Source organism: Crocodylus siamensis, chromosome 9 (genome assembly GCF_052110815.1).
Source record: "Crocodylus siamensis isolate JL-2025a chromosome 9, ASM5211081v1, whole genome shotgun sequence".
NCBI lineage: Eukaryota > Metazoa > Chordata > Crocodylia > Crocodylidae > Crocodylus > Crocodylus siamensis.
Window position 1 is genome coordinate 49,244,137 of NC_143403.1, and position 102,554 is coordinate 49,346,690.

Consider the following 102,554-nt stretch of genomic DNA (forward strand, 5'->3'; position numbering starts at 1 on the left):
GATAATTGTGCCTTGAGTAGGGACCAGTATAGCTTGTATAGTATATACAAGCCCTTAGACATAGAGGACAGATGATAACTTCTGGCTGTATCCCTCTGGCATGGACTTCTAGTGTGAACTTGAGCAAGTCCTACCACTACATTTATTTTGTCTGCAGATTGGGAATACTTACATTTTCCCACTCTTACCTGTGATCGGGAAGTTAACTCATTCATGTCTGCAAAGCATTTTGAAATCCTTAAATGAAAAACACTATACATAAACAAATTGTTGTTGTTGCTGCTAACATCATGGAACAGACTCCTAAAGGATAAATTCTGGACTGCATAATCTTCTTCCAGAGAACAAGTATCTTGAAAAAAGTCCCTTCTTTTAATATGCAACATCTTCCTGATCTCCTTTGCAACTAGCACTCTGTTCCTGCATCTCTGCTGCCAAAACTTTCCACCAATGTTTTAACATAGCACTGAAATCACAAGAGTGTCATGAAGCACTTAGTATACTAGAGCAGTTCTGGTCATATGCTTTGCTCATGTGCCAGGCATAGTAAATAGCAGTGAAGCAGTTCAGCTAGGCAGACCATTTCTACTGGTAGCAACCAGTACTGGAAACTGTTATTCTATTCAAAAGGGTGTCACAGCAACATGAAAACAGATGCACACTGCTGCACAAATTGGGGGGGGGGGAGGGGAAAAACTACTTAAGATTTAATCCAAAGTTGACTGAAGGTAATGGAAAGACTCCTATTCATTTACTTAGAAGATTAATCAAAGTCCATAATGATTTCCTGGATCTTGGAATTCCCTCTAATCATACCATACTGGAGAAATATATGCTATTTGTTTAAATTTAATTGATAACCGAGGTCAAGTTAACCAAAACTAATTCCAAATCCAAGAGTCCAGAGCCGTAAGCGGTCCTAATACCGGCAAACATCGTCTACCCACACCTGCGGCTTCAGATGTTTCCAAAACCTTTGGCAGGCATCCTACTTGCAGGCCCAAGCCCAGAAGTTCAGGGTTTGGATGCCCCCAAGTTTTGCTTGCCATCAGCCACAAGGCCCTTGGAGCAAGCTAGTGGGGAGACTCCCATTTCCATAAACTGGGCTTCAAGCCACTGCACCTCGGCGGGTCCTGAACCATGCCACAGGAGCAGTTCTGCAAGGCAGTTCAGGAAAACTGGAGACAGATACATGGTATTTCCCCTGCCAGGTTAAGAAGCCATTATGAGCCTTCAAGAGGCGGAGAAGCAAAATATCTGCTATCAACATCCGTAAGCTGACATCTCGGGCCAAGTTGTGTCAAGGCTCAGGAAATAGTCGGTGATGACCCTGCTTTGAGTCGAGCCACAAAGTCGGTGACTGCGTTTCTCAGGGGCAGTGAAGTACCTGGCAAGTGCCCGAGATTTGCGGGGCCAAAGCCGCGCGGACCGTTTGCCAAGGACCCACCAAAAGGCTGTATCTAACGCGCATAAGAAGAGCAGCCACCCTAGGCCACGCGTCCAAATGCCATATCCTGCCGACCCCATGGCTGCAGACCTAACTCCTCGCCCACAGACACGGGCAACGCCCCAGCCCAAACCACCCTCGCTCTTCCGGGCAGCGCCGGAAGCGCCCTTTGACCCCGGAAGCGGCGGCCGGGGAAGGGGAGCGTTGCGCTGTCAGCGCTGAGGTTGAGGGGGTGAGTGGCGCTTGGGTCAGGGTTGGCCGGTGCTGGCAGGTTGCATCGCCGTTCACCGGCTGCCCGTGCGGGGCGGGGGCGGTTCAGTCCCGCGAGGCCCCGGCTGCACCTGAGAGCCCGGGCGGCTTCTCCCGCGGGGCGGGACGCTTGCTGGGGTCCGCTCCCCGCTTGGTAGGAGCTGCTTGGAGCGGGATTCGTGTCCTCGTGCCCTGGCAAAGCCCCTCGCAGCGGGCACGAGCGGCCCCCGGGTGCGTGACTCGGGGCTCCCTGTCTGGTGGGCCTGGGGGCGCTGCAGGGGCTGAGCACCCGCCGCTCCACTTAACTTCCGCTGAGGCACTCAGCACCTCTGCAAACAAGATCTTGAGTTTGCTTCCTGTGATAAGCGTGAAATGCTTTTTGCAAGTGTCAGGCCTAGAACTGATTATGTAGCAAAGGATAACAAGATCACTTGTTTCACAGAAAAAAATGTGCTTTTCTGGAGGCTTTTTGGCTGCGTTAAGTTGAAAAACACATAGATACATATTTTTAATTAATTCCTGTGAATCTCTTTATTTTTTAATTGCTTATAGAATTTGCACTTTTTAATGCGGTCTTTTTCCAAGTTGTGCAGTGATTATATGCTGGCCTTGCCATGGCAGAGTATTTATTTTTTTCATGATAAGTGGGTTTATCATCTAAAATGCTAGATGTCTCCCATTGCCAAACCTTGACACCATGTATTTGGATATAAGCAGATTAACTCTGGTAACCATGCAGAAGTTCCATTCACTCGACTCGGGAGCTTCCTGGGGACAAGGGTCCATCAATGCGCACATAATTGCAGGATTAAAATCTTAACTTTTAATTTGAACATCACTTTTTAATTGCATATGAAATAAATCATCATTATTTGGTTTCCAACAGTTTTATAATAAACAAAAGATATATTACATATTACTTAATATTTCTCTGTGTGTGTTTAAGGAGGTGCTTAATAATATGTCATCATCTTCATCAAATGCCATTTAACTTTAACTTAAAGGCTTTTAAATTTATTTGTACTAACTGTAATAACAGCTTCTCTGAGATGATGGGCCTATGCAGAGTAAAACATTCCTCAATGAAATTTCTTTGGGAGTACCAGTCAACCAGAGGGCTTGGCAGAGAAGATGCTGGACGAGAAGGAATCTTAAGAGGAATGTCAGCAATCATGTAAAAAGATCAGGCATCTACATCAAAGCATGTATATCAACAGTAGTCATCTTTGGTACTCTTAAGGCCTCCTAATCAGATGTTTCTTGAAAGGAAAGATGACAGTACTCTGCAAGGCAAAGGAAACTTAGCTTTTTTTGTAGCTTATGCTGCTACGCCTTGGGTGTCTCTTAAAAATACAGGATTTGGGTGGTGCCAGGGTTTCCTTTGCACAATGTGAATTCTAGCTTATAGATGTGTATCTTACATAATGCTGTCTCTTGGTTTGTTTTGGTTTTGATTCATTTACTTTTTTCAGCACAATCTTACACTACTTTTATTTCTGCATTTGCTAAAAACAGGGTTAATTCATCACAATGCCAGCATTGCCGTTGGATGAACTCCAGCTTACTGAAAAGGATTCAAAGACAGGGAAACTCAGGACTTTTCCAGCACTGGTGAGCTATGCTGCTTTTTGAAATTAAAATGAAAGTTCAACAAATTCCTCTCCCATTTCAAGAAATGGTTTGAACAAAACTGGCTCTGGAGCCAAGAAATGTAAACAATATTCCATGTAATTATAGGTTTTATTAAAATAGAAACTGTAGTCTTCATGTAGCAATGCATTGGTTCAGTTTGGAGGTTTTGTTCTATTGCTGCATAGAATGTTCTCTTCATGCCATTACACCAGGGGCAGGCAAAATATGGCCTGCAGGCCAGCTGCAACCCGCTAGGCCATTCTATCCAGCCTGTGGGGCCCCTAAAAAAATTAGAAAATTAATACTTATCCGCCCTGGCTGCCTGTTAAGATGACAGGAGTCAGGGGCAATAAGACCTAGCGTGAGCCAATGGCAGAACTAAGTCCTGGCAGCAAGTCTAGCCCGGCTTCTCCCCCTCCTCCCCAACCGCAGCCAGAAGCCTCTGCCTGTTCCTGCCTACGTGCACCGGGAGAAATACAGATAAGGAGGAGTGGGGGAGGGAGGCAGGGGAGGACCACGGGTGATCCCCTCAGTCCTCAGGGCTAGGCCAGGTCGGCTCCTGCAATCTCAACGATGCAGCCAGGAACCATGTGGTGCCCGAGCCGCTGGCTGGCAGGCAGGTGAGTGAACAGGGGAGGAACGGGGAAATGGATGCAACAGGTGTGGGGAAGGGGTAGCAAGTGGGTGTGGAGTGCAGCAACAGCTGGGCAGGAGCACGGCGCATGCGCTGGTGCATCAGGGCCAGCGCCGGCAGGGCGGAGTGGGTCAGCAGGAGTGTGGGCTGGTAGGGGTCTGTGGAGTTGGTCTGGGCTGCGGCAGCAGGGAGAGGAGGGTGCTGGCCCAGCTCAATAGAGCCCCTGGCAGCCTGGCTCCATGCTTCTCCTGCCCTGCCAGCGCTTGGCCCTGGGACACCAGTGTGGGCTCCGTGCTCCCACCCAGCTGTGACTGGCTCCTGCGCACCCACTCGCTCCCAGTTCCCCTGCTCTAGCCCCGTGGTACAGGTGGGAACCAGTGTGCACAGCCCTGACCCTGTGTGCCTCATGCTTGCCTGTCTGGGTTGAGTAACAGTGGTGCAGGACAAACTGCTGCTCAGCGTGGAGGGAATGAGGCCTCTCCCTTTCCCTGTGGCCAGCGCTTCTTGCTGCAGCTGCCCAGAGCCCACGTGGGGCTGCCTGTGTCTCTGCCACGTCACCACTGCCGCTGGGCTACCCCACAGAGTAGCGGTGGCAGTGGAGAGCAGGCATAGGCAGCCCTATGTGGGCTCTGAGTGGCTGAATCAGGGAGTGCTGGGAGGGGGAGGGAATGCTCTCTTCCCCGCCCCCCGCCTCGCCACTGAGCAGCAGTTTGTTCCACACCACCGCTGCTCAGTCTGGACCCTGTGCTGGCTCTGGGCTCGCCTGTCGTTGCTGAGCTACTGCAGCAGCAGTGGCAGCAGCAGCTGGACAGAAACTGCTGCTCGGCATGGGAAAAGTGCCGCCACCCCCCCCCCCACACACACACACACACGGCAGCGCAAGGCAGGTTTTGGCACAGCAGGCTGAAGCCCATGCCATGGTAGGTTGCGGTGCTTCTCCTTCACCGTCGCTTGTGAACTGCCCTGCAGCTGCTCCACACAGTCACTCCTGCTGTGCTGGGCAGCCCAGAGGCAGTGGTGAAGGAGCTGTGGCGTGGGCTCCCGCAGGACACAGCTAAAACTGCCTGGCAGCAGCAAGGATAAGGCACTTTCCCCTGTGCCAAGCAGCAGTTTTTTCCCAGGAGTGTGGGGTCTGGGCTGGCAGGAGCTGTATGGAGCCAGGCTGTGCTGCTTAAGCAGGGAGAGGAGGAGCCAGCCCAGCTCCATAGAGCCCCTGATGGCCCAGACCCCATGCTCCTGCCACCCTGCTCTGGGCCCTGCCAGAGCTGGCCCTGGTGCAGCAGTGCAGGCTCTATGCTCCCACCCAGCTGTTGCTGCGCTCCATGTGCCTGCTTGCTGCCCCTTCCCCCAACCTGCTGCAGCCATTTCCTCACTCTCCCCCACCCCCTGTTCGCCGGCTGGTGGCTCCTTGTTCCCAGCTGCATTTTTGGGACTGCAGGAGCAGCTGGGACATGGTGCCTGAGTGGGGGCGGGGATGGGATATGGGACGGATAGTGGCAGGAGAAGGACAGAGTGGCAGACAGCGGGGGGAGGGGGACGTGGCAGTGAGTGGGAGCACGGGGCCTGTGCTGGTGCCCCGGGGCTGGGAGCAACAGGAGTCCGGAGCTTGGGCTTGTAGGAGCGCTGGTGGGGGCTCTGCCTGCCAGGCAGGGGTGGGCTGTGGGCAAATCCTCCTCCTCCACACAAGACACAACCAGCCACCCTCCCCCCATGTGCTCACAGTCCCCTACAAAATCCACACAGACCCATATCCCATACAATCATAACCCCCACTCCTGACCACTCCCCACAAATCCCACACAGGCATCCACATCCTCCTTCACACCCCACATACCCACAAACCTATACCCACAAAACTTCCCACAATATACAAGAGTAAGACTTCATTTTAAGCTATTATACTATCACCTCTATGTATGTTACACAAACACATGGAAATCAGGACAAAAATATTTTTTGAAATGAAATTAATGAATGTTGTAGTATGGTTTTTTTGGTGGGTTTTTTTTAGAATATAATTCGGTATTTTTCTGATTCTGAGATGGCAAACTCCCTTGCTGAAAGGAGTACTTGTGGGGGGCAAGGGGAGGGACTTCTGGTGGTGGCCGGGGGTGGGTTACCTGTCAAGGGGCAGGGCTACCCATGTGGCCCTCTGACTTGCCAAAACTCAGTAAGCGGCCCTACACTCAAAATAATTGTCCACCCCTGCATTACACTTTGGAACCTCTCCATGTGGACTCAACATGGAATTGCAAGCTGAAATCATAACTCAGTGCAGTGCAAACTGATGTGTATAGGACAATAGAATGTTTGATTTTTTTGTTTTGTTTTTTGGTTTGTTTGTTTGTTTTGGGGGGGTAGAGATGGGGAGGGGGGGATTGAAGAACCCAGTTCTTTTGACTTTGTGAAAGCCTGTTCAAGGGTCAGTACTGAAAGAGAATGACATTTCAGAGGGATGACTTTGTTTTTGCAGTATGTTTTGGAGGTGTGGGAGGCTTTCTTTGCAAGGCTTGAATATTGTTTATCTTGATGGGACACAAAGAGCAACCTGTACTGAAGCATACAAGATTCTGAAAATATCATTGAGAATTAAAGATGATGAGAGTGCACTGATTTGCAGTGTTTTAAAGAGGAGAGAATGAAGAACTGCCAGAGAACAAGAGGAACAAACATAAGTTGGATTTCTAGCACACACCAGGTTCTCAATAATTGGAGGTCCTGCCAGCTCTGCAAATGCTTACATGACTTCTTGTTTCTCAATTCCTAGCTTAATGCACTGTTTTGCTTTCTACAGCATCCCAAAATGAAAGCAGACCTTTTTTTTGTGTTATACAAACCACCACCTAATATCAGAAACCATGCCCTTGTGGAGGAATTCTTAGAACGAGCAAAATTCATTGCTGATGATCTGGACTGGCTTCTGGCTTTGCCTCATGATAAATTTTGGTGCCAGGTAAATATTACCGTATAAACATTAAAGGAAAACAATCTGATTTGTAAAGATGTTTATAAATAACAATGAGATCTTGATATTTCTGATAGTCTCATTCATGCCTCTGTGTGTTAGCTTCCTGAGTAGACTGAATAGAGAGAATCAGTTGGCTTCCTAACATCTTAATTTGCACTATTGCATCTTTTATAACATGAACATTGTAATATTTTTGATAATGAAGTTTAAAACTGCTTGCTTGAAACTGGTGGTTATGTGACTTCTGAGTCCCTTTGATCATGCTGGCTCACTGCTGAATTCAGTTGGGCTACCTACATGTCATGTGATATTTTGCCTCATTTGCCATTGGTCTTTGTTCTACTGTACTAGGTAATATTTGACGAGACACTTCAGAAATGCCTGGATTCATACCTGTGCTATGTTCCTCGCAAGTTTGATGCACTACTGGATTTCCATCCGGAAGTGAATGACATGCAGAAGAGACTTCATCGGTGTGTCTTTCTCACCTTCCTCAGAATGTCCACTCACAAGGAGTCCAAAGTAAATACTTCTTCTCCTTACAGGGACTTAACACTGCAGCTAAGGAAAATAGAGAGACATTCCAGGAAACTTTTTTTTCTGTTCATCTCTCCCAAATGCCTTCCTTTATTTAGCTCCTATTTCTGTAGTCTTAACAGAGACTTGTGTTAGAACAATGACTGCATGAATCTGCTTTGTAATGGGAAATGCTAGTATATTATGAACAGGTTAGCAACGTGGCATTATAAAACAGAGAACCTAAAAACTGTTAATCTTTGCCACCACATAAAAATTTGGAGAGACTATTTGGAGCTCCTCTAGTCTCTTGTTAATTATCACACTCATGTTAGCTGGTTGCCCTGTCCCCATACATCTTGTCATGTAGTCCATGTTAATATTTGTCACACTGAACTTTCTCCAAGTTTCTGCCTTATTATAAAGCTGCAGTAAATTATAATTTTCTTTGGATCATAATTACAGGGTGTCTTCTACTTTAAATATGCAAGTGGAGTTCACTTTAACATATATGGAATTTTAACAAGGGCCTTGAGGGCAGGATAGAGTTTTTGCAATTACTGGCTTAAAAGCCTCTTTGTTTTAGTTTGCATTATGTAGCTATTGAGCTATTGCATTTATTATATCCACTATGTTGGTCACTTTCAATCTGTTTTGGGAAAGAATGTGTGTGGCAGTTGGATGGGCTGGGAGAGAACAGGTTAAATGAATTATGTAGCCTGCTGTGGGCATCACTTCTGCACTTCTATGTAGTTTTTCATCCCAGGATTGGAGTTGGAATACTCTGCATTGGTTGATAAAAGCCTCACAACTCCAGTGACATACACATATAGTTGGAGCTGGGCTAGCTGCTAGCCCATTATTACACAGTAGCTCCATGGGAATTCTAGAGATGGAACCCAGCAATTCTGCCTTCCCGTCCTCTCTGTTTCAAGTGGGAGAGGACGTGCAGCAAACTTCTACCCTTCACTGTGGCTGGATGAAGTTGTTATCATAAGCAGTTTTTTCTTCCATTAGTCATTCCCTCCAGAATTATTCTTTATTTTTCTCCATTTTAGAAGCAATTAAATAATTTTAGTTGTAATATCTTTGTCATTTAGAATTTTAAAAACCACCTCTAGACTAATGTGTTATGATTTGTGGGCACAGAATATGTGTTGTAAATCAAGACTCTTGAGTTCTCTTCCTAGCTCTGTCTCTGAAGCAAGTGATCTTTGGTAAAACAGTTACCTCCATGTACTACCAGATGTTTAAAATGCTGATAATGCTTGCCTTCTCTCACATGGGACTGATACTATTTTTGCAGCTCAGTTGACATGCTAGAGAAAAGAATAGTGCTATTTTTTTAAATACTGCAGTTCTTGAGGAGTGAAATAAATTATATTAACCTTTAAAATTATACATCTAATTTTACATCTTAAATATATTTTTAACAGGACCATTTCATCACACCATCTGTTTTTGGAGAAATTCTTTACAACAACTTCCTGTTTGACATCCCTAAAATACTGGATCTGTGCGTGCTATTTGGGAAAGGAAATGGTCCCCTACTCCAGAAGATGATTGGTTAGTCCAAGTCAGGAAACAGCTTGTTGCTTAAGGCTTCTGGTGTGTGTCTCTGTCAGGCATTGGAAGGGGGGTTGCATTTGGAGATACCAACCTCAAAATAAACTCTTCATAATAAAACAGAATCTTTATTTCTAGCTAATATATGGTTTACTTTCTTGTAAACCTCCTTTATTTCTTTGAAAGGAGGTGGGAGAGGTTGTTTTTCAAATGATTCTGTTTTTATGGAGTAAAGGAAGATCTTCCTGAAGAAATACCAAAAAGCCTTTCTTGGGGAGAAGTAAGGGGCAAATGAGAATGATTTGACATCAATATGGGTTGTCTTGTTCCTTTAGTTAGGAGCTAGACAACACAATCATGTTAAATCTGTGAATTCAGAAACTTGAAATTGGCAAAAAAGAAATTGATTTGTATATAGTGCCTCCAAAATACTTTACACACACTGTTCGTTATAGGATTTATTGTATCTGCATAAGCAAATACTGCAGCATTTGCAATACCTCAGCCGTAAACACGTGACCCTATATAACAATAAGAGGAAAGGGCACAATGGTCTGGACCTTGTAGTTTTTTTCCTGTTGTTTTCAAAACACCTGATTATCTTTAAGAGTCACCTGTGCAAGGTTGGGGGAAAGGATAGAATACATGGTCTTGAAATTAAATAAGATATAGAACTCTTCATCCAAAATTCTAACACAGCCCACCCAACATTTGAATAATACATCTTTTTTCCTTTCTTTGTGAGAACTATTCTTATCAAATTTCCAACTTAGCTAGAACAGGAAGTACCAGAAACCTTGTGACACCGCCTGTTCATGCAACAGCAGTATTTCCAGACCAAAGAAACTTAGATACATTCTTAACTTTTGGATGCTGATTTCTTTGTCATCTCTTTCAAGATCCTTCAGTATAAGTTTGCTCATCAGAGTCCCAAGTATGAGATGAAAACATTTGCCATTCAGATAAAAGATTAAACTATGTATGTGGATGTTAAAAAAGTTGCCTAAGACCTAGATAGGGATAACCTTGTCTAAATTGCACATTCACTTGCTGTGATCACATGTTCAGAAGCACTAACTGTTCATGCATGTGTCCAGTGACTTATTTACCTGGCTACTTGGGTATGCAGTAGTGTAACTACATGCACAATTTTGATAGTAAATATACAACAAACGTTGTGCATTTTTTTTATTGTGGGGAATAAAATCCTTCTCTGAAACCTGTCTCATGACTTCCACCCTTCTTCATAAACTCTTCCAAATCTTCTCATGAAAGAGCCTTGTTAATTCACAAGGCCCAAATAGTAAGTCACAGAAAAATAATATAGTCTTTCAACTGCTTGGTCAAAACGTATAGCATTCTGTTGTTCCATTGAGTGTGTGGTAAAGATAATGATTTCTGAGTAATATAAAACTAAAAATTATTAAGGGCTAATTGCATTTAAAAAATGTTTGAAAGACTGTTCATCAGTGTACACTGAAATATTTGTTGTCTGCAATTAAAAATCAACTATCGCTGTCAAAAAAAAAAAAAAGCCCTAGAAGTATTTAGTAATATGATTGATTCAGCTAGCAGGGCTTGAATCATCTAGCATTTCAGCATTGTGAAGTAATGCACATATTCTTGTTATTCATATTCTCCAGTTATGCTAATATTTTAAAAGGTGGTACTGGAACAGGTACTGTGCATGTGTTACAGATGAATGTTTCCACCCCTAAGTGGTTTGAGGTTTTATTTTATGGTGAGGTACTGTAGGGAGCAAAAGTGTTTTGCTTCATATGAAGCTGTTTGATGGGCTGGAGGTTTGAATTGATTTGAAATGGATTTTTTTTCTTTTTTTCATTTCAGAAAATATCTTCACTCAGCAACCGAGTTACTACAGTGACTTGAATGAAACAGTGCCCACAATCCTCCAGGTACTGCTTTACACTTGAGAACCCTAGGAGATGCTGTGAATCAGCCCTAGGTGCAGACAAGATGTTTGTGTTGCTAGTTACTTTCTTCCGTGAATTAAAACAGTGGGCTAGATGGCTTTTGAACCCTTATCTGCAACTTTACTTACTACCAGGAGCAGATCCAGAGGGGAAACAGTGGTATGACTACACCCCCTTTTTGGACTGGACCACACTGTGGGAGGAGTACCTGCAGATATTAAGTCCCCAAAGCAGGTAAGAATCCCATCCCCTTCACCTTCATGTCAGAGGCATGTTCCCTCCTCCCTCAACCCCCCACTATTCCCTTGTCTGCTGCTGCTTTCCTTGCTATCCCTGCTTTCCTTGCTGTCCCAGGGATGAGGGAAGCTCCAAAGTTATTCCTGCCCAGTCCAGCTGGGCTACATGGAAGGTGGGTTTAGCTGGGAACAACAGGAGGATGGGTTCCCCTCTCTGCCTGGTTCCCCTGGGGAGCAGGTGTGGGGAGAGGGAACCCCCCCTGCTTATTGCTGCTGTTGCTATCCCCAGCTAAGCATGCCCCCTCTCCCTTCCCCCATGCAGCCTTGCTGAAAGGAGGAGAAATGGCTTTGGAGCTTCCCCTGCCCTCCACCCCCTGGGACAGTGGGAAAAGAAGCAGCAGCAGGTGGGGAGAGGAGATATGCCTCTGAGTGCAGGGGGGAAGGGGAGTTGGATTTTTACTGCCTTGGGGACTTAAAGTCCCTAGAAGTTTTGGTAGTGCAGTCTGCCCATGCTGATGTGGGGGGTGGGGAGGGGTGCAGTCACTCCTGCAGTGCTGATTGCTGCTCCTGCACCCCACTTTGTGAAATCCTGTGTCTGCCCCTGTTCACAACTAACCTCCAGTTACATCCCACCTTCCTGAAATTTGTTCTTGCTTTCAAGTTTTGGGACCCTTTTTGCTAGATGGATGCTTGTGACTTCAATTATTTCATGCTCCTCTCCAAAATATTGAGACAAAGACAGATAACACAGTAATTACACAGAGTAGGTTCTCAGAAGAAAATGAAAATACCGAGACAGTATTTAAACTGCTGCTATTCAGATGCTAATAGGTAAGTCTAGCATTCTAAATTTCCATTTCCCTGAGCATGTAGCATATACCCAAGTGCACTGACTGAGCAGTTCTCACATTTGAGCTGATCATGAATCAAGATGCCTTGGCATCATTGTGACTAAACTCATGTTTTAGTCCTCAGGCAAAAAAATTCAAGTCATTTGCCCCCAAGCATCTGAGTTCATCTCTCTTCTTTTTGATAGTACTTGTTTTTTTTCCATCTCCATCATATTTTGGGGTGTGTAAAACTCAGCTGAGCAGTCTCATGAGGGATGGCATCATGTTTACAAGTGTTTTAAAAAGTAAGATTATCCCTTCAAAACAGTTACTGGGGAGGAAGTGAAGAATTCACTCACTTTAAATAGTGTACGTCCTGAAACAGTTGGTTATTCTCTACTTCAGAACTCTCTTTTATATACTGAGTCTTAGATATTAAGTGTTCCAGAGAAAGCATCGCTATTTTGCAAGTATGTATGCAAGTTCAAGGAAAAACATGATGATTATAAAGAATAGCAGTACAAATCTGAGTATTCAACTTCAAAAATGCCTTTTGCTGCTCACTCAGAGTTCAGAGTGGATGGAGGAAGGGATTTGGCAAATCTCCAAAGATGCAAATGTAATAAAGTTGTTTCTTAAGTTCTAGTGTGAAAGAAAGATTTATGTAAATTTGTCCTTTGTCTAGTGTTACACAGCTATCCCTTGGGTGTGGAGATAGTCACATCTCTTGTCAGTTGAGCTGAATAATCAAAAAAAGTGCACACTGACAAGATAAAGCAATCCACGTGAATTCCCTTGTCTGATATAATAATGTTCTGGGGGGTTTTTGAACCTAGGTGTTCAACAACATTCTGCAAAAATGTGGCTTGCAATGTGAAGGTACTTCAGCTGAACCCCAGAAACTAGAAGAAAGAGTCAAAGTGACTCCTGCTGACTTGCCTCTCCAGGTAGGAAAATTGCTATATACTTGAATCAGCTTCAAAGTATTAAGCTTGTGGAGAGTCTTATTTTTGTAGATACTTAGATCCCATACAGTGTGCTGTTCCCAGTAATTGTTTAATTGCCCTGACGTGACTTGATGTGGCTTTTCTGCTTTGTGAGCATGTATTGTTTGTTCATAGATATCCAAGCTATATCTATTTTCTGTTTCTTTTCGGAGAGGTAGGGAAAAGAAGAAAGAGGTTCCTCCATTCCACTCCCATATAAGCTGTACAAAAGCACTTTACAAAATAAAATACTGTTTGTATAACAGCAGTGCACTTAAGTACCAAGCAGGAAAGGACCATGTTCTTTTAGGTGCTGTACAATGTACACTGATTTCTACAATAAAATAGCAATGCCAAGGTACCTTGACTATATGCAAATCATATGTAGCAGAGGTGTCTGACATATGGCCCATGGGGCTTTCAGAGGGACTGGGAATTGCAAGTGACAGTAGCAATAATCCTCATAGTTCCCAGACACTGCTTAACCTGCTGCTGCCACTGCCAGATATGGATCCAGTGCCTGAGGAGCCTCATAGTCTGGATCTGACCCAGAGGGCTGGGTGTATTTGACATTCCTGATGTATAGTAGTTTTACCCACTGCTGAAGTGGACTGTTTAGCTATTGAACTTCATGCTCTAATGTTATGCAATGGTTCAGGTTAGGAAGGGAAGAATACTATATCTAGTTGTAGAGGGAAGCTTGAGGAGTTCCCAAAATGGAGCTAGGGTTGGACTGCCCTAACTTAATAGACATTCCTTGCAAGCATATATGCAAGCATAATTCATCAGAACTGTGTTGGTGTCTTTTGAAGAACCAGTCCTCTTATACTGATGCTGTCTTCAATCATGTAAGACACCTCATGAAAATGTTATAGGCCTGCTGGAACTTGAGACCTGAGCCCAGACCTTCTTCCCATCCTGTCTAGGGGTGGATATATCACAATGTTTTCAGAATACCATATATCCCTAAATGCAAGATAACCCCAAATTTAAGACAGCCTCCCAATAATTAGATTCTGTATGTAGAAAATTAAATTTGTTAAAATTTTCCATGTATAGAATCTAATTATTGGAGAATCATCTTGAATTCATCTCTGCCACCACTGCAGCAGCGAAAGCAGTGGTAGGTGGCAGGTGATAGGGGGTAGATGGTGTTGGCGGGGAGAGGGGAGGCAACTTGCCCCCTACCTCCCTGCAGCCTTGGCCTCATTCTCCACACACATACCCACACACATACTTGCTATTGCTCTTGTGCCAGTAGGCTCCATCCATGCTGCTACAGGGCTAGGCTGGGGCCATATTCTGTGCCCCAGGCTGGGCTGGGGACAGAGCTTGCTGGAGCAAGATAACCCAGAGGGAGGCATGGGGGAGGGACCAGCCAGAGGGTTGGGGGCAGAGGCAGGAGGGTTGGGGTGGAGGGTAGGCAGCAGCTCTGGTCTAGAGCCCAACCCCAGGTTGGGGCCAGAACTACCTGTCTCCCTGTCGCCTCATAATTGATTCCAAGATGAGGGGTCCACATCCCCATTTTAAATTGGTTGGGGGGGGAGGGAACAGGCCAGGGACCTCATCTTGGAATTGAGTAAATAAAGGACATAAGGCTCTCTGGACAACTACGTGTGACTTTTTTTTTCCCTATGGGTAATTGTTCTTTCTCCTCTAGGAGTTGAAGGATATTGTGCTGTTCTTGTGTGACACCTGCATCTCCCTCTGGGCATTTCTTGATGTTTTTCCACTTGCTTGCCAAACCTTTCAAAAACATGACTTCTGTTACAGGTATATCTGTAGTTTCTGATAGAGCTTGATTTAGTGATCCATAAATGCTTGGGTGCTGCTTGGGTCTTTCCCTCTACTTTTATCATTAAAAGACTAGACAGTTACTATTTGAATAAAAGCTGCTTGGTTTAGTCTGGTGGATGTAGTGCTGGATAAGAGGGAACTCTGGAGGAGGGTGGGGGATGACAGTTTGCCTGTAAAGGGATGACAGTTTGCCTGTAAAAGGATAGCCCTTAAATGTCAAGGACAGAAACCAGCCAGCTGTATAATGCATACCCAGCTGGGATGTGGTCAGATGTAACTAAAAAGGGCTGAGAGAGTAGCAATAGGGAGCTGCATGATATAGACAGGTTCTGGCAATAGTCCCTGAAGCAGGGGCGGGCAATTATTTCGGGTGGAGGGCCGCTTACTGAGTTTTGGCAAGCCATTGAAGGCCACATGCCAGGCAGCCAGGGACAGATAAATATTAATTTTCTAAATTTTTTAGGGGCCCTGTGGGCCAGATAGAATGGCCTGGCAGGCCGCATTTTGCCCTTCCCTGCCCTGAGGCAAGGGTGTTGGAGAGCCTCTTGGAAAATAATCTGTCGGGGTTGGGAGGAACTGTTTTGTTTGCTTGCTTGTTTATATCTTGTCCTATTGAAAAGACTCAGAGCACTACCCAAGTTTTCTTTTGGGGCACAACTGTATTTTTTATCATAAACTTTTGGGAATGGCAGAGAGCTGTTCAGGTGCTGGGAGCCTTGTACACGGACAGGCATCTATTGAAGAGTGCTTTGGCATTATGCCGGGTGCAGCTCAGTTTCCAAAACATAGCCCAGATTGCAGGTGCTTCAACATTGCAACAATGATCTGTAGAGACCTGAGGTCTTAGCATGGATGGATGTATCTTGATCTGGGTGTTCTGGACAGTGTAGATAGTTGTAGCCAACACCCTTAGGGAGGCATCTTTCCACATCCCCTTTCCCCCAAAGCCATTAGCCTTCAGGGAGAGAAACCCAGCAAAATTCCTGAGGCTTGCCGATGCTTTCCACACTACACAAGCTACCTTTTATACTCCAACTTGGGGAAAATGGACATCTGACTCCATATCACTGGATTGGTTGTTGAGCCAGAACTCCCTGCCCAATGATACTGTTTGTGAAAGAAATTCAGGTTCTTTGTCCCATTTCCTCCCACACCTTCAGTTTGTTTGGCAGAGCATTCAAAAGCTCACTTCTCTGATAGAAATCTCTTAATATCCTATCTAAATATATCTGTAGCCATTTTCAACTGTGTGCCAGTATTCTTTTTCAAGCTGAGAAGCTCTTCCCCACTAACTAATGTTTACCACATGCAGGTACTTGTAAAGAATGATCACGTTCCCTCTCAATCTTCCTTTTCTTAACTAAAGCCAAGCTCCTTTAATCTTCTTTCATAAGAAAAGGTCTCCACTCGATAGTGTTAGTAGCCCTTCTTTGAACTTGTTCCAGTTTAAGTTAATATTTTTTGAATATTGGTGACCAAAACAGCACACAGCTTTCTAAATGGAATCTTCCCATTGCCTTTATAGTGGGGATGGTCAGCCTGCAGTACAAATGGCATGGACAGGCTCTTTGTGTGGCTTGCAGCAAATGTGGGACAGGGAGGGGGAGAAGACAGGTGGTACAGTGTCAGAACGGGCAGGGAGTAGGAACCAGAGTGGCAGATCTAGCAGGGAGTACAGGGCATGAATCAGAAAGCAGAGCTGCAGATCAGGGAGGGGAAGGGGATAGGAATGGCATCTTGCAAAAAGGTTGGCCCCTGCCACCTTGTATAATGTTATTAATACCTGCTTGTCTCTTTAGCACAGGCTCCACCAACCCACTGTAGGATTACATTGGCCTTTTAAAAAACAGTCAAACTGGCAGCTCGTGATCATTGTATGATCAGCTCATAGTCCCAGGTGCCTTTGTTCTTCAGATGTTTCTAGTCTACGTGCCTCTGCATATTGGTCCCTAAGTGCATGACTTTGCACTTAACATTGTTAAACTGAATTCCAGTTCTACCGGAATTGTCTGTGAAGACAAGTGTAGCTACATCTGCAGGTGTTTTGGCTTTAAGGTATGACAGTTATATACAGGCTATTTGGAACTTGTGATGTAGTACTAGAACAAACCAACTTGCATTATTCCCTCTCCCAGATGAAACTGAGCCTCTCTTGCTGGAAATCTGACACCACCAGCTATATATTTACCTTTAGCACATCTGAATAGCAGAAATAGTAATTGTCTTATGTAAATAAATTCTCTTTCTCTACCTCCTCTGATTACTTGGAGTATAGGGAAGAGGAGATTTTTACAGAAACAAGCCTGCATTCAACTCAATAACTCAGTGTGATCATGGTCTGCAGATTTGTGTTTGGGATGCTCTGTAGTGGTGCAGATTGATTGCTGCCTCAGTACCAGGTTGCTCTGAAGGCATCTCATTTGGCTGCAGCATAAGTGCTAACTCTGATCCTTAGGGAGGTGCTCTCTCCCTTCCGCTCATCTATTTATTACATTTCTGGAAATGAGCTATAATGAAACAGGGGCATTCGGAACTGATAGGGATGAGAGATTACAGAATCAGACCGGAGGAATTAAAATTGAGATTTCTGTTTGCCCCGTGATTTATCTTCAACAAAGTGTTTTATGACCTGTTTTTTGCAGATTGGCGTCATTTTATGAACTGATAATTCCTGAGCTGGAATCTGCAATTAGGAAGAGGAGATGTGAAGATAACAGGTAAATGGTGACGGAGAAGACTTCCCTGTCATTTTCAATGAAAACTCCCCTAGGTGGATTAGAAACACACTCCACCCTTCCCTACCTACTTCAGTCTCTCTCTACCTTTCTTGTCATCTTCAAAGAGCCTTTTTTCTAGTTTCTGTAGAAACCGTTATCACTGTGAGGGATTTTTAATGAAATCTTTCACTACTTTCTAAGGAGAAAGTCTGTGTAGTATAGTGTCCAAAGAGAGATGCAGTGATACAGCACAGGTATTTTAAAAAAAAACCAAACCAAACCCAAAAAACCATTAACTTCCATTTCTAGGTTCGCCACATTACATTTGAAAGCAAGGTTCATGTCTGCACTATTTGTCCAGCTTGTGTGGGGGGCAGGGCACAGCATTTCAGAAGTGTTCTAGAATAATCTTCCTTAGAATATGTATTAATAAATAAATGGGAAATGGTTTTATCTGTTCCTTACAGCAGAGATGAACCATAAAAATGGGTCACCTAACAGCTTCTCATCTAGAATAGGCAAGGTCAGCATCTTGAAAATAGGATGGTTTGTATTGATAATATTTTCTCGCTTGCTCTAGTTTACTGACTGACTTGTGGAGACGACTGTCTCATTCCAGGAAGAAGGTGGTGGAGGTTTTCCATATCCTCACTAACCAAATATGTCTCCAGCCCATCTTAGAAAGCAGGTACTGACTCTTTATTTATATAGTAAGACTGAGACCTACTGGTGTGGTCGTATGTACAGAACAGTATCTTACCTGCTCACTTTAGGGAAAATACTGATAAAATATTATGTCTTGTCACTTGCATTTGTCCAAAGACCTGAATTGGGACCAAAACCCAATTGTGCTGGGTTCTGGAGAAGCATGAAATCTTCTCTGATCCAAAATGCTTACGAAGTCCTGCTTATAAGAGCAGGACAAAGTCATGGCACAGTTGATGTGATAATGTTGGTTATGGAATACATTGCAACTTCAGACCCAACATTTGGACACCATGGCAAGGAGCAGCTTAGCACCATCTAAATACATGAAAAGCCATGTAGTGTTTTGACTCATTGAAAAGGAGGTTTCTAAATATAGATATGGAAGCTTTAAGCTCAGTTTCAGTTTCTAGTTTCACCAGATTGAAAATGTTAACTGGAATTTTAGGAGTGGTAAGTACAATTACCCCTATTTTATAAGTGGGGAAACTAAAGGACAAAGAAATGATGCAACTGACTTCAAACCCATGCATTTGGGTAATAGTATAGCCAGAACTAGACTCAAAGGCATTTGCCCTATTTACTGAACCATGCTGCTTTTACATTCATTCATTGCATTCATGCAGTAAATGTAGACCATTTGCATCCAGACCAAGTGTGTTACTATGGGCCTACTGGTACCCAAATATTGTCCCCAAGTTGTCATCAGTAAAAGTTGTCGAAGCACAGGAAGAATGGTCTAGGATGGTAGCTTTTACCTGGGTTCAGGTTCCCTGATCCACCACAGACTTTGTTTGTGATTTTGGGCACATCACTTGGTACTAGATCCCTGTTCTACCTCTGAGATGTCTAGGAGGCTTTTAGACATTTAAGTAATTTAGAAGTGATCCTATTCCATCCTGTGCAGCAGCCAAAAATCTCTCATGACATATAGATTCTATACACATCTCTGTCTTGCCATGGAAAGATCCTGTCAAGAGAAAGATTAGGAGGCAGTTTTACGCCATGTCTGCTGAATCACCTGGTGATTAGGTTAGGGCATTTGCATAGCAAGTAGGAAACCCTGGTTTTAAGCCTTCTTCTGCCAGAGAGGGTTTGTACTAGCATCTCCCACTTCCCAGCAAAGTGTCCTGTCCACTAGACTATGGATTAGTTGGGCCTGAGGGCATTTTCCAGAACTCCAGCTGAACCTGGGCCACTAAAATAAGAGTTGTTTGAGGGCAGAACGATAGCATGTAAAATTAAGCCTAACACTCTAGTCCAGTGAAGTGGACACCTTCCTGGGAGAGGAGGGTACTCTTGAGTTCTGGCCTCTGCTCCCAATAGTATTTATGGATTTTACATTAAATAGTCCTCCTCTTCTTCCTTGCTGCTCTTTGTTAGTTACACAGGCTACACAGAGTTGGAATAGATTGGGAGCTTAACCTCTCTGTCTCAATTCTCCATCTGTAAAATAATAGCACTGTTATACTTTGTGTGGGTGTTATAAGTATAAATGTGTTAGGTTGGGAGGCACTTGACTCATACAGTAATAAGGGACATCATTGTAGTTCGTGGACAGCAAGAGCAGCCAAAGGTAGTCTGAAGTAACCCAGAATCTTTTCATTCCCAGGTTGGCAGGAGCTATGGTTATTGTGGTAGTGACATGCTCGACTTCTAGAGAAATAGCTATTTTTGCAGTAATCCACTGGCCAGGAATACTCTGATTTGTGAAGTGGAGGTTCTTGGCCTTTCACATCTGTGTGGTTTCTGTAGCGATGCTCAAGGCAGCAGAGGCAAGGAGAATTTGAGAATCTATAGGAAAGAGGGCTTGTGAGTGAGAACTCATTTGGCATATATACCCACATAAAAGGGGTGAAAGAGACCACCCATCAGCTGAGAAATTCTATGTAGTGTCATATGGAAGATCAGTCTTGCAAAATTTGATTAAAAAAACCACAAAACAGCTGCTTTCACCCCCCCTCCCCCGTTGTGACTTCTCTTTGGGCTTTTTACAGTGTGAATTGTGGTTTCCAAGCCTCTTGGAGCGCTCACTTTCCTAACTATGTCCCAAAGGTGAAACGATTCAGTTTGCTGAAATGTTCAAAAAACTTGAGAAAAGCTTTGAAAAGTTTCACTTTTTGTAGCTTTATAAAATGTGAAATCTCAGTGGTGCCAGTGGAATCAAATGTGTTGGAGAAATGGGATTTTGTCACAGACTTGGCAGGTGGATGTAGAGATTCAGGAGGATGTTCATCTCAGAATTTAAGGTTTTACTATTGTGGCATTGTCTTTTACAGTTGTGAGAATATTCAGCCCTTTATTGAAGACTTTCTACAGATCTTCACCTCAGTGCTTCAAGAGAGGAGGTTGGTCTAAAGGAAGAAGAGACTTTCTGTACGCTTCCATTCCTTGCACCAGAGTTGCTCCGGCATCCCTATACGAGGCATTCCAGTGCACTGGGGAGTGGGAAATCTTTCAGTTTAGCTGAAAAAATTTTTTGTGAGAGAGTCTTCGCCTGTATAACAAGCTTAACTGTGATGCTAAGGAGGTTGCTGGAAATGGTTAGGTCTTGAGTCTCATTAGCATCTCTGCCTCTAGGCTCTCAAAGTTGTACGAGCAAATTTAGTAATTAAGTATGACAGCTCCCTTTCCAGGTTGTCTGCTTGTTGCTAATGGGGAAACTCATCCACAAGGAGGTTAAGCAACACATCCAGAGACATGCAATGAATCTCTCGTAGAGCTGGAAATTGAGTCCATATCTTCTGACTCCACCCTTTCTCTAGCTGTGTGCTTTAAGCACTAAACCATACTTGTTCTCTGGCAGAGTTAGAGGTTTAAATCATCATGCTGGATGTTATAAGTGGCTGCTGTGTTGAAGGGTACTGAGGGATGATGGGATGAAACAACAGGCATGGTGACACATGCTGGAGTTCATTACTGAGTGTGAGAGGAAATGTCTGCATTGGACTGAGGTTCAGAACTCAGTGATAAGGAAGTTACAGCTGTGCCGTAGGGCATAACAGCATGACATTCCAGCAGTTAATTCCCTCCCAAGATTGACTAATGAACTTGTTTTTGGGTTTTCAGGTTTCTCCGTGACTATGACGAGTTATTTCCTGTTGCAGATGACGTGAGTCTGCTTCAGCAGGCATCTTCCACCTTATATCCTTTGTTGTCAGCCAGTGGACACAGCACTGTGGTTTAAAAAGTTAGCAGTAGTCTGCAACTATCTTTAGTGTATTACTTGTGGTTAAGCTGGACCACTATTTTGGCATTGGTTAGAGGTGCACCAATACATTGGTCTGATATCGGATCAGCACTGATGTAAAGAAAATTGTCTTTATTGGAAATTAGCTTGATATTGCTGATAATTTGGCTGATAAAGGGCCCATGCATGCACAGCCACAGAGCAGCATATAGGTGGTGAGGAGTACATCCTGGCAGCTTCAAGAGCAGTGTCCAGATGGTAAGTCTGTTGTGATGAAAGGGGAGGGGGGAAGGGAAGACGCATGGGGGGTGCAGATGAAGGCCCCCGGCAGTGAGGGAGGGAGTGGGGCTGGGACGGGCTGGGGCAAGTGCTGCCCAGCCAGGCAGGGGTGGGCTCAGGACACAGCTGTGGCTTATCTACCACTGCACACTGCTCGTCCAGCAGCTTGTTTGGTGCTCGCCTGGCAGCTCCTGCTGCTGCTCTTGCCGCTTGTCCAGAAGAGCATGGGGGTGAGGGCGTGTGACCCTGGATCAGGGTGGGACTGGGGCTGTGCTCAGGATGGCCGGCGGCAGTGCTGGGAGTAGGGCTATGGAGGGGCTGCAGCCACCCCAAAATTTATTATAGCACCCCATAGCCCCCACTCCCAGTGCTGCTACCACCTGTCCCAGGTGTAGCCCTGGCCCACCCCATGCAGATCTGGGGGCACATACCTGCCCCCTCATGTCCTCCCAGATGAGTGGCAGGAGCAGTGGTGGGAGCTGCTGGATGAGCAGGTGAGTGCCGGACAAGTGGTTCCTGGATGACTGGTGCGCAGCAGCAGAAGCCGTTCCCCCCACCCACACCCCAATGAGCCATGGCTCTGTCCTGCACCTGCCCTGCCCCAGCTGGGCAGCGCTTGTCCCAGCCCCACTCCCATCCTCACTGCCGGGGGCCTTTATCTGCCCCCCTATGCCCCTACCCTTCCACTGCAACAGACTTAATTCCAAGACAGCCAGGTGGGTGAGAAACTGGCTGCAGGATAGATCCCAGAGAGTTGTAGTGAACAGATCTGTGTCACCCTGGCGAGAAGCGGGCAGTGGTGTCCCACAGGGGTCAGTACTCGGTCCAGTACTTTTCAACATCTTTATTAACAGTTTGGATGTGGTGGTGAAGAGCTCACTGGCCAAGTTCACAGACCACAACAAGTTACGGGGGAGCATGGTCACGCTTCAAGATGGGTCCACCTGTATCTGAAGCCTAAAAAGTCTAGCAAGTTAGGTGGATTGGAATCTGATGGCTAAAAACTCCTCAAAGATTGATTCAAGCTCAACATTAGGAAAAGCTTCTTTACAGTCAGGGTGTCCAGACTGTGGAATAAGCTCTCTCCAGACATGGTGTAATCACCTACCCTGGAAATCTTCAACAGGAGACTAGACAGTCACCTTGCTGAGGTCAACTGACCCCCATTTATCTTTCCTGCTTGGTGCAGGGGGTTGGACCCAAATATCTTCCAAGGTCCCTTCTAGCCTTACAATCTATGAATCTAAATCTATGACCTACAAGCTGGACGTGGATGTATCAGAAATCAGATCAGTATCAGCTGATATGCCTCCTTAAAAATCGGCTATCGGTCTCGGCCCCAAAAATCTCCATCAGTGCACCCCTAGCATTGGTAGAAAAACTTTGGGTAAAAAGACCATCGTAGACAAAAACACAAGCAAAGAGCACATAACTAATTGGAAGTGGTATTCAAATTCGTCAGCTAGGAATAAAGAACAAAAAACCCCTTAACTTAGTCTTCCAGGGATGAGACCCGAACAGCTTATATCCTCCAAGCAGTGGAAAGTGCCTGGGAAGGTGTGAATAGGAGAAAAACCTGTGTTACTAAAGACCCAGCACTACCATTGGCATCCAGTGGAGCCTCAGCAATGACAGAAGATGCTGCTAAGGACTCAGAGCTTGATGATGCATATAGATTGGAAGATGAAGTGAGTATGGAACTGCATAGATAGAACTGGGTTTTCTCAGTCTCTGCTTCACTCATTTCTCTATGGAGTGGGTTCATTTTCTTGACTCTGCTATTGAATCCCAGTTTGGAGTTCTAGTCTAGGCAGCTGGATGAACCAAAAACTGAATAGTTGCCATATGTTTAATGCAACATGTGCTTGTTAAATAACTAGGGGGGTAAGAAACTAACTCCTAATCCTGACCTTACACTGGGTATAACCCCCTTTAACTGCTTTTTTCCTGGGTTTTCTATTGAAGAGCACCTGGGTGGGTTACACTGGGTGCTACACTACATCAGTTGCATTCCTTCTTAGTATCTTTGCATCTTATCTTCTATATGCTTTATAAACAGCTGTAATGTTTTCCGAGGGGCTGAGTTCTATTTGGGAAGTAATCCTTAGAAATACACCAGTTTTCGCATTCAGGAACAAACAAAAGTGCTATGACTGCATTGTACAAACAACTCTCCTGATCAGTTTGCAATGTTAGCTTCCATTTGCATTAAATCCTCATGGCCCTAATTACTCTCCTTCACTGTATATACCTACACACACCCAATCAATATCACAATTCCTTTTCAGTAATGCTGCCCATTATGTTTTACACCTGTAGTATGCTGGAGCAGCTGCAGCACCCATTGCCAAGGTCTCAGGGGTGGAGCTAGATTCTCTGATCTCTCAAGTGAAAGATCTGCTGCCTGATCTCGGGGAGGGCTTCATCTTGGCCTGCCTGGAAGGGTATGATTACAATGTGGAGCGGGTGATCAACAACATCCTGGAGGACAAGCTAATGCCATCCCTGGACAAACTGGACCAAACAATGCCAAGGTGGGAGTTGAGGTTTCAGTGCTGCTCTGATGTCTCTATTTCTGTGACTTTTCTTTTAAATGAACATTCTCTGTGTAGATTAGAAACCCCTCTATAGAAGAGAAGCTGAAGGCTTGTGTTTCCCTGTGGCAGGGTGCTGCAAGGGGAGCTTCCCAGTGCCTTGTGTTATTGCAGAACCTGGAGACTTTCCATTCAGAGTTCCAGTGCAGTAGTAACTTGTCATGAGAAATGATTGTCCATTGGACACTAAAACAAGACCCATTAAAATTGTGTATTGGAGGGCATCATCTTAGCCTAGGATTGAGCAATACAGTGCCACCACTTTTGTACAGTGCAGACATCATTATCTGCAAGCTTTGAATTTGGTACAGAAGGCTGTGGTCCTGGATGACTAAATCCCACTTGTCCTACAGGAAGAAAAGTATCTTCAAAGGAATTCATTGAACTGAAATTCATCCTACAGGGTAGAGAAGTAAAATTGTCAAGTACTAGCACTGTCAAATACGCATTAGTTGAAGTTAACCCAAGGAAAATTGGAAACAGTTCAAATCCACATTTGTCACAATTCACGGAGTTGTGAGTGGCTTTTGCTCCTTTCCATACATTGCACATGGGACTTCAGAATCATAGCAGGCAGTAAAATTAACTAAATTCTAGCTGTCTTTGCAGCTGTTGGATTATGTATGCACTATAGCAGCAGTGTAATTTCAGGTAAAAATGTGACTGGTATGCCCAGCTGTAATGCACAAAGGCATTGGCCATGTCTGGGCTGTAATAGTGATATTACACACTTAAAAAATGTAATCCTTACCAGAAAGGTGAGGATATTAAAAATGCAGATGTTATATTCAGCAGTGTGTTGCTGTTTGATATTTGAGTCGAATCTATTGAATTTGCTGGCACAAACTCTTTGTGTTTGTGTGCATTGGGGGGGGCAGGAGGAAGAGTGTTCAGCTCTTCTCCCCCGCCTCCCCTTATTTATCTTGCCGCTGCAGAGACAATACAGCTATCAAGGCAGTGGGGCTGGATCCTCTTCTGCCTTGTACATCCTCAACAAGCTGTCAGCAAAGTGGCAAATGCAGAAATGTGATTATTGGTGTTTGTAGAGGCAAAGCACAGCTGAATATTCAGATTCTGGGCTGAGTTTACTGCACCAGCAAAAACAAATCTAAAAATATTCATAGTTAGACTTATAAATTGAACAGATGTAGCCAGGAGGCTTGAAACCAGAATTGATACGTAACCATAGGGAAACAAACATCCTGAAACCAACAGTAACAAATTGTTGGGATTTCCTCTGGAGGGTAGTCATCAAACTTCAGTTTGGCTTTACTGAGTCATTTTGAGTACAAGTATTCCTCAGTATTGAATATTTGCTGTTTATATTTTCTTTTGTGTGTTCTTAATTGAAAAGAATTTTCTTTTTGCTTTTGCTAAGTTTGTGCTCCCTCAAATACTGTTTAGTTTTAGCACCTTGAACACATGGGTATGGTGAGGGATTAGCAGAATAACAGAGATCTGAGCAAGTGTGTACTTCTATTGGAGAATATGGCCTGTTTTGCTTTTATCTTAGAGATTTCTGTTCTATCTTCTTTTCCACAGGCAGGTGAAGCCAGATCCAACCCCTTTGGTGACTTCTCGATGTAATGTCTTCCAGGATGATGAGTTTGATGTTTTCAGCAGAGACTCAATAGACCTGTCCCGGGTACAGAAAGGTAGGAGGTGAGTATATTCATTTTAATAAGCCCTTTTGGACAATTTCAAGTAACAAAATCTTATGCAAGTTTGACAAAAAGGGGAGACTATTTTGTTTCTGATCACTTGTATATAGGTGGTTATGACTGTGTTTGATTGTTTCAGTCTTCAAGCTCTCTTATTTGGGAAATAAAATGAAATGATAAAATGAAATGATTATATAACTTTGGTTCTTAATGACCTTTCTTGACGATGTACTTCTGTTTGCCTTTTATGTTTGTTTTGTCAGTATAAAATTATAATTGTCACTGTTGCCAGCAGCCTAAGATTGAGTTAGACCTGAGACTATATAGCAATCTGTTTCAAGTTCAAGGGAAATATCGATACCCATCTGGTTTGAAATCCAGTTCTGATAATGCAGAAGAATATTGGTCTAGTCTCTTCTCTGGTAGTTCATGCCTTTGTTGCTGAGTGCTTGCAGTGAAATTGCATTGACTCTGCTTTTCACCTATTCTAGCATGCTGCTCTGTATCTTTTATGTTTACTGAGCCTAAGCTGTTTGGCATTACCCTTTCATTCAGGCTGACACAGGTTTTATCCCTAAATGAGTGGTTTTTCTGTGTTTCATATGCTTTTCAAAAGCTTATTTTAAATCAACCAAGTGTGAGCACAGTTTTATTTTTCCATGAATTGTGTATAGATGAAAAATTGGTTTGCAAATTAAACCAGTTGAACCTGGCAGCATTAGCTAAGCTTGAAATTAAAGACTATAACAACTTATTAAGGAAAAATCACTTCCCTCCTAAAGTCCAATCAAATTGCGTTTTGCAGCAGTGGGTTCTCAAATTATTGTTTCTTTTACTGTGAAGTTTACATTGACTTGATTACTGAACTTGATTGTTGCTTGCCTTTCTGATCAGAAAAAACTGCCTTTGTACTATTGAGGAGAGGTAAGGATTTTTGTAGGCAATATCTTTTTGTTGGATCTCTCACGTTTTCCTGGATCATCATGGCTACAACTTCACCCTAACATTAGCACTTTGTACTATTAGACATTTAAGATACAGTCTGAGATGGTCTATCCCCACTTTTCTCTTTCAAAACTAGTACATTCTTTCCTGGTAAAAGCACTAACAGACAACCCATTCACCATAAGGTTCAGTCACACATGTGTCCAGCAATGTACTGTGCCATCTCCCCAAGTTGTTATCGGGTTGTCGGATAGCTGACCCTGTCCCTTCACAGATGACTGGCAGCACAGATTGTTGCTTCAACTCCCTAAGAAAGATGTATTGTCATTTGGCCCCTTAAGTTACTGTCCTGTTGGTACTGCTGTCTGTCGGTCTGCTCTCCCTAAAGGTGTCTCTTCACTGTAAAACACACCTGTTTTGCACAGAGGCATCACTTTTAATGCTAAATCCCAGTGGAAACAAGACACTATGTAGTTTTTGCTTTGACGTAGCTGCTTGAGGTCAGCCCTCTGAGGCATTGGGGTATGTTGTGGATTGCAGCTACCATGTATCTTGTGTCTGCTAGGATTTTACTTTGAGAGCTATCTTGATGTAAAGAACACCTTTTTTTGCAGCAGCAAAGGCATAGGTTCTGTCTCTTGTTCTTGCTTTTCAGGTAGGAAAATTAGACCTTGCCCAGACTTCTGGGCAACAGTGTTTTTTCCGGTCTGGTCTGAGGTCTAATATAGGTTGTAATGATAAACTATTCTTGCATTCCTTAAAACCAGAAAAGCACTGTTTTGGTGTTTGCCCATTTTGGGCAGGGACCAGCAGCCTAAAAGATGAGATGTAACATGGATAAAAAAAAAAACATTTTTCAGGGATGTTTGAAGTTAACTGCAGCTACTTTCAGTGTTGGAAACCAATGCAATGATTCATGAAGGAGGGGGAAAGCAGACACTGCCTGTGTCATCTTATCTTATATGGGGATTCCAAATGTGAATGAAGCCCAAGATCAGGCTTAGAATAATTTTCCCTTGTGGGAAAAATACCATGGGAATCTGGCCATTCTGGATACACCTCTTTCTCAGGCAGGTTCCTCTACTAGAAATATGAAGAGAATTCAGCTATTCCAAGTGAAACTTCAATTGGGAATTCCCTTTAAACTTTGGAGTGTTTTGGAATATGCTCAGGAAAGGCTTTCCCTATTCATCTAAACTCCATGCATGGTTTACAGCTTAAGTGTCACAAGACCTTGCTTCCTGCACAGGATTAGTAGGCACTGAGCCCATCTGACAATCAAGGTAGAAAGTTTCAGGTTAGGCACACATACAGTTGTGTGTCAGATTTGAGTATGTTGGCCAAACTTAGTTTCTTACCTATAAAATGAGTCCAATGTTACTTGCTCGGCAGGTTTAACTGAGGGTTGTTCATACAGTGCTTTGAGGTGTTTAGATCAGAAATGCTACAGTTGCAGAAAGTGGTGGTATTCTGTGGGTCTTCCTGATGCAGATGGATTTCTTGGTGTGGTGTTTTGTTCTGCTTTCTCTGCCGCTCCGTGAATCTTCTATCCTTATTCTTCCATGCATATTGTAGTTCTCATTCTTCCCTTCTACCCTCCTTGCTTCTGTCTGCTTTCTCTCATCACAAACTTAAATTGTAAACCCTCTGACTACTGGGGGGGAGCAGTAGGGGTGCGCGAAACGGGCAGTATTCTATTCGGATTCAGCCCGAATCGGGGACAATGATTCAGTTCATTGATTCAGATCACTGTCTCAATTAGATTCGGCCAAATCTGAATCTGAAGATCCGATGCCAATTCGGCCATAGACACAGCTTTAAATGTTTTTTCTGCATATCTCAAGGTAACAGGCGTGGCTCATGAATGCTGCTATGGTGAGGCAGATAGAGCATCCCACAGGAGCTCAGGGGGGCCCCTCTGCATGCTTGGTGGCAAACCCAGAAGTAGATTGGAACTACTTCTGGTCCACTTCTGGGTCTGCTGTCAAGCAAGTGGGGGACCCCTCTAGCACCGGCTTGGTGATTGGTCATGGGGGGTCCCCGAATGCCCCTCCAGACTCAGGAGGCACCAGTTGCTGGGGGGGAGGTCCCCCTGCGTGCTTCCTGGCAGACCTGGAAGTGGACCGGAAGTACTTCTGGTCCACTTCCGGGTCCGCTGCTGAGCACACTGGATACCCGCCACGTTCCCATGGGATGCTCCATTTGCCCCAGCATCTCAGCATTCACAAGCCGCCTGGTACCTAGAGGTACATAGAAAAAACATTTAAAGCTGTGTCTATGTCCGAATCTATGAATCTTTCCAGATCGATTTGGAGGGTTCTGATTCAGTTTGGAGAGATTAAAGGGTCTCCTGATTCAGTTCGGATTTGGAGTTGGGCCGAATCTCTGCTGAATTGAATCAACAACCAAAGCTTCACGCAGCTGTAGTGAGCACCCCACTCACTGTTGCCGTGATCTTTAACTTGTGCTTCCTGGCACTACGGCCCAGATATTTAACCTCTGAACTAGCATGGCAGCATGGTGTTAGCTGGCACTGTGTACTTGGAGGTTCTGTCTTCTGTTGAGACCAAATCTGGGTTCTGATTATTGTTGTCATTAAAGATCCACAGTACATGTTGTGGGAGTTGGGTTGTGACCGCATTCCAGCTTGAGTATAATTGTATTTGGTTGCCAAAAAAATCTTCCCTTCCATTTGAAATGGAAATGGTACAGTCCAATTCCTGGCCTAATCTGTTGGGCATTCTTGCTGACTGCTTTCAAAATGATCCCTTTTGCATCTCCATTGGTTAATTACCCCTCCCGAGGTACTCAATGATTGGGAAGTGTTTTTGAGGTGAAGAGTTTTACTGCAGGATGAAGTGTTTAGTCACTGGGGAGGAATGAGTTTCCATTTATTTAAAAATTCTAGCTATAAAGAATGACTCTGAAGTGCCTCTGTTCTGTTTTTGTTTTGTGGGGGGTTTTTTCTGTCCCTCCATCTCCATGCTGTGGGCTGCAGGAAGGACAAGGACACAACAGAGAGTTTGTTGAATGACAAGCGTCTAATTGCTGAGCAGAAGGAACGCTACAGCCAGTACAGTATGATTGTAGAGGAGGTTCCTGAGCAGGCTGGAGAAGCCCAGTTCTCTAGGGATGACTACGAGGATGAATACGATGACACCTATGATGGGAACCAGGTTGGGGCTAATGATGCAGACTCAGATGATGAGTTGATCAGCAGGAGGTATGTACAATGGCTTCAGCCTGTAGGAAGTTGATAGTTCATGTTCCTACTATGTAAATGCTGGTACAGAGGAAATAGGAGAACATATCTGAGCACTTGGCCACGTCCGCAGGACTCCATTCTCTATGCTGCTGGTCTAGTGCCAGGAAGAGAAACTCCAAAGATTTCTTTCCTTCTCCCAGTATTCTTTCTACTCCTGACCTGAGAGGATGGACAGGCTGTGGGTCTTCTTTTTTCCCCCTTGACAAGAGCTTTTTGAAGTTCTGGGTGCAGGAAGCTCTAGGACTCCTTTTACCTCCCTGTTTCCTCCCTTTCTCTCTCATTTCAGAACCAAACAAATACCTTGGCTTTGTTTACAAACCTCCGTAGCAGGCTGAATAGGGTTTAAGCTTTCACTCTGTACACAAACAGCATGATGACCTCATGCTTGTTTCTTCCTCCCTTCATCCCAGATCCAGAAAAACAGCTGGGATTGCTTCCTCCTGGCCTTGCTTGCTTGGTGAATTTCCCTGTTTCTGTGGCTCTTATGGGATCTAGCTATTTGAGCAGGGGACTGAAAGTGCTGGGCCTATTCCACTGACTAGGCAAGTGACCTTCATGCTTCTGCTTTGGGGTATGGACATGAAAACAATTTACTGCAAAGGAAAAGGACCAGGGTTTTACTTCATGCCATCTACTCTGCAGTAAATGCCCATGTGCCTGTTCCAAATCCAGATGAAGAAAGTAAATTGTGATGGTACTTCTCTGCCCATATTTAGCTTCTGTTTATCACAGGGTAAGACCATACACACAGGCAGTTGCTGCAGAGCAGTTCATGTGCAATAAAGGCCTGCCCACATGGTAAGTTGTATATTCGTAAGCCAGGGATCCTGGTTTTCTCTGTTTAAAAATTGCAAATTCTCAGACTAAAACCCCCCCAAATTGTTTTTCCATTATTTATAATGAAACGCCACTAGATATAGATCTAGATCTGTATATCTATATCCTTTTATATATCAGTTGAACACAATGTTTTATTGGTATATTTACAATTGCCCCACTCCCTCCCTCACCGCAGGGGGCCTTGATTTGCTCCCCGACACTCCTTCCCTCCCCCGTCCCCTTCCACCACACCAGACTTACCAGCTGGACACAGCTGTATAGGAAATCGGATTGGTATTGGCCAGTATGCCGCCTTAAAAATTAGCTATCGGTATCAGCCCCAAAAATCTCTATCGATTCACCCCTGGTTGGAAAAGCATAGCATTTTTATTATAAAATCATGACTGAGGGACATTTTCAGAAAAAAAAAAAGAGTAAGATTTAGCAGGAAACCAAGCATACTTTATTTCTTCATCTCCTAGAAGCTGGAGGCTTAATATTTCTCTTGCAATTAACATAATCACTTTCCAACCATAACAGTGCTTTCAGGAAGCTGGAGCTGTAACATGTTATTAACGCAGTGCTAATGCCAGTTTTTAAAAATGCAACTCTGCTTTTTTTTTTTTTTTTTTTATTCCTTTGAAGTCTTTCTGAAGTATTGTTGGAGATCAGAAATAAAAGGCTCCTGCAGATTTGCCCATAAAACACTGGAGGTTGATTTCCCACCCCCCCAAGGGTCTGAGATGCCCGTGTATCTCTCAGTAAAAATATTATGAAGGGCATGTGCATGTTGTAGCTTCTGAATACCAGGCCTGTGGCTTCAATACAAACGGACACTTCTGGTTTTACATTTTGATTTCTTCTGTGGTGGAATACCAGGCTTAAATCCTTGCACTAAAATAGAACTAAAATCAGTTTCTTTCTCCTGCAGGCCCTTTGCATTATTCTAGATGTGCAAATTGGCTATAGAGCTGATGGGTTTTCTCAATCAAGTATTTGTGTGTGAAAAAATCCTCAACTAGTGCAAAGCTGACTTAAGTACAGCTGAGAATCCATGGGATGACCTCTTCCCAATTGCTGTGGGTTAGAGTTCAGCTGCCTTGAGTATAAAGTCATTTTTGTTATAGTGGGTACATAAAGATTGGCTCACCTGTATGAAACCAGACTCCCCAGTCTATGTGTTGAGGTCTAGAGAGGGCTGACAGTCAAACTTCACCGCTCTCGTGATGATGCATTGTGGGAGTCTCTGGCTTGGCTTCTGAAGGTAGGCATGGATTCTTGGTTCCTTGTGGTGTCTCGAAGTGCCTATCTGTCCCCTTGCAACTCTCCCACTTCATGAAATGTCATACCATCCCTCCCTTGGGGAGGTGCTGGGTGATAATTGTTATTGATTGTTTCCCCACCATGTTTATGTACACACCTTGAACTTCCCTAGGAAACATATTTTCCATGTCTATCAAAACTGGACTCAGAAGGAACAACTGTGTTTCCAAAATCTTCCTGGAGTGGGGATGGATAGAGACCTCTCCATTGATCTCAGTAGAATTATGACAGAGCTGTATTTTGTCCATCATGTGCATGATCCTATCAAAAGTGCAGGGGGTGAAGTAGTAAATATGAAATGAAGAACATGGTGCTTAGCTGAAACTTTCCAATTTGGAAATATTTGGTAATTGCAGTCTCTGCAAATGTTTGTGGAACATAGCAAATTCATCATTTGTTGTCACATCTTTCCCTACAAAGTTAGTAATTCATTCCACCCACTTTATTAAGTTATAGGTCCCTAAAAGTTTTGGTTATGCTCTTTAAATGCCTGTCACTTCTGCAGTTCAGAAATGTTTTTTAAATGGCCTTGGACAGGCCATAGCAAGGCTGTCCGACTTCTGAGTGGCCGCAGACCACAAACTTATGATGTGAGGGCTGCCTATTGTGTGGGATCCCCATGGTCCTGCCATGTGGGCAGTGAGAACCCCCCGCCCTCCTCCTGCCACTGCTGCTGCCAGATGGCATAGTCAATGTGACTTGTGCCACTGTGCAGCCAGTACAAGCCCATCTCCCCTCTGCCCTCCCACTATCATGTAGGCAGTGCAAGGTCCCCACCCTTTCTACCACTGCATACTGTCCCACTCCAGAGGCTGCTGCAGTAGCAGGAGCAAGGGAAAAGTGGCAGCCAGGAAGGTGCCTGGGGACTGCATGTTAACCCCTTGTAGGCCAGATGTAGCCTCTGGATAGCCAGTTGAATGATGCTGGGCTATAGTAATAGCATTGCCCAAGTAAAATAGTTGTGGTTGAGGTCCCTTAGTTTTTCTTCTTTTGTGCCTCAAACTCCCAGGCCATTTACCACGCCTCAGATCCTGAAACCGAAAGGACGAGAGGAAGACGAAGAGGAAGAGGAGCTGGAAGAGGAGGAAGCTGAAAAAGAAACAGCAAAGGTGACTTGCTTGTTTTGCAGGTTGATGGAAATTGGAGCTATGAAAAGTTCCATTGTAAGTCCCATCTACTTTGCCTGCTATTGCTGGCAGGGGCTTTAGCATGGTAAGTTACCTATTTCAAAACCCGAATCTTCCAACTTTAGCATTGATAGGCATAGCTCTTCAGTGTGGAAGGGTGCCCCTTTGGTCAGAAGCAGCAAGCAGTTGGACAGTAAAAAGTCCCCTGAGTATAGCACTCCACAGCTTGCCCTGTCTCTCCCAAATTTTTGCTTGCTCCATGTAGCCTCAGGCATCTGTCACTTGCCTACCTATCTGTCTCCCCCCCACTGATACTCTTCTTCTCTCCGCCTTATCCTTCCTCCCACATCACGGACTGGCACCAGCCTGGCCCCACACTACTGGTGTCGGCTACATGCCACTATGAGGCTGAGCTGGAGCTATGCTCTGTGTGCCAGGCTGGAAGGGGGAAGAGCCTGCTGGCACCAGAGCAACCTGCACTGCCACCCTTGTACTTGATTCCTCTGTTCAATGGGGGGAACAAAATATTGTCTTGGAATTGAGTAAATACAGTATTATTAATGGTGAAATTGACTGATAAGCAGGGGTGGGCAAAGCCTGGCCTGTGGGCTGGGTCTGGCCAGCAGTGGACTCCATTTCCCAGCAGCCCTTGCCTGCGCAGCTGGGGCCAGTTTCTGTGGAGACCCCAGCTGTGGCCATGCTGTGATAGCGCAGTGCTGGTGTTTCTGTGGAGAGTGGCCTGAGCAGGACTGGCAGGCAGCAATCGTGTCAGCCTCTTCCTGGTAGCGGGGCTGGAGGGGGTTTGTTGTGGACAGGCTCAGGTGCCACCACCTGTGTGGGGCACGTGGTGGTGGCAGAGGGGCTACAGGGAATTTTGAGGTGACTATAGCCCCCCCAAATTCCCCTCAACACTATCCCTGCTGACAGGGTGTGTGGCACAGCACAGAGCTGCTCCAGAGCTAAACTAGGATCTTGTGGCAGTGACAGCGTGGTCCAGAGCCAGGGCAGAGCTGCAATCTGCAGCCTGAGTGCCCCAATCTGGCCAGTGGCTGGATCTGCCATTTTGCCCACCCCTGATGATAAGGGAGGAACAGCATCTCAGTAACAAACTTGCAGTCTAGATCAGGGATATGAAACCCCTACTATGTGTGTCAGTTAGTGGCATGTGGAGACATATATTTTCCTTGGCATGCCAGGATGTGTGTGAGGATATTGTTTAAAAATATATATTTTAAAGTTGCTGCTCTGGGGTCTCTGGAGCAGCCACAAGTCCTAGCACCACACCAGGCACCGTGGACAGTCAGGAGAGCACAGGCAGGGATGTTGTCTGCATTCTGCTGACCTCGCCCCCTGGCCTGGCCCCTGGAGGGGGAGCTGCAGGTGGGTAAGGCTGTGGAGGGCCACAGTGCTGGAGGTTCGTGGCTGGCTTGGTACCGAGCGCTGCCTGCAGTAGCTGTTTCTGAGGCCTGGGGGCCTCCTGCAGCTGGGCCCCACAGCCAGGCCCATGCACCAGGAGTGGCTCTGCCCCGGTTGCACTGTCCAGCATGCAGGGAGGTTGAGCCTGGAGCCCCCTGAGCCTGGTGTTCTGCCCTGACCAGGTGGCATCTTCAAGCAGGCAGGGTGGCTGCAGCCCATCCCCACAAAGCTGTGTGGGCTGGGCCAAGCCCCACCTCAGGTGCTGCTGGGTGCTCCCAGCCACCTGCCCACTGTGGCCCAAGTCTGTGGAACCCCGAGGCAGCCCATGCCTCCCACCCAGCCCTCACTCTCCTCCGTCTGCTGCCTTCCCACGCGCCCGGCTAGGTTGGCCTATCTATGGAGCTTCCCCCTGCACCCAGGATTCACCACACCATCCAGACTCTGCCCCAAGTGCCCAACACCAGCGCTAAGTACCCTGGTGCTGCCCCTGCCCAGGTGGGACAAAGTGTCTGTCTGCCCAAGCCCCAACTAGGTCTTTCCTCCTAGCCCTGGGCCCAGGCTCCCTCTGCTCTGGGACTGTTGGGGAAGCCTGATCACCCTGGCCTTGGCAACTGCTGCTGCGGTGTCACTGCTTTCCTCCACTGGACACTGCCCTGGACTAGTGGGTCCGAGCTGCAGCTGGTAGTGGTGGGACATGTGGGCATTGAGGGACACACTTCTTTCTCTTTCTTTTTTTTTTTATCTCCCCTCTTTCTCTTTCCTCTCCCCTTTTTCTCTCCTTTTTTCTCTTTCTTTTTCTTTTCTCCTTTTTCTCTTCTTCTTGTCTTTCCTCTTTTCTGTTTTTCTCTCCCTTTTTCTTTTGTCCCTTTCTCTCTCTCGCCCTCTTTCTCTCTCCCCCCATCCCTCTTTCTCCCTCTCTCCCTCTTTCATCACAACATGCTTAACAAAATGAGAATTCACAAGAACAATGGTAGTATATAAAGTTTTATTTATTGACACCAGGTTTAGAATTTTTAGAAAACCTGGAATTTACTGTAAAAAAAACCCAAAAAAACCCAACAACAACATTATGATTAACTATATTAATATATGCAGTGTTTCCTGCCATGTACCTCCTACCCCAGTTTTGGTTTTTTGGGCTTACTGGCACCTTACAAGGTAGACATTGCGTTTTTTTCAGCACTAGCCAAAAATGTTGCCTACCCACAGTCTAGATGTTCTGCCAGCATTTCAGTTAGAGTAGCTTGTATCATCTTGCATCAAGGGCTTCCCTAGCACTAATCTGCTGAATCGTCTAGTCATAACTGGTAACCTCAGCTGTAGGTTGGGGATAGGGAAGGACTCAACCGTACCACAAAAAGCCAAGCTTCTGTATCTCCTCAGATATTGCTAATGAGTATGTAATACTACAGTAACTTCTATTCTGCAGCAGGACCATTTTGTCCAGGACCCAGCTGTGCTGAGGGAGAGAGCAGAAGCCCGACGGATGATTTACCTTGCCAGGAAAGGGTAAGACAGAATCCCTTATTTGGAATGAAGTATGGGCTCCACTGAAGTCAGTAGCAAAATGTTCATTGACTTCAGTGGACCAAGATTTCACTTTTGACTAGTACCGTGACACCTGATCGTGAGATCCCTGTCTCCTCAAGGCTACTGCCATAATGGAATGAAGCATCTTGACTTGATGCAGGTCTTAAGTTGGCTTGAATCAACCCAAAATGCTTCCCACCACTCTTAAGTTAACAAATGCATCTTTTGAAACTGACACCATCTCAGTCTTCTTACTCAGCTTAACCTCAGTACATCTACTGTTTCTGTGCCAATGGTATGGGACCCCTGACCAACCTATTCACTTGCCATAGCGGTGCTACTGTTGCAGCTATGTGAATAGGAGAACAAGACCCTGCATATGATTAATAGGTTCTTGGGAGAGCAGGAGCTCCCTACGTCCTGAATAACCTCCACAGGTGAAGACAGGACAGCATTGTATTTGGCTTTCTGTCACCTTACTAAACATAAGAAGATTGTATTTGCATGTAGTTAATAGATAGTTTTCCTGTATTATAGAAGTGCTGTACAGCCCAGTTTTCAGTTAGCCACAGTTAGACTTAATGGCTGGTCAGCTGAACTCTCCTCCCACTCTCTCCTTTGTATTAAAAGGAAATCCAGTTTTATGATCTGGTGTAGGACCAATGATAACTTCCCTCTTTTTATTAACCCATGCTTCAGGCACAAGCATGATGGCTCAGCAGCTGTTGCTGGGAATGTAAAGGGACATGGACAGAACCGGGAAACAGTACAGGAAAGGAGGAAGAAAGAAGCCAACAAAGGGACACGAGCTAACCATAACAGACGTGCAATGGCTGACAGGAAACGGAACAAAGGCATGATCCCTTCCTAAAGAACTCTTGCTTAAGATAGTAAATTATATCTATCTAGGCCTTCATTTCTGAGGCTGTCACCCTCTGTGCCCCTACCATGAAGGTCTGGAAGTTACAGTGCAATACTCAAACTTCAGTATAATGGGGATCACTAATCTCCTGGGAGGTCTTTCCAGTTATGAATACTAGGAATTGCTCAGCAGCCAGGCTTTAGGCTGGCTGTTCCACTTCTTGAAAAAAAGACAGCAGGAACTCCTGAATGTACCAGATAGGCTGTAACAGCCATTTTAAAAAACTATTTATAATAATTTAGGCTTTCTCCATCCCATCTGTATAACTGCCATGGTGCTCTCATCAGCACAACTAGAAACACTTAAGGTAACTGACAGCATATAGTGTACCTGTGTTATCAGCTATAGTTTGCTCCTCCACTGATGTCATGCTTTATCCTGCAGCAAACTTAATAGGTGTTGGGTTTGTTTGTTGTTTTTTTTGGCGGGGGAGGGTTGTTTTGTGGTTTTTTGTTTGATTTTTGTAACAACTCGGGCAATTCCAGTTTTTGACATACCTATAGGAATCCAGGTGTACAAGTGTACCACAGTGTCATCTCCCTTAAAAGAGGAGTATTTTTATAAAGAATGGCATTGCAAATAAAGGACTGATTTTTTTTTCAGTTGGTATTTTATGTTGTATGTCCATGAATCCTGTGAGCAGTGAACTAGTATCTGTCTGCAATGAGACCTCACTTGATTAAATCATCTCAGAACTGCTTTTAAAATTGGTATCAAGGCATCTTAAGCAGGATGACTGCAATATGCAAATTAGATAAAGATATGCAGGAATTTGCCTCTACTGTCATAGGCTGTAGTTAGCTGTTTTCTGCAACAATACTTATGATTTGTTAAGCAGAGCAGTCTAAGTCATACCTAAGTCAGAAGGAAAGCTACCACAGGCCTTCCTAACGAACTGTGCCCTGCCCAGCCTTTCCACCTGCAAGGGTGGGAGCAGAGCTATCCCTTGGGAGGGAGGGGGGAGAATCAGGGCGACCACCCCAGGCCCCACACTGGGGGGGGTGGGGCCCTGTGGATAGCACTTCTGGTACAAGCTGAGGGCGCCACCACTGCGTGACTGCTGCACACTGCCAGTTCCACGCTCTGGCCACTCGCCATCCCACAGGCCCTGCACACTGCTAGGGTTGGCTCTGGATGGGAGCAAGGTGCTTACACCCACCCTCAAACATATCCTGAGTGCCTTGCTCCCACTGTCATGGGCAGAAGGGCCAGCCCCTTTAGCACAAGGCAGGGCTGCTGCTGGAGGCTTCCCTGGCATCCCGCTCCGTCTGGGCAGTAGGTAAGGAAGGGGGGAGGGGCTGCAGCTGGGCAGGAGCACAGAGCATGGGTCTGAGGCTGGCTGTAGCGCGGAGCCCATGTCTCTGGGTGGCAGCAGCACGGAGCTCAGGTGGGCAGGGTGAGGGGGGGAGGGGTATGGGGACCCTTCCACACTCTCTTTTCCCCCCCCATGGCATGCACCCCGGCAGGCAGTGGGAGAGGGGTGCTGTGCTCAGCCCTGCTGCCTGGCTCCGGCCAGCGCTGCAAACACAGCCCCCACAGGGCCATTTGTTTCTGTGGTGCTCCCTGCACTCGGGCACAGGAGGGAAGCCCCAGATACTGGAGTGGGCTAGGGTGGGGAAAGCATCTGGCTTAGCTCAGCGGAGACTGCACTTTTTGCTGCAACATGCAGCACTGGCCAGCCATAGGGGGAGTGTGGGGGGGATCCTCATACCCCACAAATCACACACACAGACACAGACACATACACCCCCCAGCAATGTCTGTATTGTCTGCAGGAGAGGACAGTGTTCCAGAGCCACAGACCTACTCCCCACAAACACTACACAAGCCCCCAATGTACCCTATACCCCCCCCCACAGCTACACTCCCCCACCCATACCCCCTGCAATATAAAAGACTAAGAATTTATTTTGAGTTATGCAATCACCTTAATATACAGTACACAAACAAATCATGACAAAAATATTTTTTGTAATAAAATTAAAATATGTTCTAGTAGGTGTTTGAGTTTTAGTGTGTGATCTGTGTTTTTTTCTGGTTCTAAGATGGCAATTCCCCCCTCCCAAAAGCAGTATTTCCAGGGGACAAGGCAAGGGACTTCCAGTGGCAAGGGTCAGGGGTTGGGGGTGGGACCTCTGGCCCCAAGATGATGGCCAGGGGGTGGGACACCTGTCACAGGGCAGGGCTATCCTTGTGGCGCTTGACAGCTCACCAAACCTTGTTAAGTGGCCCGTGGCCCAAAATAATTGCCCATCCCTAATCTACAACAGCAATTTATACCTGTTGAGAGAGGTTTTTTCTTAGGGCTCTGTCAGCAATTCCCTATAGAACAATATACAGGCCTTTAATTCACTTTAGTCTGTTTGTAAAGTGTTCAAATATCATGACAAAGACTACTGTACCCAGTTGCCATAGCTAGACTATGAAGCGTATTTTTAGAGTGCTCTTCTCATTAGTATGAACACTAATGATTTATTTGCACTTTTTAGGATGAACAGAACTCATCAAACAAGCTGTTATTAGTTAGCCTGTTCCAAGAAAAGTCAAGAGTAGTTTCTATTCAGTGTATTTTGTACTGTTGTTGTTCCTGCTGTCACTCAGCCTTGTGCTGAATTAGGTAGCTATAAGGTTGGGAGCACTGTTTGCAAAGTGCTAGTTTTATTTCTCCAGATTCTAGAGCAAGATGACTTTTGCATTAAGTTCTATAAGCACATACCTCACTGCCTAGATATAAGGGAAGAGACTCTACAGTTAATTAGTACTACTGCCAAGTGCTATAACACAGGACTTTTCTGAAACCATTATATATAACCGACACCATTTTTCATAGAATCATTGAAAATTAGGGATGGAAGGGACTTCAGGAGGTCACCTAGTCCAACACCCAAATAAGATGAAGTGCTGAATGTTCTGAGAAAAAGATTTTTTAACTTACTACTTGTTCTGTATGCATGACAGCATGGGGGAAAGGAATTGAGCAGTTGGATTTCTCTGAAATGTATTGTCAAGATTTCCTGACAATCTGTTTCCAAAATCCATAGTTACTTGCTACAGTAACTTACCTTCAACTAGCATTGAACAGGAGGGTTAGAGATTTTTCCTCTGGTATCTCTAAATCTACAGTGATGGATGCCAGGGAGATTACTGAATTAGCTGATAGATCATTCTGGACAGATCTGGTTCAGTGTGCTTCAGCATTCACTTCTGACAGTGCTGGAGATGGGATACTGGGATGATGGACCATTGGTCTGACCCAGTATGACACATACAATCTTCACCCTTTATAGTTTATAGCTGCTTTTTGCCAGTAGCTTTATTTGGGGTTTTTTTGGTTTTTGGGGGTTTTTTTGCCAGATTGCCATAGCAGCCAACTTTACTATTTTACTTACATTTATTCATCTTTAGGTCTTACTTTTCAGGAGTAGAAATTCTATTGCTTGATCAGTATTGCATGCAGCTAGCAGCATTGCAGTAGCACTTGAATTAAAAGCTACATTGATACGTTCTGTTGTTAGACCATCCCAAAAAAAATCAAGCCTTTCCTCTAAAATACCTATAAAAACATATTTGAGGTACTAGGTCTAGTCATGCCTGTGAAAAAACAAGCATATTTTTAATCCTCCAAATGTACCAACTAAAAGGTAAATATTTCAAAATTTCTGTGGCTAAAATCTATTTATAATAATATTTTTTTCTCCTACAAGTACTACAGCCATGGACAAACAAGCTGTAATTCACATCACATCTTCCCTCACTTTTGTTCCAGTTAGACATTACTGGTGGAAGCAGAACAGGTAGAACTGAACATACCTTGCATTCAGAGTATGAAGTACTACTGCAAGTCACTCATTTTTGTTCCACTCATATTGTTGTTCAAAGACTGGTTTTTTTACTGCTCCCCTGACACTCAAAGGTTTCCTTTGGACTAATTTTAATGCAATGTTCTATAGAGGTAATATTTAGCTTCCTCAACTTTTGGCTTGTGAGAGGTGGTATTTGGATGAAAGAGCAGGAAAACCAGTACCATGAATTTAAATACAAGTCACTACCATACATATTTCTGTCCCCTATTTTCTTCATGTGGTTAGCTTGTAAACTCTTAAAGCAATTGTATACAGAGTACATAAAGTGCTAAAAACAAGTACCAGAATAAGGAACCTGCATTATTGCTTCAGAGTAACTGTATTTTAGATGGGCAGGGTGACAATTTGTTCAGAAAGGAATCAGATGCTATAAATGGACTTATAGAGAGCAGGGGCACTAAATGGAAAGGAATAAAGTTAACTTATAAACAAAGGATAGGGAAAGGGGGATAGGACGGCAAGGGGGGGCACTGCTAAGGGAGGCAAAGGTGAGTTGAAGAGATTAAAAGTGGAGGTAAAGTATTCTGCCACAGGCTTTTATCTTTCTGGAATGGATAGTTTGGTGTCTCTTCATTTGTTCATGTAGGGATTTGTTCTGCCTGTCCAATTAGGAGGCACGAGAACCAGGTGAATGAACTCCAGATGTCTTAATCAGTTTTGTTTCACCTAAAGATGATAAGGTCTGTGATGAAGGGGCACAGCTGGCATCTGGGAATTGAGCATGGCCTGGTGGTTCATTACCATATCATTCTACATGCTCTTAACTTGCATTAATTGCCCAAAATGTGAACAGGACTTCTGTTGTTAAACCATGAAACTTCAAAAACCAATCTGAATGCAAAATTGCAGAAGCCATCCACAAGCTGGTTTGTATTAAGTGCAGTCTCCATAGAGACTCCTGAATTCTTATCCCATTTACATGGACTAATTTTTTTCAACCCTTATGACCCTTGTTGGGGTAACTGCTTTGTTTATGTCTTTAATCTCTTCAGCTCCCTTTGTCATCCTTTCCTCCTCTTTATCCTTTGCATTTACAATTACTCCAACCGATTTAGCACCCCTGCTCTTTACAGCTGATGAAGTAGGCTGTAGCTTATGAAAGCTTATACCTTTCTGAATAAGTTTGTTCTTAAAAGCTGCTGCCCCATCTTACTTTAACATAGCATGCTCTACTCACATAATAGGGGTTGCAGCAGGCTTTAAAAATACCAATTTTTCTCTTAACAACTGTAGCCCACCCTGCCAGTATCTAGAAGTGTTTCAGCTCCTACAGCATGTTGCAAATGAATAGTCATATTTTTATTACCATATCATTCTACATGCTCTTAACTTGCATTAATTGCCCAAAATGTGAACAGGAAGAGAAGTTAAAGGAAACACCGTTTTCTTTAGCAAGGTTTTTGACATTATTTTCCATGACATTCTCATTAACATGCTTAGGAAACACAGACTAGATCAGGGGTGGGCAACTATATTGGGTGGAGTGCTGCTCACCAAGTTTTGGCAAGCTGTAGAGGGTCGCATGGGTAGCGCTGCCCCTTGACAGGTGCCCTGCACCCTGGTCACCATCTTGGGACCTTAGGTCCCTAATCTCTGATCTTTGCCACCAGAAGTGCCTCCCCTTCTCCCTGGAAGTACTCCTTTGGGGAGGAGGGTTTGCCACAGGGGGAGTAATTTAAAATTACTCCAATGTATTTAGTACCCCTGCTCTCTACATATAATGAGATAATTCATTCCCAATGGACTCAGGAGACACCAGTCACCCATGTATGCAAATACTTTATTTAACACTTTGAACTTTGAAATTGTATAAAATTACAAAATAATGAACTGTATGCACAGATGCACTTTCACTTTTTGCTCTTTTGGCTTCCTTGAGCACTCCGAATCAGATCTGTAAGGGTTAGTCTCAGTTTCAGGGGCTTTAGAAATGCTTGGCTTTGGATTTTTTTGAGGGCTGGCTGCAGGGGTTGAAGCAGGAGTTGTGCGCTTCCTGGAAGAAGGAATCCATTGACAGCTGCACTTTGGGCTGCTTCTTTTCATCGTAAAGCAGCCTGTAACAATTTACTTCACTGTTAACTCCTCTTGCAACTGCAGAACTGTGCTGCATGTCAGGGTCATTCTCATCAAAGTAGGAAAGGAAAGCTTCAAGATGTTTGAAAGCTTCAGCCATGCCTTTGCTAGTTAAGGCCCTTGCTGGTTGAACATCTTCCTCAGCATCTTCCTCCTCTTCATGGCTTCTCTGCTGGTCTATTTGAATGAGGTCTTCATTACTCAATTCCTCCCTGGTGGAATCGATCAACTCCTGAATGTCCTCAGATTCAAATTCAGCAAATCAAATTTTCCTTCCAAGCTCACTGATATTGTCCTGAACTGTCACCACTGGTTCCTCAACCTCTTGAGAATCTTGGACACAGTCTGCCCAAAGCTTTCACCAGACACTATTCATTGTTTTGGAGGCAACTTCATCCCAGGCACTTGAACTGTTATTTATTGCCTTACAGGTATTATAGCCCTTCCAAAATTCTTCTAGGGTCAGAGCACCCTCGTCTTCTGTAGCCCTGACTGCCTGGGTGAATGTTTTCCTTAAGTAACAAGTCTTAAAGGCAGCAATGACACCCTGGTCCATGCGCTGTATGGTGGAGGTGGTATTTGGGGGCAGGAAAACAAGTTTTATATTATCACTGGGGTCATCAAGTGTGGTAGGATGCCCTGGTGCATTGTCTGTGGGGCAGATGGTTCTCAGCACAGTATTTCTCAACTGCAGGACAAAAACAATCCCTGAACCAACTCTGAAAGACTGACATTGTCACCCAGGCCTTCTTGTTAGACTTTCTAATAACTGGCAGACTACTTTTAAGATACCCCTTGAGAGCCCTGGGGTTTTCTGAGTGGTATACAAGCAATGGTTTCAATTTAAAATCCCCTGCAGCATTACCACCAAACAATAAAGTAAGTCACCTTGGACACTTTAAAACCTGGCATCAACTTCTTCTCCCTGGAAATGTAGGTCCTAAAAGGCATCCTCTTCCAGAAGAGGCCTGTCTCATCAACATTGAAGACTTGCGTATTACCCCGCTCCTCAATAATTTCCACAAGCTTATTTCTATAACTAGAAGCTGCTTGGGTGTCAGCACTAATAGCCTCCCCCGAACAGAAACATTATGCAAGTTGCTGTGTCTCTTAAATCTTTCGAACCACCCCTTACTTGCATAGAAAGGCCCAGAAGCAGACACCTCAGGCAAATTTTTCTGTAAATCATCATACAGACACTTAGCCTTCTGAATAAGCAGGATACTCAAGGGCATACAGCATTGAGTTATATCCTCAATCCACACACTTAACAGCCTCTCCATTTCTAACCTAATTGGACCCTTACTCCTACTGAGTTTCAAAGCATTCAAAGGAGTTACAATTCTACCACATTCTTGTATTTTTTCTTTATTTTTCAATATGGTCCTAACAGTTGACCCAGCCAAATCCAATGCTCTACAGACCTCATTCTGGCATTCCTCTGCTTCAACTGGCTTCAGGACATCCAACATTATGCTTTTGTGCTGTTTTTTCTCAGCACTTGCACTCTAAGTCAGTTGCATGTTTCTGACTCATGGTGCAACCCAGAAAAATGAAGCAAGATGGTGACACAAGCACAAAAAAGCATGAAAGAGCACGAGTTTTTACGAAGCAAGATGGCGATGAGGCTGCGCGCCACCAGTGCTCCCTACTCGATACCCATGAGTGTTATAACAAAACCCATGAGTGCTAAGTGAAACCAGGTATCAAAGTGAAATGAGCAGTGTAGCGAAATAGCGCTAAGCGAAACAGTCTTACGCGGTAAGCGGGGGTTGCCTGTGGTAAAAATCAAACACCCATACTAATATATTTTAATTTAATTTAAAAATGTATTTTTGTCCTGGTTTCATTGTTTCTAGTGCTGGAAGGGACCTGAACAGATCAAGTCCGACCCCCTGCCCTGGTCAGGAACAAGTGCTGGGATCATAATAACCCAGCCAGATATCTCTCCAACCTCCTCTTAAAGCCCCCCAAGGTAGGGGAGAGCACCACCTCCCTTGGGAGCCCATTCCACAGCCTAGCAGCCCTGACCCTAAAGGAGGGGCAGGCAATTATTTTGTGCAGAGGGCCGCTTACCCAGTTTTAGCAAGCTGTTGAGGGCCGCACGGGTAGCTAAACCGCTTGACAGGATTTGCGTGCATTTGTGCTGTATATGTAGAAGTGATTGCATAATCACTCAAAATGTAGTCTTACTTGGATACTGTGTGGGGTGTGCAGAGGTGTCAGGGTGGGGGGTATGGGTGGCTGGGTGGGTATGAGGGTTTGTGGGGTTGTGTGTGGGTATGGTATTGTGGGTATGAGAGCCACATGATGCAGAGCGGTTGGCAGGTGGGCAGGAAAGTGGCAGCAAGAGCAGGGGGAGTTGAAGTGAGCAGGCATGTGGGAGTGTGGGCCCTGCACTGATGTCCTGGGGCCAGTGCTGGTGGGGTCCAGAGTGGGGTGGCAGGAACACAGGATGTGGGCTGGCAGTGGTCCATGGAGCTGGGCTGCATCAGCAGGGGGAGCAGGGAGCTGGCCCAGCTTCATAGGGACAAACTGCTGTTCAGTGGGGGGGGAGGGAAAGCAACCCATCCCCTCCCCACTGCTGGTGCCCCCTGGTTCAGCTGCTTGCAGCCCCCATGGGGCTGGCTGTGCCTGCTCTCTGCTGCTACTGCTGCCCCATGGGACAGCCCAGAAGCAGTGGTGATGCAAGAGACAGGTAGCTCCACGTGGGCTCCGAGCAGCTGCACCAGGAAGCGCTGGCCACGGGGAGGGGGAGGTCCTGCTTTGAGCAGCAGTTTGTTTTGTGCTGCTGCTGCTCAGCCCCAGTGGGCAAGCACAGGATCAGGGCTGTGCACTCTCATCCCCACCTGTGCCACAGGGCAGGGGGTTGGCAAGTGGAAGTGAGTAGGTGTGCAGGAGCCAGTAAAGGGTTGGATGGGAGCGCAGGGCCTGCAATGACATCCTGGGGCCAGTACCAGCAGGGCCCAGAATGGGATGGCAGGAGCACGGGGTCCCAGCAGGCTGAGGCTCTATGGAGCTGGGCCAGCTCCCCTTTCTCCTTGCTGGCACAGCCCAAGCCAGCTCCAGACCCCTGCCAGCCCACGCCCTGCGCTCCTGCCATCCTGCTCTGGGCCCCACTGGTACTGGATCCAGGACACTGGCCCAAGCCCCGTGCTCCCACCCACCACTCGCTTCCACTCCCAGGGCTGCCACTTTTCCTAGTTTCCTGGGCATCTGCTGGCTGCTCTGCACCATGTGGCTCCCGGCTGCATGGCCAGACTGTGAGAATCAGCAGGAGCTGGCTGGGCCCTGAAGACTGGGACAATCGCCTATGGTCCCCCCCACTCTTACCTCAATTTTCCACTGCAGCGCAGGGAGGCAAACAACCCCACACTCCCAGACCAGAAGCCCCTGCTAGGCAGGGGCTTTCAGCTGGGTGGGGGGAAGGGGGCTAGGTAGGCCTTGCTGTTGCAGAAGCTTGCCATGGCTTCCCCTTGGTCCTCCTGTCTCTGGCTCCTGTCATTTTTGACAGGCAGCCAGGGGCAGATTTTTAAAAAAAATTTTAGGGGCCCTGCAGGCCAGATAGAATGGCCTGGAAGTACTGTAAGGTGAATGCACAACTGGTTAGATCTTTATAATCAGTGCATAGTCTTCAATGGCTCAATATCTAGTCAGGAAAGAGTATCAAGTGGGGTTCCCCTGGGGTCTGATATTGTTTAATATCTTCAGTCATTTGGATGAGAAGATCAAATGCTACATGCTTCACAAACCTGTGGGTGACAAAAAGCTGGGTAGAATTGTGGGTACTCTGAAGGGCAGGGCTAAGAACCAGAATGACTGGGATAGACTGGAAAAGCGGTTTGCAGTCAGATGGGATTCAATAAGGGCAAGTAGGGGGCAGCAGAAGGGGAGCTCGCACACAGTGGCCACCATCCACTACCCTGCACTGCTACTGCGCACTGCCTTCCCACAGCCGGTCGTACATGTGACTCTACAAACTGCTGATGGGCGATGTGTGATTGGTGGGGTGCAAGGCCCGTTAGCAGCCTGTGGAGCCACATGTGCAATCGGCTGTGGGAAAGTGGGGTGTGGTGGCAGTAAGTGCCAGAGGTTGCATGCAAGCCTCTCCTCCAACTCCATGTCCAGCCACTGCTGCTAGAATGAGTACACTTCTTAAAAAAAGGTTGAAAACCCCTGGTCTAAGAGAAAGTGTCACTTCACTAAACAGGGATAGATAATCCTTTTTAAAAAAATTAAAACTGAGGTCACTGAAGCAACCCTTTTGTTGAATAAGTGGATATAAAATGGATATAATTTGCCAGTGTATAAAGAATGGCTTTGAGATGCAAGAAAAGAGAAAGTTATACTCTCATTCCTGGACTGGGGAAGTCTAAAAGTCACTTTAAGAAATATGTGAAACTAAAGCATCATGTGAACCCCAAGGCAGCAAAATACAGTTGACTAAAAGAGGAATAACTTTTGCAAATAAACAGCCCTTTAATAGTTCAATAAAAACAAGTTTCATAGTTTCTAGGGTCGGAAGGAACCTGAGCAGATCATCTAGTCCGACCCCCTGCCATGGCAGGAAAGAATACTGGGGTCAAATGACCCCTGCAAGATGTTCATCTAACCTCCTCTTAAACACCCCCCGGGTAGGAGCCTGCACCACTTCTCTTGGAAGTTGGTTCCAGACCCTAGCCGCCCTGACCGTGAAGTAGCGCCTCCTGATATCTAACCTAAACCTACCCTCTGCCAGCTTGTGACCGTTATTCCTGGTCACTCCTGGCAGTGCTCGGGGGAACAGGGACTCCCCCAGTGCCTGCTGATCCCCCCTGACTAGTTTATAACAGGCCACGAGATCCCCCCTCAGTCTTCTCTTTTGGAGGCTGAACAGGTTCAGGTCCCGTAGCCTCTCCTCATAGGGCCTGCCCTGCTGTCCCCTGATCATACGAGTGGCCCTCCTCTGGACCCTCTCCATGCTGTCCACATCCCTCCTGAAGTGTGGCGCCCAGAACTGGACGCAGTACTCCAGCTGTGGCCTGACCAGTGCCGCATAGAGGGGGAGGATCACCTCTTTGGACCTGCTTGAGATGCATCTGTGGATGCATGCCAAGGTGAGGTTGGCCTTCCTAACTGCCTTTCCACACTGCCGGCCCACGTTCATCTTGGAGTCAGTGATGACCCCCAGATCCCTTTCTGCCTCCGTGCTGACAAGAGAGGAGTTCCCTAACCTGTAGGTATGGTGCCGGTTGTTCCTCCCAGGGTGCATCACCTTGCACTTCTCTGTGTTGAAACCCATCCTATTCTCGTCCGCCCACCCTTGTAACCTGTCTAGGTCTGATTGTAGCCTGTTGCATCCTTCCAGTGTGCCCACGTCCCCCCACATCTTAGTGTCATCAGCAAATTTGAAAAGGGTGCTTTTTACCCCCTCATCCAAGTCACTGATGAAGATGTTGAACAGTGCGGGCCCGAGGACCGAGCCCTGCGGAACCCCACTGCCCATGTCCTTCCAGGTTGAGAAGAACCCATCCACTACCACCCTCTGGGTGCGGCCCTCCAGCCAGTTGTAGACACCCACACAGTCAAATGGGTCGCCACCACAGCCCCCCAGTATCTTAATGAGAACGGGGTGAGAGACAGTGTCAAAAGCCTTCTGGAAGTCCAGGAAGACTATATCCACTGCTACCCCTGCATCTAATGATCTGGTGATCTGATCGTAAAAGGCCACCAGGTTGGTCTGACAGGACCTGCCACTGATGAACCCGTGTTGGTTGCCCCTAAGCATGCAGTCCCCTGCTGGCCCCTCCTGGATGTGTGCCAGCATAATTTTCTCGAACAGCTTGCCTAGGATCAAGGTAAGACTAACCGGCCTATAGTTTCCCAGGTCCTCCTTCCTCCCTTTTTTGAAGACGGGGACCATGTTGGCCCTCTTCCCGTCCTCCGGTACCTCACCCAGAGCACCACAAGTGCTTATAAAGTTGTGCCAGGGGACTTGCAATGACCTCAGCCAGTTCCTTTAGAACTCTAGGGTGGAGATCATCTGGGCTGGCTGACTTGAATACGTCCAACCCCTCCAGAAGCTCCCTAACTAAATCCTCGCTAACCCGTGGCCCAGGTGTGCCTCCCTTGGGGCCCAAGGGGGGCCCAGCAGGGAGGTGGCTGTTCTGGTCCCTACTTAGGAAGACAGAGGCAAAGAAATCGTTAAACACGTTAGTGTTTAAGGGCAGATTGTTTCTGCTGTGACATACTGGCTAGTTATTATGTCTGCCTATTTAAGGCTTTTGCTGCTGCCTGAACATTCATTTATGAGTCAAAAATGGGAACATTTTCCAAGCAGAGGCAGTAAATATTGACAACAGCCCTTAGCTTTATAAATGCTTCCAAATCTTTCAGGTTACACTAAAAGTAACTTCTTTCCATACTGAAAATACACTTATTGCCAAACTAAATAAGAGCCTGCATTTTCTGAAGAGCAAACCTTTCCTTACCTACAGAGCACCAGGCTAATTCAGATGAACATGCAAGCATGAGGTATAAGTCTATGACTTTATTATTTTACCATGGTAAGTTTCAACACAATTAAGAGGAAATCCTTGAGTCCATTTAGTTCTCTGTCATAGCTGGAAGTAGTGGATGCACCTCTGGCTTCAGTCAGAAATCCTTGTCCATTTTTGATAGCTGGCATCAGGAGATGGAAAGCCTCGCTCAGAACACCACAAATACCTCACCATGGATCCGGTGCTTGGCAATTTACTGTTGCTCATTTTCGTACTTGTCCTTGATATGTTTCCACAGCTTCTGCATTTGGGGAAAAAAACCAAACAAAACCCACAATTTTATGATCTCCCCAGTGGTGCTGGGCTTATTTTACATTAAGGCAGCAGGCAAGATCTACAAGTGAGGACTCACTGCAAGGACCGCAATGACAGGAGACGTTTGGGTGTCTTGATGATAGCACATCAGGCAATAATATTAGTTTGGAGGACCACTTTGGCACATCTGTAAAGCCCTGTAACTGCACCACTGCATTCCGGGAATTACAAGTATCTGTTTCATAATGCTCAGGTACCTATTTGAAACTGATGAGTACTAAGGCAATTGCTAAAGGAGGTATTACACTGTTGCATGGGGCTAGCAACATGAAAAGGTGCCAACTCTTTTGGTGAACTTCCTTCCTGCAGTGGTGGTACAATGAGACCCTGCCCTTCCTCCACTCACTTGCTGTCTTTTGTCCTATCCATTTCTTTTCTGCACTTGCACATTTAGTGCTTCACTTTTTTTATCGATCCCTGTATCCAACCACCAGAAGACTTAATGCAGCTTCTGGTGGGAGTACCACCATAGCTCTGTACCATGCATTTCCCCAGCAGAATGCTGTAATTGCATGGACAGAGCATCATACCCAGTGCAGTCCTATACTTAGCATCTGCCTCAGACATAGAAGTGGGCAGAGAATGCAGATGGCTTTCAAAAAATATTTATAGGAGACCAAGTGTTGTGTTTTGCCTGTCATCTATCACTGCTCCCCCACTCTGAAGTCTAACAGTCAACAGAAAAGTGTTACAGCTACAATGCTTCTGGCTTCCTATTCATGCTGGGAAGGAACCATACAACCATACTAAACTCAGACTGGAAGTGACCTCCAGAGGTCATCTTGTCTAACCCTTGCTGGAGGCAGGATCATCCCTATCCAAACCACTAGCCTCTTAGAGAAACTAAGCTTGGGTGGCCAATTAGTTTGGGCAGAGGGCTGTTTACTGAGTTTTGGCAAGCCATCGAGGGGCACATGACAGGCAGCTGGGGCAGATAAATATTCGTTTTCTAAATTTTTTAGGGGTCCTGTGGGCTGGATAGAATGGCCTGGCAGGCTGCATCTGGCCCCTGGACCGCATTTTGCCCACCCCTGAACTAGGCTGTCAACCCTGCTACAACACAAGACATAACACCTTCATCTACCACAAGTAGAGCAGGGGAACCACAGCAACCAGCATCCTGCTCCTGTCAAGTTTGTTAATATACATTCATGAGATGCCAGGAAGAGGCCATACTTCTTGCTACAGAGGAAGACAGAGGATCTTAGTTCTAAGAACAGCAACCAACTGGTACACTCAGCATTTGTAAAGACCTGTGTGGACACAGGAACTCCAACTGTCTGTCACCATTTGCAAAACAAGGCTTCACATCCTTACAAAAAAGAGCTCCTCAAGAGAGAGTGAACACTCAGTCCCAGGCTGAGGGGACCAAGGGGAGGGCACTTTACAACACTGTGACACAATGCCTCAATTGAGAGGCTTGCAGGAAAGCAAATAGCTCAAGCCGAGAGGTGTAGCCAAATGGCGGGGAAGGAGCCTTGCCACAGGAATGTGCAAACCCTTCACACGCAACACAGCTGGTTAGAAAGATGACTCGGCACGGATATGCAAGGCACTAAACCACTTCCCACCACAGTTCATGGGCAAAGCAAAATGCTTACACAAGAGAACTAGCACCCGCTTGCCAAAATGCATCACCCCGGTGGCAGGGGGAGCACCCAGTCCACGCCCGCCGTGTCCTTCTGGGTGAAGCTGTGGACAAGCCCCGCAGCAGAGGCCTGGCCGCTGCTTCCCTTCACAGCAGCGATCCTCAGCCGGGCCCTCGGCATCCTGCCAGGCGGGCGGACACGAGCCCCGAGCCCAGCCCGCAGCGCCGAGGGGCTCCGCCGCGGGCCCTTTCCCCGTCCCGGCAGCGCACGCGCCAAGGTCACACAGGCCAGGCCGGGCCGGGCCAGGCCCCGCGTCCCCGCGCTTACCCCCTCGTTGAGGTGCTCGAAGAGCGCGTCAACGCCCTGGTCGAAGGCGCGCTCGAACAGCACGACCCCGCCCACCACGGTGAGGGCGAAGACGGACGTGCGGCGCAGGAAGACGCGGTACACCCGGCCCAGCACCGCCATCTTGACTCCTAGCGACTGCGCAGCAACAGCAACGCCGTCTCTTTAGCGGCGCCGCAAGGCCTCATGGGAGCTGTAGTCCTGCCGCGAGGCACAGTGGGACTTACAGTCGTGACGTCACGTCACGCAGGCCGTCGCATGAGCCACAGGCGCTCGGCTTCCCCCAGCATGCACCACACCGCACTGCCTGCCCCTGGGCCTGTGGCGCGGAGCCTTCTGGGAAGTGCAGTCTCTCCCTGCTGGCCCTGGCGGGAGCTTCCGAAAGGACGCGGCGCCGGCGGTCCCGGGGAGGTGAGCGGTCCCTCGGTGCGCGGGCCCGGCCTGAGGCACAGCGTTGCGTGCTGGGACCTGCAGAGTCCCCCGCTCCCCGCCCCTCCCTGCGGCTGTTTCCCACCCGGGGTTCCGTCTTCCTGCCCCGGGCCCCGCTGCTACAGGGCGAGCTCGCCCCGCCCCCGCTGGCCGAAGCCACGTGCTAGCACCTGCCAGCGCAGCCCCTTAGCGGCTTGAGGCTAGGTGGGTATTTCTGCAACCGAAGGACGAGCCCGTTCAGTGGGGCTCGGACCCGCGTAGCTTGCAGCACCCCAAACCCAAAGGGAAGGTGATGTGGATTCAGCCCGGAGCTTCCTCTATGGCAGGGGCAGGCAAAGTGTGCTCGCAGACCCGGCCAGCAGCCCGGCTCCATCTCCTGGCAGCCCCTGCCTGCATGGCTGTGGCTGGCTTCCGCGGGACCCCCAGCAGCGCTGCGCCATGACCGCGCAGGGTCGGGGCTTCCGTGGAGATGGGGCCTGGCAGAGTGGGGAGCTGCTCCAGGGCAGGGATCTTGTGGTGGTGACAGCGTGGTCTGGCAGGGCACAGCTGTAATCTGCTGCCTGTGTGTCCTGCCGCTGCTGGGGCTGCCCAGAAATGGAGTCTGGGCATGGAGCTGCCCCAGCCCTGCTGCGCACCTGCAAGCGGCGAGACACACCGTGGGCCAGACAGTGTCTTGAATAGTTCGGATGGGACCCAGGGACCTGCTGTGGGCCAGACCAAGTCCCTCCTGCAGGCCTTATTTTGCCCATCCCTGAGCTAGGGTCTGGTCCTTGGGTAGCAAGGTCTGGGCCAGGCCAGCTGTTGTCGGTGGGGTTTAAGCAGCTGCTGTTCTTGAGTCCTCTGTAAGTGAATGCTTGGTACTTGTGCTGTCATCACGCACTGCTCATTTTGCTAGGGATCACCTCCAGCTAAAACTGGAAGTCGATTGAAGCTGGAAGTAGATTGGATGTCCAGGCAAAGGTGTCCTGAACTGGCTTTTCTAAAATAGAAGAATCCAAGATCATGATCCAATTGTGAAATGTTTGGCTTATCTTTGTATAGAAAATATTGTAGCTCTCAAAGTATTTATAAAATAATATTTTAAAAAATCGGTTGTCCTATAAATATATTTATGCAATACATTTTCATGCTTATTGACATATTTACAAAGAATAATAGAATCATGGAAAATGAGCGTTGGAAGGGACCTCAGGAGGTTATCTAGTCCAACTCCCTACTTAAAGCAGGATCATCCCCAACTAGATCATCCCAGCCAAGGCTTTGTCTAGCCGGGTCTTGAAAACCTTCAGGGATGGAGATTCCCCCACCTCTCTGGGTAATCTGTTCCAGTGCTTACTACCTTCCTCGTGAGAGAATATTTCTTAATATCTAATTTAAACTTCCTTTGCTGCATCTTGAGATCATTGCTCCTTGTCCTCTCATTTGCCACCACTGAGAACAGTCCAGCTGCATCCTCTTTGGAACCACCACTCAGGTAGTTGAAGGCTACTCGTAAATCTGCCCTTGGTCTTCTCTTCTTCAGACTAAATCATAGACTTTCATAGATTTCACAGATGTTAGGGCTGGAAGGGACCTGGGAAGATCATCGAGTCCAGCCCCCTGCCCAAAGGGCAGGAAGTCAGCTGGGGTCATGGGATAAGCAAGATAAACATCCAATTTACTCTTGAAGGTGTTCAATGTAGGTGCTTGAACCACCTCCGATGGCAGGCTGTTCCAGACCTTGGGGGCTTGGACTGTAAAGAAATTCTTCCTTGTGTCCAGCCTGAAACAGTCTTGCAGTAGTTTATGACCGTTCAACCTCCTCATCCCTTGGGGCGCTCTGGTGAACAAATGTTCCCCCAGATGCTGGTGGTCACCCCGATACATTTATAGGTGGCCATCAGATAACCCCTTAGCCTGTGCTTTTCTAGGCTAAAGAGCCTCGTAGATCTCAGCCTGTCATTGTAAGGTCTGCTTTGCTGACCTCTGATCATGCATGTAGCTCTTCTCTGGACTCTGTCAAGCTTCTCCACATCCTTTTTGAATTGTGGAGCCCAAAACTGGATGCAGTACTCCAGCTGTGGCCTCACCAAGGCCGAGTACAAGGGGAGAAGGACATCCTGGGATTTGCTTGAGAAGCATCTATGGATGCAAGCCAGCGTTTTAGTTGCTTTACTAGCCGGAGCATCACATTGAAGGCTCATGTTCATCTTGTGGTCAATGATGACCCCCAAGTCTCTTTCTTCTGTAGTGCTACCCAGTGTAGCACTGCTGAGCCTATAAGGATGCTGCAGGTTTTTCCTCCCAAGGTGGAGAACCTTGCATTTTTTGGCATTAAACACCATCAGGTTCTTGTCTGCCCATTTTATGAGCCTATCTAGGTCAGCCTGGATCACCCTTCTGTCTTCTGGTGTGGATGCTTTGCCCCAGAGGTTGGTGTCATTGGTGAACTTGGCCAGTCCGCTTCTGACTCCAATGTCCACATCATTAATGAAGATGTTGAACAATATGGGTCCAAGGACAGAGCCTTGAGGGACCCCACTGGTCACAGGCCACCATGATGATTGACTTCCGCCAATTACCACCCTCTGGGTCCGACCACGGAGCCAATTTCCCAGCCAGCGGATCGTGGTGGACCCAAGGCCACAACTGGCCAGTTTTGCCAAGAGGTGATCATGGGATACCAGATCGAAGGCTTTTTTGAAGTCAAGATATATGACATCAATCTCTTCTCCTTTGTCCAGGTGATAGGTCACCTGGTCGTAGAAGGAAATGAGATTGGTCAAGCAAGACCTACCCACAACAAACCAATGCTGGCTATCTCTTAGGATGTTGGTGTCGGCCAGTCCATTAAGTTTGGCCTCTTTAATAAACTTTTCTAAGATCTTCCCCAGGATAGAAATCAGGCTGATGAGCCTATACTTAGCTGGATCTACTTTCCTCCCTTTCTTGAAGATAGGCACCACATTGGCCTTCTTCCAGTCTTTGGGCACTACACCAGAGCACCAAGAGTTCTCAAAGATCCGTGCCAGAGGCTGGGATCAACCCAGTTCCCTCAGTCTTTCCTCATGACTCCTGTGCCCCCAGCCTTCTAACCATTTTCATTGCTCTCTGCTGGACTCCAATTTGCTCACATCCTTTCTGCAGTGGGCCCCACAAAACTGGACACAGTACTCCAGATGTGGTCTCACCAGTGCTGAGTAGAGGGGAAGAATCACTTCCCTTGATCTGCTGGCAATGCTCCTACTATTGCAGCCCAGTATGCTGTTAGCTTTCTTCACAACAAGGGCACACTGTTGGCTCATATTCAGCCTGTTGTCGATTGTAACCCCCAGGTCCTTTTCTGCAGAGCTGCTGCTTAGCTAGTCAGTCTCCAGCCTGTACTGATGCATGGGATTGTTCTGTTGTAAGTGCAAGACTTTTGCACTTGTCCTTACTGAACTCATGAGATTTCTTTTGATCCAGTCCTCCAATTTGTCAGGTTCTCTCTGAGGAATCCTTGGTCTCAAAATTTTAGAATGAACATTAACTACAAATACCATAACAACACCACTGGGTTGTGATGGGTAAAGTGCTAGAGTGACATATTGCTTTGGAACAGTGCTGTGTGAAGGGGCGGGGGGCAGGTTACTTGGTTAGCTTTCTATATTTCTTGCTGTTTTTTCACTCCTTTATGTACGCATGTCCATTTTTAATGATCTGCCATGAGGGTGAAAGCAGATCTCATTAGAGAGCAAGAGCTCCTGGTGGAATCACAAAAAGTGATATTTACAGTCCAGTTTTGCTTCTGTGTTAAGTATAGGTGGAAGTTCTGCCATTCACTTCAAAAGTAGCAGGAAGCAGGTAAGACTGCTTGGTTTGTAATATAGTTAGAGTAGGAGTTCCTACTTGCCTTCTGTTCTTTTATGTCAAACTGGTTATTTTTAACAGGAGAGGCAAACACATAGTAGTGTGAACAATTTAAATGCCAGTGGGACAGATGTACATTTCAACATACAAAAGGTTATGAAAGGGTACGTGAAACCAAAATAAATCTTAAATTTAAACTGTCCCTTCACCAGGATTTCTGTTTTAAAAGTAGCTAATCTTATTAAAGTACATTTTAAACTGACACTCACTTTCTATTTTGCTCATGTTGGCAATCCAGAAATAGAACCAGCATGCTCTGGCTGTATAGACTGTTGTGTGGGGTTTTTTTTCCCCCTTTTGTGTATGGTTATCCTTGAAATCAGTGTGGGCTTTTTGAGTGAACTGAGGACTCAGATACACATTGAGACTGGAAAGTTTCCTAGGTTCTGCAGACACCCATGTTCCATTTAATTATAATGGAAAGTGTCAGAATCTCTTCAGTTGCTTTGAAAAGCTCAGCTATTGTTTTTAAAACATAACTGCCTGATATTTCTTCTAAGGCAAATCTTTCTAATAAGTTGGTAAATTATTCCCATGGAATTTCATTCTGATCCTAATTCTGCTGGTAATGCCAGATAAATCCTGAATTTGGTGGAGTTACTCCTGATTACACTGGTGTAAATGCAGTTGGAATCTGCCCATTTCTCATTATGAAGAGAAGTTGGCAGATTCAGCTGGTTTTGCCTGTTACCATAGAGATCTGATCACATTTAAACAGGCAGCTGGGTATCATAAGCTTGATCCTTGGCTTTAATTAACTTTACATCTGCCTAGATACCCAAGGTGGTTGAAATGGCCCTGAGCCGGGGGTTATGAGGAAGCAGGAAATTGAGAGAGAGGCCACAAAGCAATTTTCAGGGTCCAGTACAAAAAACAGTTACACCCAGACAAAAACAAGTCAGGCATATGCCGTCTTCTGGACCGGTTTCTTTTCTCTCTTTGGATTGCCAGCTGTAAGAAAAATCAACAAATGTCCACTTAGAAAGCCCCAAACCACTGGATTTATGGCATATAAACTGTTGCTCCAAACTTTTTTTTTAAGTGAAAACATGTTGCTTTTTTATAATGGGGTAAAAGGCAAAGGTGATGAAATGAAACCCTGATTTCACAGTTGGACCTGTGCAAAGGAACCTTTATGCTTGTAGAAAAACCTTTGAAATTGGTGTTGGTACCACACAAGCTGAGGATCTGCTGATACGGATTTAGCGGTGAATAACAAACTAAATGTGCAAGAGAGAGAGATTTTAAATCAATATAAAATATTTAGAAATACGTATTAAGCAGATGCATCTACTTGTTTTCTTAACAACCAAGATTATGAAAACTGAGGGAATCTTTAACCCAAAATAATACAATTTATTTTCTGCCCATATTTCACTCAAAAAATGTGTTTGTTAGTGTGACTTGCAAACTGACTAGAAACATTTTTTTATTCCCATCCACTAGCTCAGTTTGGAAGATTACATGCCACAGGCACTGTGGATGTTTGTTTACGCTCAAACAAACAACCCTGGCAATTGACTTAAAATAAGTAAATAGATAATATTGTAGTTCCAATCTTTAGGAAGACAAAACAAGACACCCAGAAATATATGATGTCCATCTAATAGATTTTTATTATGTTCTTTTCCCGTAGCTTGAATTTGGGAATCAGCATCACAAAGAACGTAGAATCTATAGTTAGTTATTGGAAAATAACATTTCCTGAAACATACAGGAGTTCTCGCTTTTTTTTTTCTGTTGTTGTTTATTTTTTTGAATGAGCTTTTGCAGTTACAGAGATCAGAATAATGAAAAAAAGGGGAAAGAAAGGGCTTAAATTCACATTCCAAAGGGTACTGCTGCTCTTTTTTTGCCTACAGAATTTCCATTGAGCCCCATGGAGATCTTATGTTTGGAGCCATTACAGAATCAGGCTCACTATCTGTGATCTGACAGCTGTTTCTGTGGAAATGGGAGTGCAGAGGCCAGTGACTACAAGCCAGATTTTCTATTAATGTCAGGTTCTGGCGTATCCATGGAATCAACCTTCAGTGGAATTTGGAAGTGTAAACTCAACTATCACCACCCTGCAATGGACCTTGACTTTGGAAAAAGCCGTGAGAACTTTCCCATGCAGATTCCAACAGCCAGCTGGTGGCAAAGATGCACAAAATGCTGGTTTCCATAGTTGGCTACAGAAAGTCTAGTTGATCAAGGAGAATGGTGGAAATCTGGAAAATTTCTGATGACATGAGGGTTGGTTGGATCTTTCAGGGCTGCAGGAACAAAACTTCAAGTTTCAGTCCTGCTGAGCTCAGGAACACCCCACAACTGAAACTCAAGTTCCTCCAATACTATTAGTACCTTACTAGCAGGAGCCAGATTTCTCCAGGGCTAATACAGTTTGCATTTCAGTAGCATTTGGAGAGAGGGGGTAAGAATGACTGGCCCTGATCAGGGTATTCTTATCAACCAAGTATTTTACCTCCCATCACACACCCAGAGAACAAAGAAACTTGCTTAAAATAAAGGCATTTTAAATTTAATTTCTCCAAACACATTGCCTTTAAGGTGTGAGTTTCAAAGTATGTGATTCCCACTCCCTTGTATCTGTGTCTTGGCTCATGCAGACTTCCAGGGATCTTGCTGTACACACTGCATTGGAAACAAACAAAACAGTTTCTGTTCTCCTTTCTCATGGTGTTAGAGGTTGGTAGATTTCCAGTCTTGACTCTGAAACTAAGATTCCCCTCCACCAGGCACCAGGATGGCTGGCTAACACAAAAGTCTTGACAGCTTCTTTTCTAGCTCCAACCTTCTCTTGGAGGGATCTCCTGTTGCTGCTGTTATTCCTCTTGACCCTCGAGAACCTCCAGGGAGGCTCTGAGTGATTCTGAGTGTGTTTTATGTATAAGTCAGGGGTGTAGGTTGTAGCCATGTTGGTCTAACGACATAGGCAGACAAGGTTCTTTGGGTAAATCTGATATTTTTTTATTAGACCACCTAAATAGTTGGAAATTTTTTTTTTTTAGCAAACTTTCAGGTTTAAAAAGCCTATATCAGGCTGAGGAAGAACCTGCAGTTAGTGTGTACTCTTCCTGGATGGAATGATTCATTCCATGCAGGCTACACCCTGCACAGAAGGGACCAATAAGGGAAGAAAGGTGGAGATGTAGCTCTCTATGTGAGGGACCAGTACACCTCCTTGGAGGCTGACATTGGCTCCAAAGAAGAATGGCTCAACCCTCTGGGTCAAAATACTGGTTGGAAAGCGGGGGGGGGGGCCATGCTGAGAGAGACCTAACTGTAGGTGTATACAACAGACCACCAAACCAGGGGGAGGAGCTCAATCTGGAGTTCTCTTGAAAACTGGCAGAGGCTGCACACGCACACGACATAGTCATCATGGGTGACTTCAATTACCCAGACATCTCTTGGGAGGAACACTTGGCTAATTTGGATCAGTTGCATTGCTTCCTGAAGAGCTGTACCTGGTTCAAGAAGTGCACGGGCCAACCAGAGGTAATGCACTCTCCTAGATTTGGTCTTGGCCAAAGGAGACAATCTGGTGAGTGACTTGAATATAGTGGGTAGCCTGGGTGACAGCGACCATGAAACCATCATGTTCACTATCCATCACAAGGTGGGCAAATCAGCTAGCAAGGTTAAAGTTTTGGATTTCAAAAAAGCAAATTTCAATAGGCTCAGGGCAATAGAGGAAGCACTACAGGACCAAGGAACAAAGGTGAAAGGAGTACACGAAGAGTGGTTGTTCCTCAAGGACATGATGCTTGAGTCCCAAAAGAAGTCTATTCCTATGCGGAGGAAAGGTAGCAGGAGGGCTGGTAAGCCCTCTTGGCTTAATTGGGATATCACGGTCCTCTTGAAAAAGAAGAAAGAGGCATACAACCAATAGAAGCTTGGGACAGTCCCCAAGAAGGGGACTATACAACAATGGCCTGCACTTGTAGGGAGCAGATTAGAAAAGCTAAGCCAAAGACTGAATTTAAACTAGCAGTGGAAATCAAGGACAATAAGAAGTCCTTTAGAAATGTAGGGAACAGGATGAAAACAAATGGAAGTATGGGGTCACTGCTTAACAACTCGGGGAGGGGGGGCGGGGAACAGCTGCTTACTGACATGCAGAAGAAAACAACTCCTGAATGACTACTTTGCTTCGGTATTTTAAGGGTATATTTAAGGGTATTTTTAAGGGGAAAATCATACTAGATGAGGTTCAGAATGGGCCTTATCAGCTGGCCAACATCATTACGGGACCTCTGGCGAAACTCTTCCAAAACTCGTGGCACTCGGGGAAGGTTCCCTGAAGACTGGAAGAGGGCCAATGTTGTGCCCATTTTCAAGAAGGGGAGGAGAGAGGACCTGGGAAGCTTAGAATTAATCTAACTTCTATCCCAGGGAAAATCCTGGAAAGATTAATCAAGGAGTCTGTGTGGGCAGGTCTTATTTTACCAATTTCATCTATGACCAGGTAACTTGCCACCTGGATAAGAGAGAGGAGGTTGACTTTGTATACCTCGACTTCCAAAAGCTTTTGATCTGGTATCCTACGATGTTCTCATGAGAAAATTGGAGGATTGTGGGCTTAACTGTGAGACGGGTGCGTAGGAAGCTGGCTGTGGGGTAGGACGCAGAGAGTTCTAATGAATAGAACTGTGTCACCCTGGCGAGACGTGGCTAGCGATGTCCCTCAGAGGTCTGTGCTTGGTCCAGTGCTTTTCAGCATCTTTATCAGTGATTTGGATGTGGGGGTGAAGAGCTGACTGACGAAGTTCGCGGACATCACCAAGTTATGGGGGAGCATGGTTATGCTCAAAAATAGGCTGGATGTACAGGCCGACCTAGACAGGCTGGCAAGTTGGGGAGATCAGAACCAGATTATGTTCAATATTGAAAAGTGTAAAGTGCTCCACCTGGGGATGAACACCCCTCACATGCTTACAGGCTCAGTGGTGCCAAACTGACTAGCACCATGACTAAAAGGGACCTTGGGGTAATAATAGATCTCAGTATGAATATGAACCGTCAGTGTGATGCTACAGCCAGCAGGGCGAACAATACTCTGGCATGCATCAATTGATGCATCTCAAGCAAAATCAGGGAAGTGATTCTTCCGCTTTACTTAGCACTAGTGAGACTGCAGCTGGAGTACTGTGTCCAGTTCTGGGTGCTGCACTTCAACAAGGATGTGGAAAAGCTTGAGAGTCCAGAAAAGAGCCACCCATATGATCAGAGACTTGCAAGGCAAGCCATACGAGGAAAGGCTGAGGGACTTGGGCCTCTTCAGCCTAAAAAAAAAAGACTGAGAGGGGACTTGGTAGCAGCTTACTGCTACATCAGGAGCGTACATGAGGGGCTCGGCAAACAACTGTTCACCAGGGCACCCTTGGGGAAAACCAGGAGTAATGGCCACAGACTCCTTGAAGACCATTTTAGGCTTAACACTAGGAAAGCCTTCTTCACAATTAGGGTGTCCAGATTGTGAAATAAACTCCCTCCAGAGGTGGTGCAATCGCCTACCCTGGTAGTCTTCAAGAGGAGACTGGATGGTCACCTTGCTGGGGTCACCTGACCTCAGTTATCTTTCCTGCCTAGTGCAGAGGGGCTGGACCTAATGATCTTGTGAGGTCCCTTCCAGCCCCTTACAATCTATGAATCTAAGAATGTTGTGTATCTTATTTATAAGTCTTGATTGCTTGTGGTGGTTTTCACGCTATTTTTTGCAGACTTCACTGTCAAGTTGTTCAAAACTATATTGTCACTTTCAGAGTTTATGTATCTATCTATATTGTCACTTTCAGAGTTTATGTATCTATCTATATTGTCACTTTCAGAGTTTATGTATCATCTTTAGCCTTTATAAGGCATCCTTTATACTCCAAGAGAGGGAATTTTCTGCAGCCAGGGGCCAAGGTTTTGTAAGCAGCATAAAATACAGCACAGGGGACCTGGAGAGAGGCACATGTGAAACTGCAAGCCACCTTTTCACCCCCACAATTTAGGGCTGCCCCTGGTGCTAATGTGTACCCAGATGTAAAGCAGACACCCAAGGACTGTCCTCATATTTTGATTCTTCTAAGGGCTGGCTGTGGGCTGCTCCTCAGCACAAAATCTCAAGGCTAGGGACATGCCCCTTCCCACAGCAGGCATTTCTTCTGTAGCAGAGTATGTGAAGGGACAGAGCAGGGTGATGCCTGACTGCTTCTGATGGTTTCTTAGAATCCCACCAACAAAGATGCTTTTCTCACTTAACCATGAGCTTGTCCAACTTTATTCACTGTCAGAGCAGTGTCCAGGGGAATGAAGGGGCACATCCTTCCTGTATTTATTTTGAAGTAGGAGGAGAGGAATCCATTGAAGAAGAGTAGGTTGGTGGCATGGAGGGTGGAAGAAAGGGTAAGGACAAAGCAATTCTGTCATTGCAGTTAGCATTTGTAAAGCAATACTAAGCTCTCAATAGATGCATGCAGGATTGAGCAATACCAGCCCTTTGTCATCTAAAACAGTTGTTCTTGGACTGCCTTCCTCCCCCTTGTGCACCTTGGCAGGGATATCTTCATTAGCAAAAACACAGGGTCTCCATTCCCTTCCTGTGCAGGTTGTGGAGTTGTCTGATATCCCTGCTTTGGATGATCTGGACTCCCAGTCAAGAAACAACAGGCAAATTCTGGACTACTCCCGTTTTGTGGAGTAAGAGGCTGGATATAAATTGAAGCCTTTTCTCCCACAGGGCAATGTAGAGCAGGATCCAGCAGACTCAGTGTTGTCAGGCAATAGTATAAATTAGCTGGTCTCACCCCTTCCTCTCTGTCCACCCCCATCCTCCCAACTGAGCTTGAAAGGATTCAAGATACTATCCATTGGCTGCCAGAGCTGTACACCTGTGAATCACTGGAGTGTGCTTGCCTACTGCTGAGAGTGGGCACTGCAGGGAACTCGGGCTTTGTCTGGTGCTGTCTTGCAGGGAACAGTGACGTGGATGCATCTGCTGATGGATAAATGGGTAAAAGGTACTTCTGCGATTACTGTGACCGGTCCTTTCAAGACAACCTGCACAACAGGAAGAAACACCTGAATGGGGTACAGCACCTGCGAGCCAAGAAAGTGTGGTATGATCTGTTCCGAGGTGGGTGCTGCCAGTTGTGCGAAACCTCCACAGGCAGGTGGGTCATGGGTGGGAGAGTAGCAGGGATAAATGAGTCTGGATCAACACTGGTCATCTGTGTAGGGTACCATTTGTACCATTTTGTCACAAGGAGCAATTCTGACTTGATTGTAGGACTGCCAGATTATTCCAGAGGCACAAGCACCATGTGCTTGGGGTGGGAGGAGGGAATCATAGATGTCAGTTTGTGATTTGAAGTGAGCTGGAAAGAACCAGGAGAGCAATTACAGGTGGTAGGAGCTGCAAAGAAAGCATTAGAAAAACCAAGAGAGCAAGTTCTAGGAGGGGATTAAGCAGCTTTTGAAGACCAGGAGGGCTATTTTGAACTATATTTTGACTGGGAAGGCAGGGGATACTGGAGAGAACAGCGTAGAGGAGTGCAGCTGTATGTGTGAGAATGTAAAACACTACCTGCACAGGGCAGGGATTGAGAACTCTAGGGTGTGATTGCCAGGATAGGGTTTCCAGCAGGAGAGCGGTCAAGGCAGAAGTGACCACCAGGAACATTGCAGGGATGGAGCTAGGCCAACCTCAGTCATGGAGGAGGTGGGAAAGGAAGAGAATTCAGGGGCTTATGGAGCTGTGAGCTCAGAGAGTTGGACAGGTGACTTTGCTCTAGTCCAGGAGAAGACCTAGTGTTTTTGAGACATTCAGGATACTTCTCTTGGCCAGGAGTTTGTCTGGCTTGGGTGGGCAAAGAGCTTTTCTGGCTGAAATTGGCACAGGACAGCCCTGAAGGGCCATCAGTGGGAACAAGGTTTGGTCTGTGGAAATGTAGGTGACTCTGCTGCTGACAGACTGATGATTCCTCCCCAGAAGGGGTTAATGGTGGGTAGGGCAAGCTGCATGTTCATTCAGTTTTAGGCTCTCTTTATGCCGTTGTATCCCATGACCTGTACTGATTCACAGCATTCACCTTCCCCTTGGCTAGGAAGAGACTGCAGTTCCTAATGGTACCCAACATTAACTGGTACAACTTCCACTGAAAGCTATGGGAGTTGCCTCCTCCACCCTGAACTTGGTGTCTATTCCCTCCTAGTTTTCTTTAGGAAAAAATCTTGGTAGAAATTAAGGCCCCCATTTTTAGTTTTATGCAGTGGACCCTTGACAAGAGATCCAGGGGGTCTGGCTTTCAGAACTGTTGAACAGCCCCAGATGCCACTGAGCTGAGCTGACTCTCCCATACAGGAACATTGCAGAGACTCGTTGTTTTGGTCCCACACTTGATTTCTGTTGCCTGGCTGGGAAAGAAATGCAAAGCAGAAAGAAAGCAAGCTGATTTTTCCACAGCTAGTGAAGACCAAAAGCAAGGACTGCAAATGAGGAATACATCAGTCACTGGTTTCGATAGTCCACCAAGCTCTCCTTGGCTATGCTCACACCTCTTGTGTGTAATGGCCACTCACAAAGCAGCTGCCCTGTGTACTATCTTGGAGTGACACAGTATCTCTTGTTCAAAATGGCCTTTCACCAGTGGGCTGGCAGGCATGTGGTTTTTGGGGTGAGATGGCACTAATCTTCCCAGTTTCTTATTTTCCCTCAGATGCTGCTGCTATTCTGCAGGAGGAGCAGAGCAAAAAGCCCTGCAGGAAATTTCTACAAACAGGTTAGTCCTTTGTCTGGTGACTTTCCATGCAGTAATAACTAGGATGTTCTAGTTTAGCAAATCCCTTTGCCAGCCAGCTCAGTGCTGCTTTGGGGGAGCCCTGACTTCTGTGCACCTAGCAAATGGTACTGTAGAGCTGGTGGACATACATATATGTCCTCATATGTGTATTTATACATGGAGGATGAAAGTGGGTTTGTGTGCCCCAGTGCATAGGGGAAAACTTGCCCCATGCACAGTGCCTGCTGTTCTGATATAGCTGTGTTTGGCTCTCCTTCCAGGCCAGTGCGATTTTGGATCCAACTGTAGATTCTCCCACATGACCGAGATGGACCTGGAGAGACTGAGTGCACAGGTGCATGGTGAGTGGAGACAGAAACAAGAAAATACTTATTGATGTCTCAGAGAGAATGTGAATGCTGGCTGCAGAGTGTGGTGGGACATAAGGAGGTGCTCAGGATCAATTGTATAGTGGTAATCAATGTACAAGGTTGTCTCCATAGAATGGCTGTGCAGCAAAAGGAGTGTGGATCCTGCCAGCTCGCTCCCTCCCCTTTTTTCCTTTTTACCATCTGAGCTTTAGCAGTAGTGTACATGCAGTAATCTTCTGTGTGGATCCTGCTTTTGATCTCCTTGTACAGGTGAAGACCTAAGGAATACAGTTGCTGTATGTTACTGTTCAGAGCTACAACATGGACTGGGTTATCTGTGTCCCCCGGGTTTTTTAGGTAGCTATATAATGAGTTGTTGCCAGCAGGGGGCACCAATACATCACATCCCCCAAACTCATACTTTCACATGAGTTTTCCCTAACATTGTCTTATACAATTACAGGAGCACCGTTTCTCTGGTCCCTGTGCCAGCTTTGCCTTTGGCCAGCTGGGTCACCCTATGAAGAGTGCACAGGGTCCTGGCTTCAGAAATGATCCAGGGTTTCTCCCTTCTGGGGTAACGGAGTTTGGGATGGGGCTGAGGTTTGCATGCATGTGGGCTGCTCTCCTTGTTTGCCTGTGAGGGAGGCAGTGGTTTTCATCCATACTGTGATCATTTGTGAACAGAAAGTGTAGGACTCTTCCCATCTAGTCAGAAAGGAAAGGGAGGATGGTTAGATCTCTTCCTGGGGTTAAGAGAACCCAGGGGTCCAACATCAGGGACCTCTTCAAAATGGGTCATTTCCCTATGCTTCCAACTGATGCTGAATGTTGCTTGTACAGTTATAAGCATTCAGAAAAGCAGAGGGAGAGAGAGAATGTTAAAATGGGGGTATATGTTTCAGGACCTTGATCTATTGTTGGGATCTGTTTGAGAGAAAGGAAGCTGCTATGGATTCAAAGGAGCAGCACAGAGTGAAACACCACTAAGCTGTCTGAGGCTTTGCTGTTGCTGAGTCAGTCTGCGAGTGCCTGAGGCTTCTCTGCAGATCGATAGCTGAACAAAGCTGGCAGTCAATACAAATCCTTCCAGTTGGGCCACATGGGAGATGGAACACTCCAGCCGTCTCTGCTGCCACCGCCACCCTCCTTGGAAAGGAAATACCTATCTTGCCATCCTGTTGCCTATTTCCTCTGCTCCTGCCTGCCTGATCAGGGCCTATCAGTGTCCTTTTAGGTGCACAGCCCTGGGCGCTGGATTCCCCTGGGGCTGGTAAGGAGGTCATGGTGTTTGGTAGGACTTGTACAACTTCTGCCATTTCAGGTTGTTTATAGTAGGACCAAGCATTCTTCACAGTGGAGTTGAGGCATGGGCAGGAATCTGGCTTGTTGTTCCAGACCCTGGTAAACATGTTTCCTGGTTACTCTTGTTATTGGCAGTGATTTTGTGTCAAATAGGTTGGCTGTTGAGGGGGGGAAATTGGCCTGCAAGAGAGCTAGGTCCTGCAGAACTCCTTTTGCCTTATAAGTATGAAGTCTTCATTAAGATTCTAAGGTTCCTGTTCACAGAGCATCTAGCCTAGATGACTGGGCTCCACTCATACACTGAAGCTGGGCTCTGAGACCTCCACACATGCACTGAAGGGAGCAGTGCAGTCTGAGTGCAGGGCAGAGGAGTTCCATTGTCATCAGCAGGAATCCTTAGGAGAGTACAGGCCACTTGCATAAGCAAGAGTGTGCACCACAGTCAGGGCTCAAAATCCAGGGTCACTGAGCCTCAGCAGGGCTGAAGGGACTTGATGGAGATGTTTTTAAGGTTGTGAAGGGAAGAGAGGCAGGGAAATGGGGGTCAGTAACATGGATAGGATCACTAGGCAGAAGATACCCAGCATGCAGTCATCATGCAGGAGTCAGGACATCAGAGGCATAATCTGTAGCTGGGCTTCAGAATGGGGGGACACAATTTTAGACACACGGGTGAAAATCAGGTTAACCCTACCCCCTCACTCACTGCAGAGCTCTAGAAGGAATAAACAGTGCTTAGCTAGATATACACGGTACCTTCCATGACCCGTGAAACTTGGCCAAGATTTGGGAGTGCCTCTTGTGGTGGCATGAAATGAGACAAGCTGTGTTAGTCACTTGGGGAGTTAGATGGCTCCCTCAGGAACAGTTGGTCCAAGAAGCCTCTGTAAAGAGTTTTAGCTGTCTATTAGAACACAGCCTTGGTACTTCAGCACTGTGAGACACTGCCAGAGATGTGATATGGGATTGGATGGATCAGTGATCCTGACTCAGTATGCTGCTTATGGAGTCATTCCCTGCTTCCAGTGGGGTACAGTCCTAGCTCTGCTTTTTGGCTGGGTCACAGCATGAAGCGGCCTGCCTGTAAGGCACTGAGCAAGGTATGAGAGAAGCAAAAAGCTCCACAGCATTTTCCAGTCTGTGTGACAAATACAGAAACTGCAGTTGTTGCATGTGATTATTCTTTGCCCCCAGTGTGATAAAAACAATCTTGGAGCTGCCTAGCTCTGCTCTCCTTAGCTAGGCTATATATGGGGCATAGCAACATGCCAGGCTGGAATGGACCCATGTTCCATCTTGTCTAGGCTTTTGTCTTCTGTAGTGGCCAGGGCCCTGTGCTTCAAAAAATGTGCAAAACCTGGCAATATGGATAAAGCTGCCCCTAGGGGAAGTTTTCTCCTAAGCCTTGTTAGTGTTTGGCTTATGTATGAGTGATTGTTGAATCCAGTTACCCACTTAGCTTCAATAATCACATGGCAGCAGGTTTCACCAAGTAATGATACATGGTGCTAGAATTAAAGGGGATATTTTAAAAATCTGAATATGTTAATTGTAGTGGGTGTCTTGTGTGTGTGCATTACGTTTTGTAGGCAAGTGGGAAATTTGCCACACCATTCATTATAGTAGCTTTGGAATCAGGACCAGCTGGTTTAAGCCACTTTGCCGCTGCCACTCAAATGTGCATTTACAGTCACAATAGTTTCCTCCATGACTAGGGAGGGGAGTAGTATTCCCAGTTATACAGCACCAAGGCATTAGCTGGCTGGACCTGCTGCATCATTCATCATCAGCAAGACACTTACATTGTCATTTTAAATATGGTCGTGTCAGGAGAAGTCACTGTAAAATTGGCATCTTCTTGCTCAAACTTATTGGTTCCTTGCTGCTCTGAGTCAGTTTGCTTATAGTATCGACACAAACCAGTCCCTCTCATTAAACCCAGACAGCCAATACCACCATGATGAGAGTAAGTCATCATCCATTTCTCTTTAGATAGGAATGCAGCAGGTTCACTGAACACTGCCTGGCTTTGCTTCTAACCTTATGCTTCATCTGCAGTATGTGGGACAAGTTCTGATGGAAAAGTCTTTCTGCTCAGAGAGGGATTCTTAACAGCAGAGTTCAGACCCAGAGCTTGCCTGGTGGTCTGGGATGCTCTGAGAGGTTGGTTCTGGCCCATATTTCTTTGTAACACGTGAAGATACAAGATTCCAAAAGACCTCAGCCTGGCTCTCTCTTTTGGGCATCAGGGTTTGCAAGCCTGGTGCTTGATACATGTAAAACTTTTTTTTTTTTTTTTTTTTTTTTAAAGGACCAAATTTTCTTTGGAAGTCATTTGGGAAGACAGAAGGTAAATCTAGATTCCCACTCCAGTGTCATTAGAGGGGCTCTTTTCTGACTACAGCCAGTCTTTAATTGGCTGTAATTAGGCTTTGAAGCAAACACCCCAGTGAGAAGAATGAGGATGGCACTTGCACTGTCTGGCTGTTTCTGCAGTCTGGCAGTGTGCTCACTTATTGAGAAAGAAGGGCTAGGAAGTTTGCTCTCAGAATAAAAATGGAGATCTGGAAAAAAATCCATCCAAAGTCTCAGGAGTATCTTGAATCCCCTGATATCTTGGATAATTTCTGAGTGGCACAGGTGGGAGTGGGACTTACAAAGGGAAGCTGAGTAAGAGGGACTAGTGGATTGTTAGTGAGTTTATTTAAATTGGTGTAAAATTGATAGTTGTTTCCAGTGCCCCTGGGGTCACAAGGGGGGATTATGGAGAGCAGGGTCTGACCCCCAAGGTTTGTGAGGTTCTGCCCACTGGTTCCTTCCCCCCCCCCCCCAGTCTTAATGGAGCTGCAGTGTGTTATTGAGACAGTTGAGCCTGGTTTGTGCTACCCTCATGGCTAAATATTGAGCAGCCTGAGTGGTAGGGCACTCTCCTGCCCGGCATTGCCCTACTGATGGGGTGGCGTAAAAGGGAAGCCCCAGCCTAATCTGTGTCTAGGTATTTGTGTGGCTGTTCTCACTGTCCTAAGTACCTTGCAGTCACTGGTAGATGACCCTCCAAGTCTCACTACAAGGTCAGAGGACCAATACTTGATCTACAGAGGGGAGAAACTGAGGTAAACTGAGATTAAGCAGCTTGCCCATAGACCTCCTTTGTGACTGTAGCTGAATTGGAAATTGTACCTAGCTCTCCTAAGTCCCACTCCAGTGCCCTTTCTGTTAGTCTAGACACCCTCTGCATGTCCCTTCCAGTTTGGGACCAGTGCTGGGTGGTTTTCAAAACTGAGAATCCAAGGAGGACAGGAGACTTGATGAGCTGCCTTTCATGCAGTGAAGGTCCTTGGCTCTGGATTCCCAAGCAGCACATATGCTTTGGGATCGAACCAGGCCTCTGTGGTAGAGGCAGCAAATACACTGCCAGCTTCTCCCAGCAGCACCAGGTGAAAAGGCCAGAAGACAAATTATCCATCTTCTGCTGCTCATTGTGTAGCACGTTTCTGCTGTCCTCATTAATATTCAACAGGCAGATGAATAATTGGTTGCCACAGTTAGGATGGAGCAATCCTTCATTCTGCCCGAATGATATTAATTTCACACTCTGTCTGGAAATGTATAATATTTTCCCTAAGAGTGTGACGTGTGATGTTTTGGGTGCTGAGCAGGCTCCTCGCAGAAAGTGGCTCAGGGCAGCTGTCCCTGGAAGGGTGATCCCTGGGCGAATGATTTCTGGATGGTGTAGGGTAGGGAAGGGAAGGTTGTTCAGAAGTGACCAGCTCCCAAGGATTTGAATATTCCAGGAGGGTGAGGAGGTTCCTTTGTTAATATCATACAGTTTTTTAAGTAGTTGCATTTCCTTCTAAAGGAAGTGTATTGTGGACTTAACATAGCTCTGAATGTCTTGTTTGCTGATTGTGTCTGATATGCTTCTGGGGAGGCATGTGATTGTGGTATTAGTTAGATCATGGCCTCATCTGGGTACACAGGGACCATAGAGCTACTCTGACTGGGACAACTGAGAATTCTTTGGCTGTCAGAGGTCACAGTTGCTACCTAGGGGACAGGCTGCAAGAAGTGTGTGCGCCTGGATGCCATTGCACTGTGGTGATTTGGGAGGCCTGTTACCTGACTAATTTAGGGCAGACCTGTGGTTGCTGCATTTTTAGTCAGGGGCTGAACTGGCACCTGACAGCTCTGAGATTTAAAGGTGTGCGACAGAGGCGATGCGTAGGGGGTGCACATGGGTGCAGGTGTACCCCCTGTGCATGGCGGTGCAACCACTACAAAAAGGCAGGCAGGCAGTCGCCACCCTGATGCCGGAGTGCCAGTGGCGTCTGCGGGTGGTCTGCAATCCCTGCTGGCCACTTCTGACGCTGCCAGTGGTGGCTGAAGATGGTCGCCGACCCTTGGTTGGCACTCGCCTCCCCACCGGCCACCGACAGGTTGTGGGAGCTCCCCAGCTCCTGCCGCCACGCTCCTGCTGCCACTGTGTCTCCCCCAGCCACCGGGGTCATGAGTCATTCATAGTGTGCAAGAAGGGGACATAGTTACCATCTCCCCCTTGGCTATGCAAAATGGAAGCTCCAGTTTAGTTTTACCACTCCTGGCCCTGCTGGGTTGGCACTGGTATATCCAGATAGGATGTTAGCCTGGACTAATCACTGGTCAAACAAGTCTCTGTCCTGTAAGCAGCTGGGATTGGAAAGCATTGAGCAGCAACCACCCTGAGAACAAACTCTGCTAGTGTTCTCGTTAAGCTTCCTCAAAGCCTAGTCTCTCCCTCTCACACAGGTGCCCTCTGGACCTCTGAAACTCATGCCAGCTCCACACTGACTTGTAGAAACTCCCTCTTCATAACCAGCTAGCTGGAGCAGAGGTGGCTGGTTACTTCCCTGCCAGGCAGAGGAACAGTTCTCTGGAAGCTATTCTAGGCCCTGGGCCAGCAGACAGTAAATGCTGCAGGAGAGGTCAAAGCCAATCTCCCAGAGTGGGGAGGGGGCCAGGTTGTCTCAGTAGGTGCCTGACCCGCTCCTCTGCTTGCTGTGCATGTAATCAGAATTGGCTTGTGCTCCTGGCCCTGGCCCTGGGGAAGTCAAGCGTCCAATGGCAGGTGTGCAGTGGAGGAGGAGGGCCTGCCATGGGCCAAATTCCATTGGAAAAACTATTGACTGCAAGAAAATAGCTGAAGGGTAATGAGCAGTGTGTTAAATGGAGTGAAAGGATTGTAGTGCTGGCTCTGATGGATCCCCTCTTGCCTTCTCTCCCCTCAAACAGAGGAGCGGAGATCAAAGGAGCAGCAGCAGGAAGGAGCAGATGTCCCAGTTGGTACAATCGAGGAGTGGCTAGAGAAGAGAGCAAAGAGGCTGAGCTTGGCTCAGAGTAACAGGTATGTGCAGCTAGAAGCCATTCTTCTGAGGAGAGTGAATAGGGCTCTTTTGCTTTCTTGCCTCCCCCAGTCCTGAAGGACCCTGGGGATGCAGAATCAGGAGGCACAGCTACTGACTTAGAGCCTTTGAAAGTTGCAGGCTTCAGAGTTGTGAATGCACACTTGATGTGTGCATCATACTTGCATGCATACATCAGAAGAGCATAGAAACTTGTCTCTGCATGCCCAACTGAAAATCTGGGCCTTGCTTTCTTTGTGCCTCAGTTTCCCTCTCTGAAGCAGAGAAAGTGAAACTTCTCTCCTTGGTGGAAGGTGCTTGGAGTTGTCTTGGTGGAGAATGCCAAGGAAGTGCTCAGTGTCATTAACACTCAGTCAGGGACTGCCCAGTTACCCCATCTCCAGGACAGCTTCCCCACCCTCTGCCTGTCCTATTTGCACAGCTCTGCCAGTGCCTGCCTTTTGGTGTGCTTGCAAGGAAGGGGGATCAGCTCCTCCCAGCGGCTCTCTGAAAGCCTGATAGTGCCTGCTGTCTTTGCACTCACCTGACTGTGCCGCAGGCTTAATTGGATGACACTTGGTCAGGCGCCAAATCTCCCTTTTGTTCTCATCTCCATGCTTCTGTCCTTCCTGCGTTGGTTTGGGCTCAATCTTCCTTCTGGAGTATCGCTAGGCTTGCTGTTTCCCATTTATTCCACCCATCAGCTCAGCTGCTCTTAGCCCTGCAGCAGTGTACGGTTACAGTCGATAACCTTGATACCCATGGAGAGCATCTACTCCATTACATTCGCCCTGCTCAGGGATCCTTTCAGAGCTTTGCCAGACTCTGTGGAATCATCACTAACTAGCATTCTGCCTCCTCAGTCCTCACAGATGGGAAGAGGGCTGGGAGTGACAGGTGTCTGATTTTTTTTTACCCCACCTCAGTCTCTGGAAGCTCTGCTAGTATATCTGCTTCCCAGGAGCCAAACCCCACCTTTGGCTTAGTTCACCGTTACTAAAACAGCTTCAAAACACCCTGCAGCCCCTGAGATCTGCTGGCTGGGACATCTGTGCTTTCTGCTTTGCCTGGCAAGAAGCTGCTGCTCTACACTGTGTGCTGGGGACTATTCTTTAGAGGTGATCCCAAGTGTGGTAGGGGTCTGTTCAGCTGTGGTTTGTACTCAGAACTGTTTTGTGGTACTGGATGAGCAGTCATTTTCCTCCATCTATCCTTTCACTTGGCTCTGTGATATTCTATGGAAGCATCCAGCAGTGCTTTCATGGGTGTATAAGCTTGAATGATAGCCCTGCCCACATGCTTGCCTCACCTGGCCAGTTGCTTCTGTGAAGCCTTTTAGATGACACAAAGTGGTAGAAGGTACTGTCTACCAGCAGAGATGACATCAGGAGACACAATGGGGCTGCTCCCATCTCTGACTGTTGTGAATGTAGCTAGAGGTAGGAGCAACTCAAGCAGTGATGGAAAAGGTTTTGGAAGCTGAGTACTTTTGCCTCCACTGACACAGGCATGGTACAGGTAGCTCTAGCCTCCACAGATAATGTGCCTCAGGCCATAACCTGAAGTGTCTGTGTCTGCAGCTCTGCCCTTGGCCACCCTGAGTCCTCTCAGCTGAGTTACTTTCACATGGCCTTCCATCCTGTGAGAAATGGATAAAGGTCCACTAGCTTGTCTAATATACACATACACAGCCATCCAGTCCCTTCTAACCTAGATTTAAAGGGAGGGGCTGATTGGAAAAATCTAATCCTCTCTGCCTGGGCCTGGTGGGTTGTGTCTTTCTTTGGATAGAGGCAGTGATAGAAGGAAATCTAAGAATGATCATCAGGCCTGGTATATGCACTTGGGTTGGTAGTGTTGTGTCCCCTGTGTCAGGGGAGCAGGGTAGTTTTTTGAGGGTTTTGGTTTTTTTTTCTTGGGATTGCACCAGTGTTGCTATCAGTTAATGTGGAGCCAGTTATATTGGTACAAAGATATCTTATGCTGCAGTCTCTCTTTCCTCCTCCTAGTACAGGAATCGGGTATATCAGTCAGCATTCTACAACTGTGTCCTTACCCAGCTTCAGCTTTCTAATGTAGGCAAGGCCTGAATATGATGGAAGCAACATTCCCGCACGAGCCAAAACCATCCACATAGCATTTCCCAGCAATGTCATGCAAAGTCCAGAAAAATCACCCAGGGAATGTGAATGTTAGGCCAAATGATCAGTCCACTCTGATAGCATGCATAGCAGACCTCTGAACATTAATAACTGCTCTCAGCACATCATCTGGGCTCTGAAGGAGTGGAGGTAGTGCTGATTTGCTGGATAAATCCCATTACGTAAAACTTGATTGGGTCTGTCCTGGCTTAACAATTAAAGAGATACATGAGGGTCAGACATAGAGGTCTCCAAGAAGCAGCACAAGGCTGCTGTTGGGGCTTGTGTGGGAGAGCAAATATTTCTTGCTCCTAGGATGGGAAATTTAATGGAGAAGGGGCTGGTTGCCCATGAATTTATGACTTAGGTGGCCAAACTTTACTCCTCTGGAGCAAAGCAATACACTGGATCAATCTGGCCCCTGACGTACGAACTGATTGATTATCCTCTCCAGAGTGAGAGGCCACTTCACTTTGAGTTCGGGCTAAGGAGCTGCCCAGTGTTAACTGAGCAAATCTTTGTCCTGTCAGGCAAGTGTTTGGTGCCTCAGTGATAGCTCCTGTCTCCCAGCACCACAAACATGCCTCTCTCACTCCCAAGCACATTTTTGGGAAATGATACACACTTGAACTGGAAGGAGACTCTGTGTTCCAGGGGGCAGCATCATGGTTGTGTGGCATGGTGGCTGAGCTACCAGTGCCAGGTAGATCTCTGGGGGAGAGGAGTAAAGGGTATGTCCTATTAGGAAGCTTTTGCGATTCTTTACTCACATGCACTGAGCTTGAGGACCTTCACTGATCCAGACCACAGAACATGAATAAAAGTTCTGCAGCGTTTAGACAAGGAGGCAGTGCCCCCAAGCAGCTAGAGCTTCTGTCTCTAATAACATGATTAGGTACTTCCACAGGCATCTTGGGAGCTCCTTTATATTCAGCCCTTTTGGCAGTGCCTACCTAGCTCAGAATTACAGCTGGCCCAAAATAAATTTTGGAAACATCAGGTTTTGTCAAAACTCCATCATACTTACTGGTCTCGGCTCACAAACCTTTGTGAGTGGACAGAGATGAACACTGCCTTCTCGCATCATCCGTAGCTGTGAAGTGTTCCAGCATCTACTCTCTCCTCGTTTTTCTGTTCCCCAACAAACTGTTCCCTGTGACACCCCCCCCCCCCCACCTTCTAAGTCGCAGGCTTTGATCTAACAAGACTTGTACCCACTTTCCCAGAAGCCTTTGTACAGGGATGACCTGTGGCCTCTCACTTGGCCAGAGAAATGTTTGGGGTGGGGGAGGTGAACACTGAAAAACTGTGCTGAGAAAGGGGTGGCTATCATGGCCAGCGAATATCGCCATGGCTCTGCACAGCTGAAACTGAATCTAATGCTTGTTTTTATTTCCTTCCCTGCCAGCCCTCTGCCTGAGAAACCATCTGTGTTTCAGTACCCACCTGGCTGGCCTCCAATACAAGACCTTCCCCCATCCCTTCAGGCCCCGCCTCCTGGAGGCTGGCCAATCCCAGCCAACCTTCAGTGGGGGTGAAGGACACAAGGACCAGAGATGCAGGAAGGGTAGCTGAATGTTCTCTGGAGGAAATGTACAATATTTGCAGCTATTTTATAAATAAAACTGTCTACAACCCAAGCGGTTTGTCTGGGTTGTGTTGGGGTAGTTAGTCAGATATGGTGGTGCCCCAACCATCTTCTTTTTCCAACTTTCCATTAGCTCTGCTGACCTACTGCAAACTGCCTTCTTGTTTCTGAACTGACAACCCAAGCACACTTCCTGTCTGCAAGGGTTACAAACTGCATGCACCGTGATTTCCACAGGGTTTTCCTTGGAAAGAGGTGAGGGGAGGTTGGGAGATCCCTGCTAATGGAGATAAGCATTAGCCCCAGCCTTGTGGCCTTTACAACAGAACGCTAAACCTACCTGCCCATGCAAGTTTTTCTCCAGTTGTGATGGTGAAGGGCAAACTCCCCATAAAAGTCAATTCCAGATCAACTTTACTGGTTAAAGTGGTGGTAACCAGAAAGTATATAACCTTTATATGTGATCGTGTTGGGCCTGCATTCGAGACCTCCAGTGCCTGGGTGGGTACAGAGCCATGTGCTGAGGAAAGCAGTTCTGGCTGCAGCCTTCCTCGCTGCTTGAAGAGACAGTGATCCTAGATTAGCTGTGAGGAAAGCTGCAGCCAGCCTGTCAGGTGCAGATTGGTGCCTGATAGTAGTCAGGTCCAGGGCTGCTTCTGCCCTTCTCTGTCTCTGCAGCAGCTGGGGGGAGCTGCAGGCTCTGACTGCAGCTGCCCAGGTGCTAGGGCCACTATTTAAAAGGCTGCCCCATGCCATGTTCCCTGGTCACATGCTTCCCTGGCCTGAAGCAGCCTCCGCTCCAAGTGTGGCTCTGGTCAGCCACCCGGGCATGCCGTGCTGAGCTGTTTTGAATGCACCGGGGGTGCCCCACCCACTATACCATGCTGCTGCTGATCACCATGGTGCCTTGGGCATGGCTGAGAACATGGCACCAGAGCCCTGAGTTTTGACGGCATCACAGGCAAGCCCATGCTTCCCTACAATGTGCACTGCTGCCTGGAGGGGTATCTCTGCCTATGCTATGAATCCTTGACCCCTGTGGCCAAGGAGATCACTGCTGCCATTGACAAGTTTCTCTGCATGTGACAGGTCCCTGGCTGCCTAGTTGGGAGCTTGGGGGCCACTCAGTAAAGTCCTGAACTCCCTCCTGCCTCCCTGCATGTTGCAGGGGGAAACTCCAGTGGGGAGGGAAGGGGAGGGTTCAAGCCTGTGTGTGGGGCCCCTGGCTCCTGGAAGGCAGCCCAGGGGCAAGTGGGTGAGCTGGTGCAGACATGGGTGGCCATGGCAGCCCCTTCTTCCGCTGACCCCCTCCCTATGTGGGGCTTAATGGATGGGCATGGCTGGCACTCCCGGAGGTCAGATTTAGTCCCTGCCTAGAGTGAGCTGGTCTGGCTGCCTGTGGTGTTCTGGGGCACGGAGGCACGGTGCCTAGCCACCCAGGCAATGGCCCACTTTAGGGAGGAGCTGGGGCTGTTCACTGCTGGAGCCACCCCTGGCATGTCCTCCTCACTTGGGGTGCACTGCTGGAGTTGGTGGGACAGGTGCTGGCAGTGCTGGGTGCTAGGCAGCTGAGAGGAGCCCAGGAGGGTCATGCTACCCCTCCCCCTGCTCCTACTTGGCCCAGCCCCCCAGGGAGTCATGCAACTAATCCCCCCAGTGCATGTGAGAGTGAGGGATGGGGGGGCATTTTCCTGCCCCCTTCTCCGGCAGGATGGGGACCCCCAGCTGCAGTGGGGTGGTGCTGGGGGTGAGTCCACAGCATGTGCATGTTTTAAAAGGGTCCACCAATGGCAGAAGCTGTGGTTTTGGCCAGGCTCCAGAGTGAGACATACAGGCAGAAGCCCATTGCACCCCCATGAGCCTAGAAATCTCAGGACCCCCAGCAGACACCTGGCAGACCCCAACCCAGACCCCCAGCGCAGCTGGGAGGTAGGCGGGGCCTGCAGTGGGTGCGTGCTAGGCAGCTACGGGAGGCAGCCGAGAGGAGCCAAGAGGGGTCATGCCCTCCAGCTCCTTGGCCAAGCCCCTCAGGGAGCCACGTGACCGGAGCTGCGTGAACAGGGCACGCAAACAGGTGGACTCTGGGCCCGGTGTGCGAGTTAGTGTGGGAGTTTGCGCAGGAAAGTGAGCAGGAGGGACGTGAGGCTCTAGGCTAGGGGTGTCCAGCCTTTTTAATGTGGAGCTGGATCATGAACTTTTTATCACTCAGTGGGCTGGCAAGTCATATTCAAAGACCTCACAGGAAGTGGTATCACATTAGGAAATGATCTCATGTGACCTTTGACACCAATGAAGTTGCAGGAAGCGACAATGAAATGGGTCTAACCAGTTCAAAACTCTCCCTCTATAGCATCCACCTCTGCCACTGTTCAGGACAGGATACTGAGCTAGATGGACCATGGGCTATATGACCAAGTGTGGCACTTCTGTTCTTTGGCTGAGCTTCCAAACTATGGCTGAGATTTGCAAAAAGGGGTGGATAGGCATGTTACAAAGTTGTCATAAAAGCTTTGGAGCCCTTTAAATCCCATTCATTTTAATAGAAGTTGGCCTTTTGACTCAGCTTTGAAAATCTCAGCCCAAGATGCCAACCAATAAGTCAAAATATATTTTGCATTTCTATGCAGTGCATCTATGTGGGGCTCTCCAAGCATTTTACAAACATTAAATGAACCTCAGGATATCCCTGCTTTTCAGAAGTATTGTGATGAGGACAGTCTGGGAACATCTCTCACTCTCTGTGTGTGATCTGATTCTACTGTCCTTGGACCACCCTAGAAAGGCCCTCACTGCCTCATTTCCAGTTCAGAGCAGGTAAAGTGTAAGTGGGTAGGAAGGACTTATTTTTTGGCAGCAGGTTTGAGTGGCTTGAAGCTAGTGAAGATGTACCCACAATTAGTCACTGACCAGAGTGGGAACACAGTTGTCCTCACTTATTAACATGGCTCCAAGGCCCCACAGTCTCTGCCTACGTGTTGCTCTAATGTCCTCTTGCTTTCCTAAATCTCATGAGGGTAGAGGATTCCCATCATGCCTACTAGACTGCCATCACCGGATAGCTGTCCTGGTTCTACGGTTGTGCTTCTGACTCTTTCATGGTCTTTTTTAGGGTGCACACTTAAAACTCTGGCTTTTCCTTGCTGCCCATTTTGCTGAATTGTGATTATTCCCACGGGGCATGAATGTAGTTCAGTGGGAGTCCGGCTTCAGCTACGTGCTGCTCGGGATGGGAACGACCCTCCCGAGTTGGCACCAGCCAGCAGAGGTGGCGGAGGAGCCGTGTGCCGCTCAGGACCCACCAGCACAGGTAGGGGGGAAATGCCGCTGAGCCCCTGCTGCTTCGGCTGGGCTCATCCTGTCCCAAGCAGCACACGGCTACTCCTCTTCCCACACACCGCGTCGGCAATGTTAAGCTGATGCAGTGCATGTGGGAACCTTGTCCCTTCCCCAGCCCTTCAGCAGCCACTAGGAAGCTCCTGAAGGGCTGGGGGAGGGACAAGGGGCGGGAATGAAAGTAAACAGTGTTTACTTTCATTTCCCATCACAGCACCGCGGGCCTCAGAAAACAGCTTGGTGGGTTGCGGCCTGCGGGCTGTATGTTGGACAAGCCTGCTGTAGGCGGTGAGCCTGGAGAAGGGTCTGCAGAGCAGTAGCTTGGACTACTACCTGTGCGATGGTGGTGACGCCCTGCACCCCAGAGATTCCCCCCTGCAGCTGGAGCCCCCGCTGTGGTACCATGGAGGCCTCGACCCAGACGGAGCCCCTGGCTCTTGGCTGTGGGGGCTGCCTGGCATGAATGCAGGCATCTGGGATCAGGAGCAAGGATTTTTCCCTTTGTGGGGTGTGCTCCACATTAAAGTCCCTGGAGCGCCAGACAGGGGAGCTCCAGGCTGCGGTGCAGAGGCTGCATGCCATCAGGGATAGCAAGGAGGAGATCAAGGCCTACTGCCAGGCTCTCTGCCTGAAGAACGAGGAGGGAAGAGCAAGGAAGACTAGCAGGATGAGGGCATGCAAAAGGAGCCCCTGTGAAATCCAGCCGGAGGTTGCTTGGACAAAGGTTGTCTCTGGCCCCAAGGCATCCTATGCCAGGGTCACCTCCCCCCTGGAGCTTTACAACAGATACAAACCCCTCGTAACATCAGCAGAGTCGCCAGCTCCAGCACTTGAGGAAGGAAGGTGACTATCAACCACATGTAAGAAGAGACATAGAGTGGTCATTGTGGGAGTCTTCCTCTTGGGGGGGACAGAGGGACTCATCTGCCGCCCTGACCCTTTAGCCCATGAGGTTTACCGGGGATCCAGGATGTAGCTGAGAGGATCCTTAAACTTGTCTGACCCTGCAAACAGTACCCCATGTTCCTCATCAATGTGGGCACAAATGACCTTCTCAGAGCAATCCCAGCTGGGTCATGAATGACTACAGGTCTCTGGGGGCTGGGCTCAGAGGGTTGGGGGCACAGGTGGTTTTCTCCTTGATCCTCCTGGTTATGGGTCATGGACACAGGAGGGACAGATGTATTGATGAAGTAAACAGAAGACTGAGGCATTGGTTGCACCACGAAGGCTTTGGCTTCTTCAATCACAGTCCGCACCTCAGAGACAGAGGCAGTGGTCTGTTGGGAAGAGATGGCCAGCACCTCATCCCAATGGGAAAGAAACTTTTTTCGACTGGATTGGCTGACCTGCTTGATACAGTTTTAAATAAGCTCTCCGGGGGACAGGCAGACAACCATTGGAGCAAGCCCAGGAAGTAACGAACACATAACCAGCAGGTCAGAAAATACATCGAACTTACTTTGACCCCAGCCCAAGGACAGGACTCTCCTAAATGCACAAAGAACCCTAGGGCTTCTGGTGACAGGCTTAGCTGCCTGTACACAAATACCAGGAGTATGGGGAATAAACAGGAGGAACTGACCCTTCTGCTAAGCAATAACAAATATGATCTCATAGGGACAACAGAGACCTGGTGGGACTCCACCTATGACTGGACCACAGGTATAGATGGTTATACCTTGTGCAGGAGGGACCATGATGGGAGGAGGGGCGGGGGTGTAGCTTTCTATGTCAAGGAGCAGTACACTTCCCTGTTGGCTACAGTGTTGCATTGACAGCTCATATTCATACTGTGGTCTATTATTACCCTTAGGTCCCTTTCATTCATGGCGCTGGTCAGTTTGGCTCTGCCAAGCTTGTAGGTGTGTGGGGGTTTGTTTGTCCCCAGGTGGAGCACTTTACACTGTTTAGTATTGAACTTCATTTGGTTCCCATCCACCCAACTTGCCAACTTCGAACGGTCATAAACTCCTGCAAGACTGTTTCAGGCTGGACATAAGGAAGAATTTCTTTACTGTCTGAGCCCCCAAGGTCTGGAACAGCCTGCCATCGGAGGTGGTTCAAGCACCTACATTGAACACCTTCAAGAGTAAATTGGATGCTTATCTTGCTGGGATCCTATGACCCCAGCTGACTTCCTGCCCTTTGGGCAGGGGGCTGGACTTGATGATCTCCCAAGGTCCCTTCCAGCCCTGATGTCTATGAAAACCTGTCTAAGCCCATCTGTATCTGCAGCCTATCTCAAGCGTAATTATGCTTCCCCATAACTTGGTGTTGTCCATGAACTTCGCCAGTCAGCTCTTCACCCCCACATCCAAATCATTGATAAAGATGTTGAAAAGCACTGGACCAAGCACAGACCCCTGAGGGACACCACTGGCCACTTGTTGCCAGGATGACGCAGATCCATTCATTAGAACTCTTTGGGTCCCACCCTGCAGCCAGCTTCCTACCCACCTACCTGTCATGCAGTTAAGCCTCCAATTTTCTTCTGATGATTATTTTGCTGGGGTCATCTGACCCCAGCTTACTTCCTGGGCTGGACCCAGTTATCTCATGAGGTCCCTTCCAGCCCTAACATCTATGAAATCTATGATGCCAATGGTGGGGAGCATGCCAGGACCTGGGGCTAGTGCCCTACGGGTCCCTCTTCCACTGAGTCCTCCTCATTGCTGGGCTGTGATGCAGGCTCTGGCAGCCCACCCATGCTTGAAAACACATAGCAGGCCTCACCAGGGTGCCTCAGGCTCAGGATGCAATCCAGCTGCTGCATGAAATGCATGGACCTTTGGGCTTCCCTGGACCAATGGTTGTGATTCGTGATGTGGATCCACTGTGCCCATGGGGCCTTGACCTTGATGCAGCACTGCCGGCTGCACTTCTGCAAGCTCTCCACCATGGCTGCATATATGTGTACATTGGCCTGGCCAAACTGCTGCTGGGCCTCTGCATCTCCCCAGGTTGCAGTAAGGTCTGTGGTCTCTTGTGCGGTCCAGTTTGGTCCCCAGGCCACTGTTTCCATCATCTGGGAAGCTGACATGGCAACCACTGCCAGGGGCCTTGGGTGGGGGAGTCAGGTCAGTGCTCCGGGTGCCAGTGTCAACTGGTACATGCATGCTGGCATGGTGCATGGTGCCTGGGAAGCAGACTGTGCTCACAGTGGGTCCTGGAGGGCAGAGCCAAGGTCTGTGGGGATTCAGGGCCCAACACGTTCCTGAAGTGATGGGGCACAGAGCCCATGGGGCAGGCAGCTGCTGGCATGGATCCTGGGAGGCAGGGCTAGGGTCTGCAGGGCTGCAGCACCTGATATGTGTGTGTACTGATAAGGCACAGTGCCCAGGGGGCAGGTAGAAGCTGGCATGGGCCCTGGAGGTCAGGTCAGGGGTCTGTAGCCAGCTTGGGACAACCAATGAGCTGTCCCTGCCATGTGGCTGCAAAAATGGCCAGCCATGTGGCTCTGCACCAAGCAGGAGGCTGACCTGCTTCTGGTGTGGTTAACCGGGTGCAGTTTGTGCCTGACGTCAGCATCTATATGTGCACTACTGTGCATTAGTTAAAGCGCCATTTTTCTGGTACCTGTATGTGTTGGTATTAGCAAACAGCACATTAGACTACTGTGCAGTTATTGCCATGCATATGTAGATGGTAATGCTTTACCATGCATTAGCTTAGTCTAATATGCAGTAAAGCGTCTTGGGTAGATGTACCCAATATCTGCAAGGGAAGGAGGAGATTTGAACTTATTTGACTCTCAGGCAGGGAGAGCGGGGCAGATTGGCTGGAAAGCCTGGTTTAGTTTGGCCTTTTTCTCCCTTCCCTGAAAAATCCTTTATTTTACAGGGTGGGGGTAGGGTAGTGCTTTTATTAAATGCAAAATGTTAATTGTGACAACAGTTAAGCAGCTGCTATGCTGAGTGCACTGCTTTTCTGCTCAGTATTGTCCCATTGTTTCCCTGTGCCTCTTGACCTGTATGTGGGCTGGAAGCTCAGGGGCAGTAGTGTAACTAAGGGGGTGGCTGGTTGTGGGTGACTGGGGCACTGGCCCTAGCCACTGACTTGTGTGGGGTGCAAAAACAGCTGCTGCTGCTGTCGCTCCTTGTGCACCACTGCCATTGAAAGCACAGGACTGCCCAATTACAATCTTGCTTTGGTTTTTGTTCAATGTCTGTACAGCATCTTGCACAGTGGGATCTAGTCCACCACCAGAATAACAAGTGTGACTGTGAAGGGAAGAGTGTTTCAGTCTGACTGCTTAAATGTCTGGCTTTTAACTTCAGTGACAAATGTTTTGGAAGAGGGAAGCCTTGTTAAAATCAACACTCACACTCTTCCAATAAAGCTGTCACAGCTGATAAACTGCCCAGAACCCTCCAGCACACTCAGCATTGCTATGTCCAGGATTTCTAAAATAGAAAGCATGGAGGATATGCCCATCTTTCTGGGTTTCCCCTTCATGGAGAAACAAAAGAGGCAATGAAAGGTTTTACAAGCCTCTGCTATGGTGCTGGGATTTAGCTGCATATGCTCTTAACCCTTGGCCTGGCCATGGGTAGAGAAGGACTAATGCAAACAGGTTTAGAAGTCCCTTGTACAGACCCCCAAGACTTCCAGATGACTACAGAAGCAAGCTCTGACTGACAGCCACTGGGGAGTGGCAAAGGGATGACATTGTCACTTCAACCCCCAGTGCACATGTACACACACATGCAGGCTGATGGAGACATCCTGGGCACATGCCCGGGGGCTGGTTTCAGTCTCCCTCTCCTCTGCCAACTGGATTCTTTGAGTGTGGGAGATTCAGGACTTTTAGTTTCTGCAAGGGATTTGTGTGACACTGGGATGAGTAGGGGCCCTGGACCAGACATGCAGGGATGAGCAAACAGCTGCCTGCAACTAACTGTCCAGACCCCAGCAGGATATGGCTGATCCAGCTGGTTTCACTGAAGTGCTAGGAGATAAAAGGAGCAGTAGAGATTGCTTCATCCTGCTGGCCTGCTCATGTGTGTGCAAAGGAAGGGGGGGCCTCCCAGATTTCCTGCTGCTACTCTGTCCCAAGCCTGAGACCTAGCAGCCTAAATACACTTGGCATGTACTGTCTCCCAGGAGCTCCAGGAGAGGGCTGCTCCAGAAGGAGTACTGCGACTACAAGGCCACACGGATGGAAATAGCATGAGTTGATGAATCAAACCTGGAATGACATGCAGATCAGGCCTTCAGTGTTTGTACACTCATGGAAGGAGTCAGGTCCATGTCTAGCCCAAGCACTGAGCTGGTTGGTGGCCCAAGAGATCCCAGTCTGCTGCAGTCTTTCCACTTGGCAGAAGCCTGGAACAGCCTCCTGGGTCTCTGGGAAATGCACAGCTCTGGCTGTGCCGAGGGCAGCAAAAGTGTGTTCCAGGCTTGGCTGTATGAGAAGGACACAGGCCCAGAAGGCATGGGCCAGATTCAATCATGATGAGCACTGCACTCAGCCTCAGTTGGCAGAAAAGAGGAGCTCATGCTGTGCTGTCTAGGATGGCTGGGCTCTGCCAACAGATTGTCATCAAGAGCCATTCACTTGAGGAGGCCCAGCCTGCCCAGGACACCCTGGTTCTCTAGGAACAGGAGGCTGCCACAACAGACCAAAGCAGCAAACCATCTGCTCCAACCTCCTGCCTGGGCCTGGGTCAGCATGGGGGGAAGGCACAAGTGGGCAGTAATGGTCTCATCTGCTATTAGGGGAAATGCAAGGCTTTGGAACAGGGGGAATTACACTCCCTTGTTTCAGGTCTTCCCCTCTGCAGGGTCATTGTGGCTGTGTCCAATTCCCAGCTCTCTGGCCTCTGCTGAGATCCTGAAGTCTGGTATTTTGTGACAATGAGTCTTGCAAGTTAAGCAAAGTTATCTCAGCCCTCCCTCTTCCTCCATGCTTCGAGCCAGTGGGTGCCATGTGTCCTGCCGGGGGCTATGCTCCGACTGCCACTCCTCCATGGCGAGTGATGTCTTTGGCTGGGTTTTTCTTTCTGTGTAGATACAGAATCTGGTAGTGGGCTCAGCCCTTTCCATGGAGTCTTTCTATCAGGATGAGTGCTGGCCTTTTCTGCTTTCCCTTTGCTCTGTATTTTCTTGGATCAACCACATACTCTTGGGAAAGCTGCTGTCATTCAGGACTGACCTTGCCTCTTGCACAACAATTTGTGAGTTAAAGTCAAGGGTTTGGCCTATACCTTTTAGTGCTTCTGAGCCATATAAAGTTCTGGCATGGAGACCACGGTCAACAAATCAGCTTCCCTGAAGCCATTGGCCTCTCTATTATAATGGGAAAACTCAGTGCAGAAGATGGGATGTTCTCAGGGGCTGGCCCAAAGCTGAGGTACAGCTGCCTTCAGGAAAGATTGTTAGTCCCAACTCCACCCCTCCACCCCACTCCAGGGATTTCATGGATTTCATACATTTCATAGACATTAGGGCTGGAAGGGACCTCAGAAGATCATTGAGTCCAGTCCCGTGCCCCAGGGACAGGAAGTCAGCAGGGATCATAGGATCCCAGCAAGATAAACATCCAGATGTCTTTTGAAGGCGTTCAGAGTAGGTGCTTGAACCACCTCCGGTGGCAGTCTATTCCAAACCTTGGGGGCTTAGATAGTAAAGAAGTTCTTCCTTATGTCCAGCCTGAACTGGTCACGGCGGAGTTTATGACCATTTGATCTTGTCATCCCTTGGGGCGCTCTGGTGAACAGACATTCCCCCAGATCCTGGAGAGAACCCCGATGAACTTACAGGTGGACACCAGATCACCCCTGAGCCTGCATTTTTCCAGGCTGAAGAGTCCTATAGCTTTCAGGCTCTCTTCATAAGGTCTGCTTTTCTGACCTCTGATCATGCACCTGGCCCTTCTCTGCACCCTCTCAAGCTTCTGCACATACTTTTTGAATTGTGGAGCTCAAAACTGGACGCAGTACTCCAGCTGCGGCCTCACCAAGGCCGAGTACAAGGGGAGAATGACACCCTGGAATTTACCTGAGAAGCATCTATGGATGCAAGCCAGCATTTTGGTTGCTTTACTAGCTGCAGTATCACAATGCAGGCTCGTGTTCATCTTGTGGTCAATCATGGCTCCCAAGTCCCTTTCATCCATAGTGCTAGCCAGCGTAGCACTGCTGAGCCTATAAGCATGCTGCAGGTTTTTCTTCCTAAGGTGGAGAACCTTGCATCTTTCAGTGTTAAACACCATCATGTTCCATTCTCCCATTTCCTGAGCCTGCCAAGGTCAGCCTGGATTTCCAGAGCCTGTCAAGGTCAGCCTGGATCACCCTCCTGTCTTCAGGTGTGGACGGTTTACCCCAGAGTTTGGTGTCATCGGCCAAGTCCGCTTCTGATACCAATGTCCACATCATTAATGAAGATGTTAAATAGTATAGGCCCAAGGACAGAGCCCTGGGGGGCTCCACTGGTCACAGGGCACTATGACAATTGACTTCCGTCAACCACCACCCTCTGGGTCCCACTGCGGAGCCAATTCCCCAGCCAGCAGATCGTGGTGTGGCCAAGGCCTCAGTTGGCCAGTTTTACTAAGAGGTGATCATGGGATACCAGATCGAAGGCTTTTTTAAAGCCAAGATATACGACATCAATCTCTTCTCCTTTGTTCAGGTGATAGGTCACCTGGTCATAAAAGGAAATGAGATTGGTCAAGCAAGACCTACCTGCAACAAACCCGTGCTGGCTATCCCTTAGGATGTTGCCATCAGCTAGTCTGTTAAGAATGGCCTCTTTGATAATCTTTTCTAAGACCTTCCTTGGGATAGAGGTCAGGCTGATGGGCCTGTAGTTTGCTGGATCCACTTTCCTCCCTTTCTTGAAGATAGGTACCACATTGGCCTTCTTCCAATCATTGGGCACTTCGCCAGACTGCCAAGAGCTCTCAAAGATCTGTGCCAGGGGCTGAGCTATGATGCTTGCCAGCTCCTTGAGTACCGTTGGGTATAGACTGTCCGGGCTGGCTGACTTGAAGGCGTCCAGCCTCTCAAGGTGTTCCTTCACGAGGTCAGCATTGATGGAGGGTAAGGAATTTCCCTCACCCGGACCACCCTGTCCCATAGTAGGCAGGAGCATCCCATGGAACTGGTGAAAAAATGATGCAAAGTACCCATTTAGCGAGTTGGCTTTTTCCTGGGTGTCAGTTGTCCCATCTGGTTTAGCAGGGTTCCAATGTTGCCCTTGCTTTTCCTCTGGCTCCCCACATATCTAAAAAAGGACTTTTTATTGTCCTTGATATTTGTAGCTAGCTGGAGTTCTGTCGCAGCCTTGGCTTTCCTGGTTCGTTCCCTGCAGGTCCGGACCAGTGCAGAGTATTCCTCCTTGGAAGTGGATCCAGTCCTCCATCCTTTTTAGATCTGTCTTTTTAGACGCAGGAGGTCCACTAGTTCCCTGGAAAGTCAAGGGGGCTGCCTTTCCTCCGAAATGGGATAGACTTAGCTTGCACTTCCAGGATCACTCCCTTGAGGAGCAACCACTCATCCTGAACTCCCCTCCCCTTTGGGTTGTGGCCTTTTAGGGTCTCCCTGACGAGCCTCCTGAGCTTGTCAAAGTCAGCTTTCCTGAAGTTGAGGACTTCTGTATTGCTGACTGACTTGCCAGCTTTATGGTGGATGGTGAAGGTGATCAGCTCATGGTCACTGTCACCCTGCTTTCCTTTGATCATTAGGTCACTGATTAGGTTGTCCCCTGTTGCCAAAACCAGGTTGAGTAGCGCTTTACCTCTCGTTGGCCCATCAACTTCTTGCATCAGATAGAGAGCATCCACGCATGAGAAAAAGCTTTGCAACTGCAGGGGGAAGGGCACTTCCCCAGTGACCACCTTTACCATAGCCTAGAGCAATGTGCTCACATTTATAGAACCCAACCAACACAAATCATAGAAGCATAGAAGTCGGGTTGGAAAGGACCTTGTAGGTCTTCACGTCCGACCCCCTGCCTGGGCAGAAGAAAAAAAAAAAACTGGGCTCAAATGACTCCAGCCAGGTAGGCATCAAGCTTCCTCTTAAAAACCCCCAGGGTAGGAGCCAGCACCACTTCCCTTGGAAGTTGGTTCCAGATCCTAGCTGCCCTGACAGTGAAGTAGTTCTTGCAGATGTCTAATCTAAACTTACTCTTCAACAACTTATGGCCGTTATTCCTTGTTATGCCAGGGGGCGCTAGGGGAAACAAGATCTCACCCAAACCCTTCTGGTCCCCCCTAGTGAGTTTATAGATGGTCACCAGGTCCCCCTTCAGCCTTCCCTTGTGAAGGCTGAACAGGTTCAGGTCCCGCAGTCTCTCATTGTAGGGTCTGCCCTGTTGTTCCTGGATCAGGCAGGTGGCCCTCCTTTGGACCCTCTCAATGTTGTCCACATCCCTCCTGAAGTGGGGCGCACAGAACTGGACACAGTACTCCAGCTGTGGCCTGACCAGTGTTGCATACAGGGGAGGATCACCTCCTTGGACCTGCTTGAGATGCACCTGTGGATGCACAAGGTCTGGTTAGCCCTGCTAACTGTGACCTCACATTGTTGGCCCATGTTCGTCTTGGAGTCAGTAATGACTCCAAGATCCTTTCTGCCTCCGTGCTCTCAAGAAGGGAGTTTCCCATTTTATAAGTGTGCTGCTGCTTACTACTGCCCAAGTGCAGCACCCTGCACTTGTCAGTATTGAAACACATCCTGTTTTTGCTAGCCCACCCCTGTAACCTATTCAGGTCTTGCTGCAGTTTTTCCCTCCCCACTAGTGTGCTCACCTCACCCCAAATGTTGGTATCATCAGCGAATTTAAACAGGGTGTTTTTCACCCCGTTGTCCAAATCGCTGATAAAGAAATTGAACAGCGCGGACCCAAGGACTGAGCCCTGGGGGACTCCGCTGCCTGCTTCTCCCCAGGTGGAATATGACCCGTCCACCACCACCCTCTGTGTACAAGCCTTCAGCCAATCTGCAATTCATCTGACTGTGTAGACATCAATGCCACAGTTGCCTAGTTTTTTAATGAGGATGGGGTGAGAGATGGTGTCAAAGGCTTTGCTGAAGTCCAGAAAGACTATGTCCACGGCAACACCTGCATCCAATGCTTTTGTGACCTGCTCATAAAAGGCAATCAGGTTGGTCTGACATGACCTGCCCCTAATGAAACCATGCTGGTTGCCCTTGAGCATCATCCCTGAAGTCGGCCCATCGCAGATGTGCTCCTTGATGATCTTCTCAAAGAGTGTCTCTAGGATTGAGGTAAGACTGATGGGCCTGTAGTTGCCCGGGTCCTCCCTCCTCCCTTTTTTAAAGATGGGGACCACATTGGCTATCTTCCAGTCATCTGGCACCTGGCCCAAGCACCACGAGCACTCGTAAAGCCGTGCCAAGGGCCCTGCAATAACCCCTGCTAGCTCCCTCAACACTCTGGGGTGGAGAGCATCTGGACCCGCTGATTTGAACATGTCCAGCCCCTCCAGCTGGTCCTCCCCAACCTGAGGTCTGGAGGCGTTCCCCTCGAGTCCGTCTTGCATCACGGTGGGGAAGTCCCGGTTCCTGCACAAGAAAACGGAGGTGAAGAATTGGTTAAAGAGGTCTGCTTTCTCCTCTGGCGCAACCACCAGATTGCCCAGAGGATCTTGCAGGGCCCCACATTTCCCGGTGCTTTCTTCATCCTCCGTATATATTTGAAAAAGGACTTTTTATTATCTTTGATTTTGGACGCAAGTCCTCGCTCTATGTCCACCTTAGCTTTCCTGACAGCCCCCCTACAGGCCCGAGCAGAGGAGGTATACTCCTCTTTGGAGATAGCACACCCCTTCCACCAGTTGTACGCTGCCTTTTTGGCAATCAGGCATTCCCGTACACCCTTGGTGAGCCAGGGAGGCTTTCAGGCACTCCTGCCCCCCTTGCTTGTTGGGATGGTCATCCCTTGGGCCCTGAGAATCGTCTCCTTAAGGAACAGCCACTCATCTTGGGCACTGAGAACCCCAGTGCCTCTCCCACTAATCTCAACTTGTTGAAGTTGGCCCTCTTGAAGTTTAGGGCTACCACCTTGCTGCAGGCCCTTGACACCCTGCACTGGATGGTGAATTCCAGCAAGCAATGATCGCTATCACCCAGGTGATCAAGGACCTGGAGGCCCCTTACCAGGTCATCGCCTGTGGCCAGGACCAGGTCCAACAGGGCATTTCCTCTGGTGGGACCGTGCACCTCCTGGATTAAGTGGAGGTCCTGTATCTTGGCCAGGAACCTCCTGGAAGGGTCTGACTTGGCTGACTGTTCCTCCCAGCAGATGTCCGGGTAATTTAAATCACCCATGACAACTATATCCTTCGCCTTAAGTGCCTCTGCAAGCTGACCCAAAAATTCCCGGTCCAGCTCCTCCCTCTGGTTGGGTGGTCTGTAGTAGAACCCCTCCGTTGGATCCCTCTCCCCATGGCCCCTTGTATCTTGACTCAGAGCACTTCAGCTTGCCCCTCTAACCCCATTTTGCTGTCAGAGGATGTGTATTGCTCCTTGACATATAGTGCCACACCGCCGCCTTTCCTTCCTTCTCTACCCTGCCTGTAAGGCCTATAGCCCCTAATGCTAACTGCCCAGTCGTGGGATGAATCCCACCACGTTTCTGTAAGCCCTATTACAGAAATGCTCTGTTGCTTACACTAGTCACCCTGAAAGCAGGGTAACTGAGTGCACAAACCGCTTAAGCCAGGCAACAGTCCCACTGCAGGCCTGAAAGGAGCTTGGCCACTGCAAATATGGGGGTGCAGGGCTCAGGGGAACACAGGACTAAGAACCTAGAGAGGACTGCGGAGCATCATGATGAGTTTTCTGAGCTTGTGGCCCTGCCATAAATCCCATCCATTCTACAGGGGAACCTGTAGAGAGGCTATGGGATACAGGTATACCCTATTGTTCCATTCACTTACCCACTAACACAGTCTGTGTGCCTGGCACTTCTCAGGGTTTCCTTAAGTCCTGGTCTGGATCAAGCAGTCTCAGAAATTATCTGTAATGGCCTCATCCACTCACGTCCTCTAGAATAAGAGAGCATCTCTCCTGGGATTTGGGGTACATGAACACATATAACTTGACTTTGAACTTTGTCAAACTGCATCTGCTTGTGTGTCTGAGCCTATTTTAGTGGATGAGACACAATATCCCGCTGACAACTGCTGCAGCTAGTGGACAGAAAACAGAGAAAGAGAGGGAACAAGGAAGAGACAAAGAAGAGGAAATCTGAGCTTGAGGAAACTCACTGGGCCAGATCCTACTCTGTCTATGAACTATTTGCATGCAGTTTGATTCTACCTTGAGTCACTAAAACCTGATACTACAAGAAATGGGTGCCCCCCCCACCTTTTTGTGACTTTAGTTTTAAAGTGGATGCATGAATGGATCTTCAGGGACCGAACGAGGGTGAAATAGGATCATACTCAAGTACCTCAGTCCATTTACTCAAAAGGTAGGGTTGGATCTGGCCCTTAATGTCTGTTGCCTGAATTTTCTATTGCCCCTGCCCCAGAAGGAAGAGGCAGATGGACCAGTGGCCAGGGCAATAGCCAAGGACTTGGGAGGAAGATCTGGCTTTAACTACTGATCTACCACAGACACCTTGGACAAGTCACTCAGCCTCTCACAGGAAGCCTTGTAAATACCTCAAGCCTGATCTCAGGATAGGGAGCCAGGGGTAAATGGAGTAGCCCGTGAAGCACATCATTATTCATTACGCTTACTTACACCCAGACATGTTGGCCTCTAGTGGCTCATGCAGCAACCTCTTGCTACAGCAAGCTGAGCACAAGCCCAGTCACCTCCAGCTGTAGAAGCCAGTGTCATCAGTGGTGCAGCAGCCATGTTTTAGCCTGGAGCACCTGGGTGTAACTAAGTCTTGTGTACAAATGCATCTGCCTTCATGGATACGCTGCAGCCCTGGAAAGGTGGACCACTGCCTTTACTCCAGTCTGCCAGGGCATCTGAGACCTCCTGCTGAACTCGATAAGCCTGGCTGCGTCACAAGCATGGATTGATGGTGACAGGAACCGGTGCCACTCCTTGGATCTCCTGAGCCTGACAGGACTTTGCTTCTCCCTTGCAGGGAGGACGGATGGGCAAGCGGCTGCAAGCAGCAGATAAACTGCTTGCTGGAGAGAAAATTGCTTCCTTGTCCCCTCTCCCTAGTTCTTGCTTGGAGCTTTCTTGCACAGAGATAGCAGCACTGACAACCTGCTGCTAGGCTTTGACAGGCATGGAGGCCATGTCTAGTCCTTGTTAACATGCCTGTCAGAAAGCTGGCAGGTCAGCTCATATCATTCATAGGTTTTAAAGCCAAAAGAGCCCACTAGATTATCTAGTCTGAGCTTTGGCATGTAACAGGCCATTAGTGTCCATCCTATTGCCCTTGTATTGAGAACATTTCATCACTCTCACCTTCCATGATCTCCCCAAATTTAAAACAATGCTGAATCTTGGCCTTATCTGTTCCACCTGCCCTGCAAATCTGCTGTGAGCCATTATTGGAAAGAGGGAGGCTGGCTGTCACAAAGGCTAAGCCTCCTACTGTACTTTCTACCAAGAGGCCAGAGCTGGAAGTGCTGAAATAAAACCCTTCTCTTTGCTTAGAAGCAAGCAAAGGCCCTGGATGATTCATGTCAGGCTATGAAAGGGTTGTTTAAGAGACACTAACTAGGTTACAAATAAATGCAACTATTTATGACTGGGAATCAACATGGAAATAATTCCTGGACAAACATGCATTACATTTGACAGCTGAGATCAGTAATGGAAGGATCAATAACTTGCCCTGTGACATCTATGTAAAGAACTAGGGCCTGGGGAAGCGTATTAGAAACCTGGAAAAGGCAGGCTCAGGTATGGCATCCGGACAACCGTAACTCTGCCTATCAGGGATACTCGGGCTTCCCATGCTGTGCTCCTTTCAGTCTCTGTTTTCAGGCTTTTTCTTAAGAGCTTGTCTGAATCCTTTCAAATGGGCCAGTCAAGAAGGATTTGCAGTGGGAAAGGATTTAGAGGCAGGGGTGCAGTCAGTGTTGCTCCTTATAGTGAGTCTCAGACTTAGGAAAGAGTCTTGGCCTTTAATATTATAGCACAGTAGGTTTAGCATTAGCAATCGTTGTCCTCAGACTCAAGGGCTTGCTAACTTAGAGGAGTTAGGTCAGAAGTCAGTGTCTGATACAAAGCCAATCTTCCACCTTGGTTTCTCCTTTTTAAGCCCCCCAATTGTTTCACATATCTGATGCACAAGAATCCAATACTCCTTAGACTCTGAGGCTTAGAGGATAGTATACTGGTCTAGAGATCTCCAGGAAACAAAATAATCCCTCTCCCCAACCTCAGCCTCCTTGGCTAGCACAGCACCCTTGCTGCAGGATCTTTTCCTCCTGTCCCAGCTGAGGCAGGCTCCTATGCCCTGCAGGTAACAACTTCCTCAAACCCTCTGCCTGGGAACTGAAGAGAGCATCTCTTTGAACTCTCAGCCCCAGGCTGCTCTTATATTCCCCTGCAGGAATGGTTCTGAGCCACATGATCACATGAGGCTGATGCTTCTTTAAGGGCCAGCCTGCCCTGTGACAGGTAGGTTGACCAATACTGAGGCCTGGGGCCTGCCTGTAATACCCCGATGTCCGCTATATAAAATGCTACAAATCAATCAATACAGGCACCCCACTCCCTTGAGTCAAATTGCCTTGAGCCAGAGTAACCACCATGTGGTTACTTACCATTGCACCTGTCCTCACCAGTGCAACGAGGACAGTGGTCACCAACATAAGTGTCTTCCCATTACTATTCCACAAGACACCAGTCAAGGCTCAAATGGCCTGTCTGGTCCACAATCTGGATACCACTGATGAGAAGTTATGTTTGCCAGAAGCCATTCACTTACAAAAGGAACTCCCCAGACACCCTAGAGCTCGGTAGCATGGTATTTTCCCAGCTTTTAACTTCTTTGACAGCTTTTGCCTTCATCCAGCTGTTATCATTAGCACATCTCAGGAGTCTGTCCTGTGAGTTTGCTGCCAGCTGGCAGGAAGCCATCATGCAGGCACCGGTGGCTGTCTGGGGAGCTGAGGAAATCCAGGAGCCAGCTGAGTTCAGTCATTTAGGACACCTCGATGTTTGACTGGCTCCACACAAGGTTGGCTGGGATAGGCATCATTCACCTCAGCCAGTACTACCAAGAAAAGTCTGAGGAGCTCACGGTCCAGTAAAACCAGACCTAAGACAATACTAGCCCACCTGCCTCAGGATGGCAAATGTGTTCATCCCATGGATGGAAGGTCTGGATCACTTCTGAATCTGGGCAATGTCAACACTTCTGGTTAAGGTTGATGTTACTGTCACCCTTTAGCCCATGCCCATCAATCATCTACACCTGGATGTCAAACTCATCTTACTCCCTGAGCCAGATCTGGGCTGTGGGGCTGCTTGCAGGCTAAATCCAACCTGGGGCATGTGTTGATGGTAGCTCTGGCTCTGACCCGGGGTATGCAGCAGCAGCTCCACCTCTTCTGTGGGGTACATGGCACAGCTCTGGCTCCTGCTGTGTCCTGCGCTGGAGCTGAATCTGCCACTGCTGCTGTGTGCCTCATGCCATGTCAGAAGGTCTAGCTCTGGCATGGGGCATGTGGCAGCAACAGTGATGTTGGCTCCAGCATGGGGCAGTGACAGAGGCTGGTGGCTGAGGAGTTGGAGTTGCAGCAGTGGCAACAAGCAAAGCAACTGGAGGGTGACTTGAAACTGTATCAGCCCCTGCTTGCCCTTCTGCCACCAATTGCCATGTCCACTTGGGCCCTAGGGCCCAGGATTCTGTGACAGACAGGAGGCAGGGGGAGGGGAAAAGGCTGGGGGTGGTGCAGATTGAGGCCCCACTGGGGAGGGAGGGAGCAGGGCAGGGCAGGGGTATGTGGGGCCCTGGCTGGGCCAGGTGGCTGGACAACTGGAGCCCAGGTGGCTCACTCCACACCCCACTCCCCACTGCTGCTACCCCAAGAGCTGCGCGAAGCCATATGTGTCCCACCATGGGGCAGGCATGGGGTGCAGCACAGCCAAACAGCTGTGCTGCTCCTGGGGCAGCTGCAGCAGGGAGCAAAGTGCAGCATGCAGCAGCAGCTGTCTCTGCCCTGTGCACATATGGGGGGGGGCACATTCCCCCTGGCCCCGACCATCCTACCACACAGCCTGGCTGGGGCTCCATGCACTCCAGCCCCTGCCCCCACCCTGCCCATCGCCGAGACCCAGATGGCCCTTCCCCCCGCCCCCAGCCCCTTCACCTTTACAGAATAGAGTGATACTTGCCTGCCATGCTTGGCTGTGCGTGCACCTCCCCACCCTTGCTGCAGCTGCTCAGAGCCCGCAGCCAGGCTGCCTTGTGGCCCTACCTGCTACCCTGTATTTGAGGGAGCTGAGCCCCATTAGTCCCGGCCTTCCACTGCCTATGGCTCCAATCTGCTCAGAGGTGTAGCAAACTCCTTCAGTACCCAGGGCAGGCATGGGGGAGGTGATTACACAGACCACTGGGAAGTGGAGAGGGGTGGGGGGAAGGGGATACAGTCTTTCCTGTCTGTGCTCTCTACCTTCACATGGCAGCTTCTATTCCCATGGCTGGGCTGCTCTGCTTGGTGCCCTGCCATTCCTGCTTTTGTTGCCAAGAAATCAGTGGGTATGCAGCTAGTGGCCTCCCTGTGATCAAGGGAGGCTCATACTTCTCCTGGTAAGCCTAGGCCCACTGCCCATGTCTATAGCAAATAGGCCTGCCTTGATGGCCTGTGAATAGAGCCGAGAAGAGTAGGAGAGACCAACAGTCCTCAGGCTGTTCCTAAAAGGGCCCTCCCTGCTCAAGGAACAGGGAACACAGCGCAAGGTGAGTCTAAAACGAACAGTAGTGCTTGTGCCTCGAGACCTCACCTGGGCATAAGGCTTCATTGAGCAGTGTGCTGTACAAACACGTAGTAAGAAATCATCCCGGCCCTCAAGAGATTAGTCTCTTCACCAAGGGCTGGCAATCATTTTGGGCGGAGGGCCGCTTACTAAATATTGGCAAGCCATTGACAGGCAGCCTAGGGCAGATAAATATTAATTTTCTAAATTTTTAGGGGCCCTGCAGGCCGGATAAAACGGCCTGGTGGGCCACATCCGGCCCGCATTTTGCCCACCTCCGCTCTTAACAGACTAAAACTAGGCAGAAAGGGTAATTTGCTCAAAGTCACTCAAGTCAGGAGCAGAGCCAGAACCATGACCTAGGTTCCTCAGTCCCAGGCTGTTAGCCAGTTTGCAGCACCAAACGCTCTCGTTCTGTCTGAGCCATGCTGTGCAGCCCTTCACCCTGGTGTTTGGGAGTACAATAGAAAACCAGGCTCAGTGTCTCCTTCCCCCATGAATTCAGAGATATCAAATCACAGGAGGATAACTAGGGCAAAAGGGACACATATCAGCTCGGAGGTACCTCTTGTCTGCTAACTACAGCTCTAAAGCACTCTAGGCTGAGGCATGTTTTGGAGCATCTTTGCTTGAGCCCACTGCTCAAAGAGTGATCTTTGCCTGACTTGATGTCCCATCCCTCTGGCTTCATGTGCCACTGATATGCCAAGACATTGCTTCAGAGAGAGAGGAGCTCAGGGAGATGGGGATGGGCAAAACTTCCACGGGGGCCAAGGAGGATGAGATCAGTTCATTTAGTCCTGCTGCCATAATGTCAGAGCATAACAGAACCAGGCTCTAGTGTGCACATGTATGCGAGTGTGTGCGTGCACGCTGCACTCTCCTGACTTTACAGTATGAGAAGTGGCTGGAATTAGATTTCCTACCCTGCCAGCTTCTGACCAAAGCAGCCCATGTGGCACAATGGTGATAGACTGCGGTTAAATACAAAAGGAGGGCAGAGACTCAGTAATTCCTGATGAGGCTGCAGATGGAATTTGCCCTTGAAACAACTGCAAATCAAAGCAGAAAAAGCAACTCTTCTCCTCTCAGGGTTCTTGTGAGAGTTTCCACACCACTAAAAAAGATGGCCTCTGCCACAATTTTGAAGTATTTTTGCTTGTGCCCACGGTCTGCTTGCATCACCAGCTAGTGCTTCCTGAGTCTGGGGGGGCTGGCAAGCACCCACAGAAGCCAACGTTGGCAGTGCGGATGGCCCTGTCACGGGGGGCACGTGCCCCCTCATGCTCCCTTTTCCAGTCTCCTATATCTGCTTGCATTTGAGGCCCGAGTCATTTGGACTAACCCTCGGTCCCATGCCAGTAGAAAGGAAGGAGGGTCAGTGAGTAGAGAAGGATTTAGAAAACCCAGGTTTAATCTATTCTCGGCCACTGACTCTGATGGCACATGACCTGGGGTGAGTCAATAACCTTTCTGTCCTGTGTTTTTCTCCATCTCCAAATTAGGACTAGCCCTGACTTATCCTACAGGGATGGGGCTTTTGAGGTTAAATCCATTAAAGACTATATGAAGGCCAACAGAAGCCAGGGCAAAATAAGAAGATGTGCTTTGAGATCCTTGAAATGACATGCTTGAAATGTGCTAGAGAAAAAAGGGCACGAGGATCGTGGCTATAACCCCATCTGACAGACAGGCTCAAATTGAGTGGTCTGCACCTGTAATGGATTGACCCTCTCCCTTACGAGGGAGGTGGTGATCAGTCTCTTCCTTTTATGCGGGCTGGAACTGAGGGATAGAAGGGAAGTGTGCCAGCATTGCAAACGAACAGCTAAGCCATGACCCAGTTCAGAGCCACAGTTCTCACCAGGGCTTTGGGAGGATTGTCTGCAGCTGGTACCAAGTCTCTAAAGCCTGACTTTGCAGTGCCGAAACCCCTGTGGAAGCAGTCGTGGTAGGCGGAGCCTGCAGCTCAGACAAGCTCCTTGTTGTGAGGTTGTCAGTACCCAGCACAAAAGCTGTCTCCATTGTGCTTTGCCTGTGGCTTGTGGCAGATGCAGCCGCATTATGCTTGTGTTTCTGCAGAGTGAATTCTTAAGCATCACATCTTGCCGCGTGCACACGGCTTGCTTGCAGATTCTGTGCATAATTTATAGCGATGCTACTGGGCTGGATGGTTTTTTCCTCCTTTACAAAAGTCTGATACAAGCAGCTTGTATTCCCAGAACTGAAGCATAAAACATCCGTGGCCTTCACCTTTTCCACTGATTATTTTTCACCGTTGAGTGGCTGTTGTCACGACAACAGGTTAGGTGCAATGGGATAGATGGCACCTGATTTAATAAATTTTTCCAGATCAGTTTGAGGGAAAAGAAACAATGAATTACATTTAACGTACTCTGTGTGTGCTGCCTTCTGTCTCTCTCTCTCCCTGCCTGTGACTCTCTCTTTCAGGATGAAATCCTGGCAGCTGGGGCATCAGAAGTACTGCTTTTCTCCTGCCACTGCAGGTATTTTAAATCGTATTCACCTTTGTTCCCCCAGCTTGCTATAAATGGCCTAGCCACTGGTGTATACAGGGATTAAAATGATTCATAGCTTTGCCAGCTCCCATGATTTTTATTGCTAGTCTCACAATATTTAGGATATTTTTTCAAAGCCCCAGCTCCTGGAGTCATTTGATTACGGGAAAAGTTTAGTCCTTGTGTGACCCCTAAAGGCTTAAAAAAACAGAAGGCCAATAAAATCAGCTCTGCAATGGTTATTTGTAAAGCTCTGAGTTTTAATCCAATTTCACAGCATTTTGCAGCTTGATTCTTCAGTGTCTAATGGCTTTGATCAGTGAAGCTGAAGCTGTCTGAAGTTGCAGGGACCTGGATGTATAGTGAAGTTTGTAAAATGTCCAATACATGGTGTGGGAGAGGCAGGGGGAAAAGTGCTGACCACATATTTTGCTGTGTGTATGAAAAAGAGGGGGCTGAATGCTGCCAGCTGTCTAATTCAAGTGAATTGAGCAGGTGGTAGTAGAGGGGTCATGCATCTTCTCCTGGCTGGCTGTGGCACTGTCATGGAATGGGAGGATCATGACATGCAGCCACGGGCTTGTCTCTGGATGTGTGGGGGGAGACAAACAGAAGGCAGGTAGAGTTGCATCTTGTAGGCTAACCAAAGCGTGTGTAGACACACGTGCATGCGCACGCGCACGCGCACACACACACACACACACACAGAGTCTATAAGGTGCAGATATATCTATCCATATATATCTATAGACATATATCTGTAGATATATACACATACATATTATGTATCACAAGCTTTCATGAGCTGAAGCTCACTTCATCAGATGCTGTATAAGGACGTGCGGAAAGCAGCGTATAAGGAGAGAGAAATTAGACTACAAAGGGCAAGGTGGGAAGAGAAGAGGGGAGTTGTGGGGGGTTTAGGAAAAGGGAGAGGAAGACAGTGCTTGGAGAAACAAAGAAATAAGCAATAAACCCATAGGGACAAAGGAGTCCCAAAAGCTACTCCAGATAATGGGATAAGAGTCTATAGTTCCTGTTTAAAACATACTTAATACAATTCAGTCTTTGGATGGTCTTGTTCTGCAATTTCCTGTTTAATCAGTTTTTTGAAGTTTGCTGTCTGAGACAGCCAACCTCAGGTCAGCCGAGTGTCCGGAGAGGTAAAGTGTTCTGCAACAGGTTTCCGTGTCTCTCAATAGCTGATAACAGAGCGGTGTTCATTCATTCTGTTGCACAGGGATCATCCAGTCTATCTAATGTACATAGCAGAGGGGCATTGTAAGCAGATGACGGCAAGTACGACATTGGCAAAGTTGCATGTGAATGAACCTCAGATGCTATAATCTGTGTTATCCAGCCCACTGATGATGGGGTCAGTATTGATACTGGGGCACAGAAGGCATTTGGGTCTACTGCAAGGCCTAGTGCCTCAGTAGGAATAGGAGTTAAGTAGCCTGTTGCTTGAGAGACACTGTTTGATGTGAGGAGGCTGCCTGTAAGCCAGAAGCAATTTTCTAATTGGGAATAACGTCCTTTCTGGTTTATAATCTGTCTTCATGGGGGATGCTGGTATTCAAAGATGCTACATCCATGGTAGCTAATATAGTGTTATCTGGAAGCTTGTCAATGAAGGCCAGTTTCTTTAAGAAATCTTTGGTGTTTTTCAAATAGCCGGCAGGTCCAGCGGCAAACTGGAGTAGGGTAGAGCCACTCCACTGATGACCTTCTCAGACAGCACACACATTTAAAATATATCAACTTTGATTACTCTATAAGGTACAAATCTACCTTACCTTCTGTTTGACTTCTGACTAATATAGCTAACTATATCTCTGCTCATGGAGAAACAAAGCCAGAGCTGCTGTTATCTGGGCGACCTGAGCTCTGTGTTTCCACCCGTCATTAAACAGTGTAACTTCAGTGATGCATCACTCTATTTAATTGGCTTTTAAACAACACTCAAAGAATGGTTCTTTCTTTGTTGGGTCACTGACATATTTACTCTTGAACTTCAGCTTCACTAAGAGTTTGAGCCTGAGAATTTTCAGCGTTGTTTAAAAGCAGATTGGTAACGTCTGAACGCCTGTTGCCAGCATGCAGTGCCACAACGATAGCTGTTTCTATGCTCATGCTGCTCAGATAGGTAGCATCTAGGGTACAATCCATCCTAGCTCTGTGTCTGCTCCTCTCCAAAAGCCTTGATCCTATAGTAAAACCACAGCAATTTGGCCTGTGCTAAATCCACTGGTTTGGAAGGTGAGGGTAGGGTCTCCTTATTGTTCTGAAGAGTATATCGGAGCTAGGACAGCCATCCTTTGCTCAACTTGTTTTACTAGAAGACTTAGGACTTCATCACCAACCCTCCTAACTTTAAGTAATGTTGGAAGCTCCATGGCCAGTACATTTCCCCTGGTCCATCAGGGCTCCTGGTGATGCTGGCTATCCTCAGCAGGTGTCTGTGGAAGGGTAGCTTCACCCCACTGCAGTTCCCAAACAAGAAAATCCCCCCAAATTAGCCAAAAATCCAACTCAGCCCAGGCATAAGACTTTTCCAGAGATACTCTGATAAAACAAACCTGGAATTTCCAGGCTGAGCTGTAGGAGGGATCTGATGGGCCTGAAAGGGGTTTAGAAGGCCTTTCCAAGAATAAATGACTCTTCCTAACTAGCAGAGCTGTGTCTCCAAAGCAGCCTGCCAGGTGTATCTTTAATTTCACAAACAAATGCTATGTTGGCTGAGCAGCAGGCCTACCAAATGTGATGAACAAAGTCACTTTGTGGAGAAATGTACAGAGGTGTGGGGTGGAGTCCAAATCCACCTTTTAAATCGACACCTTGCTGGAGCCTTCGCTTGGAGCAACCAGCAGCTTTCCGTAACTGCCCTGGCCCCAGCCCCAGCAGCCTATGAACCGCTTTCATAACAGCCCCAAGTTTGCCACAGCAATAATTGTTCCCGGCTCCTAACCACCGTGTGAAGTGTGAAAAACAACAACCCCTCTCAGAAGATTTTCTACAAGTCTCTGCTGAATGGAAAGTGACAAAGAATAAATAAATAAAGCCGTGGGAGGGTGTGGGGCAGAGAGGTGTCTGGGAACTGATTTTAATTAAAAAACATGTTTTTCTTGGAAAATCTTGCGTGAACTCTCCCCATAAAACAGAAGCCACAGGAAGTGTATATGCAGGATAAAGCTGTACATATATCTAAGGGCCCTGGTGACGCCCATGCAGCTGATACGTGTGCCTAGTCTCATAGCTCCCAGTTACCTATAGTGTCCTATAAATTACTGGCTTTTAGAGGCTTGCATTTTACAGCGTGGTGTCTAGAGACATAATGATGTCATGTATCATTGGCAGAGCTGATAAGCAAACTGTTATGGGCTGTAATGTATAAAAAGCATCATGTGAGCACTTGCCTGATTGGCTAGGGAAAGTCTGGGAACAGGTCAGGAGTTGATAATCAATTTGCCAGCCTTTGAGTTCGAGGTTCTGGACTGTGCAGTGCATGTGCAGGTGGCGTGCCGACAGCTGGCTTTCCAGACAGCGCTGGCTCTCCTCTCCACTTCCCACTGCTAAGTGATATTAAAAGACAGTTAAAAATACATTAGGCATTTTCCTAATGTTGCTTTTTCATGGAAGTGATTGTGAATTGGGTTATGAATGGGTGGGAAGCAACCAAAAAAAGGCCAATGAGCAGGAATATGTCCAGGAGATGCACTCTGCCTCTCCTTCTGAGGATGCAGCCTGGAACATGGTTCAGCTCGCCTAGTCTAAATCAGGTAAGTCTAGAAATGTCAAGTTCATGGCAGCAGCTGGCTCATTTTCCCCTGAGATCCTAATAGCTAGGCTCAGTTGAGCTGCATGAGTACATAGGAACATGGCTGGAAGGGGCTGATTATTTAAGCAGGAGCAATTACTCTGTGGTTGTGGGTGGAG

At 47.5% G+C, this 102,554-nt stretch overlaps 3 protein-coding genes across 8 annotated transcripts; 2 read left to right on the forward strand and 1 right to left on the reverse strand.

Moving 5' to 3' along the window:
- The first annotated feature begins 1,609 nt into the window (after nucleotides 1–1,609).
- Nucleotides 1,610–37,890, forward strand: ASCC2 (activating signal cointegrator 1 complex subunit 2). 3 transcript variants are annotated; one of them, XM_090062828.1, is made up of 19 exons: nucleotides 1,610–1,679; nucleotides 3,212–3,307; nucleotides 6,757–6,915; nucleotides 7,282–7,452; nucleotides 8,883–9,012; nucleotides 10,861–10,928; nucleotides 12,849–12,959; nucleotides 14,659–14,771; nucleotides 17,438–17,512; nucleotides 18,093–18,200; nucleotides 20,497–20,565; nucleotides 21,287–21,361; nucleotides 23,191–23,374; nucleotides 24,006–24,220; nucleotides 25,823–25,942; nucleotides 29,885–30,109; nucleotides 33,303–33,402; nucleotides 36,266–36,345; nucleotides 37,066–37,890. In XM_090062828.1, the coding sequence occupies exons 2-19, from the start codon at nucleotides 3,227–3,229 to the stop codon at nucleotides 37,235–37,237; spliced, it is 2,256 nt and encodes a 751-aa protein (XP_089918954.1). In that variant the 5' UTR covers nucleotides 1,610–1,679; nucleotides 3,212–3,226; the 3' UTR covers nucleotides 37,238–37,890. The 3 variants fall into 3 exon arrangements, with proteins under 3 accessions (XP_089918954.1, XP_089918955.1, XP_089918956.1); XM_090062829.1 differs by having other exon boundaries at nucleotides 36,269–36,345; XM_090062830.1 differs by lacking the exon at nucleotides 20,497–20,565.
- Nucleotides 37,891–42,917: 5,027 nt separating this feature from the next.
- Nucleotides 42,918–52,179, reverse strand: UQCR10 (ubiquinol-cytochrome c reductase, complex III subunit X). 2 transcript variants are annotated; one of them, XM_090063757.1, is made up of 2 exons: nucleotides 51,680–51,988; nucleotides 42,918–50,004 (listed from the first exon to the last, which is right to left on the reverse strand). In XM_090063757.1, the coding sequence occupies exon 2, from the start codon at nucleotides 49,124–49,126 to the stop codon at nucleotides 47,807–47,809; it is 1,320 nt and encodes a 439-aa protein (XP_089919883.1). In that variant the 5' UTR covers nucleotides 49,127–50,004; nucleotides 51,680–51,988; the 3' UTR covers nucleotides 42,918–47,806. The 2 variants fall into 2 exon arrangements, with proteins under 2 accessions (XP_089919883.1, XP_089919884.1); XM_090063758.1 differs by lacking the exon at nucleotides 51,680–51,988 and adding an exon at nucleotides 51,995–52,179 and having other exon boundaries at nucleotides 49,739–50,004.
- Nucleotides 52,180–52,292: 113 nt separating this feature from the next.
- On the forward strand, nucleotides 52,293–75,938 carry ZMAT5 (zinc finger matrin-type 5). Of its 3 annotated transcripts, none has more exons than XM_090063761.1 (6): nucleotides 52,293–52,423; nucleotides 63,297–63,458; nucleotides 65,041–65,103; nucleotides 65,385–65,465; nucleotides 72,048–72,159; nucleotides 75,707–75,938. In XM_090063761.1, exons 2-6 carry the CDS (start codon nucleotides 63,332–63,334, stop codon nucleotides 75,834–75,836), a joined length of 513 nt encoding a protein of 170 aa, XP_089919887.1. In that variant the 5' UTR covers nucleotides 52,293–52,423; nucleotides 63,297–63,331; the 3' UTR covers nucleotides 75,837–75,938. The 3 variants fall into 3 exon arrangements, with proteins under 3 accessions (XP_089919887.1, XP_089919889.1, XP_089919888.1); XM_090063762.1 differs by lacking the exon at nucleotides 52,293–52,423 and adding an exon at nucleotides 52,433–52,645; XM_090063763.1 differs by lacking the exon at nucleotides 72,048–72,159.
- Nucleotides 75,939–102,554: the final 26,616 nt, after the last annotated feature.

Coding starts and splice junctions, on each gene's coding strand:
- ASCC2 (XM_090062828.1), top strand. CDS start 3,227: ATGCCAGCATTGCCGTTGGATGAACTCCAGCTTACTGAAAAGGATTCA. Junction 3,308..6,756: donor TCAGGACTTTTCCAGCACTG/GTGAGCTATGCT, acceptor TGCTTTCTACAG/CATCCCAAAATGAAAGCAGA. Junction 18,201..20,496: donor CAGCCCATCTTAGAAAGCAG/GTACTGACTCTT, acceptor TGTCTTTTACAG/TTGTGAGAATATTCAGCCCT.
- ZMAT5 (XM_090063761.1), top strand. CDS start 63,332: ATGGGTAAAAGGTACTTCTGCGATTACTGTGACCGGTCCTTTCAAGAC. Junction 63,459..65,040: donor GTGGTATGATCTGTTCCGAG/GTGGGTGCTGCC, acceptor ATTTTCCCTCAG/ATGCTGCTGCTATTCTGCAG. Junction 65,104..65,384: donor CAGGAAATTTCTACAAACAG/GTTAGTCCTTTG, acceptor CTCTCCTTCCAG/GCCAGTGCGATTTTGGATCC.
- UQCR10 (XM_090063757.1), bottom strand. CDS start 49,126: ATGGTCCCCGTCTTCAAAAAAGGGAGGAAGGAGGACCTGGGAAACTAT.